Here is a 144179-nt window from a genome sequence, read left to right on the forward strand (position 1 = left end):
TTTTGTTACACTTTTCTTTAGTCCCACTAGGGGACTTGAAGGTCCAACTGTTTGATTGATGTTCTAATACATTGCAGTACCTATGTAGTTTCGGACCCCGACTGATCAGCTATTGATGGCCTATCCAGAGGATGGGTCATCAGTTTTTACTGGCTGGAAAACCCCTTTAAATTATACCACTATACCAAATAAAATATTACCTGCATACTTTTACTGAACACAACTCACTATTATAACCAAGATTACCAATAATAACATAATATAAGGTTGAAATAATACCGCCACACCATAACCACATAGTGACTGAATAAGGCTGGGTTCATACTGAGTTTTTTGCAGGTGGAAAATCTGCCTCAAAATTCAGTTTGTAATTTTGAGGCAGATTTTCCTCTGCCTGCACGCCGATTTTTGCTGCGTTTTTGGCCCGCGCCCATTGAGCCGCAAAAATACGCTTTCTCTGCCTCCCATTGATGTAGATGGCATTTCCGGCCGTTTTTTGGGTCATCTTGCGGCGCAGTTTCCGCATCAAAAAACTCGCCAAAAAACTCAGTGTGAACTCCCCCTAATACCCCCATGTTGTTACTGAATAAAAACCACTATTCAAAGGCCAATACCACTACCATATAGTGACCATACAGTGGTAGATGCCAGTTATACACAGGAACTCTGCAGACGATATAATTGATAACAGCACATTTATATGTGACTCACAGGTGATATTTTCTCTGATTAGAGTCTTCACTTTCCCTTTTTTTTTTCTCCATCCAACCCAGACCATTGTGATGACTTATTCCAGCCACCTCGTCTCTGCAGAATTTGATACATAAACATGTTGGTTTCTCGCTTTTGCAGCACCCTCCCCACCTATACCCCATCCTCTAAACAAACTCGTAATCCACAGTGCCCAAGATGGTAATAATGATCCCTTAGTGTTCGATACAATAAAAGTGCCCCATCAGTAACTGTGCCCCCTTTGGGCCCACACACAGTAATAATGCCCCCTTTGTGCCCCCTGTAGATAGTGCCACAGTGCCAATGTAGATAGTGCCCCAGCGTCCCCTGTATATAGCGCCACACACAGTCCCCTGTAGATAGCGCCACACACCACCCCCTGTAGATAGCGCCACACACAGCCGCCTGTAGATAGCGCCACACACAGCCGCCTGTAGATAGCGCCACACACAGCCACCTGTAGATAGGGCCACACACAGCCGCCTGTAGATAATGCCACACACAGCCCCTGTAGATAGCGCCACACACAGCCGCCTGTAGATAGCGCCACACACAGCCCCTAATCACAGGCTGGAGCGGCGGTCACATGGGAAAAAATGTCATCCCAGGAGGTCGGCCCTCTGACGTCATCCAGGCCAGCCACCTGGGATGACGTTTCATCCCATGTGACCGCTGCTACAGCCTGTGATTGGCTTCAGTAGTCACATGGGATGAAACGTCATCCCAGGGGGCTTGCAGAATTTAAGATGTAAGTATAAGGTTTTTTTCTAAGTTGCCATTTTTGCAGGGTCACAATCAGCTGTCAAAAACATAGACACGGAACAGATGCAAAAAGGCCAACACCCGTACCCTGTTGTGTGAAAGAAACACCAGCTATCCGGGCACGGTGTGCGGTGGGTAAGAGATGCAGGGTGGGATTGGGTAGCTGTAAAGGTGCCAAAAACGAACTCATCCCTGAAGTTAGGTCTATACCGCGTTCCAAATTATTATGCAAATGTTATTTTTCGCTGATTTTCCTAAATAGTCGATGCAAATGACAGTCAGTTTAATCTTCAAGCCATCAACCGTTGGAGTATAATGCAAATTTTATTGAACAAATCTCCTAATGATAACAGATTTTTTTTTAGAAGTAAAAAACTCAAAATGCACTGTTTCAAATTATTATGCACAACAGAGATCAAAACATTTTAAAGGTTGTAAAGAGAACTAAATTTGTACTAAACTTGAATATCTTTGCAGGATGTCAGAATAGCCTCCCAGAGCTTCTGTTTGGATGTGAACTGCCTCCCACCCTCATAGATATTTTGCTTGAGGATGCTCCAAAGGTTCTCAATAGGGTTGAGGTCAGGGGAACATGGGGGCACACCATGAGTTTCTTTCCTTTTATGCCCATAGCAGCCAATGACACAGAGGTATTCTTTGCAGCATTAGATGGTGCATTGTCATGCATGAAGATAATTTTGCTACGGAAGGCATGTGTAAAGGATCTGCCAGGCACAGCTTCTGTGTCAACGCCCATAGGTAATCAGTCTGCACCTGCTTCTATGTCTGTGAGACTGACTCCATCTTCCACCACTCAGGATGGCAGGCTTAGTAGTGGGAGAGCCTATCACAGCCTGGCCAGACGGAGCTAGCTCCCGCCCTCTGTCTATTTATACCTGCCTTTCCTGTTCCTCCTTGCTTGTGATTCTTCTCGTTTGGTTTCCTGGCCCTGCTGCAGCTTCTGAACTATTTGACCCTGCTTCATACTGACCCTGGCTTACTGACTACTCTCCTGCTCTGCGTTTGGTACCTCGTACACTCCTGGTTTGACTCGGCGTGTTCACTACTCTCCTGCTCTGCGTTTGGTACCTCGTACACTCCTGGTTTTACTCGGCTCGTTCACCACTCTTGTTGCTCACGGTGTTGCCGTGGGCAACTGTCCCATTTCCCTTAGCTTTGTGTACCCTTGTCTGGTTGTCTGTCGTGCACTTACTGAGCGTAGGGACCGTCGCCCAGTTGTACCCCGTCGCCTAGGGCGGGTCGTTGCAAGTAGGCAGGGACTGAGTGGCGGGTAGATTAGGGCTCACTTGTCTGTTTCCCTACCCCCATCATTACAGCATGGTTCTTATTTTTGTACCATGGAAGAAAGGGGCCTACCAGCTCTCTCCCCATGATTCCAGCCCAAAACATGACTCCGCCACCTCCTTGCTGACGACGCAGCCTTGTTGGGACATGGTGGCCATTCACCAACCATCCACTACTCCATCCATCTGGACCATCCAGGGTTGCACGGCACTCATCAGTAAACAACACGGTTTGAAAATTAGTCTTCATGTATTTCTGAGCCCACTGCAACCGTTTCTGCTTGTGAGCATTGTTTAGGGGTGGCCGAATAATAGCTTTATGCACACTTGAAAACCTCTGGATGATCCTACACCTTGAGGTTCGCGGGACTCCAGAGGCACCAGCGGCTTCAAATACCTGTTTGCTGCTTTGCAATGGCATTTTAGCAGCTGCTCTCCTAATCCTATTAATTTGTCTGGCAGAAACCTTCCTCATTATGCCTTTATCTGAACGAACCTGTCTGTGCTCTGAATCAGCCACAAATCTTTTCACAGTACGATGCTCACGCTTAAGTTTTGTTGAAATATCCAATGTTTTCATACCTTGTCCACGGTATTGCACTATTTCATGCTTTTAGGCAGCAGAGAGATCCTTTTTCTTTCCCATATTGCTTGAAACCTGTGGCCTGCTTAATAATGTGGAACGTCCTTCTTAAGTAGTTTTCCTTTGATTGGGCACACCTGGCAAACTAATTATCACCTGGTGTCTGAGATTGATTACAATGATCCAAAGAGCCCTAAGACACAATACCATCCATGAGTTTAATTGAAAAACTAATAATTAAATGTTTATGACACTTAAATCCAATGTGCATAATAATTTGGAACACGGTGTAGTGTTTGGCACCCTTGTAGGTTAACAAAACTGCTTCGGAGATCTGATCTGAGGTGAGGTTTGTGGACAACAGCTGCCTTCTGGGCTCTCCCTTTCGGAGCCGGTATGGCGCTGCACTGAATATGACACACGTGACATTACAATGTGTGTGTCAGACTTCAGTTTAGCACCAAGGCCGGAGCAGAGAAGGAGAGCCCTGACATGCCAGGACCACGCCAGAAGTTTTGTGAAATGACAAGTACACAACATGTATCTAATCTATCATGTATCCAATCTATCACGAACTATGCAGCACTCTGATAACATTTTCAGACCCTAGACTTTTGGTGGACCATTGTGGTAAAAACTGATAGTTTTGTAGTGAAAATGTTTGAAAAAGCCTGATGACAACTGATACATTTTTGCATCAGTTGTAATCACTTGAGAGACAAAAAAACTGATGGTGATGCAACTGATATATATGAGTGCAGCCTTACTCCTCCCTGATACAGAAGGATCAATATTTTTTTATACTAGGACCTTTTCTCTTTGGCCTCAATTCTCTTTGGCCTCATATACACCTGCGATCAGGAATTCGCTGCACAGTTGCAGAAGAGCTCCTGCCCACATCTGCTCTGCATCATCCACATCAGAATGTCTCTCTTTCTTTTGAGGGGAGGCTCCCGGCAACCCCACCTTCCATAACTGGACCCACCCCAACTCTCAGCGGTCTCTAACACTACGCGACTCACCAGGACTAGAGAAACTCATTAGGCAGGAGCAGTCAATATTTAACCCTTTACTGCTGGTTGCGTCCTCACACTTATTTTGGCGCAGAATAACTTAGCAATATGGTGTCCTGGCACCCAAACATAGCACATTCCAATATGACAAGGAAAACCCCAATTGTCTGCAATAAAGAGCACATTACCTTGAAACAGAGACAACATAATAACAATATTTGCAATAGTCCTTCTCCGGGATCCAAACCTGTGGGAAAAAATAGGTTAACAGAAACAACTCTATATGCTTAACCAATCAGTAACATCTTCACCAGCGAAGGGCTGCTCCACAACCTTACACACATGTAAGAATACAGCCTTTTGTATCTCCTAATTAGATGTACCATCGGTATAACAAGTGCTCGCTGATACTGACCTTATCTTTGCACAGTAGCTTGAAATCAGCTCTGTTACTGTGGCTCCCTGCCACGCGGCTACATTCTCTGCTCCACTTAGGTGTACTGCGCCACACTAGTCTTTGCTGTTTACATGCTGCTATCCACGCACACTGTGTCAATGAGTTCCACACACTAGACGCCACCCTTTTCCTGTGTTCTCCCTAAGTCTTCCCCCGGGCACCATTGTTTTGTCTGTAGTACCCTCTCATACAGGTTACACTCTCTTTATATACTGACACAGAGCCTGTGGGATCTCTCCTCCGGCAGAGGCGTAGCTAGGTTCTCCACCACCAGAGGCAAAGATTGTTTGCCCCCCCCGAACCACTTTCCCGACATTACCTTCCCCTCGCCAGATTTGCTTTCTCTACCAATCAATGATATGTAATTTTTTTTTAATCTTTTTTTTTATGTAACTCGAGCATAAAACCATTTGTACATTTTATAAGCGATATAGTTCTATAAAGTAGTTAACATAACAATAAATTAAAAGAAAATAAATAAAGATGTCAGTGTCGGACTAAACAGATTGTATAACTGAGGCTAATGAGAATATATATGGTGAAATAACGAACAGTCTCCTCTTGTAGATAGTGCCATACACCCCCCTTATAGATAGTGCCACACAGCCCCCTGTAGATATTGCCACACCTCCCATTGTAGATAGTGCCACAACCCCCTGTAGATAGTGCCATACATCCCCCTTGTAGATAGTGCCACACACCTCACATTGTAGATAGTGCCACACAGCCCCCCTGTAGATAGTTCACACTCCCCCTTGTAGATAGTGCCACACCCCTCCTTGTAGATCGTGTCCCACCCCCTGTAGATAGTGCCACATACAGCCCCTTATAGATAGCGCCATACACACCCCTGTAGATTGTGCCATGCAGCCCCCCTGTAGATAGTGCCACACTCCCCTCCTTGTAGATAGTGCCACACCCACCCCTTGTAGATAGTGCCACACACACCCTCCTCTAAATAGTGCTACATCCCCCTCCCTCTACATAGCGCCATTGGGGCTTCCTAGAGGAGCCACTGATGTCACTGTCCATATATGGATAGAGGCATCAGGGGCTTCTTCAGGAGCGGAATCCCCAGAAAGAGCGTCGGCAACAGATTGACTGAGGATTCCAACATAACTCCCAACTTTCAAGTATGCCCTTTAGCTACCCCCATACAGTATAATACCCCCATAGATGCACCCATACAGTATAAAGCCCACATAGATGCCCCCATACAGTATAATGCCCACACAAATTCTCCCATGCAGTATAATTCCCACACAGATGCCCCTATGCAGTACAATGTATGCAGAGACTCCTGTGCAGTTTCACTGGGGGGGGGGGGCTACATCTGTTTTTGGGTGTATACTAGTGGAGTATTTGTAACTTTTGTGTCCATTTAGGGTATATACACATGGATAAAATTTGCTGCAGAAAATTCTGCAGCAAATGCAACCCAGAATTCGCAGGGCAATCTGCCAGAAAATTTGCACCAAATCGTGCTGGGGAAACCAGCTAAGATAAAAAATAAAAGGCTATACTCACCTCCCTGGTCCTCTGGATAGTCTCTGTACAGCTGTCATTCTGTTATTGCCTGCTGTACAGAGACGATCAGGGGACCAGGGATGCGTTGCCACAAGAGCACCAGGGGAGATGAGTATAGTCTTTTTATTTTAAACTATGAAAAAATACTGGGTTATTTTTTGGGGACTTGACATCATGGCCCTATTTCATTGTCCATAAATTTTGTAAATATTCCACATAGGTCTTGGACTTGGACACTTAACAAGACTTTGCTTGATAATACGACCAACTCTGAGGCCTTGCAATCCTCTCTAAAGGAATTCTTTATCCACAATGCTACTCCGGATTTTTCCTCCCCCATCTTGTGGGAAACTCATAAGGCATTTATGAGAGGAGAGCTCATCGCTCTTGGTTCCAAAGTTAAAAAGCAAAGGTCTGCTGAGCTTAACTCTCTACTAGCACAGATTTCAGCATTGAAGAGGGTTGGGAAGCGCTCTAGAGCTTTAACCACACAAAATGATCTTCTAGAACTTAGAAACAAGTTAAAAGATGCCCTACATATCAAATCCAACAAGCTATATCAGAGAGCTAAATTTAAATACTACGCGCATGGAGACAGGTGTTCTAAAGTAATGTCAGCTTTAACTAAGAAAAGAAAAGAAAAATCCTTTATACATGAGATTAAAACGCGTCAAAATAACATTGTATCGGATATTAGTGGTATTACTGAAGAATTCCTAGTATTTTACTCTTCTCTATATAATATACAGGAAGCCCCACAAGCTGGCGAGGCTACTATGCTTTTTCTTGATTCTATTCACCTTCCTTCTCTTTCTTAAACAGACAAGAATAATATTATACAATCCTTCACATTATTAGAAATTACCAAGATACTCAAAACGATCCCCAACGGGAAGGCTCCCGGGCCGGACGGTTTCCCCATATGTTATTATAAAAAATTCAAAAGTATCCTCCTTCCTCATTTTCTGAATTTATGCAGTGGCCTCTTGAAAGGTGCCTAATTAGCACCGCAGACCTTAGAAGCTTATATTACATTATTGCCTAAAGAGGGGAAAGATCCCATGCCATGTGCCAACTATAGACCTATTTCGCTGTTGAATACAGATGTTAAATGGTGGGCAAAACTATTAGCCTCTAGGATTCAGCTCCTTTTACCTAAACTGATTTCTTTAGAACAAGTAGGTTTTGTTCCTATGAGGGTGGGTAGGCACAACACCACCAGACTTATAAATGTAATACATTTTTCCTCATTAAAAAAACTTCCTTTTGTCTTAATAGGGACAGATGCTGAAAAAGCTTTTGATAGGGTAAAGTGGTCCTTTATGAGGGTAGCCCTCCAAAAATGTGGCTTTCCTGAAGTATTTGTTGAGGCCATTTTGTCGCTATATGCCTCACCCTCTGCTAGAATATGACTAAGTGGCACATTCTCCCCTAAGTTCAACATAGCGAATGGCACGAGGGAGGGTTGCCCACTGTCACCTACCCTGTTTGTCATGTCGATGGAACTCCTTATACAAAAGTTTACTCAAACACCGGAAATTCAGGGCATACAGTTAGGTTCTCATCACCATAAACCTGCAGCGTTCGCAGATGACCTATTATTAATCGTTACTAACCCTCACCAAGCATTTCCTCACATGTTAAGCATTTTTGAAACGTTCGGTTGGATCTCAAATTTTAAAATTAACTATGCGAAGTCTGAGGTACTCAATGTCTCTATTCGTGGTAGTGACATGACAACCTGAAATAACTAGCCCCCTTTCAATGGCCTAAACACCAGATTAAATATCTGGGCATTCAACTCCCTAATAACCTTTCCACCCTTTTCTCTGCAAATTACCTACCATTAATTTGTAGAATACAGCTCCAGCTAAATGCTCTTAATGTTCCCTTTATGTCCTGGATAGGAAGAAAGAATTATTTTAAATCCTATATACTCCCCCAGCTGCTTTATGTCCTTCAAACAGTACTGATTTTCATCCAGCAAACATTTTTTAATACAATTCGTAGAATTTTTTCAAAATTTCTATGGAACACTAGAGCTCCTAGACTTCCTTATAGGCTGTTGACTCTAAAACCCTCCTTGGGAGGTATAGGTTTACCTGATCCTCTGCTTTACTACAGGGCAGTCCATTTAAGCAGATGGGTGAATCTGATGAGGCACACAGATAAATCACTTGACCTAGTTGTAGAGAGGGCCATGATGGGAAAACATGGACTAGTGCAATTGTGGTGCTCTGCTGTTCAGCTTCACAGTACTTTTAAACCGAGCCCTACTGCCAGAGGGACGATTTGGTCTTCCAAAATTATTTAAATTTCCTCACACCAACTAGATTGATCTCCTTTTTGGCTCCCTTGCAACTATTGCCTTATTTTACAGATACCATGCATCCTTTTCCGGGGTTATTGGAAAAATTGCAAGACCATAATATATCTGATGCATTCAGGGACACAGCTACACTGGAGTTACGCGATTTACTGACATCTCAGGGTTTGCCAGTTCCCACCTTTCTGCACGCCATTCATTTTCAAAAAGTCTGTACTCTATTTAAACAAAATTTCACGAATATCCAGGAACCTTCCTGGCTTGAAAGGTATATTTTATTACGGATTCACTGAAATTAGATAATGTGTGTCGTTCAATATTCAATATAGTTCACCGCCTGGAAGAACGATTAAAAATAAGTTTATTGGTTAAATTCATAAAATTGTGGCTCTACTAGCCGTTGATGCCAGACCAGGCTAAAGCAAAAGATTGCGACACGATAGGTGGTGTGGAGTGATAAATGTCTCTTTCCCCCCAAAGAAACCACCTATCTGTTTATTGTATAATAACGCTATATCTTTGCCATTAAATGTCTATCTAAATCCTCTATCTAAATCCTACGCGTTTCATCATCACATGTAAAGTGATGCTTCCTCAGGGATTGATAGATTTTGATTTATTTCAAATATCGAGGTGATAACAATATAGCAGCACTGGATAGCACTGTTTTTGTGCTGATTCATAGTCTCCAGACGCATGCACGGCACTGATGCATTGGCCGTGCATGCATCAGTGCCGTGCATGCGTCTGGAGACTATGAATCAGCACAAAAACAGTGCTATCCAGTGCTGTTATATTGTTATCACCTCGATATTTGAAATAAATCAAAATCTATCAATCCCTGAGGAAGCATCACTTTACATGTGATGATGAAACGCGTAGGATTTAGATAGAGGATTTAGATAGACATTTAATGGCAAAGATATAGCGTTATTATACAATAAACAGATAGGTGGTTTCTTTGGGGGGAAAGAGACATTTATCACTCCACACCACCTATCGTGTCGCAATCTTTTGCTTTAGCCTGGTCTGGCATCAACGGCAAGTAGAGACACAATTTTATGAATTTAACCAATAAACTTATTTTTAATCGTTCTTCCAGGCGGTGAACTGTATATTTTATTACCTAACACAGTAAGGGGACTACTCTCTAAATTATATTCTGGTCTACTCATGAACAGAGAACGCTCTAAACCAAACTTTGTTCAAGCTTGGGAAAAGAAACTTGATCTAACTTTTACTACTGAAGAAGTTTCTCGCATTCTAAGTTCCTCACATGGCTTTTCAAGATGTGTACGGGTACAAGAGAACTTTTATAAAACAATCACCAGATGGTATAGGACCCCTGAGTTTTTACAAAAAAATTACCTGACAGTATCAGATAGATGCTGGAGATGTAACACCTATAAAGGTTCTCTCTTTCATATCTGGTGGTTCTGTCCTCGCATACAACCCTTTTGGACAACAATTTAATTTTGTTGTAGAGCAATTACCAAGAAACCAATTGTTTTGACACATTCTTTGATCTTATTTTGGCTTCCTTCAGGCACTTATACGCCAAAAATAAATGACTTGCTCACTCACCTCCCAATGGCAGCAAAACTGCTCATACCTTTACATTGGAGATCTGTACTAAAATAAAATGAAAAAAAAAAAAACACTGCGCCACATAGTGCAGATGAGTAAAAAAGAGACAGGGGAACACATAAAATAACGTGCTCACCTTGAGAATGTGAATACTGGCAAGTATCACAGTTAGGAGTGTGGAATGCACTTAGAAAATTGACGAGACGAAGCTGCTGCCCGGTTCCATAGGCAATAATCACAAGGAGTTGCCGATGTTGGAATAATGTAAAAAGTAGAAAAAGGAACCACAGTGGCGCTGCTTAGGATGAAAATGAACCCAAGTTCATGTTTAATAATGATTAAAATAAAATAGAATAGAATGGATGCTATGCGTTTCAACACTGGACTGGTGTCTTCGTCAGGCAAGGGAAATACATACACCGTGTTCCAAATTATTATGTACATTGGATTTAAGTGTCATAAACATTTAATTATTCGTTTTTCAATTAAACTCATGGATGGTATTGTGTCTTAGGGCTCTTTGGATAATTGTAATCAATCTCAGACACCTGTGATAATTCGTTTGCCAGGTGTGCCCAATCAAAGGAAAACTACTTAAGAAGGACGTTCCACATTATTAAGCAGGCCACAGGTTTCAAGCAATATGGGAAAAAAAAGGATCTCTCTGCTGCCGAAAAGCGTGAAATAGTGCAATACCTTGGACAAGGTATGAAAACATTGGATATTTCAACAAAACTTAAGCGTGATCATCGTACTGTGAAAAGATTTGTGGCTGATTCAGAGCACAGACGGGTCCATTCAGATAAGGGCATAATGAGTAAGGTTTCTGCCAGACAAATTAATAGGACTAGGAGAGCAGCTGCTAAAATGCCATTGCAAAGCAGCAAACAGGTATTTGAAGCCGCTGGTGCCTCTGGAGTCCCGCGAATCTCAAGGTGTAGGATCCTCCAGAGGTTTGCAAGTGCGCATAAAGCTATTATTCGGCCACCCCTAAACAATGCTCACAAGCAGAAACGGTTGCAGTGGGCTCAGAAATACATGAAGACTAATTTTCAAACCGTGTTGTTTACTGATGAGTGCCGTGCAACCCTGGATGGTCCAGATGGATGGAGTAGTGGATGGTTGGTAAATGGCCACCATGTCCCAACAAGGCTGCGACGTCAGCAAGGAGGTGGCGGAGTCATGTTTTGGGCTGGAATCATGGGGAGAGAGCTTGTAGGCCTCTTTAGGGTCCCTGACGGTGTGAAAATGACCTCTGCAAAGTACGTAGAGTTTATGACTGACCACTTTCTTCCATGGTACAAAAAGAAGAACCGTGCTTTTCGTAGGAAAATTATCTTCATGCATGACAATGCACCATCTCATGCTGCAAAGAATACCTCTGTGTCGTTGGCTGCTATGGGCATAAAAGGAGAGAAACGCATGGTGTGGCCCCCATGTTCCCCTGACCTCAACCCTATTGAGAACCTTTGGAACATCCTCAAGCAAAATATCTATGAGGGTGGGAGGCAGTTCACATCAAAACAGAAGCTCTGGGAGGCTATTCTGACATCCTGCAAAGATATTCAAGCAGAAACTGTCCAAATACTCACAAATTCAATGGATGCAAGAATTATGAAAGTGATATCAAACAAGGGGTCCTATGTTAACATGTAACTTGGCCTGCTAAGTTTTTTCTTATTGAAAGAGCTTTTGATTTCTGTAAATATGACCTCCTGATGCTGCAAATTCAAGAAATTACCATTTTAGTTCTCTTTACAACCTATAAAATGTTTTGATCTCTGTTGTGCATAATAATTTGAAACAGTGCATTTCGAGTTTTTTACTTCTAAAAAAAAATCTGTTATCATTAGGAGATTTGTTCAATAAAATTTGCATTATACTCCAACGGTTGATGGCTTGAAGATTATACTGACTGTCATTTGCATCGACTATTTAGGAAAATCAGCGAAAAATAACATTTGCATAATAATTTGGAACGTGGTGTACAATCGACATAGGTATATATATATATATATATATATATAGAAGGGGGTAAACATTGTAATAATTAATTGATTGAATACGTTGCAACAGCGCGCAGAAAAATCCCCCAAAGAGAGGCGGATCAGAGTTCAAAGATCAAAGAAACACGAGGCTGGTAGTATACAGCCACGGAAAAATACAAGTGTGTAAACATTAAAACATTGAAATATTAACAATATGAAACATTGTTTGTGAAAAAATACAAATGCAATACAAAAACGGCAATATGAAAAGGACACAGTTATTATAAATATAAATATAAAAACTCACCAGGGTAGAGAGGAATAACAGCAAAAAACTGAGCAGTAATATGATAGGGCTTAATCTGAGTCAAGGCAACCGCAGGGAAAAACGGGAGCCAAAGGCATTGAAAACAGAGGACATGAACCGCAAGAAGACACGCAAAAAAGACAGTCAGTTTGGATGGTAAGGAAAAAGGGAAAATATAAAGGATCTGCCAGGCACAGCTTCGGGGGTTAACGCCCATAGGTAATCAGTCGGCACCTGAGTCTATGTCTCTGAGATTGACTCCAGCTTCCACCACTCAGGCTGGCAGGCTTAGGAGTGGGAGAGCCTATCGCAGCCTGGCCAGACTCAGCTAGCTCCCGCCCTCGGTCTATTTATACCTGCCTTTCCTGTTCCTCCTTTGCTTGTGATTCTTCTCGTGTGGTTTCCTGGCCCAGCTTCAGCTTCTGACTATTTGATCCTGCTCCATACTGACCCTGGCTTACTGACTACTCTCCTGCTCTGCGTTTGGTACCTCGTACACTCCTGGTTTGACTCGGCTCGTTCACCTCTCTTGTTGCTCACAGTGTTGCCGTGGGCAACTGCCCCATTTCCCTTAGCTTTGTGTACCCTTGTCTGTTTGTCTCGTGCACTTACTGAGCGTAGGGACCGCCGCCCAGTTGTACCCCGTCGCCTAGGGCGGGTCGTTGCAAGTAGGCAGGGACAGAGTGGCGGGTAGATTAGGGCTCACTTGTCCGCTTCCCTACCCCTATCATTACAGAAAATTAAAATAAAATAACAATTGAAATAAAAGGGAGAGCTATTGTAAAAGTTATTTTAGATGAGACTGGAAAAAGCATATGTTTAAATGGATCACTAGTCAAGATAGTAAAATAAGAGGACATGAATCGCAAGATGCTACGCGAAGAAAGACAGTCAATTTGGATGGGAAGGAAACAAGGGGAAATATAAGGGGAAATAAAAAGAAAAGGGTGAGCTGCTGTGAAAGTAATTTAGATATGACTGAAAGAAACTTTGTATAAAAGGGTCACTAGTCAAGATAGTAAAAAATATAGTAAAATAGGAGGACATGAGACGCAAGATGATACGCGAAAAAGACAGTCAATTTGGATGAGATGGAAAATAAGGGGAAAAAAGAATGGAAAAAATAAATAATATGCAATTTTGAAATATCTAACAAATAATAAACAAATGGAAATGTAAAAATGGATAATACATAGGATAAATATAATAAAAAATGTGTGAAAAAAATGTAGAAAGCATTATAACAATACTAATCCAAAGAGGACTCGGTTATGTCATTAAGTCCATTGGGATGCAAAGTCCCTAATTTATAGATCCAAACGTTTTCCCTCTGTTTTAATCTAATAAATCTATCAGAGGAATCTGCAGGTATACTTTCTATAGGAGTGACGATGATTTCATCAAAATTACATTTGTGTTTGAGGGCACAATGTCTAGAAACACTTTGTTTGAGAAACCCATTCTTTACGTTGGATCTATGCTTATTAATTCTATTCCTGAGGGTTTGTGTTGTTCGTCCTACATACTGTAACTCACATTTACATTGTAGTAGGTAAATAACATAACTGCTGCCACAGTTCAAAAAACTTTTAATTGGGAAAATCTGTTTGGTTACCATGGAAATGAAAATCGACCTTTTTGTTGGCAATACTAGAACAACAAAGGCATCTTACATGGCCACAACGAAAAGAGCCTTTAATGGACGTAAACATTTTGTCAGAATTTGGTTGGATATTGCGCAGTTTACTAGGTGCTATCAGATTCCTTAGAGTTTTAGCTCTTCTAAAAGTAATTTTAGGTTTTTCCAGTCTCATCTAAAATTAGTTTTACAATAGCTCACCCTTTTATTTCAATTGTTATTTAATTTTAATTTTCCCTTTTCCTTCCCATCCAAACTGACTGTCTTTTTTGCGTGTCTTCTTGCGGTTCATGTCCTCTGTTTTCAATGCCTTTGGCTCCCGTTTTTCCCTGCGGTTGCCTCGACTCAGATTAAGCCCTATCATATTACTGCTCCGTTTTTTGCTGTCATTCCTCTCTACCCTGGTGAGTTTTTATATTTATATTTATAATAACTTTGTCCTTTTTATATTGGAGATCTGAGCGACCCCTTTCCATTACTGAATGGATTGCAAAAATTGACATGGTGTGCAGAATGGAGGAACTATTGAATTGGGATTTGGGTAAGCATGAACAATTTGTAGTGGAATGGGGACCTTGGAAACTGGCTCGACCAGCACTAGTTTCTTGAGATTCTGGGCGTCTTCGAACCTAACACACCTAAACAGGCGGTTAACCGTTCCATTATTGTTATAGACATCAACTTAATGCCTCTATTCGTTTACATAACCCTTTATATAGGATTTTCACCACCTGATTCAGCTTAATGTCAATTCTATTTTTTGTTGTTATACGACTACTGTGTAGACATATTTCCTTTACTCAGATCTTTCTGTAAGCTTTACATTGAAAGGGACTCATGTATATAGTTTCCTAGTTCATTCTTACAGGTTATCAGAGGCAGAAATCTTCGAAAATTTTTCACCATTCTTTTGTGAATATTAACATCTTAAAATTATGAGAAATGTACTTTCTTTTTTCGTTGTTAATGCTATTGTGTTATGGAATGTACTGTCGCAGAATGGCGAAATTTTGTAATTTGTTCCTATATCTTTCATATGACTCTGTATTTTGTTATATCCAAAAATAAAAAAGAGATTTACAACAATAAATGGTGTCGTGAAAATCTACAACTCATCCTGCAAAAAACAAGCTTTCGTATGGCTATATTGATGGAAAAATAAAAAAAAGTTATGGCTTTTGGAAGGTGGGGAGGAAAAAACGAAAGTGAGAATCTGAAAAATGCTTGTGGCAGGAAGAGGTTAAAAAGAATTGCTGTAAAAATACTTGTCTACTTGGTAGCTATGAAAGTTTCACATAGCAATCAAATAACCTCAGAAACCTAACTCATGATCAGGGAACGCATGCAGCCTGCCATTACTTTTGCTGCAGCCCTTTGTTGTGTTAAATTAAATATATTCCAGACTGGACATTAGTGATATAAAAACAAATGGTAATTAACACAAATTAAGGGAAACGTTTATCTATTCTACGTAGTTAGGCTTGGTTCACACATTGCGCTCAGAATCTGTTTTTGTCTGCAGTCCATGGCAAACCCCACAGTTTTTCAATGTTTTTGTGCAAATCATTGTAAAATTGTGTCGTTTCGGTGCGGTTTGCGACAAAAAAAAACGCATTTTGACAGCGACATGTAAATCCAGCCTTAGAATGTGGGCAGTATAGATACAAACAATTATTAGATAATAAAATAGACTATGAAATGACACTTATTCACTTAAATTGTAAAATCTGCTTATTGTGTAAGGCCCCGGATCACCGCATTGCAGAAAATCTGCAGCATTCTCTGATATCAGAGAGGAAAATGGTCCACAGCATGTGGAATAAATTTGTTCAAATCGAATCCACATGGCTGGTATGCTAATCCGCAGTGGATTTACCACAAGGAAAGTCAGCTGCATTCCTGTCCTGTCTCTATGGTGCCTAAAGGAGACCAAAAGTACAAAGGTGTTTATGGCTGTTGGTCCAACTATTCAGCTTTCCTCCCTCTGTGTATCGGTTGAAGCTCCTGACTGATCATCTGCAGTCAGACTAACACACACACCCACAAACCCACACACCCACACCTATATACGTAAATTCAAATCAAAAGTTACCTCTGCATTACACAAATATAAGCACACAGACCCATTGATTTCAATGGGGCCATTCACACATGCAGGAGTTTTCACACAGTGTGTGTCCGTTGCATTAAACTCATTGGTGCATTTTTCATGCACCTATCGCCCATTGAAGTCAATGGCTCCGTGAAAACCACACACTGCACACAGATGCACACCTGTGTGCGGTGCGTGATTTGCGCATCAATTCAACTGAAAATAATTTAAAAAAAAGATGTGCTTTGCGAGTGCGTGAATAACGCATGCCACTCGCAAAGCACTCAGATGCATAACGAACCAGATTCACATGCATTTTTCACGCGCGTGAATGATACGCTAGTGTGAATGTAGCCTAATGCTGTCTTAATGTTTAGTAGTAAAAACTTACACAAGGAAGTCAGAAGACTAATCTAATCTAAGTGGCATATGCTGTATGATACATTTTTCGCATCTTACTAGACCTATTAGACACTCATCTCTTCCATATACCACCTTTTAATTAGCTTAGTTTATGCCAGTTTTTTTACGCCGCTTTATATGTCATATAAATAAAAAAAATAGTTTGTCCTTTAAACAAACATAGCAGCAGGGAAAACATACACTTCATACATTACATACATTCTACATATACATTACGCACAATACACCTCACTAACATAATATATGTATAGCATTCATCCCGCACAGGGGAGATCACCCATAGTACCTGAAAGGAAACATAAACATGTCAATTTGAATTATGAGAATCTCTGCAACATCTCATCTCGCTCCTGATGTCCCTTGTGTTCCTGTGTTACTGTTTGTAGAAAATAAAAATCAATGGCAAACTGAGGAAACAAAAGACAATAAACAATCCTTTGGTGTTATTCAGGGTCTCTTATCACTGAACCTGCACTCTCTCCTTCAACTTCACTATTACTGTCACCATCCCAATGGTCTACCCCCCCCCCCCCCCCGATTTCTTTACTTATTAGACTTTGTAGCTCCACTGAGGTGTGATGGGTTTCTTGTGTCTCTGCTGTTTATGACCTTCCTCTTGTATCCTACGTCTGATACCAAAGTGTTTTACAGTGGATGCAATGATAATGAAATTCACACACAACAGTGAATAGATACTGTTCACTTATAAAGATTCACCAAAAAGATACACTCAGGTTATTTTACACAGGCAGTTAAATTGCCCATAACAGGCACTAATCGACGATAAAGCAAGTCAGTCCTTGCTCGTTTACTTGCATTTACTTGTTACAACAATCGTTGGGGTTATTTCGGAAATACTATCGTACGAACCAATGTTCGTGTTTGGTTAGCTGGAGGTGTTTATACTGGGCAATGATTCTCAACGGTTGTTTGGCAATTATTGTGTTAAAGGTCGTTGAGTATAGTTGTAATGATGGGGGTAAGGAAAAGACAAGTGAGCCCTAATCTACCCGCCACTCAGTCCCTGCCTACATGCAATGACCCACCCTAGGCGACGGGATACAACTGGGCGACGGTCCCTACGCTCAATAAGTGCACAACAGACAAACAGACAAGGGTACACAGAAGTAAGGGAAAAGGGGCAGTTGCCCACGGCAACACCGTGAGCAACAAGAGTGGTGAACGAGCCGAGTCAAACCAGGAGTGTACGAGGTACCAAACGCAGAGCAGGAGAGTAGTGAACAAGCCGAGTCAAACCAGGAGTGTACGAGGTACCAAACGCAGAGCAGGAGAGTAGTCAGTAAGCCAGGGTCAATATGAAGCAGGGTCAAAGAGTTCAAGAAGCTGCAGCAGGGCCAGGAAACCAAACGAGAAGAATCACAAGCAAGGAGGAACAGGAAAGGCAGGTATAAATAGACAGAGGGCAGGAGCTAGCTCCGTCTGGCCAGGCTGTGATAGGCTCTCCCACTCCTAAGCCTGCCATCCTGAGTGGTGGAAGATGGAGTCAGTCTCACAGACATAGAAGCAGGTGCAGACTGATTACCTATGGGCGTAGACACAGAAGCTGTGCCTGGCAGATCCTTAAGAGTACCCCCCCCTTTTATGAGGGGCCACCGGATCCTTTCTAGATGGACCTGGTTTATTGGGGAAACGAAGGTGGAACCTCCTGACCAATACCCCAGCGTGAACATCCCGGGCGGGTACCCAAGTCCTCTCCTCAGGCCCGTATCCTCTCTAATGGACCAGGTACTGTAGGGAGCCTTGGACCATCTTGCTGTCCACAATCTTGGCCACCTCGAATTCTACCCCCTCAGGGGTGAGAACGGGGACAGGAGGTTTCCTCGAGGGAGCCAAGGACGGGGAGCAGCGTTTAAGGAGGGAGGCATGAAACACGTTGTGTACTCGAAAAGATGGGGGCAACTCCAGTTGGAAGGAGACAGGGTTGAGGACTTCAATGACCTTGTACGGCCCTATAAACCGGGGAGCAAACTTCTTGGATGGGACTTTAAGGCGCAAGTTCTTTGACGATAGCCACACCAGATCCCCTACCATAAACAAGGGGTTAGCAGAACGTCTTCTATCTGCCTGAGTTTTTTGTATGCTCTGGGACGCCTCTAGGTTCTTCTGAACCTGGGCCCAGACTGTGCACAGTTCCCGATGAACGACCTCTACCTCGGAATTGTTGGAACTACCAGGTGAAACGGAGGAGAGCCATGGATTAAACCCAAAATTACAGAAAAAGGGGGAGACCCCTGACGAGTTACTGACCCGGTTATTAAGGGAAAATTCGGCGAGGGGAATGAATGAGACCCAATCATATTGACAGTCAGAGATAAAACACCTTAAATATTGTTCTAGAGACTGATTAGTCCTCTCAGTTTGGCCATTAGCTTCAGGATGGAAGGCAGAGGAGAAGAACAGATCAATCTCCAACTTTTTACAGAAGGCTCTCCAAAACAAAGAAACAAATTGTACCCCTCTGTCAGAAACAATATTGACAGGGACCCCATGGAGACGCAGGATGTGTTTGACAAATAAGGTAGCTAACGTCTTAGCATTGGGTAGTTTCTTGAGGGGCACAAAGTGGCACATCTTACTGAAGCGGTCTACTACAACCCACACCACCGACTTGCCTTGAGATGGAGGCAAATCGGTGATAAAATCCATGGAGATATGGGTCCAAGGTCTCTGGGAAATGGACAAGAAACGTAGTAAGCCCGCTGGTCGGCACCTGGGAGCCTTGGACCTAGCACAAACCTCACAAGCGACGACGTATGCCTTAACGTCTTTAGGCAACCCAGGCCACCAATAGTTTCTGGCAATGAGGTGCTTGGTACCCAGGATGCCTGGATGACCAGATAGTGCAGAGTCATGATTTTCCCTGAGTACCCTTAGCCGGAATTGCAGGGGAACAAACAGCTTGTTCTCAGGAAGGTTCCCGGGAGCTGAACCTTGATCAGCAGCAATTTCAAAGACTAAATCAGAATCAATAGAGGAAATGATTATACCTGGAGGCAAAATACAAGCAGGATCTTCCTCCGAAGGAGGGCTGGCCATGAAGCTACGCGACAGTGCATCAGCCTTAATATTTTTAGACCGAGCCCTATATGTAACCAAAAAGTTGAATCTGGTAAAAAATAACGCCCATCGAGCTTGTCTCGGATTTAGCCTCCGGGCAGATTCTAGGAAAACCAGATTCTTGTGGTCGGTAAGGACCGTTACCTGGTGCCTAGCCCCCTCCAGGAAGTGGCGCCACTCTTCAAATGCCCATTTAATGGTTAAGAGTTCGCGGTTGCCAATATCATAGTTACTCTCAGTGGGTGAAAACTTCCTGGAGAAGTAGGCACAGGGACGGAGATGGGTGAGGGACCTGGTACCCTGGGACAAGACAGCCCCCGCGTCAACCTCGGACGCGTCAACCTCCACAATAAATGGCTCCATTTGGTTGGGCTGGACCAGCACCGGGGCCGAGATAAAGCACTTCTTAAGGACCTCAAAAGCCTGGACAGCCTCAGGAGGCCAGCGGAGGAGATCAGCACCCTTGCGAGTGAGATCCGTAAGAGGCTTAGCGATGACCGAGAAGTTAGCAATAAATCTCCTGTAATAATTAGCGAACCCCAAGAAGCACTTTAACGCCTTCAGGGAGGCAGGTTGGACCCATTCCGCCACAGCCTGGACCTAGGCGGGGTCCATGCGGAATTCATGAGGAGTGAGGATTTGACCCAAAAATGGTATCTCCTGCACCCCAAACACACATTTTTCGGTCTTCGCAAACAGTTTGTTTTCCCGAAGGACCTGGAGAACCTTCCTGACATGCTCAATTTGGGAGGACCAGTCCTTGGAAAACACAAGTATGTCATCAAGGTACACTACAAGAAATACCCCCAGGTAATCTCTTAAAATCTCATTTATGAAATTCTGGAAGACCGCGGGAGCATTACACAACCCAAAGGGCATGACGAGGTATTCGAAATGACCTTCGGGCGTGTTAAACGCAGTCTTCCACTCATCCCCCTCTTTGATGCGGATAAGGTTATACGCCCCCCGTAGATCAAACTTAGAGAACCATTGGGCCCCCTGAACCTGATTAAAGAGATCAGGAATCAAAGGAAAGGGAAACTGGTTCCTTACAGTGACCTTATTCAAGTTACGGTAGTCAATGCATGGCCTAAGACCACCATCCTTCTTCCCTACGAAGAAGAAGCCAGCACCTACCGGAGAAGTAGAGGGGCGAATGTAACCCTTGGCCAGGCATTCCTGGATATACTCTCTCATGGCTTCACGTTCGGGACAAGAGAGGTTAAATATCCTACCCTTAGGGAGCTTAGCTCCTGGTACCAAATCGATAGCGCAATCGTATTCTCTATGAGGAGGTAACACTTCGGAGGCCTCCTTAGAGAAAACATCAGCGAAGTCCTGAACAAACTCAGGTAGCGTGTTCACCTCCTCAGGGGGAGAAATAGAATTAACAGAAAAACATGACGTCAAGCATTCATTACCCCATTTGGTAAGATCCCCAGTATTCCAGTTAAACGTGGGATTATGCAACTGCAACCAGGGAAGGCCTAAAACCAAATCGGACGATAATCCCTGCATCAACAGTACAGAGCACTGCTCCAAATGCATGGAGCCAACAAGGAGTTCAAAAACAGGGGAATGCTGTGTAAAATAACCATTAGCAAGAGGAGTGGAGTCGATACCCACTACCGGGACAGGTTTAGGCAAATCAATCAAAGGCATAGCTAGAGACATAGCAAATTCCACAGACATAATATTAGCAGAAGACCCTGAATCCACGAAGGCACTGCCGGTAGCAGACCTACCACCAAAAGAGACCTGAAAGGGAAGCAAGATTTTATTACGTTTCATATTTACGGGAAATACCTGTGCGCCCAAGTGACCTCCCCGATGATCACTTAGGCGCGGAAGTTTTCCGGCTGCTTATTCTTATGCCTAGGACAGGTGTTCACTTGATGCTTGTCATCCCCACAATAGAAGCAGAGACCATTCTTCCTGCGGAACTCTCTACGTTGTTGGGGGGACACGGAGGCCCCCGAGTTGCATAGATACCTCCGAGTTTTCCGTGGAAGAACGAAGCAACGGAACCTCGGGAGGCATCATGGGGGAGTCAGAGGAGAAAACACAAAAACTTTCAAGTTGTCGTTCCCTGAGACGTCGGTCAAGTCGTACCGCTAAAGCCATAACCTGGTCTAGGGAGTCAGAAGAGGGATAGCTAACTAGTAGGTCTTTCAGGGCGTTCGACAGACCCAATCTAAACTGGCACCTTAAGGCAAGGTCATTCCACCGAGAAGCTACGCACCAATTCCTAAAGTCAGAGCAATACTCCTCAACAGGTCTCTTACCCTGACGTAAGGTCACCAGCTGACACTCGGCAAAGGCAGTCCTGTCAGTCTCGTCATAAATGAGTCCGAGAGCAGAAAAGGAAAAGATCAACGGAGGAAAGTTCAGGGGCGTCAGGAGCCAAGGAGAAGGCCCATTCTTGGGGCCCTTCCTGTAGCCGGGACATAATTATACCCACTCGCTGGCTCTCAGAACCTGAGGAGTGGGGCTTTAAGCGAAAATAGAGCCTACAACTCTCCCGAAAGGAGAGAAAAGTCTTCCGGTCCCCTGAGACCCGGCAGGCAACTTGAGGTGGGGTTCAAGAGGTGAGGTGAGGGGCACTACCATGGTAGCATCAGGCTGGTTGACCCTCTGATCCAGGGCCTGGACCTGTAGGGAGAGACCCTGCATTTGCTGAGCCAGGGTCTCAAGGGGGTCCATAGTAGTGTGAGGGACCAGGGTAGACTAGGTATATGGGCTTGTGATTATGTAATGATGGGGGTAAGGAAAAGACAAGTGAGCCCTAATCTACCCGCCACTCAGTCCCTGCCTAATTGCAACGACCCGCCCTAGGCGACGGGGTACAACTGGGCGATGGTCCCTACGCTCAATAAGTGCACGACAGACAAACAGACAAGGGTACACAGAAGCCAGGGAAAAGGGGCAGTTGCCCACAGCAACACCGTGAGCAACAAGAGTGGTGAACGAGCCGAGTCAAACCAGGAGTGTACGAGGTACCAAACGCAGAGCAGGAGAGTAGTGAACAAGCCGAGTCAAACCAGGAGTGTACGAGGTACGAAACGCAGAGCAGGAGAGTAGTCAGTAAGCCAGGGTCAATATGAAGCAGGGTCAAATAGTTCAAGAAGCTGCAGCAGGGCCAGGAAACCAAACGAAAATAGAAGAATCACAAGCAAGGAGGAACAGGAAAGGCAGGTATAAATAGACAGAGGGCGGGAGCTAGCTCCGTCTGGCCAGGCTGTGATAGGCTCTCCCACTCCTTAACCTGCCATCCTGAGTGGTGGAAGATGGAGTCAGTCTCACAGACATAGAAGCAGGTGCAGACTGATTACCTATGGGCGTAGACACAGAAGCTGTGCCTGGCAGATCCTTAACAATAGTAATAGATAAGCATAAGCATTCAAAAGTAAATGAACAATCACTAAGCATCAATAATCCCTGAGGAGCCCATTGTTGTATGCACCAACACCCAAAATACAATGAGAGTAGCATTATCTCTGGACATGCACTATTCCATATAAACTGGACCTCCTAATGTTAATCCCTCCATGTATACCCTGACGGTTTTTATGTTTCACTATGTATTACAACCAGGGGAAAATCCCCAGAATTCGAGAAGCTTCAACTACCTAGTCTTAATTAGTATATATTAGTATATATTAATACTATATGAGCTTGCTATCAGTTCCTCCTTAGGGCTCATTCAGACGAGCTTGTATTACATCCGTGTGATGGCCGTTAAAACAACGGCCGTCACATGGACTCAAGTATTTCAATGGGGCCGTTCACACGACTGTTGTTTCAAAAGAGCGTGTGAAGTGTCCGTGAAAAAAATATAGAGAGGCAGTGGGAAAAGGGAGGATCCTATGAGGCGCTGCTGTGTGGCTGTTGGTGGAATTCAGCGATGGTAGACGAAGTGATATAAAGAAATATATGTTTATTATAAAACAGTAATGGCTACGCGTTTCAACGCTGTACCAGCGTTTTCCTCAGGCCGTACGCGTAGCAATTACTGTTTTATAATAAACATATATTTCTTTATATCACTTCGTCTACCATCGCCGAATTCCACCAACAGCCATGCAGCAGAGCCTCACAGTATCCTCCCTTTTCCCACTGTCTCTCTACATTCTAACAAGCGGTGACCATTTGGTTTACCGGTTTGGATCCTGGCAGCAGCATCCGTGGATTTTTTCATTGCCTTGTCCAAGTACTACCTGGGTGAGAATAATAGACCACGATCAATATTTCACCCAAACCTCATTGACCTGCACTATGTGGCGCCGTGATTTTTGCTTTTCTGTTCATGAAAAAAATAGGACATGTCCTATATTACTAGATTCCACGGGTGCACCTCGGACGTTAAGAAACGTCAGTTTTTCACGTGCGAGGTTGCCGACGCTCGTCTGAATGTAGCCTTACACCCAAGAATTCCTGGTTAACTCCCCATTCCTAGAACATTCTTGAACAGTCAGATTATGGTAACCATAAAAAACTTGACCCTTAGGGTATGTTCACACGGCAGCGTCCGTAACGGCCGAAATTACGGGGCTGTTTTCAGGAGAAAACAGCCCCGTCATTTCAGCCGTAATGGCATGTGCAGGCGCTTGAACGCCGCGTCCATTACGGACGTAACTGGAGCTCGTTTTCCATGGAGTCCATGGAAAACGGCTCCATTTACGTCTGAAGAAGTGACATGACACTTCTTTGGCGCGGGCGTCTATTTACGCGCCGTCTTTTGACAGCGACGCGTAAATATACGCCTCGTGTGAACAGACAAACGTCAGCCCATTGCTTTCAATGGGCAGATGTTTGTCAACGCTTTCAAGCCGTATTTTCGGACGTAATTCCAGGCGTAAAACGCCCGAATTACGTCCGTAAATAGGCCATGTGAACATACCCTTACATACAGATAAATACGTAGAAGGCACACTTGTTTATTTCACAGGGTGTAATACACACATTAGCCATGCCTACATTATTTTGTATGGTCAACATTCATGTTGGTGCAATAAATTAGAAGACGATGTATATATCTAATGTTTGATCATAGCCAATCTACTTACAGGAAAAAAAGTCCTTGCTAGATTACATTTATTTTCACTTTGTGGTCCAAAGATTACAAGTAAAAGTTTTTTTGTTTTTTTTTAACAAATATGTTTTTTTTCGTGGGGGCTTTTTCATGGTAATTTCAATTGAACATTTTCAACACTTTTCAACATACTTATGATTTTATACTTGCTGATCATGGTCCACAATGATTTTTTCTAAACGTGCAGTTCTCCCTTTACATAATATATTTCAAGTTTGGTTTGCAGTAAATGTGAAGAACTGAGATGAATTGAATGCATAAATATTGCAAAATAACCAAAACCACAAATTAACATTGCTACAAAATACTTAATTTCCATTGCATTTCAGAAAGTTATTTCTTCAGTTTGAAAATGCAGGTGGGCTTTGTTTGCTATGCAAATGGTTATACTGTTACAGAGTCAACATTAAATCTAACTCTCAATGCAATACCTCAGTAATAACATTTTGTGACATTTACAGATCTGTGACTATAGAGGATTTAATATTATTTTCATTTTCCAGTCTTGACATGAATGTATGTAGAGGAAATAAACCGAATCATCCAAATGCGGAGGATTCTTTTAGAAATGTACATTTTATATCATCTTTATAAACTATGAAATATACAATTCAAAACAACGAAAAATGTATAGAAAAAAATTGTCTCTAAACATAACATTACTGTCACGAAGCGGGTTAGTGGACCCACTAGGCCGTAGCGGGGAGGCAGCTGGCCAAACAACAGGAAACCCCAGAAATACAATGTCCCACACAAGGGTACCTGGATAGTCCAGACGATGGCCGCAGCTCTGGCACAGATGGAGATGGGTGCAGCAGATAACGTCAAACGTGGCGGATGATACAGGTGCCGCAGGCTGCGCTAGACATGGCAGATTCCTCTGGACGTGGCAGATGACACAGGACGTGGCGGATTCCTCCGGACGTGGCAGATGACACAGGACGTGGCGGATTCCTTCGGACGTGGCAGATGACACAGGACGTGGCGGATTCCTCCGGACGTGGCGGATTCTTCCGAACGTGGCAGATGACACAAGACGTAGCGGATTCCTCCAGACGTGACACGACTTGATACTAAAGGCCCAGCACGGGAAACAGGAACAGGGAACAAGGCACGCGTAACAACTGGAACGGTAAACACTAAGGGACCATTTGCAAGACAGACTGGGAAAACTAACACCGCTCAGGCAAGGATTAGAAGGCCTGGGGCCTTCTTATAGACCAGGAAATCATGGCAGTTGATGATGATGATGACACAGCAGAACGGAGCGGAAGTGAGCGCTGGCGTCTCTTAGGAGATGGGGACCTGCGCTCACGGATCCATGGCTGCGGGCGTCGGGAGGTGAGTAAACCCGACGGTCCGCAGCCATGGATGCTACACTGATGAACAGACACTCTCACGCCTACTATTCATGAGGGCGGTGGGTGCTTAGTATTAACATTGCACACAGATATATAGCGTTTAAAAGTGTGTCAGTCACATGGTTACATGTAGTGCACCAAGCTGGCATACAGTCTATTAGTCACGCCCACACTATTAGATCAGGCGGGCTACCCAGCACCATGAAAATGCACCACACAATATACTGACACACTATTCTCCCCCAGCACTACAAGGCCTGGCTATATACTGAAAAAAATATATTCTACAAATGTCAATGATAAACATGAGGTATTAGTTAGTATTATGGCCAAAATACGCAAGCCCGCAACCCGCGTCAAGGGTCATCATTATATTGCGACTCCCTACATTTCTATTATAAATAATATACTGTAACTACTGTAAATAACAATGATTAAGGAAGCTACATACCAATAATTTGGAGTGTCTATACATTTCACACCACAATTAAAGGGGTTGTCCACTTTTTATTTCTATTTATTTATAGAATTGTAGAATGGAATGAGGAAAGAAAAAAAGCTCCTGTATGGGGCGCTTCCGTTGGTGATATGTGAACAATCACGATAATGGAGAATGGATTTATTTTTTCTTATTTATTCTGAACGAACTTGAGATATAACACAATAAAAGGAATTGCTACGCGTTTCAACCTAGGACCTAGGTCTTCATCAGGCTTATTAGTCAAACAAACAAACAAACAAACAAACAAACAAACAAATGCTTTCCTTTTATATCCATTACAAGGAATTGCTTCTGGGTCAAAGGTGCGGGTGATGGTTCAAAGTGGGAGAGGTGAACTCCCATTCCGCTGCTTGGGGCTGGTAAAACATTAAAATTGTTCGTATTAAAATTACATAAAAGTGTTATATATACAATTAATGTGACAATGTTAAAATCATGTAAAAAACAATATAGAAAAATCAGTTCCAATTAATATTAATAATGAACTATCACATATTCAAATATGGGCAATATTTAATATTCAAGTTTTAAATTAGTTCTTTGAAAATTAATATTAAAATGGCTTCAATTATTTATATGTTCAATAGATATATGGAGAGGCGAGCCAAAACATATATTAATGCTTAATATACTGTTAGCATCTCCATTGTCATGAAGACGCTAGTAGTGAAAAGGTCCTGAAGTGCTGGACAGCTCCCTCTGTTGCCAGACGGCATAGTCAGAAGCATGTGTTATAAGGTGCTGAAAAGTTGGACATCTCCCTCCGCTTCAGGTTGGAGCTTTCAAAAGGGGGCGCTATTGTATTCCAAATGAAAAGCTGAATCTGCCTAATAATTTGGGCTAATTAAATTATTTGAAAAATATAGGTAATTAAACTGTCTCTATATTTTCATTTAACCCATTGGGGTTGAGTATTAAATTTGAATATCCAGTATGATTCTCGTTTATAAGGACTGCAGATCTGTTCTCTATATTTGTGTTTATTTGTTCTATAGGTGAGATTTTTATATGTGAAAAGTCCGATTTATGATGTTGCAATAGATGCCTTTATAAACTGTGTTTTAAATACCCATTTTTAGCATTAAATCTGTGGCCATTCAGTCTGCATCTGAGAGTTCATGTTCCTCTCCCTATATATTGGATCCCACATTGACATTCTATAATGTAAATTACGAAATCTGAACTGCAATTCATGAAAGTTTTGATCATAAATGTTTCATTGGTGGTATTTGATGACACATTTTTCTTTCCATGATTGATACTCTGGAAGCAGAGTCATTTTCTTTTTGTTGCATTTGTATATACCAACTAGGAGAGGAAACAAACTGGGAATTATCCCAGACGTTTTGTTCTTCCTTTTAAGTCTGCTAGAAGCCAGTATATTTTTTATTGTTTTTCCTCTCCGAAATGTTATGCCGGGTTTCTCATGGATTCTTTTTTCTTCATACGGGGTCATTTAAAAGTATGTTATTGAGGGATTTCCTGATTACGTTGTTATCACAGTTGTAGGTAGTTATAAAGTTATTAGAATATTTATTCCCTTCAGGTTTACTGTCTTTTGACATATATCTCTTTTCCTCTACAAGACAGATTTCTTGAGTAGTACTCAGATTTTTTTGGTATGCATTTTTTTTTATCAGATGTGAGGGATAATTTCTTTCCTTAAATCTCTTATTTAAGTTCTTTGATTGTTTTATGTATGATTCCATAGTGGATCAGTTTTTTCTTTTCAATTTTAAAGTTTAAAATTCCTTTTATTAGTGTGTGTCATATCTCAAGTTCGTTCAGAATAAATAAGAAAAAAGAAATCCATTCTCCATTATCGTGATTGTGCACATATCACCAACGGGAGCGCCCCATACAGGAGCTTTTTTTCTTTCCTCATTCCATTTTACATTGGTTGGACGCTGGGAGAATCCCTATCTCCAGGGAACAGACACCCAGAGTCAGCTCCGGAGGCCAGCAAACCACAGTGTATAGAGGTCTCTCACGACCCGATATGTGAAAATGTTGAGTTGTGCCAAAACACCCAGCACAACCCCATCAGGTGAGTCTTCATGTTTCACTATTCAACAATTGGACCCATGTTTAAAGCGTTAATACCCTAGGGGAGTGCCGTATTTGTTTTATTTTTTGTCTCTATTAAGCATTATTTATAGAATTGAAAATCATACAGATTTCTAATATACATGTTTTAAAATTCTGCTCACATACCTTTCTTATATCAGTGCAGTTTCTTTTGTCTAAAAATAAAAATGTGGTATAGCCCACGGATTTGTCCATAAAAAGCACCCATAGGATAACTGAATGGACAGTCATGTGACCCACATCATGTGACCCCCTATAATTCAGGTAACACTGTCCAGGTATATAACAGGTACATAGTAGATTATTGATTATTATTCCACCATTAGTCCTATTCACTTAGCCCACGTTGCCCCAACACATTATGTGTGTGTGTGTGTGTGTTTAGCCATATTCAGTTAGGCCCCATGCACACGTAGTTACGGGCACGGCCGACTACTGGTGGCCGCGGACAGCCGTCCGCATTTGCGGCCCGTACTCCCATATAAAATATGGGAGCACGGTCTGTAAAAGGCAAAAAATAGTACATGTCCTATCTTTTGCGGAGCCTTTCTATGGCACGGACACCTTCCCCTGTAAATATACGGGAAGGTGTCCGTGGGCAAGGGAAGTAAATGGGTCCGTAATGGATGAATTCCATGGTCGTGTGCATGGGGCCTTAGCCTGTGGATGCATTATACATGACTAATCTGTGGGCTCTACCATTCTACTGTGACAGGGGCCTCATGCACTATAATAAAATGTTCATGAGCAAAATTTCTAATACATGTATATTAGAAAACTGTATGATTTCCTATTCTACAAATGAGTAAAAAAATAAATAAAAGCTGGACAACCCCCTTAACCCCTTGAGGACCCAGCTAATTTTGGCTTTGAGGAACAGACCCATTTTTTAAAATTTGACATGTGTTACTTTATGTGGTAATAACTTGGGAATGCTTATACCTGTCCAATTATTCTGAGATTGTTTTCTCGTGACATATTGTACTTTATGTTAGTGAAAAAATTTGGTCGATAAATTCATTACTTATTTGTGAAAAACACCAAAATTTTGAGAAAATTTGAAGAAATTATGATTTTTCCAATTTTAAATGTATCTGCTTGTAAAACAGATAGTAATACCATGCAAAATAGTTACTAATTAACATCCCACATATGTCTACTTTATGTTGGCATCGTTTTTTGAACATCCTTTTATTTTTCTAGTACGTTACAAGGCTAAGAACTTTAGCAGCAATTTCTCACATTTTTAAGAAAATTTCAAAAGGCTATTTTTTTCAGGGACGAGTTCAGTTCTGAAATGGTTTTGAGGGCCCTATATATTAGAAACCCCCATAAAACACCCCATTTTGAAAACTTCACCCCTCAAATTATTCAAAACATCATTCAGAAAGTGTTTCAACCCTTTAGGCGTTTTACAGGAATTGAAGGAAAGTAGAGCTGAAATGTTCACATTTCATTTTTTTTTTTTACAAAATTCATTTGTAATACATTTTTTTCTGTACCACAGAAGGTTTTACCTGAGAAACGCATCTCAATATTTATTGGCCAGATTCTGCAGTTTTTAGAAATATCCCACATGTGGCCCTAGTGTGCTAATGGACTGAAACACAGGCCTCAGAAGCAAAGGAGTACCTCGTGGATTTTGGGGCCTCCTTTTTTTAGAATATATTTTAGGCACCATGTCAGGTTTGAAGAGGTCTTGTGGTGCCAAAACAGTGGAAACCCCCAAAAGTTACCCCATTTTTTAAACTACACCCCTCAGGGAATTTATCTAAGGGTATAGTTAGCATTTTGACCCCACAGGTATTTTGCTATATTTATTGGAGTTAGTCTGTGAAAATGAAAATCTTAGAAATTTCGAATTTTTGCAAGGAATAAAGGAGAAAAAGCACCCCAAAATTTGTAAAGCAATTTCTCCTGATTACGGAAATACCCCATATGTGGTAATAAACTGCTGTTTGGACCCACAGCAGGGCTAAGAAGGGAAGGAGCGCATTTGGATTTTGGAGCGCTGATTTTACTGGAATGGTTTTCGGTGCCGTGTCACGTTTGCAACGCCCTGGAGGGACCTAAACAGTGGAAACCCCCCAAAAGTGACCCCATTTTGCAAACTATACCCCTCAAGGAATTTTTCTAGTGGTATAGTTAGAATTTTGACCCCACAGGTTTTTTGCTGAATTTATTGGAATTAGTCTGTGAAAATGAAAAGAGACTTTTTTTTCAGAAAAAAACCTGAATTTTCTAATTTTTCTAAGGAGTAATGGAGAAAAAGCACCTCAACATTTGTAAAGCAATTTCTCCTGATCAAGGCAATACCCCATATGTGGTAATAAACTGCTGTTTAGACCCACGGCAGAGCTCAGAAGGGACAGAGCACCATTTGGATTTTGCAGCTCAGATTTTGCTGAATTGGTTTCTGGGGGCCATGTCGCATTTGCAGAGTCCCTGAAGTACACGTACAGTAGAAATTCCCCAGGTGTGATCCCAATTTGGAGACTATACCCCTGAAAGAATTACATTAGAGCTGTAGTGAGCATTTTGAGCCCTCAGGTGTTTTATAGATTTTATTAGAATTGGGCCGTGAAAATTTTTCATTTCCACAAGGAATACAGGAGAAAAGACACCCCAAAATGTGTTACACAATTTCTCCTGAGTAGGGAAATACTCCATATGTGGTTGTAAACTGCTATTTGGACATACGGCAAGGGTCTAAACGAAAAAAGCGCAATTTCATTTTTGGAGTGGAGATTTTACAAAATTTGTTATTTGCCATGTTGCATTGCGCTGAGGTACCAGTACAAAATTACTGTGAAAACCCCCGAGAAGTGACCCCATTTAGGAAACTACACCCCTCAAAGAATTAATCTAGAAGTGTAGTGAGTATTTTGACCCCAAAGGTTTTGCAGAAATTAGTGCACAGTGGATGTTGCAGATTGAAAATTGCCATTTTCCACAGATATGCTATTTCAGTGCCCAATGTGTTGTGCCCAGCTTGTACCACTGGAGACACACACCCCATAAATTGTTAAGCGATTCTCCAGAGTACGGTAATACCCCATATGTGGTCATAAACTGATATTTGGTCACACTGTCAGGCCCAGAAGGAGCGCCATTTGGCTTTTGGAGCGCAGATTTTACTTGGTAGTAGTTTTGTTTAGTGTTTTACTGGTGTTTCAGTTTATAATGTGGGGGCATATGTAAGCTGGGCGGAGTGCATCAGGGTATATGTGAGCTGGGTGGAGTGTATCAGGGTATATGTAAGCTGGGTGGAGTGTATCAGGGTATATGTAAGCTGGGCTGAGTACATCAGGGTATATGAAAGCTGGGCAGAGTTCATCAGGGTATATGTTAGCTGGGCGGAGTGTATCAGGGTATATGTAAGCTGGGCGGAGTTCATCAGGGTATATGTTAACTGGGCGGAGTGTATCAGGGTATATGACTTCTGTGTTCAAGTCCAGTTATCCAGCACAAGTCTGCTTCCAATAGTCCAGCACAAGCCTGCTTCCGATAGTCTGGCACAAGCCTGCCTCTGATAGTCTGGTACAAGCCATCTACCAAGGTACACTCGTCCTAGTTTCTGTCATTGACTTTACGTTTGACCAGCTGCTACTCCGCTGCACAGAGCGGCCCAGTGGGTCCACATACCCTATAGCCGTGACAGATATTCTGTCTCCGATAGAGAGAGATATATATATATATATATATATATATATATATATATATATATATATACACACACAAATAAATACATTTTTTAGGGGGGACATTTGTATTGTGGCTACTGCCCCAGACATTTTAACACAATAGCAGCGCCCCTGGCTGCTAGTGCTGCATAATTGGGTTCATTACTGTCACGCCACGGGGTGTGGACCCACTGGGCCGTATCACGTAGTGGGATATCAGCTGGCCAAACAGGTGCAATGCAATATCTATACTCCAGTAAAGGGTACCTGAGGCAATGTAGACAGTAGCGATGGTTTCAGGCTAAAATGAGGCTCCGACAGTATAGATGCAGCGGAGGACACAACACGACTCCAACTCTTGAGAGCACAGAGACATGATAGCACGGGATACAGGGTACAGGCAGCAGGAACGGGTAACACTGGGAACTGGAAAACACTAGGAGACCATTTGCAATGACAAACTTAGGTAACACAACAACGCTCAGGCAAGGATCAAGAGGGCAGAGCCCTTTTATAGTCCAGCAGCATTCTGGGCTAATTGCAGATAGTCTGCAACTGAGCGCGCACTGGACCTTTAAGGCCGTGCATGCACGCCCTGTGGGAGACAGTGTCCGGACCAGGAAATGAGTGCCGGCATCTCTCTTGAGGGAGATGCCGCCGGGAACTCACTCGTCCATGGCCGCGGCCGTCAGAGGGTAAGTCAGGACGACAGTCCGCGGCCATAGACGTTACACTTAGATGACCCAGCGATGCAGCTGAAAGATGTGGGCCATCGGCCATGAAGAGAAGTTTGGGGGGGCCAAGTAGAACTTTTGCACTGGGGCCATTAAGCCTTTAGCTACGCCTCTGGTTAAATGTGTCAGATTATGAGCAGTATTGCTGAGTTTCTGGCCACCCTCTGAAGCACTGTAATACATTCACTGTGATGATGTAAAAATTCATCATGCAGTTCTGTCAGTGCCAGTCTCTTAACCTGTTATTACAGGGGTCAGACTATGCCTTATTTATAAAACAATTTCCATACACTAAGAAGCACTGGCTAAGGAGAAGAGTACTGCTGCTCTTTGCTCGTGTTTAAATTACTTATATCTTATCTCGACATCCAAACACTTTTCTGATAGATGGGAACAAATTCACCAAAACATAAAAAGCACATGTTACCAAATTAGGGATAGGCTACATACACATACCTGTGCAACTGCTATGATAGCAAAATTGACAACCATATCCGGCTGCATATTGGTTGTCACTTTTGCATTTTTGTGTATAACTTGCATAACATGTATTTCCTGGACATATGCAAGAGTATGGCTATATGGCTGCAAATGTCTGCCATTAACTCCCATGGTAGAAAAAAAGACATATGCTGCACAATATGTTTTTTTTATTTTTTTTGCATATAGCTGTATTGAAAAGGGCAGTGAAGCAAACGTACACTAGCTATACTTATGCAATAAGTTCTGGCTAATAGAATCCTCTGGGAACTTTAGACATATGCATTAGGAGCATTTCCTGACATATGCTCATCCACAGAATGTAGTGCCCACAGTGAGATTTTAGTTTAAAGGGGTATTCCCATCTAAGACATTTATTTCCTTAGGATATGCCATAACTGTTGATAGATGCTGGTCCTAGAGCCGCATCTATTTCTATATCATGGGTCCCCAACCACATCACTGCCTGGTGAGATGGCTACTGACCGCCACATCCAGCCTGGGAATCGGTGCAGTGGTGGCCAAGTTCTGGAAGCAGGATTACTGAGCTACACTATTTCTGTAACTCCCATAGTAGTGAATGGGGAGTTAGGGAAACCATGTAGCACAGCAAGCTACACTGTTTTCGGAACTTGGGAGTTACGGAAACAGCGTAAATCACTGTGCTATGCTGTTTCTATAACTTCCATTCACTTCTATGGGAGTTATGGAAACAGCGCAGCTCAGCGAGTTCGGCTGTTTCCCAATCCCTGCCGCCCTGTAACCGAGTCTCTACCTGAATGTGGTGGCCTGCGGTCAGCACACCAGGCGGAGACGGGGTTGGCGGACAACAAACAAGTCAGAGTTTATTATACTCACTTATATTACTTGTATTAAAAAGATTATCCAAAAGCTTACATTGTGGGTCTCTTTGGAGGCAAAATTACTGTTGTAGCCATATCTCTCAAAGCCTCTACAATCAACTGTAAGGCTGGATTCACACGACCATCTTACGTCCGTAATGGACGGAACGTATTTAGTCCGGATGTCCCGGACCGAACACAGTGCAGGGAGTCGGGCTCCTAGAATCATAGTTATGTACGATGCTAGGTCTCCCTGCCTCGCTGCAGGACAACTGTCCCGTACTGTAAACATGTACAATTTTAGATTTATGCTAATTAGTTTCTTAATGACCAACTGGGCGCGTTTTTACTTTTTACCAACTGGGCATTGTACAGAGGATTGTATCAGGCTGACCAATCAGTGACCAATTAGTGACAAATCAGTGACCAATCATCGTCATACACTTCTCATTGTTCCAGCGCATTGTTACAGTGTGATTGTGCAGTGAAAGAAGCTGGGCTGGAACAATGAGAAGTGTATGACGCTGATTGGTCACTGATTGGTCACTGATTGGCCAGCGTCATACACTCTCTCCACAACGCCCAGTTGGTAAAAAGTAAAAACACGCCCAGTTGGTCATTAAGAAACTAATTAGCATAAATCTAAAATTGCTCATAACTTGCTCAAAAATGATATTTTTTCAAAATAAAAACCACTGCTGTTATCTACATTACAGCGCCGATCAGACTATGTAGGAGATAGGGCACTTATAATCTGGTGACAGAGCCTCTTTAAATGCATGTTCTCTCTTTGGAGGCCTAATCCCTAAATAAGGGTATGTTTGCATGTGGCAGATTTGTTGCAGAAATTTCTATGAACAAAATTTCTTCTATATCTAGACTTGAGCCTATTGAGGGACCTGTGAAGACGGACAAAAATAAGACGTTCTATTTTTTTCAAGGGCCATTCACACGGTCCGTTAAAACATCAGCCATATGAATAGTCCCATAGAAGTACAAATATTTTTATGTAGCAGTGTGACGGCCGTTAAAAACACGGCCATGACACGGCTGATTTCCACATTCATGTGTAAGCATGACCTGACCCTTAGCATTTAAAAGGTATTGTCTAAAGCAGACAACCCCTTTAAGTGATTAATAATTAAGCAATAACAGGTCTTGTAGTGGACATTTTTTTAGTTTCTAAGATATTTTAATTTAGCTTGAAACAGTCACCATTATGTTAAATTCCAGTACTTTTCTACCATAATGTCTTTAGTAGCAGATCTTTTCTGTCAATTAAATCAAGATGAGAATGTCACCTCTTATTGTATTAGTTTGAATTGATAATCTACTTTAAATGCTTTTGACGGGTAAAGTCTTAAGTTGTTAATATGTATGACATGCCTGTACACAGTATGCTCTGAATTTACTTATCAATTGTGTAGGGGATAAAATTAAATGTGTTGCAAACAAACTACTGGTTGATGAGCATGATGATTATGCAATAGAGCAGACACGATTGTAGGGTAACTCTAATACTACTGTATCTACTGTACCACATGATAATACTTCAACTAGCCAGCTCAGAATTTTTTCCTAGGCCTATCTAATAGTTCAGATGGCTGAGCTTTAAAAGCTTATAAAAGCCTCAAACTTCTTTCCAATCATATATCTTTAAAGGCTATGTCCACCTTCACAGCTAATTTTCTTTTATTACTCAAAAGCACCTAAAATGAAAAATGAAACAACTTTGTAAATAGTCTTGATAAAAAAAATCCTTTTATTTTGTGTCTACATCTCCTATGCAGGCCTATGTATTTCCATGGTAACAGACTACAAGCAAAATTTGTGTAGTCTAAGGGTATGTTCACATGCTTAGCCAAAAACGTCGGAAAATACAAAGCTGTTTTCAAGGGAAAACAGCTCCTGATTTTCAGACGTTTTTTAAGCCACTCGTGATTTTCGCTGCGTTTCTCGCTGCATTTTTTACGGCAGTTTTTGGAGCTTTTTTCTATAGAGTCTATGAAAAACGGCTCCAAAAACGGCCCAAGATGTGACCTGCACTTCTTTTTCGCGGCCGCTTTTTTACGCGGCCATTTTTCAAAACGGCTGCGTAGAAAAAACAGCCCGTCGGAACAGAACGCTGTTTTTCCCATTGAAATCAATGGGCAGATGTTTGAAGGCGTTCTGCTTTCGATTTTTCGGCCGTTTTTCGTCCGTAAAAAACTCTGTGTGAACATACCCTAAGCCTGCAGTCATACATACTCCCTTCAATCTGTTCCCTACTTCCTACTAATCTACAAAATGTATATTAGCAAGTAATGTAATAGACATCAGGGCAAATCTGGGTATACAGACACTTGGGAGCCCTTTATGGTACAAAACGGAGAGCCATTCGTCTGAATGGCTGCTGTGTAATACTACATGGCTACCATGGCTGCCCCCAGAAAAATTAACTGTTTGCCAGGGGTGTCAGGAGCCAAATCTGTGACTACTATTTGGAAGGTTGCCTGTTGTGTGACTTTCAAGTCTATATGTGAAGAAGTCTATATGTGAAGATTGTATTGCAGACTATGTATAAGATCAGCCTCATACTTGGAATATATATATATATATATATATATATATATATATATATATTTAATATTCAAACAAACAAGGAATGCCCCAGAGGGAAGAGGAAGAGGTGTCAGTTTTGTGTATGTCAGACAGCATGGGCTCTTACCTGTATAGCTTATTGCCAATTTGTATAATCACTGTTTAACTGGTGTATAAAATAGTTGAGTTCTTTAACCACTCTCTCCGTATTTCAGCCAGACATCTTCAAATTATTCCACCGACTGGCAGTTATATCTCTTTGCCATATAAATTCAATTTCCTTGCATTACCCAACAGGCTGAGAACGTTTGTTAATGATATTTAAATGGTATTTTTATTTGCATTTGGAACCATTTATAAGAATTCCCTGAGGAATCTCTCCTGCTTTTTCAATTAGTTTTATAGCAGCTGGGAGAACTGATATCTTCAAAGATGGATATTTTAACCCCGTTTTGGTAGCTGGACTTAAAGTGAGTTTTTAATCCCTGATATGTCGGTTCATAAAATCAGAAGCCGCCAGGAACAAACTTGGATTAAAATTACCATTTAAAATACACCCACCCTATTTAAATGTGAAAATTTGATGCCAATTCATATTTCTTTTGGATGTTCTCTGCTATTTTTTAGGCCCTTGCATCAAACTGCCAATGACAGCAGTCACATAGCACATGTTGCATGGCATAATCCCTAAAACAATATGAATACGCAGATGTCTGAAACGACAGATTGCTTATTGTTATTGCTTAATTTAAATCGTACTTCCACCTTTGCAGGGTTTTTATAGAAAATATACTGGAATAGCAATTGCGAAAAATAGTGCTATCAACCAAGTCACTCTTGCTTCCAGAAGTGAGCGATGTATAAAAGAGAGCAAGGCCTCTGGGGAAGTTTCAAATCTCCTAAACTTCCGTGCTGGCTGGACTATTTTACAGTAGTCTGTGTCCCATTTGCAGACTGCAGATTGCTATAAACAAAAATTATTACATTATTAGACAATGTGTTCTAGAGAGTATTATTTTTTATCTTGGGATGTTTTAAATTAGTAGTGCCAAGGATTTTTAATGAAATGCAGGTTTGTGTAATCACCCTTAGGCCTTATTCAGACGAACGGGAAATACGTCTGTGCTGATGCCCCGCGGAGCTGTTAAGTGCCTTTTGCGCAGGCAAAACGCCACGTTTTTTGCCTACACAAAAACGGCACGCTCGTGTGAATCCAGCCTTATATTCATGGTAATCATCATGGGATAACACTTGCCAATATACACTGAATGGCCACTTAATTAGAGACAACTGCCATTTCACGATTGGAGATTCCCTGTATGGAAATTAGACGCGTGAGCCCGGAGTGCAGCATAAAATTAAGTGAGCAAGTTTTCCGTGGATCAGTTTCAAAGTGAATCAACATTACAATTGTAAATCGAGCGATCTGAGCGACTTCAAACGAGGCATGGTCAGACCAGGCTAGGGGCTTGCTCAGATTTTCACTATCATTTATGCCAGTTTTCTGGAGTAAATTATAATAAATTTATTGGGCCTTGGTAGCCATACCCCTTTTCTTAAGGCCATGTACTTTTCCACAAACATGACAAGGTTGGCGGAAAAGACGAAAAGCTTAAATTTGCACCGCAAATTACAACTTTTTGGCCATTTTTAAGCTTTTGTACGCCAGAAACCATGCGCAGAAGTGTTGATAATGTACCTTACTAGTTTTAGCTGAAATTTTTCATTTTCACAAGAACTATACCCTACATGTGGTTATAATATTTTGCCTGGACTTATGACAGGACTAAAAAGTGAAAGAGCACCATGCACATTTGAGGCCTAATTTAATGTTTTACACAACATTAGCCACAATTGCAAAGGCTCTGAGGTGAAATAATAAAATAAACCCCAAAGAAGTGGCCCAATTTTTAAGACTACACCCCTCACGGCATCAATCTAGGAGTGTAGTGAGCGTTTTCCAGAAATAAGTGATCAATGGATGTTGCCGTTTGAAAATTTCCCTTTTCCACAGGTATGGCATTTTAGTACCCTATATCTTGTGCCATACACAGAAGAAAAAAGCAGATATATAGCCAAATTGTGTAAAAAACAGAATTTATTTAACACATATGACAAACTAAATTTTAAAAATTTAACATAAGGACAAGACCCTAGTATGAACGTAGGAGCAATTGTTGACACTTGCTGAATATTGTATACAGGTATATAGGCTATAAATCATGTATAAACCCACAAGGGGAGTCTACCCCATTAATCAGTAATGATGATACTACTGACTACTACCCGTCTTTCTTGCTGTTATGGGTAAGATTATGTTATGGGTAAGGCTGTTTGATCCAATTGGCACATTGATGCACCAGCACTTTGTCCCAGTTGTCCCCCTCCCCTTTTTTTTCTATTTACTAATTGAACATATATATAGGGTTCACTAATGATTAATAGGGTAGCCTCCCCTTGTGGGTTTATACATGATTTATAGCCTATATACCTGTATACAATATTCATCAAGTGTCAACAATTGCTCCTACGTTCATACTAGGGTCTTGTCCTTGTGTTACATTTTTTACATTTTGTTTGCCATATGTGTTAAATAAATTCTATTTTTTACACAATTTGGCTATAAGCTCTGCTTTTTTCTTCTGTGTATGGTTAATAATATGGAGCTGCCTATATCGTAAATTATGGGGGGACGTTTTCGTTGTAAACAGTACCCAGCTCTCAGCACGAATGCTTTTGGAGTTTGCATATTGACTATATCTTGTGCCCAGTTTTTGCCACTGGAGATACACACCCCACAAATAGTTAAGCGGGTTCTCCAGAGTATGGTAATACCCCATATGTGGTCATAAACTGCTGTTTGGGCAGTTTATGACCACATATGTAATTTAGTATATGTAAGCTTTGCAGAGTATATCACGGCATAATAAGAGGCTATAATAATCGGGAAAATAAATAATAAAAATAAATCACATATGTGTTGTACGCATTGAAGCAATCCTTTCTGCACAGTCCAGTTTTTTTCGAGACAGGTGTCATACTAATAAATGGTATCCCTCTTTTGGAACACACTGCACCTTTTATGGGTCCTTCCCCTGTTTACAATTTAGGGTACTTCGCTGGGAAAGTGTTGTCTTGGTACAATACGGGCAGCCTCGCTTCCAGTAGAGATGATTACATTTTGTTGCTGATGTACTTGTGTTATCCCCTTCCTGGTTCCCAAATATTACGGCCTTGATATCCACTTTTTGAAACTGAAGGAATGTTCACATCTGGCCTACACATCGGAATAGAATGTAAGCGTTATACAATGTCATCTGTACGATGTGCATGGCCAGCTTTTTGGGACATGGCTTTATGGTAAATCAGGGTATTAGCCAAAATATCCACGCTCCAGTATTGCATAATCTTTGGCTTCTTCACTTACTCCATATTAATTGCAGGGTCTCAAAATGTCATAATCTCCACTGAATCTATGGGGTCCCCCCTTGGGGTCTAGTGAATAATGATGTGGGGCTTTCGGCGAAAAAATGGTGGACAAATAAATTAGCCTGGGCCATCATTTTGCATCATTGAGTTTCCGAGAGTCAGAACTTTTCTATTTTTCTGTTGATGGAGCTGTGTGAAGGCAATTTTTTTTTACAGCATTCACTATGCAGTATAAACGACATGTTAACTTTATTCTGCAGGTGGATTTCATTATGGCAATACCAAATTTATATAGCTTTTTTTACTTTTACACAATAAAAACACTGTTTTCTAAAAAAAAACACGTTTTTGTGTCACCATATTCAGAGATTCATAACTGTTTTTTTTTCCCATCCATGGAGCTGTGTAAGAGGCTCGTATTTGCAGTACAAGCTGTAGTTTATATAGGGAACCATTTTGTGGTACATGGGACTTTTTGATCTCTTTTCACTTAATTTTTTTTGAGACAAGGTGACCAAAAATAAGCAATTCTGCCATTGTTTTTATATAAAAAATGTTTAAGCCATTTACTGTGTAGGATAAATAACATATTTTTATATTTTAGGTTGTCAAGAATGCGGCGATACAAATTATGTATCGTTTTTTTTTTTCTTTTTTTCCAGGTGTTGATCAGGGAAAAAAGCCATTTTTTGTTTTTATTATTTTAAACTTTCATTCATTTATTTTTCTAAAACATTTTTGAAACTTTTTTTTTTTTTTAAGTCCCACTAGGGGACATAAAGGCCTCATCTTCTGATCGCAGGTGTAATACATGCAGTGCTTTTGTAGTGCAGTGTATTATAACTGTCATTTTCCCCCTGACAAACAACCTACTAGGCTCTGCCTCTGGCATGGCCTAATAGGCTTCCGTATATGCATGACAAAAAGGCCATTGTTAGGCTTCTGGTTGCTATAGCAACCCATCAGCATCTCGCGATAGCTCACGGGGAGCGCGATGAGGTACAGGAGTCCCCTCGGTATTGACTGCGGCATCTAAGGACGGTCAGCATCGGAGCTAGCTACGATCCCAGCTGTTGCAGTGGGAGCCCGGCTGTATATTACCAAGTCCAGAGCCCAAGACAACCTGCGTGCCATAAATGTATGGCAATTTGCATGAACCGCTTCCTTTCCATAATTTACCCATACGACATGGTGCATGAAGAAACACAATTAAATGCATCAGAACAAGATTCTTAACAGTTAATTCTAATAAACCATAATAAAAAGTATAGAAAATCATAATAAAAAGTCATGAACACATCTGTAACAGAACATGAGGGTTTAGGAACCCAGCCCATATTTGGTAGGATGGGCTCTACTATAAGAATGGAGAAGAAGATCTACCATATGAGGTTTTTACTTAAAGGGGTTATCTCAATATCCCTTTAACTGGGGTCCACATGGTTAGCTATTGACTACACTGGTGGAGTTTATAAAGTAGAGTGCGGTAGCCAAGAGACAAAGTTTCCTAGCACTGCTGCCGCTTCGTTCTAGGTCAATGTCGTCGGACTCCACACGTCCATTGATGCCCTATCCTAACAGTATCCCATCAATGTCTGTACAGAGACAATTCCTGGGACACAAGCCTGCATTTATTTTGTATACTGTATACTATCATTCTAAGCTATCTTAGTTAACATAGAATACAATGAAGGGATTTAATTAGTATAATAATTTTAGAATGTGCAAATGATTAATTATTAAGGTGTCTCCCTTGTGTTAAATACTCAGCACCGAAGAGACTTGTCTATAGAAGTTTATGAAAGGCTTTGTAATAGTTGCAGATTTCAGAACCATAAAGGCTAAACAGTAAGACAAATCACCAACACCCAGAGGAAAGAGCAGCTACAAATAGCATCTCTCCCTCTAGAGGAACCAACACGTCCATGCATTACATGCACAGCCCCTTGATTTAAAATCTGAACCGTGTAATGCTTCTTTTTCCCTGTGGTGGTGCTGTAGGGGATTTTAACACTTGCTGCCAGGTTCACCCACAAGTTACAGCTTATCTAGTCATCTTTGCTTATTCACTGTTTTGGAATCTGGTGCCTTTTATGTGTTCTGAGGTAATAGGCCTCCTCAACAATGTTTGACAGGAGATTATCTGATGCAGTATAGTGTATTTTGATGCCAATGATCATGTAGAGCAGTGTTTCTATATCCTAAGACCAACAGGTCATGTGTTGAGAATGTCCCATAGAGCACCTGTTCCCCATCTCCTCCTCAGGAGACGCCAGCGCTCACTTCCGCTTCTCCTGGCCGGGTCTGCTGCCTAGTCCCAGCCGAGCCTATCTTTCTACTCTCTGAGCTACCACAGGTTTACTATACGAACTATAGACTGTGACCTGTGTCCTGTTGGCCAGCTGCCATACCGTCAAGGCGGTACGGTCCAGTGGGTCCACGTACCCAATATGACAGTAGGCTCAGGCCATGGACCCCGAGGGTAAATTCAAGACCAAGATAATGTCACAAGAGATACGGGCGGATATGCTAGACCTCTGGTATCAACAGGACCAACTCCTCCAGGCCTTGAACATTATTGCACATCGGCTGGAGGTGCAAGCTGCCGATCCTCCTACTACACCTGCTGGCAGTACTGATCCTCCGACTACACCTCCTGGCAGTGCTGATCCCCGATTTTCTTTGCCACTTCCTGACCGCTATGATGGAGATGCAAGGACCTGCCATGGATTTTTGAACCAGTGCTAGATCCACTTTAGCCTGTATGCAAGGGCATTTTCGTCTGATAGCGCAAGGGGCGCTGTCATCGTCTCCTAGGAGATGCCAGCGCTCACTTCCGCTCCGGCCGGGTCCCGTAGGGTGCGCGCGCACGCTCGCGCCCCCTCTTAAAGGGCCAGCGCGCGCACATGAAAACAATGATCATTAACCCACGTGATTCCCTGCTCTATAAGAATGCCCCAGCCCTTCTGATCCTTGCCTGAGCGTTGTTAGTCTTTCCCTGTCTGTCTCGCAAATGGTCCCTTAGTGTCTCCCGTTCCAGCTGTTACCCGTGTCCTGTTACCGTTCCTGTATTCCGCATTGTTCCTGTGCCTACCCGTGTTCAAGTGCCATCTGCCACGTCAAGTGCCATCTGCCACGTCAAGTGCCATCTTCCACGTCAAGTGTCATCTGCCACGTCAAGTGCCATCTGCCACGACAAGTGCCATCTGCCACGTCAAGTGCCATCTGCTTATCGGATACTGCCCGCCACATCTGGCGTCACTTTCCGCACCTGCCTCCATCCGTGCTGAAGCCACAGTCACCGTCCGGACTATTTCAGGTACCTAAGCATTACTGTCTGCTATCTTACTTTCACATAGACTGTGACCTGGTCAGCTGCCTCCCCGCTACGGCGGAGCGGCCTAGTGGGTCCACAAACCCAGTGTCCGTGACAGTACGCTCAGGCCATGGAACCCGCTGGCCAGCCCAAGACCCCAGTACAGAAGATTCAGACAGAGATGCATGACCTACGCACTCGTCAGGATCAACTCCTTGAGGCAGTGAATTCTATTCTTGTCCGCCTGGATCTACTCGCTGTTCCACCCCCGGTTCTTCCTCCAGAAGCTGTTGCCGTGCCACTTCCTGTTGCTCCCCCTGTTTGTTCCGGATCCTCAGTTCCTCTGCCTCTTCCTCCTCGCTACGACGGTGATCCCAGAGCATGCAGAGGATTTCTTAATCAATGCACGGTGCATTTTAGGCTATGGCCTCATCTCTTCCCCTCCGAGGAGGCTAAAGTAGCGTTCATTATCTCCCTCCTCGCTGGCAAGGCCCTCGCATTGGCAAACCCAATCTTGGAGCAACAAGGACCTGTATCCGCGGACCTAGCCTTGTTCCTGCAGTCCTTTCGTGCCGTGTTCGAGGAGCCGGGTCGAACATCCTCTGCCGCAGCCACTCTGTTGACCCTCAAGCAAGAAGGCTCCACAGTAGGGGAGTATGCAATCTCCTTCCGTACCCTAGCAGCCGAGCTGGCATGGAACAATGAGGCACTGGTGGCGACCTTCTGGCAGGGACTGTCCTCTCACATCAAGGACGAACTGGCAGCCCGCGACCTTCCTTCTACCTTGGATGCCCTCATCCTGTTAGCTACCCGGGTTGATATGAGAATCCGGGAGCGCTCTCAAGAGGTTCGTCAGGAGAGCCGGGCCCACAGACCAGCACCCCCTGCCCAGAGACCACAATTGTCCACTCCTAGTGCGCTACCTGAGGAACCCATGCAGGTAGACAGAGTCCGGTTATCTGAGCAGGAGAAGCAGCGCAGACGCTCCTCTGGACTTTGCATGTATTGCGGCCTCAAGGGTCATTTAGTTCGTCAATGCCAGAACAGATCAGAACAGATCTCCTTCCTGGTACTACCCAAGGCTGTCAATCCTATCCTGCTGGGTCTGCCATGGCTCCGTCTACACGCCCCGACACTCGACTGGAGTTCTGGAGAAGTTCTTCAATGGGGTTCCAGATGCCATAGCCAGAGACGTTATCAATGTCAGCCTATATCAAGGAGAACTTGGAGAGGGGTTTTATTCGAAAATCTTCCTCCCCGGCCGGGGCAGGATTCTTCTTCGTTAAAAAGAAAGATGGATCTCTCCGACCCTGCATTGACTACCGTGGTCTCAATCAGATCACGGTCAAGAACAAATACCCGTTGCCACTCATTTCTGAGCTGTTTGATCGCATACGAGGAGCCAAAATTTTTTCCAAGCTAGATCTGCGGAGGGCCTATAATCTAATCAGGATTCGCCAGGGTGACGAATGGAAGACGGCATTTAACACCCGCGATGGGCACTACGAATACCGAGTGATGCCCTTCGGACTGTTTAACGCTCCCGCAGTATTTCAGGAGTTCGTTAATGACATCTTCCGAGATCTCCTCTATACGTGTGTTGTAGTTTATCTCGATGATATTCTAATCTTCTCCCCAGATCTGATGACCCATCGGAGGCACGTTCGTCAAGTTCTTCTGCGACTAAGAGAGAATCGCTTGTATGCCAAGTTAGAGAAATGCACATTTGAAAAGAGGTCTCTGCCCTTCCTGGGCTATGTCATCTCGGATCAAGGCCTTAAGATGGACCCTGAGAAGTTAAAGTCTGTCCTGGAATGGCCACGTCCTCAAGGCCTAAGGGCCATACAGCGGTTCCTGGTTTTCGCCAATTTCTACCGGCAGTTTATTCCGAACTTTTCCTCTCTGACGGCCCCCATCTCTACCCTTACCAAGAAGGGTGTGAACGCCAAGGTGTGGACTCCGGAGGTAGAGTCCGCATTCATTAGCCTCAAGAAAGCCTTCACTTCAGCTTCGATCCTCCATCACCCTGACATATCTCGGCAGTTCTCACTGGAAGTGGACGCTTCCTCTGTTGGTGCAGGCGCACTTCTGTTCCAGAGGAGCTCCAAAGGAAAGGCAGTAGTGTGTGGCTACTACTCAAGACTGTTTTCCTCTGCTGAGCGCAATTATTCCATTGGAGATCGGGAGCTACTGGCTATCAAATTGGCCCTGGAGGAGTGGAGACATCTTCTGGAGGGCGCTGCTCACCCCATCCTGATCTTCACCAACCACAAGAATCTCACTCACCTTCAGTCCGCTCAAAGACTGAATCCTCGTCAAGCCAGGTGGTCACTGTTCTTCACCCGTTTCTAATTTCTGCTCCACTACCGTCCCGCGGACAAGAACGTGAGGGCCGATACCCTGTCCAGATCATTCTAAACGGAAGACACGGTGGAGTCCCTTCAGACGATCATAGACCCATCCTGCGTTGTCACCGCCAATCCTCTGCAGCTTAGAAATATCCCTCCAGGTAGAACTTTTGTTCGGTTGGCTGACAGAAAAAGAATTCTCCGCTGGGGACACAGTTCTAAACTGGCTGGGCACGCTGGTGTCCGTAAAACCCAAGACCTGGTCGCTCGTCACTTCTGGTGGCCCACGCTACCTAAAGATGTTCTGGACTTTGTCTCTGCTTGCACGGTGTGTGCCTCTAACAAGGTGGCTCACAGCAAGCCTGCCGGCCTGCTTCAACCCCTGTCTGTACCCAGTGCCCCCTGGCAGCACATCGCTATGGACTTCGTCATGGACCTTCCTCTCTCAGCAGGATGCAACACCATCTGGGTGGTGGTGGACCGGTTCTCTAAGATGGCACATTTTATCCCGCTAACCGGCCTACCCTCTGCTCCTCGACTGGCAAGCTTCTTCATTCAGCACATCTTCCGCTTGCATGGCTTGCCTCTTCACATTGTGTCCGACCGGGGGGTTCAGTTTACCTCCAAGTTCTGGAGAGCCCTCTGTAAACTCCTGGATGTGAGTTTGGACTTTTCCTCTGCCTATCACCCCCAGTCCAATGGGCAAGTTGAGAGGATCAACCAGATCATGTAAAATTACTTCCGCCACTTCATCTCTTCACAGCACGATAACTGGGTACAGCTTCTACCATGGGCGGAGTTTTCATATAATAACCACACAAGTGAGTCCACCACCTCCACTCCGTTTCACATCGTGTACAGTCAACATCCCAGAGTTCCTCTTCCAGTGTCGACTTCATCTCAGGTACCCGCTGCTGACTCTGCATATGGGGACTTCCTGCAAATCTGGCAACAGACCCGGTCCTTTATTTTGCAGGCGGTAGATCGCATGAAGCGTAAGGCAGATACCAAAAGAAGAGAGCCGCCTCAGTATCTTCCTGGGACTAAAGTCTGGCTGTCCTCTCGAAACATTCGCTTGAGGGTGCCTTCATACAAGTTTGCTCCCAGGTTCCTTGGTCCCTTCGAGATCCTGCAACAAATTAATCCTGTTTCCTATAAGCTGCGGCTGCCCCCTACCCTCAGAATCCCTAACTCCTTCCATGTGTCCCTCCTGAAACCAGTGGTCCTGAACCGCTACAGCAAGACCTCTAGTTCCACAGTTGCTTCCAGCGGTCCTTCTGATGTATTCGAGGTAATGGAGATCCTGAACCGCAAGAGGGTAGGAGGGAGGACTTTCTATCTGGTGGACTGGAGAGGGTTTGGTCCTGAGGAGAGGTCCTGGGAGCCAGAAGAGAACCTCAGTGCTCCTGCTCTTATTAAAAAGTTCCTCTCTCACTCTGGCCCCAAGAAGAGGGGGTGTAAGAGGGGGGATACTGTAGCGCCCATGGCCGCGGGCCGTCGGGTTCACTCACCTCCCGACGCCCGCAGCCATGGATCTGTGAGCGCTGGCCTCCGTCTCCCTCCTAGGAGATGCCAGCGCTCACTTCCGCTCCGGCCGGCCGGGTCCCGTAGGGTGCGCGCGCACGCTCGCGCCCGCTCTTAAAGGGCGAGCGCGCGCACATGAAAACAATGATCATTAACCCACGTGATTCCCTGCTCTATAAGAATGCCCCAGCCCTTCTGATCCTTGCCTGAGCATTGTTAGTCTTTCCCTGTCTGTCTCGCAAATGGTCCCTTAGTGTCTCCCGTTCCAGCTGTTACCCGTGTCCTGTTACCGTTCCTGTATTCCGCATTGTTCCTGTGCCTACCCGTGTTCAAGTGCCATCTGCTACGTCAAGTGCCATCTGCCACGTCAAGTGCCATCTGCCACGTCAAGTGTCATCTGCCACGTCAAGTGCCACTTTCCGCACCTGCCTTCTTCCGTGCTGAAGCCACAGTCACCGTCCGGACTATTTCAGGTACCTAAGCATTACTGTCTGCTATCTTACTTTCACATAGACTGTGACCTGGTCAGCTGCCTCCCCGCTACGGCGGAGCGGACTAGTGGGTCCACAAACCCAGTGTCCGTGACACTACGGACATTTCGCATGGTGTTTGAGGAGCCTGGACAAGTCTCGTCTGCAGCCACCTCCTTGCTTAACCTACGCCAGGGAGACACCTCCGTAGGCGAGTCCACTTCCGCACCCTGGCGGGAGAACTGTTGTGGTACAAAGAGGCCCTGGTGGCTACATTCTGGCAGAGACTACTGTCTCCTAAGATTAAGGACGAGCTTGCCGCCCGGGATCTACCGTCTACGCTGGATGACCTCATCCTTCTGACCGCCCGGATTGATATAAGGATCCGAGAACGGTTCCAAGAGGCTCGTCGGGAGGGAGGGCTCCCTAGTATGGTTCCTACTTTGCAGCAACCCCTGCTGTCCTCTGATGCTGATCCTCCTAAGGAGTCTGTGAGGATGGACCAGTTTAAGCTGTCTACCCAGGAGAGACAACACATACACACCTCGGGACTCTGTCTATATTGCGGCCTCAGAGGCCATCTTGTGCGTCTGTGTCCCAAAAGGCCCCAGAGCCTAAGGTTGGTGGGAGAGACAACCCTGGGTAAAGAGGGACTTTCGTCTAAATGATCCATTCCCGTAACCATAGTGTCCAGCAGGAGAACGCATTGGGTCTCTGCGTATCTGGACTCTGGATCCGCTGCTAATTTCATTCGCAGAGACCTGGTGGACCTTCTCCAAATGCCCACTGCCCCTCTGGAGAGGCCGTTGATGGTTTAATTTTTGAATGGACTACCGCTGCCAGACCCAATTATAGCTGTGACCAAACCGCTGAGGCTCCAATTGGGAGCCCTCCACTCCGAGCTCCTCTCGTTCTTTGTCCTGGCTAAAGCCGTCATTCCAGTGCTGCTGGGCCTGCCCTGGCTCCAACTACATGCTCCTGTCCTGGACTGGAATTCTGGAGAGGTTCTCTAGTGGGGCCCCGAGTGTCTCAACCATTGCCTGATACAGATTCGTTCAGCTCAGCCTCCTCTGCCTCGGTCCTTGGCAGGATTGCCCGGTCATTGTTCTGCAATTTCGGATGTCTTCAGCAAGAAAGAGGCGGAGATGCTGCCCCCTACACCGGGTGTATGCCTGTCCTATCGACCTAGTTCCTCGTGCATCCCTTCCCCGTGGTAGGGTATATCCTCTCTCCTTGCCAGAGACTCAGTCCATGTCCGCCTATATTAAGAAAAACTTGGGGAGGAGATTCATATGGAAGTCTTCCTCCCCAGCAGGAACCGGGTTCTTCTTAGTTAAGAAAAAGGATGCTTCTCTGCGTCCTTGCATCGACTCCCAGGGTCTAAACCAGATCACGGTAAAAAAATAGATATCCGTTTCCATTAATCTCTGAACTGTTTGATAGCATACGTGGTGCCAAGATTTTTTCAAAGCTAGACCTGCGTGGGGCTTAAAACCTAATCCGAATTTGCCAGGGTGACAAATTGAAGACTGAATTTAAAACCTGTGATGGACACTATGAATATCTAGTAATGCCCTTCGGCCTGTGTAATGCTCCCGCGGTCTTCCAGGAGTTCGTAAATGACATCTTCTGTGACCTCCTCTATGTTTGTGTTGTGGTCTATCTTAATGACATCTTGATTTTTTCTCGAGATCCAATGACTCATCGGAGACATGTCTGTCAAGTTTTGCTGCGGTTGAGGGAGAATCGCCTGTACGCCAAGTTGGAGAAGTGCGTGTTTGAGAAAGATGCTCTACCCTTCCTGGGCTACATCATCTCGAATCAAGGCCTCAAGATGGATCCTGAAAAGGTAAAGTCCGTCCTGGAATGGCCACACCCTCAAGGCTTGAGGGCCATACAGCGCTTCCTGGAATTCGCCAATTTCTATAGACAGTTCATTCTGAACTTCTCTTCACTGACATCTCCTATCTCTACCCTCACCAAGGAGGGCATGAATGCCAAGGTGTGGATTCCAGAAGCAGAGGCCGCATTTAATAGCCTGAAGATTGCCTTCACGTCAACTTCTATCCTCGATCATCTAGATGTTTCTCGGCAGTTCTCGTTGGAGGTGGACGCCTCGTCTGTCGGTGCTGGTGCACTCCTGTTCCAGAGAGGTTCCAAGGGCAAGTCAGTGCTATGTGGCTATTATTGTAAGCTCTTCTCTTCCGCAGAACGCAACTACTCGATTGGGGATCGGGAGCTACTTGCCATCAAATTGGCTCTGGAGGAGTGGAGACATCTATTAGAGGATGCAGTTCATCCCATCTTGATATTTAAGGACCACAAGTACCTCACTTATCTCCAGATGGCCCAGTGACTGAATCCCCGTCAGGCCAGGCGGACGATGTTCTTTGCCCGATTCCAGTTTGAGCTCCACTATCGTCCGGCCGACAAGAATGTGAGGGCCGATGCCTTTTCCAGGTCATTTGAGACAAAGGACACTATGGAGTCTCCACAGAGTATCATTAATCCATCCTGCATCATCCCTGTCAACCCTCTGCAAGTTAGAGACATTCCCCCGAGGAGGACTTTGTGTGTCTGGCTGACAGAAGAAGAATCCTCCGCTGGGGACACAGTTCCAAATTGGCAGGTCACGCGTGTGTCCGTAAGACCCGAGACCTGATTGCTTGTCAGTTCTGGTGGCCCACACTGCCCAAAAACATCACGGACTGTCTCCTCCTGCACGGTGGGAGCAGCAAATAAAGTTGCCCACCGGCAGGCCTGCTCCAGCCGCTACCTGTGCCCGATGCCCCCTGGAAATATATTGCTATGGACTTTGTCATGGACCTGCCTCTCTCTGCTGGTTGCAGTATGGTCAGGGTGGTGGTGGACCGATTCTCCAAGATGGCTCATTTAGTTCCACTGGCCAATCTCTTCGTCCAACACATCTTCCGTCTGCGCAGCTTGCCTCTACATTTTGTGTCGGATCGGGGGGTTCAGTTCACCTCAAAGTTCTGGAGAGCCCTCTGCGTACTCCTCGGTCTGAAGTTGGACTTTTCCTCTGCCTACCGTCTCCAGTCCAATGGTCAAATAGAGAGAATAAACCAGATTATGGAGAACTATCTACGACACTTTATCTCCAGCCTGCATGATGACTGGGTGCAGCTGCTTCCTTGGGCTGAGTTCTCCTACAACAACCACACTAGTGAGTCCACCGCTAAAAGTCCATTCTTCATTGTCTATTCCAACACCCTCGAATACCTCTTCCTGTTTCCACTACGTCCCAGGTGCCTGCAGCTGTCTCTGCATTCAGGGACTTTCTACAGATCTGGCAGCAGACTCGATCTTCTATTCTGCTGGCGGTGGACCGCATGAAGAGAAAGGCAGACACAAGAAGACGAGAGCCTCTCCAGTTCCTTCCAGGCCCTAAGGTCTGGCTGTCCACTAGGAATATCCGTCTGAGGGTGCCATCGTACAAGTTTGCTCCCAGGTTCCTTGGACCCTTCGAGATTTTGCAACAAATCAACCCTGTTTCCTACAAGCTTCGGCTGCCTCCTACCCTCAAGATCCCCAACTCCTTCCATGTCTCCCTACTGAAGTAGGTGATCTTGAACCACTACTCCAAGACTTCCACTCCTGCAGTGGCTCCCAGCAGTTCATCAGAGACTTTCGAGGTTAAGGAGATCCTGGACACCAAGAGAGTGGGTGGAAGAACCTTTTATTTGGTGGATTGGAAGGGGTTGGGTCCTGAAGAGAGGTCCTGGGAGCCAGAAGAGAACCTCAATGCCCCTACCCTCCTGAAGAAGTTTCTCTCTTGTTCTGGCCCCAAGAGGAGGGGGCGTATGAGTCATACTGTCATGCCCACGGCCGCGGGCCATCAGGCTCACTCACCTCCTGACGCTCGCAGCCATGGAACTGTGAGCGCTGGTCCCCATCTCCTCCTCAGAAGATGCCAGTGCTCACTTCCGCTTCTCCCGGCCGGGTCCCGTAAGGAGCGCGTGCACGCCTGTGCCCACTCTTAAAGGGCCAGCGCGCACCTGAAATTAAATAAAGAATTATCACATGAGCCCTGGACTATAAGAGGGGTCCAGCCTCTTCCTGCCTTGCCTGAGCCTTGTTGTCATTACCCTAGTCTGTCTAAGCAAATGGTCTCCAGCAAGTGTTTTCCAGTTCCCAGTGTTTCCCGTTCCTGCTACCTGTAACCTGCATCCTGTACTATCCTGGTCAAGTACCGCGTTGAGCTGAAGTCGTGCTGTATACCACGCCTGTCCTGCTACACCACGCCTGGCGCCTGCCTGCTGCCTAGTTCCATCCGAGCCTGTCTTGCTACTGTCTGAGCTACCACAGGTTTACTATACGAACTATAGACTGCGACCTGTGTCTTGTTGGCCTGCTGCCATACTGTCAAGGCGGTACGGTCCAGTGGGTCCACGCACCAAATGTGACAATATCCTGATAAGACTAATGCAACACCCCTCCTTGTTTTCTACCAACAGACATACCAACATATCTCCAATCTATCCTTAACTCTCCTGCACAACTAATCCACCCCTTCCGTTTCCTCTAATGTCACCCTCCTTTGTCAGCCGCTCTACTTGCTGCCCATCCCACAAAGAATCCAATTCAAAATCCTAATTTTAACCTAGAAAACTTTATCCAATTCTGCTCCATCCTACATTTCTTTTCTAATTCACAGATACAACCCGGCATACAAACCTAAGCTCTGCCAATGGCAACCTCCACTCTATCATTCTAATCACCTCCTCACAGATACAATACTTATCTTATAAATGCCCTCTCTTCTAGTACTCCCTCTTGCATTCAATCTGACAATCTCCAACCCTCCAAATGCATTCTGAAGACATACCTCTTCTGACAAGCCAATATTTCTGGTTTAAGGAGTCCCACAACTGGTATTCCAACACTACCTCCACCTGACATGCCTAGAGCTGCTTACTCCCTTACCTAATTTATTGTATATATTCCTAATGGATTGTAAGCTCGCATGGCCAGGCCTACCTAATGTATCTTACATTTAATTTTTCTGTACATCACAGTTTTTTGTAATTGTTAAAAAATAGCTTATAGATAAAACCCTTTCACATTCCCAACACTACTATGGGGATGCCGCCATACACATTAGATGGCCGGCCGGCCCGGAAATTGGCGGGTTCAGCCATCATACATGTGGCCACCTTAAGAGAAGATAAAAGTTCCACTCTGTTTTCATTATCTGCCAGCTGTGTGGGCTCCATTGAGAAAGGTGTGATCCACTCACTCAGTGCTCCCAGTCTGAGGAAAACAGGCATTTCTAGTCTGTGGGAGTCAAGAGTTCTGGTAAAAACAAGTGTTTGTTGTAAAGGTGCTGGGCAGTAGGCCTTTCACCCTGAAAGCTGGGGAAGCTGTATGTTTAGTTAGAGACTGGACGGCCTAGGCTTTATTTTGCACTGTGTTTTAAATCTGCTTTGCCATGTGTTAAGATAATGAAGCTGGTTGCGGCCAGTTATCAACCTAATTCACTATGCTGGAGTGAGATATCACATTATATATATATACAGTGCACAGAATATGTTTTTCTCCTGGATAAAACATGGATACCGACAATGGACACTGTTTTATCCCAACGACCTTTTAAATGGTCCGTTTGATTTCCATGGAGGTTACAGTATTTTTACAAAAAGAAAAGCGGTGGAGACTGCTCTGTTCTTGTAGTAAAAAAAAATACTAGAAACCATGACAGAAATTGCATAACGCAAATGTGAAGAGAGACTAAAAATTTTAAAAAAATATATAGTGGGAATAAGGTCTGTCTGTCATCCAGTTTAATATATTTAAAGTAGTTAAGTTTTTTTTGTACTGTTCCTAATGTATAAATCTACCACACAGCATCATGTGTCTCTATAAATCTAAATGAAAAACGAATATCGTATGCGTTCTCTCCAGGGAAAGTATTGCCCCACATACAAATATAAAATGCTTATGTGATTTTTTTAATTAAAATATCTTGACTGGCTATTCAGTAATGTTTTAGAACAGCTCTGAAGATTATCAATAGGTAAATTAATTAACATTAAATACTGATTGTCACAGGCTTTAATCCTGGTAAAAAGTCCACTTTAAAGAAAATCTCAGTGCACATTGTATCTTTTCTTCAGGAAAAATATTCCATTTATTCCATTGTCTTGAGTCATGCAGTTTATTCCAGTGAGTTAGAAGCTGAGACTGTTATTGTACCCCGAACATTAGATTAGAGATATCTGCTACTTGATTTAAAGCAGTGATTATATGCAAACAGAATCACATTTCTGTACTCCTGTGGCCAGACATATTAGCTCATTTCTCTCCAAAATTGTTGTGTTTTTCCAACTCCTGGAGCTGTGAGAATGGATTTCTGCATCTCAATGTATAGCAATATAGCCTTGAACATCAGAAACTGCTTTTTACCAGACACCCGGCCAACATTAGCATAGGTGTATGGAAGTGGAAACATATTGCTCTGAATCAGAATAGTATTTGGACAATATCCATTAAAGTAATGGACCACTTTCTTCTTTCAATGAATATTCTGTTTGAGCCTAATGCAGAAATGCCAGGAGGACAAGTGTATTGAATGGTACACTGCCCCTTTGCTCATCTATAAAACACTTATACTATTCTTTAAAAATACTAGTTGTGTGGAATATCAATTGAGATTGCTTATTAATGACCTTGAAGTGTTTTTTGAGACCACCTACTGGTCTTTTTGTCTCTTACATTGATACAACCCCTTTTTGCTGATGTACTTTACCTCACTTCTTAGGGTATGTTCACACGGCCTATTTACGGACGTAAATCGGGCGTTTTTGCCCCGAATTACGCCCGAAAATAGCGCCTCAATAGCGCTGACAAACATCTGCCCATTGAAAGCAATGGGCAGACGTTTGTCTGTTCACACGAGGCGTATATTTACGCGCCGCTGTCAAATGACGGCGCGTAAATTGACGCCCGCGTAGAAGAAGTGACCTGTCACTTCTTTGGCCGTAATTGGAGCCGCTATTCATTGACTCCAATGAATAGCAGCGCTAATTACGGCCGTAATTGACGCGGCGTTCAAGCGCCTGCACATGCCGGTACGGCTGAAATTACGGGGATGTTTTCAGGCTGAAACATCCCCGTAATTTCAGCCGTTACGGACCCCCGCCGTGTGAACATACCCTTAATATGGAAATATGTTGACTTTGTGGATCTTCCTGTTTTCTTTTTGAATGTTATGGCAATATGTGTTTCACATATTACATCAATAAAAACGATTGAAACATAATGACCTTGAAGTATAAGAAAAGGTTGTTTTGAGGTCCTGCTAGGCAGATGCCTATGACCCTGTCTGTAAGAAAGCCCAGTCATGGCAAAACATTTGTTTTGACATTGACTAATTCTCAACCAGCTATGATATATAACACTCATCATCTTGCTGCATATCATACAGTGACTTTACCGATTAGAGGCAGAATAAACATTTACATTAAGTGACTCACCGGTGATGTCTCAGATTCTAGTTGTTCTTTTTCTCTTTTCTTCTCCATCCAGTCCAGGCCTCTATGATGACTTCTCCCGGAACATATTCCCCACATACAGCCCTATCCCCCCAGTAGATAGTGCTGCACATATAGCCCCCAAATACAGCCCTTTGTAAAAGTAGTAAAATATGAATTTTTTACTATTTTCTGTTGTCTAAAACCTGGGTGCGTCTTATAGTTAGGTGCGTTTTATAGTCCGAAAAATACGGTCGCTTAGAGACAATATGAATTCAGAAATAAAATGTAAAAATCAAGTTGTTTCTCACGTTATAGCATAGTAAATATTTTGTTTGCTTATTTGAAGACACAGTAGTTATACTGGAAAATCCCTGGTGGCATAGCTGATGTATAAATCACTAGTGGCACAGATTCCGAGATATAGAATAATTCTTTATTTAACAAAGGTACAGAAAGCTTGGTTTAACGTGTGAATAAATCAGTCTTTTAAAGGCACAACAACATTGATATCCTAAATAGAGATGAGCGAACTTATCAAAAGTTCGGTTCGGCTAGTTCGCCGAATTTCCAGAAAAAGTTTGATTCGGACCGAACTAGTTCAGACCGAACCTGTAATTTCCGTGCGCCGAGCATGCTACTGTCCAGGGTGCTGATAGAGTTAATGGGCTGCACTAACTCTTTCAGCAACCTTGACAGTACATGCTCGGCACGCGGAAAATACAATTTTAATGTAATAATAAAAAAAAAATAATACGTTCATACTTACTTTTCTCCTGTCCGGCCTCCAGCGATGACGTTTCATCCATGTCGCCGCTGCAGCCAATCACAGGCTGTAGTGTCGGTCACGCACGTCAGGATGACGTCAGAAGGCCGGCCTCCAGGGATGACGCTTCATCCCACGTGACCGCCTCTGCAGCCAATCACAGGCTGCAGCGGCGACATGGATGAAACGTCATCACTGGAGGCCGGACAGGAGGAAAGTAAGTATGAACGTATTTTTTTTTTTTTGGGCATGTATGTATGTTGGCATGTATGTATGTTGTCATGTATGTATATATGTGCATGTATGTTTGCATGTATGTTTGCATGTATGTATATATATGCATGTTTGTATGTATATTTGCATGTATATATTTGCATGTATGTATGTATGTATAGAAGATCCAAACATAGGAGCAGCACTGTGTCAATAGCCAGAAACGGTTGGTGCTAGCTTCAAAATATCAAGGAGTGACGGGCTCCTCATGCATATATCCAAGAAAAAGAGACTGGAAGCAGCACTCAGCAAAAAAATGTGAATTTATTCACCCAACACAGCAACGTTTCACTTCCTCCATGGAATGCTTCCATGGAGGAAGTGAAACGTTGCTGTGTTGGGTGAATAAATTCACATTTTTTTGCTGAGTGCTGCTTCCAGTCTCTTTTTCTTGGATATATGTATGTATGTATGTATGTTTGCATGTATGTATGTTTGCATGTATGTATGTTTGCATGTATGTATGTTTGTATGTATGTATGTTTGCATGTATGTATGTTTGCATGTATGTATGTTGGCATGTATGTATGTTGGCATGTATGTATGTATGTATATATGTGCATGTATGTATGTTTGCATGTTTTTATTTTTGCATGTATGTTTGCATGTATGTTTATATATATGTGCATGTATGTAATTATGTTTGCATGTATTTATGTTTGCATGTATATTTGTGCATGCTTGTATATATGTATGTATGTATCTTTGCATCTTTGTTTGTATGTATGTATGTTTTCATGTGTGTGTATGCATGTATGTATGTATGATAGTTTGCATGTATGTATGTATATATGTGTGTATGTTTGCATGTATGTATATTTGCATGTATATATGTGCATGCTTGTATATATGTATGTATGTATGTATGTATGTATGTATGTATGTTTGTATGTATGTATGTATGTATGTATGTTTGCATGTATGTTTGTTTGTATATATGTCTGTATGGCCATGTATGATACTGTCTGCTGGCGCCCTGTATCTAAGTCAACTTCGCGGCAGGCTTCTGTACATGGTATAACAGTCAGTATCACACATTAAACTGAATCTAAGCTTACGACATGTTTTATTTCATTATTTTTTTTTACAGGTTTGGTGTTTGGACTACGTCGGTTTCGAGGACTACTTAGATGACGGGTTTTTTTCTACAATAAAATGGTTAATGAGGGTTGTGTTGGGGGTGCTTTATTTCAATAAAATATTTTATCTATATCTTTGTCTTTTCTTTTCAAATTTTATTACTACCACTTTCGTAATGGCCGCTGACAACATCCATTACTAAGGCGAGGCTTAGTGTTAGCCGGTGCAGAGGCTAACACTAACCACCATTATTACCCCGGTACCCACCACCACCAGGGGTGCCGGGAAGAGCCAGGTACGATCCAGTACCCGACCATCTGTTGTGATGGTCGGGCTCTGGGGCAGCCGCAGGCTGGTATTATGAGGCTGGGAAGGGCCAAAAACAGTGGACCTTCCCACCCTTGTAATGCTAGGCTGCTGCTGCGTTGTATCTGGCTGGTTATAAAAGTGGGTGGGACCCCACGTCATTTTTTTTAAATTATTTATTTATTAATTTTTAATTTTTTTAAAAAAAGACATGGGGTTCCACCCAATTTATCATAACCAGCCACATACAACACAGTGTTATTAGCCTGGGAATGGACAAAACCAGTGGCCCTTCCCACCCATGTAATGCCAGACTGCTGCGGCCTTGTATATGGCTGGTTATTAAAAATGTGGGGGACCCGTCTATTGTTAAATTTGTTAAATTAAAAAAAAAAACGACGTTTTTATAACCAGCCCGATACAACACAGCAGCAGCAGCCTAGCATTACAAGGGTGGGAAGGTCCACTGTTTTTGGCCCTTCCCAGCCTCATAATACCAGCCTACGGCCACCCCAGTACCCGACCATCACAACAGATGGTCGGGTACTGGATCGTACCAAGCTCTTCCCGGCACCCCTGGTGGTGGTGGGTACCGGGGTAATAATGGGTGGTTAGTGCTAGCCTCTGCACCGGCTAACCATTATTAAGTACCGCCTTAATAATGGACGCTGTCAATCAGCCAACTGCCATTATCTAGGCACTAATAAAGTAAAAAAAAAAACAGAAAGACAATTCTTTTTTATTGAAATAAGAAATCCCCAACAAAACCCTCGTTAACCATTTTATTAAAATTTGAAAAAACTTAGATCTACGCAGTAGTCCAACGAATCCAACGGGTACTGGATCGTACCAAGCTCTTCCCGGCACCCCCGGTGGTGGTGGGTACCGGGGTAATAATGGGTGGTTAGTGCTAGCCTCTGCACCGGCTTCATTCTTTTTTATTGAAATAAGAAATCCCCAACAAAACCCTCGTTAACCATTTTATTAAAATTTGAAAAAACGTAGATCTACGCAGTAGTCCAACGAATCCAACGGGTACTGGATCGTACTAAGCTCTTCCCGGCACCCCCGGTGGTGGTGGGTACCGGGGTAATAATGGGTGGTTAGTGCTAGCCTCTGCACCGGCTTAACATTATTAAGTACCGCCTTAATAATGGACGCTGTCAATCAGCCAACTGCCATTATCTAGGCACTAATAAAGTTTAAAAAAAAACAGAAAGACAATTCTTTTTTATTGAAATAAGAAATCCCCAACAAAACCCTCGTTAACCATTTTATTAAAATTTGAAAAAACGTAGATCTACGCAGTAGTCCAACGAATCGAAGATGTAGTCCAATCGGTACATCAAAATCTGCAACAACATAAAAAAACAGTCATCAATGTGAACAATAACAATACTTCTACTCACCTACACACATATATACACGCACACACAAACAAACAACCATACACAAACACACATATATATACACAATCACAACAAGATATACACACACACACACACACACACACCCACACCCACACACACACACACACACACATAAACAGACAAACACACACACACATATACACAAACTCACACATATACAAACAAAAACACACATATCCAAACACACACATATACACGAACACACACATATACACAAACACACACACACACACACACACACACATATACACAAACACATATATACAGTTATACACAAACACAACAAGATATACACAAACACACACACACAAAGAGACAAACACACACACATATACACACACATATACACGAACTAACACATATACACAAACACATATACAAACAAAAACACACATACCCAAACACACACATATACACACACATATACACAAACACACACATATACACAAACACACACATATACACTAACACATGTACACAAACAGACCCATATATACACAAACACACACATATACACACAAACACACACACACACAAACATATACACAAACACATATACACAAACACATCCATATATACACAAACACACACACATAAACACACAAACACACACCCATATACATACATATACACAAACACACATATACAAAAACACACACACACAAACATCTACACACACACACACACACACAGTCCACAGCAGCACAGAGTATTTCAGAAGATGAGCGTGCGGATCTTGTGCGGGGTGGTGACTTGACAATCATGTGAAGGTGTTATTGAGGACAGGAGTGGAGGATAGGTAACAGACTGAGCTACGTAATGGTAAGAGCAGAGTTCACAGCAGCACAGAGTATTTCAGGAGAGGAGCGTGCAGATTTTGTGCTGCTGTGAACTCTGCTCTTACCATTACGTAGCTCAGTCTGTTACCTCTCCTCCACTCCTGTCCTCAATAACACCTTCACATGATTGGCAAGTCACCACCCCACACAAGATCCGCACGCTCATCTCCTGAAATACTCTGTGCTGCTGTGAACTCTGCTCTTACCATTACGTGGTGACTTGCCAATCATGTGAAGGTGTTATTGAGGACAGGAGTGGAGAAGAGGTACAACTGAGCCACGTAATGGTAAGAGCAGAGTTCACAGCAGCACTGAATCTGCATGCTCATCTCCTGAAATACTCTGTGCTGCTGTGAACTCTGCTCTTACCATTACGTAGCTCAGTCTGTTACCTCTCCTCCACTCCTGTCCTCAATAACATCTTCACATGATTGGCAAGTCACTACCCCGCACAAGATCCGCACGCTCATCTCCTGAAATACTCTGTGCTGCTGTGAACTCTGCTCTTACCATTACGTGGTGACTTGCCAATCATGTGAAGGTGTTATTGAGGACAGGAGTGGAGGAGAGGTACAACTGAGCTACGTAATGGTAAGAGCAGAGTTCACAGCAGCACTGAATCTGCACGCTCATCTTTTGAAATACTCTGTGCTGTCTTAAACTCTATGGACAGGTCAGGATCCTGTTTCTTTTAAATGCTGCACTGTAGCGCAGCCTTATATAGTGTATCGAGCGGGTTCCCCAGCAGCATTTAAAAGAAACAGGATCCTGACCTGTCCACAGAGTTTAAGGCAGGACAGAGTATTTAAGGAGATGAGCACGGCCGGGCACGGCCGGGCACGGCCGGCCATGGGCAGCCGGTCGTTTTTCCGAGCTGTGCTCCCATTATAAAATATATTACCCGTAATGACGGGTGGCTACATGTGTGCACCCGTCATTATGGCAGCGTTGCTAGGCGACATCAGTAAATAGTCACTGTCCAGGGTGCTGAAAGAGTTAACTGATCGGCAGTAACTGTTTCAGCACCCTGGACAGTGACTACTGATCACAATATAGAGTAACCTGTAAAAAAAAAAGACGTTCATACTTACCGAGAACTTTCTGCTTCCTCCAGTCCGGTCTCCTGGCCGTTGCCTTGGTGACGCGTCCCTCTCGACATCCGGCCCGACCTTCCTGGATGACGATACAGCCCATGTGACCGCTGCAGCCAATCACAGGCTGCAGAGGCCTCTGCAGCCAATCACAGGCTGCAGAGGCCTCTGCAGCCAATCACAGGCTGCCGCATCAGAAAAGAAGGTCGGACTGGAGGAAGAAGAGGGACTCGTCACCAAGACAACGACCGGGTACGTATGAAATGCTTTTTATTTTATTTTTAATCAGCAGCCTCTTTTCTCTATCAGTGATTGATAGAGATAAGTGGCTTCCGATTTGTATAATACTTTTGACCGGGTTCAGTCAAAACGGGTTCGGCTGAACCCGGTGAAGTTCGGATTCGCTGCGAACCGAACTTTTCCGGATGTTCGGACCGAAACCGGGTTCGGTTGTCCCGGTTCGCTCATCTCTAATCCTAAATATCTTGCTATATCTACATCAGCCCGGCCTTGTGCACGTGCAGTAGAATTAAAGTAATACATTTCAGAAGGTCTTCAGTGGTACAGTTTCTAAACAAACCATTTTAATAGCACCTAAAACAGGACATTACAAGATAATTATTTTATTTTTCAATTGGATTAAAGGGGGTTTCCAGTCTCAAAAAATTGACAGCCTATCATCAGGATAGGCCATCAATATGTGATCAGTCGGAGTCTGACTCCCGTCACCCTCGCCGATAATTTGCTTTGAAGGGGCCGCATCGCTCGTACGAGCGCTGCTTCCCCTTCATTTCTACTTGCTCACTGTGAATCGTTGACACACTTGCAGTGGCGGTTCACAATATTACAGCCTTCTCCCATTCAAGTGCACATTTTGATCAAACTGCTTAGTCCTAGTTCTGGGTGTATGTACAAAGTAGGTCCCCACTTATGGAGGACGCCTTGTCGTGGCAGGTGGGCAAACACTTTTTGATCAAAATGTGCACTTAGAACCTCCCTATTTTAAGTAGATTTAGCAGTAATGCATATTTATTTATATTTAGCGGGTTAGGTAACATTGGTGTTTGCAGTGCGCGGTCGCCATTTTTTTGTCTGCTGTATATTTGCAGTCACAGGTGTTCTTGCACCTGCATACACGTTGTGTATCATTTTGTTAGAATGTGCTGTTCAAACTTTTGTGGTGTTTACATGGGATGAAACATCATCCCAGGAGGCCGGCATGGACGAAGAAACACAGAATTTTGAGTTGCGTTTTTTTGCCGCGGAATTGCTGCTTTTCCACTGCAAAAATGCAACATCTGCAATTTACTGCGGGTTTTACCTCACTATTTAATTCAAAGGGGAAAACCTGCAACAAATAAGCAGTGTTTACGCAAATACAATTGACGTACTGCGGATTAAAAAAACTCTGCAGATCAGTTTCTGAGTGTTTTTTTCCGCTCAGCTTTTATTCAGCATGTGGATGAGATGTGTTCAAATCTCATCCACTATGCTGCTACTGTATTACGCTGTGGATTTTCCACAATGAAATCTGTTGCGGAAAATCCGCAGCATTTACTCTATGTGCGAACTTACCCTAATCATGTGAACTGCCTCTACAAGTGTGTTGATGATTCACAGTGATATGAATCGAAGAGGAATGAAGGGTAAGCAGCGCTCGTACGAGTGCTACTGCCCCTTTAAAACAGCGGATCGGCGGGGGTGCTGGCAGTCGGACCCCGACCGATCACATATTGATGGTCTGGAACTACAACTACGGATTGTATTTAACAACAGATGATCCCTGCCAGTACATCTACACCGGGTGGCAATGCAAGTAGAGAATTAATGGAGCTGTGAGGGGCACTTAAGACCCTGTGCACACAGAGTTGTTTGACGCGGAAACCGCATTGGAAAACGTGCCAAAAATGTCAGAAAATACCTCCCATTGATTTCAATGGGAGGCTGAGGCGTTTTTTCCCCACGAGCAATGGGAGGCAGAGAAAGCGTATTTCGTGGCGTTTTTGCCCGTGGCGCTCAATGGCTGCAGGAGAAAAACGCAGTGAAAAACGTGGCAAACGGCATGCAGGCAGATCAAAATCTGCCTCAAAATTCCAGACGGAATTTTCAGGCAGAATTTTCTGCTTGCAAAAAACTCTGTGTGAACAAGGGCCTAACAGTAATTCTTACATGAGAACCTTTTGTCTGCAAACTGGCTTCCCATCACCAGTATGCCACCAGGGCCTTTAACATTTATAATCTCAGTACCTTTTCTAATCTAGAGATTCTACTATCTCTTCTTCAACCACAGTGTACAATAACTTTGGGTGGTTATTTTCTGTAATAGCCATACAGTGCACTATGATTGATGAAGCATATCTGCTATGACCATAGGACCGACTGTTTGATGTATTTAAGTTATCACTTTCTTTCCACATCCTTAGGGCGGATTTACACGAGCGTGTGCGTTTTGCGCGAGAAAAAAATGCACTTAGCAGCTCCGTGTGTCATCACCATATGATGCGTGGCTGCGTGATCATTATGACACTCTGTTTGTATGTTTGTAAACAGAAAAGCACGTGGTGCTTTTCTGTTTTCAATCATACTTTTGACTGCTGTTGCGCGAATCACGCGCGTCCCACGGAAGTGCTTCCGTCTGGTGCACGTGATTTTCACGCACCCATTGACTTCAATGGGTGCGTGATGCGCGAACAGTGCTGAAATATAGAAAACGTCGTGCGTTTCACGCAGTGGACACACGCTGCGTGATAATCACGGACTGTCTGCACGGCCCCATAGACTAACATAGGTCCGTGCGACGCGCGTGAAAATCACGCGCGTTGCACGGACGTATTACACGTTCGTGTAAATCTTCCCTTAATGTTTCACTCCCCCTTCTGTCATCTAATAAAACCACTAAAAAAGGCCCTTTCTCACAAGCCGATGGTCGTGCAAACGAGCGTTCATTCGATCAGCCGATTTCCAAGCAAACACTCATTTATTGGTTGATTGCATCTTTTATGCAGCCATAAAAATGGTTTCAGCACATTTCCCTGTGTAAGCATGGAGATGTTCTACCGACATTATACAAATGTATGTGGACCAACAATCATATTAACGATAGTTTGCCACATATAGTACGACCTTTGTTTTTGTGAATGGATCTAACGAGCACCGGTCACCGTGCTGCTCATTTTACCGGCCAGGAATTGGGCCATGTAAAAGGACCTTAAGTGCCCTTCAAAGCAGCTCTTATGCCTGCTATCCTGGTAGTTATGCCTATATTAACCCCTTCCCGATATTTGACATATGGGTACGCCATGGAAAGCTAGTGCTTCCCGCATTTCGCCGTATCCATACGCCAAATGCTTGGCACCGGCTCAGAAGCTGAGCTGGTGCCATCATCGCCGGATGTCAGCGGTATCTTACAGCTGACATCCAGCTGTAATGACGGGGACCGAAATTAGCTTAGATCCCTGCCATTAACCCCTTAGATGCAGCGCTGAAACGCGATCGCTGTATTTAAGTTGTTTGAGGCTCATCGGAACCCCAGCAATGAAATTGGGGTTCTGGTGGCTGCAATGGAAACCGGAGGCCTAATACTGGCATCCCAGTCTGCCTTGCACGGAAGCCGGTCAGGACCCGCCCGGCGGCGGAGCCTGATCGGCCTTCGTAGCCGCCGGCAAGATGGCACTGGCTCAGGAGCTGATCCAGCGTCATCAGCGGTGGAAGTCAGCTGTATGTTACAGCTGACATCCACCTGTAATGGCAGGAACCGGAGCTAGCTCCGATCCCTGCTATTAACCCCTTCGATGCAGCGAAAGCGATCGCTGCATCTTAGCGGTTGCTAGTAGATCGCCAGCCCTAACAGGCAATCAGGACTGGCGACTGCTGCTATGGCAACAGGAGACACAATGGCCTCCTGCTCTGCCATTACGGAAGCCGATTAGGCCCCGCTGGGAGGCGAAGCCTAATCGGCTTGCTGTAAGTGAATAACTGACAGATCTAATACATTGCACTGTTTTGGTGCCACAGGCGCCCAGAAACGAATCCAGCAAAATCTGCACTCCAAATGGCGCTCCTTCCCTTCTGAGCCCTGTGGTGTGCCCAAACAGCAGTTTATGACAACATATGGGTTATTGCGGTACTCGGGAGAAATTGCTTTGCAAATGTTGGGGTTCTTTTTTTCCTTTATTTGTTGAGAAAATTAAAAATTTCTTTGAAGAAAAAGGATTGTTTTTATTTTCAATGCCCAAATTCTAATAAATTCTATGAATCACCTGTGGGGTCAAAATACTCACTACACCCTAAATTTAGTAACTTTTTGGGCGTTTTCATTGTTTTGTCCCCTAAGGGGCTTTGCAAATGCGACATGGCCTCCGCAAACCATTCCTGCTAAATGTGATATCCAAAAGCCAAATAGCGCTTTTTCCCTTCTAAGCCCTGCCGTGTGTCCAAGCAGCTGTTTATTACCAGTCCTTGTGGAAATGAGAAAAAAATAGCTAAACCTACATGTCCTTTGAAAAAAATGTCGATTTTTATTTTCACGGCCTACTTCCAATAATTTCTACAAAAAACCTGTGGGGTCAAAACGCTCATTGTACCACTAGATAATTTCCTTAATGGGTGTATTTTCCAAAATGGGGTCACTTGTGGGGGGTTTCCACTGTTTTATCCCACCAGGAGCTTTGTAAATGTGACATGGCCTCCGCAAACCATTCCTGCTAAATTTGAATTCCAAAAGCCAAATAGCGCTCTTTCCCTTCTAAGCCCTGCCGTGTGTACAAACAGCTGTTTATGACCACATGTGGGGTATTGTTTTACTCGGGAGAAATTGCTTTACAAATTTTGCAGTGCTTTTTTACTCCTTCAGTCCTTGTGGAAATGAGAAAAAAATAGCTAAACCTAAATTTTCTTTGAAAAAAATTTCGATTTTCATTTTCACGGCCTACTTCCAATAATTTCTGTAAAAAACCTGTGCAGTCAAAATGCTCACTATACCCCTAGATAATTTCCTTGAGGTGTGTAGTTTCCCAAATGGGGTCACTTTTGGGGATTTCCACTGTTTTGGCACCGCAAGAGCCCTTCAAACCTGACATGGTGCCTAAAATATATTCTAATAAAAATAAGGCCCCAAAATCCTCTAGGTGCTCCTTTGCTTCTGAGGCCGGTGCTTCAGTCCATTATCACACTAGGGCCACATGCAGAATCTGGGCAATAAATATTGAGTTGCATTTCTCTGGTAAAACCTTCTGTGTTACAGAAAAAAATGTATTACAAATGAAATTCAGCAAAACAAATAAAATTTGTCCATTTCCTCTCTACATTGCTTTAATTCCTGTGAATACTTTGAGGGGTGAAGTTTTTAAAATGGGGTGACTTTTTGGGTGTTTCTAATATATAAGGCCCTCAAAGCCACTTCACAACTGAACTGGCCCCTGTAAAAATAGCCTTTTGAAATTTTCTTGAAAATTTGAGAAATTGCTGCTAAAGTTCAAAGCCTTGTAACGTCCTAGAAAAATTAAAGGATGTTCAAAAAACGATGCAAATATAAAGTAGACATGTGAAATAGTAACTATTTTGTGTGGTATTACTATCTGTTTTACAAGCAGATACATTTAAAATGAGAAAAATCATAATTTTTGCAAATTTTCTCAAAATTTTGAGGTTTATCTCACAAATAAGCAATGAATTTATTGACCACATTTTTCCACTAACACAAAGTACAATATGTCTCGAGAAAACAATCTCAGAATTGCTTGGTTAGGCAAAAGCATTCCTGAATTATTACCACATAAATTGACACGTCAGATTTGAAAAAATGGGGCTGGTCCTGAAGGTCAAAATGAGCTCGGTCCTGAAAATGTTAAGGTCAGTAACTGTAGAAGCATGTGTATAATTACTGAATATAATAATTTCATCTGAAACTTAAAATGGAGGATCACTGAAGCTGAATTTTGTACATTTTTCAGAGCTCCATGTTACATATAGGTAAGCTCAGCAATTTTTTTTTTGTTTGTTTTATCCACCATTTGTATTCTTTTAGCATTCCTCTTTTTCATCTAGTAATGCTAACATCTGATTTAGAAATGGGTAAGGCTTTGTTCACATCTGCGTTAGGGTCCCGTTCTGACGTTCCGTCTGAGGTTTTCGTCAGAACGGGACCCTGAGCAGACACAAACTGACACCGACATTTCAATGGTACCAATGAAAACTACAGATTGTTCCGCAACAAATAAGCCCTCAAACAGCTCCAGTGAAGAAAAAATAAAAAAAGTTCTGGCTCAGAATATAGCGACAGAAATTGTGCAGTGTCCAAAAGCTGATAAGATCGGGCGCCATTTCTCAGTGCGACATCGGCCACATATCTGCGGATTATTATTTATTTACCCCATTATTATAACCTCTTATTATGTCCTGATGTACTCCGCACAGATTACATATACCCTGATGTACTCCGCACAGCTCACATATGCCCCCACATTATAAACCGAAATACCAGCAAAACCCGAAACAGAACAGTTATCTGTGCTCCAAAAGCCAAATGGTGCTCCCTCCCTTCTGAGCCCCACAGCGTGCCCAAACACCAGCTTACGTCCACATATATGATATTTTATATCCGGGAGAACCCGCTCAACATTGTATGAGGTATTTGTCTTCAGTGGCACAAACTAGGCACAACATATTGTGCATTAAAATGGCATATCAGTTAAAAATTAAAATTTTCACTTTGCACCATGCGCTGTGCATTAATGCCTTCGCGCACCATGACTTAATAGCATGTCGTGGTGCGGGGGGTTATATATGGAGCAGGCTCATGCGCTGTGTCCGCTCCATATTCTGCAGGTGTCAGCTGCGATCGCGCTGTTACAGGAGCCTGTAAAAATGATATTATACTGCAATACATTAGTATTGCAGTGTATTGTACCAGTGACCTAATGATCGCTCGTTCCAGTCCCCTAAAGGGACTTTTAGGAGGTTTCCAGTTTTGGTACCTCAGGGGCTTTGCAAATGCGGCATGACACCCTAAAACCATTCAAGCTAAATTTGAGCTCCAAAAGACAAATATTGTTCCTTCCCTTCTGAGTCCTGCCGTGGGTCCAAACAGCAGTTTATTACCACATATGGGGTATTGCTGTAATCAGGACAAATTGCTATACCTACAAAAATTCCTTGAGGGGTGTAGTCTTCAAAATGGGGTCACTTTTGTGGGGTTTCCACTGTTTTGCCCCCTCCAGGGCGTTGCAAACGCGACATGGCACTGAAAACCAATCCAGAAAAATCTGAGCTTCAAAATCCAAATGGCACTCCTTCCCTTCTGAGCTCTGCCGTGGGTCCAAACAGCAGTTTAGTACCACATATGGGTTATTGCCGTAATTGGGAGAAGTAGCTTTACAAGTTTTACAAGTTTTGTGGTGCTTTTTATTCTTTATTCCTTGCAAATATAATTTTTTTTAATATTTTTTCAGAAAAAAAGTAGATTTTCACTTTCACAGACTAACTCCAATAAATATAGCAAAAGACCTGTGGGCTCAAGATGCTAACTATGCCCCTAGATAAATTCCTTGAGGTATGTTTCCAAAACCGTGTCACTTTTGGGGGATTTCCACTGTTTTGGCACTACAAGACCTCTTTTAACTTGACATGGTGCCTAAAATATATTCTAAAATAAGGAGGCTCTGAAATCCACTAGGTGCTCCTTTGCTTCTGAGGCCTGTGCTTCAGTCCATTATCACATTAGAGCCACATGTGGGATATTTCTAAAAACTGCAGAATCTGGGCATACGCTCGTTCATCAGCTGAGCGTATCGTTTTAAATACTGAAAATATTATTGTTGTCGGCAGCACTGCCGACATGATAATAATGTATGGAGCCGAGCGATCGTAGTAACGATCACTCGTCCCCACACATATCGCCTTGTGAAAGGAGCAGACGAGCGCCAATCAGCGAGCTGTCTCGTTGATCTGCGCTCGTTTACACGGCCCAGGTCGGGCAGTGTAAAAGTACCTTCACTCTTGGGTTCTGTCTCACCTTTTTTAGAATTGCCTGTTGTTATCTTAGAGTGATCTTAACAGAATTCCCACTCCTAGGGAGAGTATCAACATCTTTTCTAAACATGTCTTTAGCAATGCTTTTGTAGCCTTTTTCAGCTTCATGAATCTCTTTTTCCCTTTAGACATGGTTCACACTAACCAATTTTTCTTTAAAGCATGGATTTGTCAGTAATCAGGCTTTGTGTGGCTTTATTTAATTGCTAAAGAACCTGTGAACCCCACACTTCCAATCTCATCTCCTTATTTGAACCATCTTTTGCCAATTATGTCTTGAAGAGGTCATTAACACAGTGGGTCACTTACTTTTTCTTCCTGCACTGTGGATGTTTACTTAATGTGCTAAAAAAAAAACATGACCAGCACAACAGTTTGCGTGTTATTAGTTAAAGAGGCTCTGTCACCAGATTTTGCAACCCCTATCTGCTATTGCAGCAGATAGGCGCTGCAATGTAGATTACAGTAACGTTTTTATTTAAAAAAAACGAGCATTTTTGGCCAAGTTATAACCATTTTTGTAGTTATGCAAATGAGGCTTGCAAAAGTCCAAGTGGGTGTGTTTAAAAGTAAAAGTCCAAGTGGGCGTGTATTATGTGCGTACATCGGGGCGTTTTTAATACTTTTACTAGCTGGGCGTTCTGATGAGAAGTATCATCCACTTCTCTTTAGAACGCCCAGCTTCTGGCAGTGCAGATCTGTGACGTCACTCACAGGTCCTGCATCGTGTCGGACACATTGGCACCAGAGGCTACAGTTGATTCTGCAGCAGCATCAGCGTTTGCAGGTAAGTAGCTACATCGACTTACCTGCTAACGCCGATGCTGCTGCAGAATCATCTGTAGCCTCTGGTGCCGATGTGTCCTCGCTCGTCTGACACGATGCAGGACCTGTGAGTGACGTCACAGCATGATCTGGCAGAAGCTGGGCGTTCTGAAGAGAAGTGGATGATACTTCTCGTCAGAGCGCCCAGCTAGTAAAAGTATTAAAAACGCCCCGATGTACGCACATAATACACGCCCACTTGGACTTTTACTTTTAAACACACCCACTTGGACTTTTGCAAGCCTCATTTGCATAACTACAAAAATGGTCATAACTTGGCCAAAAATGCTCGTTTTTTAAAAATAAAAACGTTACTGTAATCTACATTGCAGCGCCTATCTGCTGCAATAGCACATAGGGGTTGCAAAATCAGGTGACAGAGCCTCTTTAAGTTAGATTGTGTTTGTCTATAATTGTTACTTAGATAAAAATCAGACCACATTTTATTAGTAATCATTGCAGAAATCTTGGTAATTCCAAAGGGTTTACTTACTTTTCTTACATGTAAGGGGGGATTCACACGAGCGTGTATTCAGTCCGTGCGGGCCGCGTGGTTTTCACGCGCCACGCACAGACCAATACAAGTTTATGGGGCAGTACAGACAGTCCGTGCTTTTTGCGCAGCGTTTGTCAGCTGCGCAAAAAGCGCGACAGGTTCAATATCTCCGCGTATTTCGTGCATCACGCACCCATTGAAGTCAATGGGTGCGTGAAAACCACGCAGGTCGCACGGAAGCACTTCCGTGCGAACCGACTGAAACAGCGCACCAGCTGTCAAAAGGATGAATGTAACCAGAAAAGCACCACGTGCTTTTCTGTTTCCAAACATCCAAATGGAGTGTCTTTGAGATGAGCGAACCCGGACAATCGAACCGAACTTCACCGGGTTCGGCCAAACTAGTTTTGGCCGAACCCGGCAAAAAAATTTCCGGTACGCGACGTCCGGAGATAGTCACTGTCCAGGGTGCTGAAAGAGTTAAACTGTTTCAGCACCATGGACAGTGACTACCGATCCCAATAAACATGAACCTGTGAAAAAAAACAAAGTTCTGACTTACCGAGAACTCCCGGGATGACAATTCAGTCCAAGTGACAGCTCCAGCCAATCACAGGCCAAGCACAGGCTGCAGCGGTCACATGGACTGCCGCGTCATCCAGGGAGGTGGGGCCCGATGTCAAGAGAGGCGCGTCACCAAGGACGCGTCACCAAGGACGCGTCACCAAGGCAACGGCCGGGAAGTTCTCGGTAAGTACGAACTTTTTCTTTTTTTTTAACAGGTTGCTGTATATTGTGTTCGGCATTCACTGTCGAGGGTGCTGAAAGAGTTACTGCCGATCAGTTAGCTCTTTCAGCACCTTGGACAGTGACGGGCGTCGACTAGCCTCATCTCTATGATGGCGGCTGCGCGAAAATCACGCAGCCGCGCATCATACACGGATGACACACGCAGCTGTCAAATGGTTTTTGCGCGCACAAAACGCTGCGTTGTTTGCGCGCGCAAAAACGCAACGTCCGTCTGTATCTGCCCTAAGGCTGCGTTTACATCTGCGTCAGGGCTCCAATGGAAACCATTGACACCGGATCTGTCACCATTGATATCTCTGGTTTCCGTTTGTGTCACTCAGGGCTCCGTTCCGACGGAACGCTCTGGCGGAATGTCAGAATGAAGCCCTGATGTAGATGTGAACGCAGCCTTACATGTAAGAAAATTAAGTAAACCCTTTGGAATTACCTGGATAACAGCATGCAATGTCATTCAGCTTCTTCTCTGGCCAGCAGGATAATATTACCGCTTTACAAAACATTAGTGCAGCCTCATGTAGAATATGCAGTTTAGTTCTGGGCACTGGAACATAAAAAGCATTCCCTGAATTTGGAAAAAATACAAAAAAACAACAAAACGAATAAGTGGCATGTAGAATCTTAGAAATGAGAAAGGATTAACCCGTTAGTGACCGCCCCATACTGTTTTTACTGCGGCCACTAACGGGCGATGCAATCGGAATAAATAAACAGAGCAGGTAGCCGTTAAATCTCCCTGCTCTCAGCTACCAGAGGTAGCTGAGGGCTGGGGGCATCCCTGCTCTAACAGGTGAGATCGATATCAGTATCGATCTCACCCGTTTAACCCCTCAGATGCGGCGCTCAATAGCGAGCGTCGCATCTGAGTGGTTTTGGAGAGAGGGAGGGAGCTCTCATCCCACCGGCACCCAGCGATAAGATTGCCAAGTGTCTGTGTCTCTGATGGCAGCCGGGGGCCTAATAAAGGCCCCCAGGTCTGCCTGTAGTGTATGCCTGCTAGGTCATGCCAGAGGCATGGCCTAGCAGATGCCTGTCTGTTTTGCACGGACAGACAGTAATACACTTCAGTACAGAAGTATTGCAGTGTATTATAAATGCGATTGAAGGATCGCATAGTGAAGTCCCCTAGTGGGACTAGAAACGACCCAAACTATAAAGTTATTACATCATTCAACCCGCACGGTGAACGTCGTAAAAATAAAATAAAAAAACATGCAAAAATTGCCGTTTTCTTTGAATCCTGCCTTAATAAAAATTTGATAAAAAGTGATCAAAAAGTCGCATCTACTCATAAAGGGTACCAATAAAAACGACAAATGCAACTGCATCGGCGAAAAAATAAAAAAGTTATGACTCTTCAAATATGGAGACTATCTATATAAATTTGGTATCGTTGCAATCGCAAAAACCTGCTGAATAAAGTTATTTTGTTATTTATATCCGACGGTAAATGGCGTAAATTTAGGACGCAAAAAAGTGTGGCGAAATTGCAGTTTTTTTTCTATTCCCCCTCAAAAAAAGTTAATAAAAGTTAATCAATAAATTCTATGTACCCCAAATGGTGCTATTAAAAATTACAACTTGTCCTGCAAAAAACAAGACCTTATACAGCTATATTGACGCAAAAATAAAAAAGTTATAGCTCTTTGAATGAGACGATGGAAAAACTTAAAAAATAGCTTGGTCTTTAAGGTCTAAAATAGGCTGGTCATTAAGGGGTTAAAAGAATTAGCTTATTTATTCTTGAGAAGAGACATATTTGGAATGACATGATACATTTGTATAAATATATAAATGGCCTTTAAAACAGTAAAATGCTGTTCGATGTAAAATCCCCTCTAAAGACAAGAGACTATCCCTGAAAAAAGATTTGAGTTCCAAAGGCAACAAGGCTTCTTTACTGCAAGGGTATGTTCACACGCAAACTCAAAAACGTCTGAAAATACACAGCTGTTTTCAAGGGAAAACAGCTCCTGATTTTCAGATGTTTTTTAAGCCACTTGCGTTTTTCACTGCGTTTTTTGCTGCATTTTTTACGGGCCATTTTTGGAGCTGTTTTCAATAAAATCAATGAAAAACGGCTCCAAAAACAGCCCGTAAACGGATGAAAAATATCTGGAAAATCGGAAGCAGAACGCCTCCAAACATCTGCCCATTGATTTCAATGGGAAAAACAGTGTTCTGCTTCCGATTTTCCAGACGTTTTTCGTCCGTTTACGGCCCAAAAAACGGTCGCAAATAGGCTGTGTGAACATACCGTAAGAGTTGCGAAGTTGTGGAATAGTCACACTAGGAGTTGGTCTTAGCAGAAACAGCTGATCAACAAAGTTCTACGATTTTCTTCTCCTTTCTTTCATCTATGTGATCTCCACTCTCCTGGTTGAACTTGATGGACATATGTCTTTTATTACACAACATACTACTATGAGACTACGTAACTAACCTTCAGTTTTCAATGGTGAAACTACAGTAGGCAGAGAAATGTATAAGATGTAGCATCTTAGAAAGATGACGAAGCAGGCAACCGATGTAGCTTCTCTATGGCTGGACAACCATGACCTTATTTAAGTGTGTATCTAATATACCTCAACTTTGGCAGTGCTGTGATTCCATATCTTCAATTATTACAAATTGTCGTTTTAAGACCTCTTTCCATTTGTATTCTGTTAATGGAAATCTTATCTGTTACTGAAGATAAGACTTGAAATAATTAGTTCTTAATGATAAAAAAAAAAGCGACCACAAAAGACATATTTCTCTATATATGGTGCTTAACCATTCCGACTAGAGGGTAATGAAAATCTTTGTAGTTTAACACATTGGAGACACAGTCAATTTGTGTCTTTACATTTTTTAATTTTCCATTGTCACATTTCAAGAGCCATAGCATTTTTATTTTTCGTTGACATAGTCGTATGAGGGCTTACCTTTTTGCTTAACGAGTTGTAGTTTTAATAATGCCATTTAATGTACCATATAATGTAGTGAAAAACTGAAAGATTCTTTGTGGGGTGGAATGGTAAAAAAACAGGGATTCCTTCATTGTTCTTTGAGTTTCATTTTTCTCTGCGTGGTAAAAATTGCATGTTAACTTTATTTTGCGGTTCAATATGATTACGGTGATACCAAATTGATATATTTTTTTCATGATGTACAACTTTTACAAAGAAAAAAAAATTGTTACATTTTTTTTTGTGTGCAATATTCTGAGAGCCATAACTTTTATCCGCTTAATGACCAGCATATTTTAAACCTTAATGACAAAGCTATTTTTTACGTTTTTCCATCGTCGCATTCCAAGAGCTATAATATATTTTTTATTTTTGCGTCGACATAGCTGTATAAAGTCTTGTTTTATGCGGGATAAGTTGTATTTTTTAATAGCACCATTTTGAGGTACATATTATTTATTGATTAACTTTTATGAACTTTTTTTGGGGGGGGGAATAGAAATAAAACAGAAATTTTGCCACTCTTTTTTGCGTCCTTTATCTATGCCATTTACCGTGTGGTATAAATAACACAATAACGTTATCCACCGGGTTGTTACGATTGCAACGATACCAAATTTGTATAGTTTTTGTATGTTTTACTACTTTTACACAGTAAAAACGCTTTTTTTTTCAAAATTATTTGTTTTTGTGTCTCAATATTTGAAGAGCCATAACTTTTTTATTGTTTCGCCGATGCGGTTGTATGAGGGCTTTTTTTTTGCAGGAATACTTGTAGTTTTTATTGGTACCATTTTGGAGTAGATGCAGCTTTTTGATCACTTTTTATCACATTTTTTTAAAGTCAGGATTCACAGAAAACAGCAATTGTTCCATAGTTTTTCATTTATTTTTTTACGGCGTTCACCGTGCGGGTTAAATAATGTAATAGATTTATAGTCGTGGTTGTTACGGACGTGGCGATACCAAATATGTGTAACTTTTTTACTTTATTTTGTTTTTTTAATAGTAAAGCAGTTTGTAAGGGGATAAAGTGGGTTTTTCATTTTTTTTCAAATTTTTTCTATGAACTTTATTAAACTTTTTTTAACTTTTTTTCTAGTCCCACTAGGGGACTTTAATATGCGATTCTCCGATCGCATTTATAATACACTGCAATACTTTTGTATTGCAGTGTATTACTGCCTGTCTGTTAAGAACGGACAGGCATCTGCTAGGCCTTTGACAGACATCTGACAGACCTAGCAGGCATTCACTACAGGCAGACCTGGGGGCCTTTATCAGGCCCCTGGCTGCCATCGGAGACACAGACACTCTGCGATTTTATCACCAGGTGCCGGTGGGATGAGAGGGAGCATCTGAGGGGTTAAACGGGTGAGATCGATACCTCTGGTAGCTGAGAGCAGGGAGATTTAAAGGCTCCCTGCTCTGTTTATTTATTTTGATGTAGCGCCGTGAAAAGGCGTATGCATCAGAATAAAGCCCATTAGTGGTCGCTGTGATAAGTCGTATTGGCGGTCACTAACGGGTTACATTTTTAGGCCAGTTGAGTGGTGTAGGGGGTTTCTACACATATTTTTTTTAATGTTATTTTAACACATCTTTCCTTTTTTTTTTGTTCCCTTAGGGCTCGTTAGATCTCTCATTCAACACACTGCACTGATGGCAGACCTAGAGGTCTTAAATGCCTCCGCTTGGCATGACAATCATTTGGCACAGCACATTTTCGTCGCAAGAAGTCGCGATCAGGGGACAAAGGTAGCTATTGGCTGCGGCATCTGAGGGGTTAAACGGCAGAGAATGGAGTTATCTCCAATCCTGTCCGTTGGAGGTGAATGTCAGCTGTTTAAAACAGCCAGTACCTGATGCGTATGGCGTGGGTTCAGCTCCTGAGCCCGTGCCATCCTGGGGTTGTGCACATCTGATGTAACTGTATGTTGGATTTCATTAAGGGATTAAACAATAATCCATCTTTCGCATAGATAGAAGCATATACCTGTAGATTAATTTTTTTATGTATAAAGAAATTACACCTTCCATGTATTCACACGTAAAGCTAGGCCACATATGGAATATGCATGATTCATACATGTTTTTCTGAAAATGACAAAGGAACATTGCCCTCCCACACATTATATTCCATTTGAAAAATCTGACGTTCTCTACATAAAGCTTTATTTATATGTATGCGTGCAAGTTTTACATTCAGTACAGAATACAAGGAGTTTGCATATTAGAAATCATTTTCCTTTATAATGGCTGGTTACAGGCTGATTTGGCTTATGCAGTACACAACTAACAGGTATTTCTTGTACAATCGTCAGCAGGGAACCATTGATTTGAAATTCTGTAAATGACTTGAGTATTAATGTAAACAGCATGAAACTGTATATAATCTCCTAAAAAGAGGTTAGTCAAAAGTGTTTAAAATGGACGAGCCTGTTCACATAAACATGCCATCCACCGCCTTTAACTTTCAGTTTTTCGTTTTGAAAGACACCCTGCCGACTGATAACAAAAGGAAAACCTCTCTCCCCAAATATCACATATTTCCACTCCGTGAAATATAATTACTCGTGCATAGCTTTAGCCTAAAAGCATAAGCCAAGGCAGGATTCCACAGAGATTTTAACCCTTACATTATGAATTCTTGAAAGTCTGTTAAAAGATTTGCAAAACTGAAACCAATAAAAGCTAATTTTTGTACAACTATTTTAAAAGTAACATTAGAATAATAAACATACAGAGTAAGTTAAATAGTAAACATATATTGCTTCAATTTATCGGTAACATGATTTTATGAAAAGGGAGTGGCTCTTATCTGTAATCTCTGCAGTTATCTGTTTGGAATAAAAAGTCAGACTCTTAGGGTATGTGCACACACACTAATTACGTCCGTAATTGACGGACGTATTTCGGCCGCAAGTCCCGGACCGAACACAGTGCAGGGAGCCGGGCTCCTAGCATCATAGTTATGTACGATGCTAGGAGTCCCTGCCTCTCTGCAGGACAACTCTCCCGTACTGTAATCATGTTTTCAGTACGGGACAGCAGTTCCACGGAGTAGCAGGGACTCCTAGCATCGTACATAAGTATGATGCTAGGAGCCCGGCTCCCTGCACTGTGGTCGGTCCGGTACTTGCGGCCGAAATACGTCCGTCAATTACGGACGTAATTAGTGTGTGTGCACATACCCTTAGGCCGGAATCACATGAGCGTGTGCGTTTTGCGAGCGCAAAAAATGCTGCGTTTTTCGCGCGCAAAAGGTCCGTGTGTCATCAGCATATGGTGCGCGGCTGCGTGATTTTCACGCAGCCGGCATCATGATGACACTCTGTTTTTATGTTTACAAACAGAAAAGCTTGTGGTGCTTTTCTGTTTTCATTCATAGTTTTGACTACTGTAGCGCGCATCACGCGCGGCACCCGGAAGTGCTTCCGTGTGGCATGCGTGATTTTCACGCACCCATTTGGTGCGTGATGCGTTAAAAACACACATATATAGGACATGTCGTGAGTTTTACGCAGCGGACATACGCTGCGTGAAAATCACTGACTGTCTGAATGGCACCATTGACTAACATAGGTCCGTGAGACGCGCGTGAAAGTCACGCGCGTAGCACGGACATATTATACGTTCGTCTGAATAAGCCCTTAAGGCCCAATTAGATGGGCCAATAATCTGGAACGAGCATTCCTAAGAACGCTTGTTCAGCTGATTATTGGCTGTGTACAGTGGCGTAACTACCGCTACCGCTATAGCGGATGCTACAGGGCCCGCGGCATGAGGGGACCGGTGTCGCCCGCCGGCACGGGCCCCCACCTTGGCCGGAGGCTCTGCTAGCTGCTGCTATGGCTGCTACAGCGCGACGCCACTGAACACTACGGCAGAGCAGGGAGGTATCTCCCCGATCTGCCATTAAACGGGTTGTTCCTACATCAGACATGTATCCCCTATCCACAGGATAGGGGATACATGTGTGATCGCTGGCAGCGATAGGGAGAACGGGGGACCGAAAGACCCCAGAAGTTCTCCATGATAAACCTCGGACTTCCGGGGTCTGTGTCGGCAGCTCCGTAGAAATGAATGGAGCGCTGGTGGCGCTTGTGCGCATGCGTGACCAGCACTCCTTTCATTTTTATTGAGCTGCGCAGACTCCGGAAGTCAGAGGTTAGTCATGAAGAACTTCGGGGTACTTTCGGTCCCCCGTTCTCCTTATCAGTGCCAGGGATCACACGTATAACCTATCCTGTGGATAGGGGATACATGTCTTTTGTAGGACACACTATAGGTTGGATTTTTTTGGGGGGTTGGGGCTGCATGGCGTTACCTACAGGGGGGGCTGTATAGCGTTACCTACAGGGGGGGCTGTATAGCGTTACCTACAGGGGGGCTGTATGGCGTTACCTACAGGGGGGGCTGTATGGCGTTACCTATGGGGGGGCTGTATGGCGTTACCTACAGGGGGGCTGTATAGAGTTACCTACAGGGGGGGCTGTATAGCGTTGCCTACAGGGGGGCTGCATGGCGCTATCTACAGGGGGGGCTGTATGGCGCTATCTACAGGGGGGCTGTATGGCGCTATCTACAGGGGGGCTGTATGGCATTATCTACAGGGTGGGCTGTATAGTGCTATCTACAGGGGGTCTGTATGGCGTTATTTACAGGGGGGCTGTATGGCGTTATCTACAGTGTGGGCTGTATGGCGTTATCTACAGGGTGGGTTGTATGGCGTTATCTACAGGGGGGCTGTATGGCGTTATCTACAGAGGGGGCTGTATGGCGTTATCTACAGGGGGTCTGTATGGCGTTATCTACAGGGTGGGCTGTATGGCGTTATCTACAGGGGGGGCTGTATGGCGCTATTTACAGCGGGGTCTGTATGGCGTTATCTACAGGGGGGCTGTATGGCGCTATTTACAAAGGGGTCTGTATGGCGTTATCTACAGGGGGCTGCATGGCGCTATTTACAATGGGGTCTGTATGGCGTTATCTACAGGGGGGCTGTATGGCGCTATTTACAAAGGGGTCTGTATGGCGTTATCTACAGGGGGGCTGTATGGCGTTATCTACAGAGGGGGCTGTATGGCGCTATCTACAGGGTGGGCTGTATGGCGTTATATACAGGGTGGGCTGTATGGCGTTATCTACAGGGTGGGCTGTATGGCGTTATCTACAGGGGGGCTGTATGGCGTTATCTACAGAGGGGGCTGTATGGCGCTATCTACAGGGTGGGCTGTATGGCGTTATATACAGGGTGGGCTGTATGGCGTTATCTACAGGGTGGGCTGTATGGCGTTATCTACAGGGGGGCTGTATAGCGTTATCTACAGAGGGGGCTGTATGGCGTTATCTACAGGGGGGGCTGTATGGCGCTATCTACAGTGTGGGCTGTATAGCGTTACCTACAGGGGGGCTGTATAGCGTTACCTACAGGGGGGCTGTATGGCGTTACCTACAGGGTGGGGCTGTATGGCGTTACCTATGGGGGGCTGTATGGCGTTACCTACAGGGGGGCTGTATAGAGTTACCTACAGGGGGGGCTGTATAGCGTTACCTACAGGGGGGCTGCATGGCGCTATCAACAGGGGGGGCTGTATGGCGCTATCTACAGGGGGGCTGTATGGCGCTATCTACAGGGGGGCTGTATGGCATTATCTACAGGGTGGGCTGTATAGTGCTATCTACAGGGGGTCTGTATGGCGTTATTTACAGGGGGGCTGTATGGCGTTATCTACAGTGTGGGCTGTATGGCGTTATCTACAGGGTGGGTTGTATGGCGTTATCTACAGGGGGGGCTGTATGGCGTTATCTACAGGGGGTCTGTATGGCGTTATCTACAGGGTGGGCTGTATGGCGTTATCTACAGGGGGGGCTGTATGGCGCTATTTACAGCGGGGTCTGTATGGCGTTATCTACAGGGGGGCTGTATGGCGCTATTTACAAAGGGGTCTGTATGGCGTTATCTACAGGGGGCTGTATGGCATTATCTACAGAGGGGGCTGTATGGCGCTATCTACAGGGGGTCTGTATGGCGTTATTTACAGGGGGGCTGTATGGCGTTATCTACAGTGTGGGCTGTATGGCGTTATCTACAGGGGGGGCTGTATGGCGTTATCTACAGAGGGGGCTGTATGGCGTTATCTACAGGGGGTCTGTATGGCGTTATCTACAGGGTGGGCTGTATGGCGTTATCTACAGGGGGGGCTGTATGGCGCTATTTACAGCGGGGTCTGTATGGCGTTATCTACAGGGGGGCTGTATGGCGCTATTTACAAAGGGGTCTGTATGGCGTTATCTACAGGGGGCTGTATGGCATTATCTACAGAGGGGGCTGTATGGCGCTATCTACAGGGTGGGCTGTATGGCGTTATATACAGGGTGGGCTGTATGGCGTTATCTACAGGGTGGGCTGTATGGCGTTATCTACAGGGGGGCTGTATGGCGTTATCTACAGAGGGGGCTGTATGGCGCTATCTACAGGGTGGGCTGTATGGCGTTATCTACAGGGTGGGCTGTATGGCGTTATCTACAGGGTGGGCTGTATGGCGTTATCTACAGGGGGGCTGTATAGCGTTATCTACAGAGGGGGCTGTATGGCGTTATCTACAGGGGGGCTGTATGGCGTTATCTACAGGGGGGCTGTATGGCGTTATCTACAGGGGGGCTGTAAAAAGGCACTATCTACAAGGGGGGGTTGTGTGACACCCAGGGGAGGGGGGGCCTAGTCAAAAGTTTGCTATGGGGCCCATTCTTTCCTAGTTACGCCCCTGGCTGTGTAAACAGGGGGGGCTGTATAGCGTTACCTACAGGGGGGCTGTATGGCGTTACCTACAGGGGGGGGCTGTATGGCGTTACCTACGGGGGGGCTGTATGGCGTTACCTACAGGGGGGGCTGTATGGCGTTACCTAAAGGGGGGCTGTATAGAGTTACCAAAAGGGGGGGGCTGTATAGCGTTACCTACAGGGGGGCTGTATGGCGCTATCTACAGGGGGGGCTGTATGGCGCTATCTACAGTGTGGGCTGTATGGAGTTATCTACAGGGTGGGTTGTATGGCGTTATATACAGGGGGCTGTATGGCGTTATCTACAGGGGGGCTGTAGGGCGTTATCTATAGGGTGGGCTGTATGGCATTATCTACAGGGGGGCTGTATGGCGCTATTTACAAAGGGGTCTGTATGGCGTTATCTACAGGGTGGGCTGTATGGCGTTATCTACAGGGGGGCTGTATGGCGCTATTTACAGCGGGGTCTGTATGGCGTTATCTACAGGGGGGCTGTATGGCGCTATTTACAAAGGGGTCTGTATGGCGTTATCTACAGGGGGCTGCATGGCGCTATTTACAATGGGGTCTGTATGGCGTTATCAACAGGGGGGCTGTATGGCGCTATTTACAAAGGGGTCTGTATGGCGTTATCTACAGGGGGCTGTATGGCGTTATCTACAGAGGGGGCTGTATGGCACTATCTACAGGGTGGGCTGTATGGCGTTATCTACAGGGTGGGCTGTTTGGTGTTATCTACAGGGGGGCTGTATGGCGCTATTTACAAAGGGGGCTGTATGGTGTTATCTACAGGGGGGCTGTATGGCGTTATCTACAGAGGGGGCTGTATGGCGTTATCTACAGGGGGGCTGTATGGCATTATCTACAGGGGGGCTTTATGGCGTTATCTACAGGGGGGCTGTAAAAAGGCACTATCTACATGGGGGGGTTGTGTGACACCCAGGGGAGGGGGGGGGTGCCCAGTCAAAAGTTTGCTATGGGGCCCATTCTTTCCTAGTTACGCCCCTGGCTGTGTAAACAGGGCAGTGATCAGCAGACAAATGAACAAATGCTCATTTGTCAGCTGATCACATCGTTTCTTCAGGCCTTAAAATCATCGTTGTCAGCAGCACATCTCCCTGGGTATGTGCTGCCAACTTTGATGCAAACTGATGCGGACCGAACAATTGTCCTGTGTAAAATGGTCTGTTAATGAGCTGAAATTGACTTAATATATTGTCGATCGGTGCTCATTATGAGAAGAAATATGCCTCATGTATTCCTTAAAGGTGTTGTCCCAGAATCGATAATTATTACCTTTTCACAGGAAAGGTGATAATTATTTTATCACTGGGGGCCCCACAGCTAGGTCCCTCACCGGTCACAAGAATGGGGGTCCCAAAACCCCTGTTCTTTCTCACTGCAGTTGATCATGTGCCCTCCTCTCTATTCAATGTTTATGAGACTGATGGAAACAGCTGAGCACTGTACTCAGCTGTTTCCGTCAGTCCCATAGACTTTGAATGGAGCAGCAGCATGCATACTCGACAGCTAGTCACCAAAAATGATCAACATATTAAAAAGATATTGGCTTATCTTAAAGTCAGATCCTGATTTCCTCTGGGGACACTAGGTTGAAATCAGACACAAAGGGTTTACATCCCGGTGAAAGGTGTACCTTTTGTCATTATATGCCTACCATTAAAACCTTCAACATTCCCGTAGATCAGCAACAGTATGAAGTAAAACAGTTTATTAACTGTCAGAGCACAGGGGTTGTCGTCCATGATGCACATTGTCTATGTCCAAAACCTAGATATGGGCAGGATCATACAGGAATTAATAAAAAGAATCTCTAAAGATCTTAACTCTATCACTACTAAATCTGATACCCCTCTTTCACGACATCTCCTTCAATACCCTTGAATTTTGGGGAATGTGTCAATTAAAGTTAAGCCTCTGTAGGGTAGATATAGACAAGAAATTACTACAAGATTAAGCGAAGTGGACCTTTTGCCTACAAAGTCTCAGTCATAAGGGAATAAAATAAGGCTGTTCCATCTCGCCCTTTTTATTAAATCAGCGTCAATAAGCATCATGATTAATATCATGATGACCAAAAACACGACAGCCTTTATGAATTCAGAAATATATCTTCATGGCTACCATGACCAAAAAAATAAGTCGTTAATTGAATTTAATTAAAAAAGCTGGTCGGCAGAATACTGCTGCTGGTTAGAGAGGATATCGAAAAGATAACAAGATTGTACAAAAAAAATAAAGTACAGTGGTTGTAATTCTAAACTAAATTAACTGACAGTGAAAGCGTGTATGAAACAGTGTTAAGACCCATATACAGTTGAATAAATCAGACGCCTCTTCAGATATCTTAATCATCTTTCAAGTATATTACTAAGCCTGAGAGCAGATGCAATGTGCCTATGGACATAATACCTCCAGCATATTACCACATTACGGACGCGGCGATACCAATTATGTATAGTTTATTTGTTTGTTTATATATTTTTATTAATAATAAATGACTGATAAGGTTAAAAGGGGGATTTTTACTATTAATACTTTTAAAAGTTGTATTTTCTTATTTTGACACATCTTTTTTTTACTTTTTTTTTACTTTATTACTTTGTCCCACTAAGGGACTTGAGGGCAGGAGGCCCTGATCGCTATTCTAATACACTGCTCTACATGCGTAGTGCAGTGTATTAGAACTGTCAGCTACTCACTGAAAGCAAGCATAGTGGGTCCTGACGTTGTCAGGACCCACTAGTCTTCCGTCTATGGCATAGCCGGACGCCATTGTTTGGTGTCCGGTTGCCATAGTCACCATCGCCGGCCGCTATCGTGTAGCAGGCCGGCGATGGCAGCTTAACCCCTAAAAAGCTGCGATCTCTATAGAACGCGGCTTTTAAGGGGTTAATCAGCGGGGACACAGCGATCGGTCCCCGCTGTAGCAGCTGTGACAGCTGCTGAACAAGACAGCAGCTGTCACAGCTCCTGTATGTGTCGGGAGGACGGCCGAAATGGCCGTTACTCCCGAGACGTACTATTAGGTCATGAAGCGCGAACGCTATAGTTACCATGACCTAATAGTACGTCCAGGAGCGGGAAGGGGTTAATGACCAAGCTATTTTTTACGTTTTTCCATCGTCGCATTCCAAGAGCTATAACTTTTTTATTTTTGCGTCGACATAGCTGTATAAGGTCTTGTTTTATGCGGGATAAGTTGTATTTTTTAATAGCACCATTTTGAGGTACATATTATTTATTGATTAACTTTTATGAACTTTTTGGGGGGGGGGGGAATAGAAATAAAACGGAAATTTCGCCACTCTTTTTTGCGTCCTTTATCTATGCCATTTACCGTGTGGTATAAATAACACAATAACGTTATTCACCGGGTTGTTACGATTGCAACGATACCAAATTTGTATAGATTTTGTATGTCTTACTACTTTTACACAGCAAAACCGCTTTTTTATTTCAAAATTATTTGTTCTTGTGTCTCAATATTTGAAGAGCCATAACTTTTTTATTGTTCCGCCGATGCGGTTGTATGAGGGCTTTTTTTTTTGCAGGAAGACTTGTAGTTTTTATTGGTACCATTTTGGAGTAGATGCAGCTTTTTGATCACTTTTTATCACATTTTTTTTAAGTCAGGATTCACAGAAAACAGCAATTGTTCCATAGTTTTTCATTTATTTTTTTACGGCGTTCACCGTGCGGGTTAAATAATGTAATAGCTTTATAGTCGCGGCGATACCAAATATGTGTAACTTTTTTACTTTATTTTGTTTTTTTAATAGTAAAGCAGTTTGTAAGGGGAAAAAGTGGGTTTTTCATTTTTTTTCACATTTTTTAAATGAACTTTATTAAACTTTTTTTTTTACTTTTTTACTAGTCCCACTAGGGGACTTTAATATGCGATTCTCCGATCGCATTTATAATACACTGCAATACTTTTGTATTGCAGTGTATTACTGCCTGTCTGTTTAGAACGGACAGGCATCTGCTAGGCCTTTGACAGACATCTGACATCTGACAGACCTAGCAGGCATTCACTACAGGCAGACCTGGGGGCCTTTATCAGGCCCCTGGCTGCCATCGGAGACACAGACACTCGGCGATTTTATCGCCAGGTGCCGGTGGGATAAAACCTCTAAAACCTCTAAAACCTCTCTCTAAAATCACTCAGATGCGGCGCTCGCTATTGAGAGCCGCATCTGAGGGGTTAAACGGGTGAGATCGATACTGATATCGATCTCACCCGTTCGAGCAGGTATGTCCACAGCCCTCAGCTACCTCTGGTAGCTGAGAACAGGGAGATTTAATGGCTCCCTGCTCTGTTTATTTATTCTGATGTAGCGCCGTGAAAAGGCGTATGCATCAGAATAAAGCCCATTAGTGGTCGCCGTGAAAAGTCGTATTGGTGGTCACTAACGGGTTACATTTTTAGGCCGGTTGAGTGGTGTAGGGGTTTTTTTTCTTGCGGGGCAAACTTTTGGTTTTATTAATAGCATTTTTGGATACATATAAATTTTTTATCACTTTTATGTCATTTTTGTGGAAGCAAGATAACCAAAAATCATCAATGCTTGATATTTTGACATCTGACATCTGACAGACCTAGCAGGCATTCACTACAGGCAGACCTGGGGGCCTTTATCATGCCCCTGGCTGCCATCAGAGACACAGACACTCGGCGATTTTATCGCCAGGTGCCGGTGGGATAAAACCTCTAAAACCTCTCTCTAAAATAACTCAGATGCGGCGCTCGCTATTGAGCGCCGCATCTGAGGGGTTAAACGGGTGAGATCGATACTGATAGGATAGGGGATACATGTGTGATCGCTGGCAGCGATAGGGAAGAACGGGGGACCGAAAGTCCCCTGAAGTTCTCCATGATAAACCTCGGACTTCCGGGGTCTGTGTCGGCAGCTCCGTAGAAATGAATGGAGCGCCGGTGGCGCTTGTGCGCATGCGTGACCAGCGCTCCTTTCATTTTTATTGAGCTGCGCAGACTCCGGAAGTCAGAGGTTAGTCATGAAGAACTTCGGGGGACTTTCGGTCCCCCGTTCTCCTTATCAGTGCCAGCGATCACACGTATAACCTATCCTGTGGATAGGGGATACATGTCTTTTGTAGGACACACTATAGGTCAGATTTTTTTGGGGGGTTGGGGCTGCATGGCGTTACCTACAGGGGGGGCTGTATAGCGTTACCTACAGGGGGGACTGTATAGCGTTACCTACAGGGGGGCTGTATGGCGTTACCTACGGGGGGCTGTATGGCGTTACCTACAGGGGGGGCTGTATGGCGTTACCTACAGGGGGGGCTGTATAGAGTTACCTACAGGGGGGCTGTATAGCGTTACCTACAGGGGGCTGCATGGCGCTATCTACAGGGGGGGCTGTATGGCGCTATCTACAGGGGGCTGTATGGCGCTATCTACAGGGGGCTGTATGGCGTTATCTACAGGGGGGCTGTATGGCGTTATCTACAGGGTGGGCTGTATGGCATTATCTACAGGGGGCTGTATGGCGCTATTTACAAAGGGGTCTGTATAGCGTTATCTACAGGGTGGGTTGTATGGCGTTATATACAGGGGGGGCTGTATGGCGCTATTTACAGCGGGGTCTGTATGGCGTTATCTACAGGGGGGCTGTATGGCGCTATTTACAAAGGGGTCTGTAGGGCGTTATCTACAGGGGGCTGCATGGCGCTATTTACAATGGGGTCTGTATGGCGTTATCTACAGGGGGCTGTATGGCGCTATTTACAAAGGGGTCTGTATGGCATTATCTACAGGGGTGCTGTATGGCGTTATCTACAGAGGGGGCTGTATGGCGCTATCTACAGGGTGGGCTCTATGGCGTTATATACAGGGTGGGCTGTATGGCGTTATCTACAGGGTGGGCTGTATGGCGTTATCTACAGGGTGGGCTGTATGGCGCTATTTACAAAGGGGGCTGTATGGTGTTATCTACAGGGGGGCTGTATGGCGTTATCTACAGAGGGGGCTGTATGGCGTTATCTACAGGGGGCTGTATGGCGTTATCTACAGGGGGGCTGTATGGCGTTATCTACAGGGGGGCTGTAAAAAGGCACTATCTACAAGGGGGGGTTGTGTGACACCCAGGGGAGGGGGGGGCAGTCAAAAGTTTGCTATGGGGCCCATTCTTTCCTAGTTACGCCCCTGGCTGTGTAAACAGGGCAGCGATCAGCAGACAAATGAACAAATGCTCATTTGTCAGCTGATCACATCGTTTCTTCAGGCCATAAAATCATCGTTGTCGGCAGCACATCTCCCTGGGTATGTGCTGCCAACTTTGATGCAAACTGATGCGGACCGAACAATTGTCCTGTGTAAAATGGTCTGTTAATGAGCTGAAATTGACTTAATATATTGTTGATCGGTGCTCATTATGAGAAGAAATATGCCTCATGTATTCCTTAAAGGTGTTGTCCCAGAATCGATAATTATTACCTTTTCACAGGAAAGGTGATAATTATTTTATCACTGGGGGCCCCACAGCTAGGTCCCTCACCGGTCACAAGAATGGGGGTCCCAAAACCCCTGTTCTTTCTCACTGCAGTTGATCATGTGCCCTCCTCTCTATTCAATGTTTATGAGACTGACGGAAACAGCTGAGCACTGTACTCAGCTGTTTCCGTCAGTCCCATAGACTTTGAATGGAGCAGCAGCATGCATACTCGACAGCTAGTCACCAAAAATGATCAATATATTAAAAAGATATTGGCTTATCTTAAAGTCAGATCCTGATTTCCTCTGGGGACACTAGGTTGAAATCAGACACAAAGGGTTTACATCCCGCTGAAAGGTGTACCTTTTGTCATTATATGCCTACCATTAAAACCTTCAACATTCCCGTAGATCAGCAACAGTATGAAGTAAAACAGTTTATTAACTGTCAGAGCACAGGGGTTGTCCATGATGCACATTGTCTATGTCCAAAACCTAGATATGGGCAGGATCATACAGGAATTAATAAAAAGAATCTCTAAAGATCTTAGCTCTATCACTACTAAATCTGATACCCCTCTTTCACGACATCTCCTTCAATACCCTTGAATTTTGGGGAATGTGTCAATTAAAGTTAAGCCCCTGTAGGGTAGATATAGACAAGAAATTACTACAAGATTAAGCGAAGTGGACCTTTTGCCTACAAAGTCTCAGTCATAAGGGAATAAAATAAGGCTGTTCCATCTCGCCCTTTTTATTAAATCAGAGTCAATAAGCATCATGATTAATATCATGATGACCAAAAACACGACAGCCTTTATGAATTCAGAAATATATCTTCATGGCTACCATGACCAAAAAAATAAGTCGTTAATTGAATTTAATTAAAAAAGCTGGTCGGCAGAATACTGCTGCTGGTTAGAGAGGATATCGAAAAGATAACAAGATTGTACAAAAAAAATAAAGTACAGTGGTTGTAATTCTAAACTAAATTAACTGACAGTGAAAGCGTGTATGAAACAGTGTTAAGACCCATATACAGTTGAATAAATCAGACGCCTCTTCAGATATCTTAATCATCTTTCAAGTATATTACTAAGCCTGAGAGCAGATGCAATGTGCCTATGGACATAATACCTCCAGCATATTACCACATATGAGCGTAAGCGCGGTACACATAGTTATTACAAAAAAAGTAATGGTTTGCATTTACCCAGTTTTTTGTCTGTGCGCAAGCACTCCAATACTGCTATTTCCAGTGTTAACCTAAGTCTGTATGCATGCACACTTTTTTCCTGCTTTGAGCAGGTGACTTTTTCTATCAGTGGATGCAGACGCACCAGCGATCTAATAGAAAGGCTTGACGCTATGTGCATGTACAGACACTAGTAGCCGGTAGGCTATTTGTTTTAACGCATCCCATCAGTTACCACTTAGATGCAATGTATGGCTGATACGACTGCCACTCAAAATTTGTAGGAGGCGCACCTGAATACTCCCTGCTGGTTGGTAGTAGTAAGGCATCCCGATCCAAAGTGACATTAGCGGAGGTCTTAAATAAGCACCTACAATGGGAATGCGGACACGTGGGCATCAGACATGGACCATGGAGCAATGGAAGAAGGCAGTCTGGTTTTATAAATCATGTTTTCTTTATCATCATGTGGACTGTTATGCTGTGAAACCTTGGGTCTTGGCATTTTTATGAATGTTACTTTGACGCGTACCACCTACCTAAACACTGTTGCAAACCAACTACACCCCTTCATGGCAACGGTATTTCCTAATGTCAGTGGGCCCTTGCAGCAGAATAATGCACGCTGCCACACTGAAAAACAGGAATGGTTTGAGGAACATGACGAAGTGTTGACTTGGCTTCCAAATTTACCAGATCTCAATCTGATTGAGTATCTGTGAGATGTTCTGGAAAAACAAGTTTGATCCATAGATGCCCCAACTTGCAACTTACAGGACTTGGGGTCTTACTACCAGATACCACAGGACACCTTTAGAGGTCTTGTGGAGTCCATGCCTCCATGAGTCAGAGCTGTTTTGGCAACACGAGGGGGACCTACATAGTTTTAGATAAGGTTTTTTTTTATGATACGGCTTAACGGTGTATCCATATTTTGCAAACTCACACATGTACCTGTCCTGAGATAGTTGTCCCACCCCAACACAGCAGTGAAGAGGGAGCCATAATTTTTATGTGGTGAGCGGAGGAAAGAGTCCTGACCTGTTTTCTGCAGACTCGCTCCATCTCCCTTCTACTGTCAGTTCTGACTGCTGAGCTGCCTGTATCAAGTTACAATACCTGGCAAAAAAATTTAAAGCATACCTAACTTTTCAGGTGACTATTTGGAATAAACTGTCATATGTGTGTACATGAGGAATAACACTATTCCTGGTCATTATAGGACTTGTATTCTGCATTTTTAAGCAGTTTTCCTCTCTGCAGGCTCTGTCTCTAATTTGCACTTTTCCCTGAGCTAGTAGGTGGAGTCTAACTGCTATCATGTCTCTTATACACCACACACATCCACTATCTCTCTATAGCACACATTAGAAGCTGAAGCAACAGGGAGGACATCATACAGCAGTAATTAGTAGTGTAGCTGAGAATTCAGCACTGGGATGACATATAACTTTTACTAGTAGCCTGTCTCTCCTCAACAATCGTGCTCCTTCCTCCTGCTCCCCTCTCCTCTCCATAGACTTCTATGGGCAGCGTGTCTGTGTCACTCTCTGCTCCTGCTCCCCTTTCTCTCTCCATAAACTTCTATGGGCAGCATGTCTGTGTCTCTCTCTGCTCATGCTCCCTCCTGCTGCCCCCACCTCCCCTTTCCATAGACTTTTATTAGCAGCACGTCTGTGTCTCCCTCTGCTCTGGCTTCTTCCGCCTGCTCACCTCCCTTCTCCAAAGACTTTTATGGGTAGCGTGTCTGTGTCTCTTTGAACCTGCTCCTTCCCACTTCCTGCAGTCCGTCTCCTCTGCTCTGTATCAAGAGACTATTTTTGCTTGACAACAGTCGGTGACAGCAGATTTAAGGAAGGGAGACACCTAGTGGCAGTAACTTAACACATAATTTGCATAAATAAAATACCAATATTTTAAGTAGATTACAAAGTTGCTAGATATTAGGTCTACTATTAGATTAGCATAAGTTTGAAAAGTTAATGTCTATGTAATTCAATTCTGTGTGATTAAACTGATTTCTCCCTTCTTTTTTTTTTTAAGAAAATGTAAAATCTGGTAGATTTGATAGATCTTGCTTGTGGTGCATATGGGGTCTTGACGGACTTCTCATTCATGTCAGTAAGAAATGTTACCTGTTTCGCAGAAAATAGATAAGTGACAACAAAGTATCCTATTATAAGCTTACGCTAACGCAAACTCAAAATAAAAATAAGTTACGAATCAATCAGTGACTACAATGTGTTAACGTTTTTGTCTGTAGAAGGAAATAATTGTTGCTCTTCTATCAGATGCAATGTACATAATATCCCTCTTTGCAGACTGCAAGAGCTAATTAACTGTAGTTGTTTTTGTGCAAAAGCCAGTGCTTTATCTGGAGGGAGTAGAGAAACACTTTACTGTAGGTGACAGAATGACATCTTTGCATCTTGAAGAGGCTCAGCAGGGAAAGACACCAGGTGCCTTTATCATGCTACAGAAACTTACACCACTTTTGGAGAGGAATGGATTAATCGTTTGGTCCACAAGATAGGAAAAAACATGATGCAATTTGCATATAATCAATACCATGAATCAACTCAGAGCTATTGTAGCAATTTCTTATTCCTGTGCTTTTATTATGGCAGTGGGACAAGTCTAGAACATGGATTAGAGGGAAACAATGTTCTAACATATGACGTTAAAACAAGACAATTTTGCAATTAGAGGGGACATGGGACCCAACAAAACAGAATGCCAATGGTCTGTGTGTCTCTGTTTATATGACAACAGCATTAACCACTTCCCTCCGCAGCCATTTTTGTTTTTGCATTTTCGCTTTTCCCTCCCCACTTTCCAGAAGCCATAACTTATTTTTTTTCCCTCAATAAAGCCGTATGAGGGCTTGTTTTTTGCAGGACGAGTTGTAATCATTGCACTATTTATTGTACCCTGGAATGTATTGGGAAACTGGGAAAAATTCTTCAGGGGCTGGAATGGGAATAAAACAGGAATTCCCCTGTTGTTTTTTGGGTTTTGTTTTTACGGCATTCACCATGCAGTAAAATGACATACTTACTTTATTCTATGGGTCATAACGATTACGGCAAAATCAAATTTATAAAGCTTTTTTAATGTTTTACTACTTTTACAAGGAAAAATCGAATCGTTAAAAATATTCTGAAAGCCATTACTTTTTTTTTTTATTGTTCTGACGATTGATTGGTGTGAGGGCATGTTTCTTGTACCAATTTTGGGTACGTAAGACTTTTTGTTACATTTTTATTTAATTTTTTTATGGGAGATGAGGTGACCAAAAAACAGCGATTCTGGCGGTTTCATATTTTTTTTTTCTGCGTTTACCGTGCAAGTTAACCCGTTAGTGACCACCAATACGCCTTTTCATGGTGACCAATAATGGGCTTTATTCTGATGCCTACACCTTTTCACGCCGCTGCATCGGAATAAATAAATAGATCAGGGAGCCGTTAAATCTCCCTGCTCTGGGAGCAGCCCTGCTCGAATGGGCGAGATCGATATTAGTATCAACCTTGCCAGTTTAACCCCTCAGATGCGGCGCTCAATATCGAGCGCCGCATCTGAGTGGTTTTGGAGAAAGGGAGGGAGCTCCCTCTCTCAACCCATCGGCATCTTTCGATAAGATTGCAGGATGTCGGTGGTTTCTATGGCAGCCGGAGGGCCTAATAAAGCCCCCCAGGTCTGCCACTAGTTATGCCGGCTAGGCCATGCCAGATGCATAGCCTAGGAGAAGCCTGTCCGTTTTACATGGACAGGCACTAATACACTGCAATATAAAAGTATTTCAGTGTATTATAAATGTAATCGGAGGATCTTATAGTAAAGTCTCCCTAAAAAAGTAAAAAAAAGTTTAATAAAGTTAATTTTAAAGAAAATAAGTGAAAGAAAAATGAAAAACAAATTTTTTCCCCAATACAAAATGCTTATCATGCTACAGAAACTTATAACACTTTTGGAGAGGAATGGATTAATCGTTTGGTCCACAAGAGAGGAAAAAACATGATGCAATTTGCATATAATCAATACCATGAATCAACTAAGAGCTATTGTAGCAATTCCTTATTCCTGTGCTTTTATTATGGCAGTGGGACAAGTCTAGAACATGGATTAGAGGAAAACAGTGTTCTAACATACGACATTAAAACAAGACAATTTTGCAATTAGAGGGGACATGGGACCCAACAAAACAGAATGCCAATGAGCTGTGTGTCTCTGTTTATATGACAACAGCATTAACCACTTCCCTCCGCAGCCATTTTCATTTTTGCATTTTCGCTTTTTCCTCCCCACTTTCCTGAAGCCATAACTTATTTTTTTCCCCTCAATAAAGCCGTATGAGGGCTTGTTTTTTGCGGTACGAGTTGTAATCATTGCACTATTTATTGTATCCTTTAATGTATTGGGAAACTGAAAAAAAAATCTTCAGGGGCTGGAATGGGAATAAAACAGGGATTCCTCCAAAAAAAACATTTTTTTTCCCCAGTACAAAATGCTTTATTATTAAAAAAAAAAAAAAAAAAAAGGAAAAAAGTTACACATATTTGGCATCGCTGGGTCCGTAACGACCCCAAATATAAAGTTATTCATTATTTAACCTGCACGGTGAACAGCGTAAAAATGAAATAAAAAAACAATGCAAAAATTGCTGTTTTCTGTAATTCCTGCCTTAAACAAAATGTGATAAAAGGTGTTAAAAAAGTCGCATCTACTCTAAAATGGAACCAATAAAAACTACAAGTTGCCCTACAAAAATGAAGCCCTCATACAACTACATTGGCGAAAAAATATAAAAAGTTATGGCTCTTAAATATGGAGACCCAAAACCAACTAATTTTGAAAAAAAAGTGTTTTTACTGTGTAAAAGTATTAAAACATACAAAATCTATATAAATTTAGTATCGTTGCAATCGTAACAACCCGCTGAATAAATTGATTGTGTTATTTATACCACATGGTAAACGGCGTGAATTTAGGTCACAAAAAAGTGTGGCGAAAATGCTAGTTTTTTTTCTATTCCCCCCCCAAAAAAAGTTAATAAAAGTTAATCAATAAATTCCATGTACCCCAAAATGTGCTATTAAAAAAAACAACTTGTCCCACAAAAAACAAGACCTTATACTGCTATGTCGACGCAAAAATAAAAATGTTATAGCTTTTTGAATGAGTCGATGGAAAAATGTAAAAAATAGTTTGGTCATTAAGGCCTAAAATAGGCTGGTCACTAAGAGGTTAAATAATGTTACATTGTAGTAGTTCAGACTTTTACGGATGCGTCGATACCAGTTATGATAATTTTTTATTTTAGAATTCCTTTTGGGGGAAAATGGGAAAAGGGTATTTTTTTTGAACTTTTCATATTTTTATCTTTCTATACATAAAAAAAAACTTTATTTAAAGAAGCTTTGTCACCACATTATAAGTGGCCTATATTGTACATGATGTGATTGGCGCTGTAATATAGCAGTATTTTTTATTTAGAAAAACTATAATTTTTGACGGAGTTATGACCTATGTGCAGCCACATAAACACACTATAACGCTAGTCATGTGTCATGACAATGAATATACATTACCTCCAGCCAGGACGTCATGTGTATTCATTCTCCTGACCACTTCTGTAGCGTGATTTACAGCACAGCAGGCGTAGTCTCGCGAGATTACGCTGTAAACTGTCATTCACAGCGAGATCTCGCTGTGCTGTGCTGTAAATCACACAGACGATACAGAAGTGGTCAGGAGAATGAATACACATGACGTCCTGGCTGGAGGTAATGTACATTCATTGTCATGACACATGAGTAGCGTTATAGTGTGTTTATGTGACTGCAAATAGCGATATAGCTGTATCGCTATCTGCAGTGTAAATGAATGGAGAGAAGTGTATGACCCTGATTGGTCAGCGTCATACACTCCTCTGTACCACGCCCACTTGGTCATATAGTAAAACACGCCCAGTTGTCCATTGAGAAACTCATTAGCATAAAGCTAATATAGGTCATAACTCAGACGATACAGAAGTGGTCAGGAGAATGAATACACATGACGTCCTGGCTGGAGGTAATGTATATTCATTGTCATGACACATGAGTAGCGTTATAGTGTGTTTATGTGACTGAAAATAGCGATATAGCTATATCGCTATCTGCAGTGTAAACGAATGGAGAGAAGTGTATGACCCTGATTGGTCAGCGTCATACACTCCTCTGTACCACGCCCACTTGGTCATATAGTAAAACACGCCCAGATGTCCATTGAGAAAACCATTAGCATAAAGCTAATATAGGTCATAACTCAGTCCAAAATTATCGTTTTTCTAAATAAAAAACACTGCTGTAATCTACATTACAGCACCGATCACATCATGTACAAGATAGGCCACTTATAATGTGGTGACAGAGCCTCTTTAACTGTATTTAACTTTTTTTAATTAGTTGCACTAGGGGACATGAACCAACGATCGCTTGGTTGGATCGCTTGCTCAATATACTGTAATACTAATGTATTACGGTATATCGTGATTTTTTTACAGGCTCCAATTAACTCCTGCCTTTGGCAGGGCTCAATGGGAGCACAAAGATGGCAGACCTGGGGGCTTTTATTAGGCTCTAAGGCTGCCATGACAACCATCCGCACGCCACAATCGCGTCACAGAGGAGGGTGATCAGATGTCAGAGGGGGCCGCCCTCCTCATTCTTGAACGTGACATCTTGAGGCATAAACAAGCGGGATCCCACTCATTGCAGGAAAGTGTCAGTTGTAATGTAATGGGCGCGGTCGCGAACCGCAGACCCCTCCCAACGTCTCCCTCCCCGGAGACGCTAGCACATGCGGCCGTCCTGCCCTTCAGTGACCACTAGGGTGCGTGCGCGAGCTTGTTCCCAGCCTTAAAGGGCCAGCGCACACGTGTAAAAAATTAACTAATTATCACCAGATCACATTGGACTATAAAAAGGGCCCGGCACTTTCACTCCTTGCCTGATCGTTGTTTGTATTCCTATGTTAGTCTTGCAAATGGTCCCTTAGTTGTATCCTGTTCCCAGTGTTCTCGTGCCCTGCTACCTGTATCCTGTATTGTGTGCTGTATTTGTTCCTGTGCTCTCTCTAGTGTTAGAGTCGTGTTGTGGCATTTACTACGCCTGCTGTCTTACACCACGCCTGGTGTCACCTGCCATGCCGGGTTCCTCCCGCCACGTTTTGCATAACCTGTCGTGAAAGTACCATCTGTGCCTAAGCCGCTGCTACCGTCTGAACTATTGCAGGTACCCTTGTGCTTGGACATTGTATAGACTTTGTACACTGTTGTTTGGCCAGCTGCTACTCCTCTACGGCGGTGCGGCCTAGTGGGTCCTCATACCCACAGATCGTGACATCTAACATACTGTCAAATTGGGCACAGGTGTCCAATTTACTGGTTCTTACCCTTGTGGGGGTTGTATTTCTTGTCAATTTCTTCAACCAACTTCTACCTTTGTGAACCCTGTGAACGGTGAAGAGTTTAAACTCAAGGGTTATATTAATTGTAAAACCTGCATGGTAATTTATGGCATAATCTGTCTGTGCTGGAAAGTGTATGTGGGACAAACATCCGAGGAACTATGCAAAAGGATTCAAAAGCACATTTCTACCATCACGTTGGCACAACGGGACGAATCACAAGAGAGGGTTCTCACTTTGGTGGCTCTACACTTTCTGAGGTTCCATGGAGGAGTAGTGGGTTTAGAAAGAGTAAGGCCTCATGCACACGACCGTAGTGTTTTTCTGGTCCGCAAATTCCAGGACCGTGTTCCGTGAAATGTCCTCCGCAGTTCATCTGTATGTAATCCGCAGTTCATCCGTATGTAATCCGCAAAATGCGGATAGAAAAAAAAAGCCTAGGTAAAACAGGATGACGACAGAACTCATTCCCGGTCGTCGCCTAGCAACACTTCCGCAAATCCACAAACTGCGGTTGACACACGGAGGTGTACCCGCATTTTCCACGGGCCCATTGACTTCTATGGGCATGTCGGCATCGAATTTGCGGGCCGTAATAAGACATGTCCTGAGTTTGTGCGGCACAGATTTGCGGACATGCGGGGACCCGTGAAAACACGGATAGTGTGTATGGGCCCATAGAAATGAATGGGTCCGCAATTCTCCCGTGAATTTTTGGGGGAATTTCGGATGCAAAAACACGTTCGTGTGCATGGGGCCTTACTGAATTGTTGAATATGGGATCCAAATGGAATTATCACCTGAATTCGGTGGCCCCATATAGGCTGAATGAAGACCTTCACAGGTTTTTTTAATTAAACTCTTGATAATCGCATGTTGGTTATTGTATATATATTATTTATTTACTTCACATATTTATTTATGATTTTATGTATATAAGAATATATATATACTGTGTGTATGTATGTATATATATATATATATATATATATAATATATATATAATATATATATATATATATATATACATATATATATTTTTTATTTTTTTCTTAGGGTTTATTGTGCCATTTAGCCACTCCTAATATAATTTTGGGTATAAGTACACATACAGTGAAGGAAATAAGTATTTGATCCCTTGCTGATTTTGTAAGTTTGCCCACTGTCAAAGACATGAGCAGTCTAGAATTTTTAGGCTAGGTTAATTTTACCAGTGAGAGATAGATTATATAAAAAAAAAACTGAAAATCACATTGTCAAAATTATATATATTTATTTGCATTGTGCACAGAGAAATAAGTATTTGATCCCTTTGGCAAACAAGACTTAATACTTGGTGGCAAAACCCTTGTTGGCAAGCACAGCAGTCAGACTTTTTTGTAGTTGATGATGAGGTTTGCACACATGTTAGATGGAATTTTGGCCCACTCCTCTTTGCAGATCATCTGTAAATCATTAAGATTTCGAGGCTGTCGCTTGGCAACTCGGATCTTCAGCTCCCTCCATAAGTTTTCGATGGGATTAAGGTCTGGAGACTGGCTAGGCCACTCCATGACCTTAATGTGCTTCTTTTTGAGCCACTCCTTTGTTTCCTTGGCTGTATGTTTCGGGTCATTGTCGTGCTGGAAGACCCAGCCACGAGCCATTTTTAATGTCCTGGTGGAGGGAAGGAGGTTGTCACTCAGGATTTGACGGTACATGGCTCCATCCATTCTCCTATTGATGCGGTGAAGTAGTCCTGTGCCCTTAGCAGAGAAACACCCCCAAAACATAATGTTTCCACCTCTATGCTTGACAGTGGGGACGGTGTTCTTTGGGTCATAGGCAGCATTTCTCTTCCTCCAAACACGGCGAGTTGAGTTAATGCCAAAGAGCTCAATTTTAGTCTTATCTGACAACAGCACCTTCTCCCAATCACTCTCAGAATCATCCAGATGTTCATTTGCAAACTTCAAACGGGTCTGTACATGTGCCTTCTTGAGCAGGGGGACCTTGCGGGCACAGCAGGATTTTAATCCATTACGGCGTAATGTGTTACCAATGGTTTTCTTGGTGACTGTGGTCCCAGCTGCCTTGAGATCATTAACAAGTTCCCCCCGTGTAGTTTTCGGCTGAGCTCTCACCTTCCTCAGGATCAAGGATACCCCACGAGGTGAGATTTTGCATGGAGCCCCAGATCGATGTCGATTAACAGTCATTTTCGATGTCTTCCATTTTCTTACTATTGCACCAACAGTTGTCTCCTTCTCACCCAGCCTCTTACTTATGGTTTTGTAGCCCATTCCAGCCTTGTGCAGGTCTATGATCTTGTCCCTGACATCCTTAGAAAGCTCTTTGGTCTTGCCCATGTTGTAGAGGTTAGAGTCATACTGATTAATTGAGTCTGTGGACAGGAGTCTTTTATACAGGTGACCATTTAAGACAGCTGTCTTTAATGCAAGCACCAAGTTGATTTGGAGCGTGTAACTGGTCTGGAGGAGGCTGAACTCTTAATGGTTGGTAGGGGATCAAATACTTATTTCTATGTGCACAATGCAAATAAATAGAGTATATTTATATATATATATATCTCTCACTGGTAAAATTAACCTAGCCTAAAAAAACTAGACTGTTCATGTCTTTGACAGTGGGCAAACTTACAAAATCAGCAAGGGATCAAATACTTATTTCCTTCACTGTATATGTTTATCCACTTGTATGTTATTAGCACTTATTAAACTATCTATTCATTTGAAACAATCGATTTTTATTGACATTTTTTTACAAGATTTTCCAACAGAATAAACCATATCTTGGTCCTCTAAGCACGGACCCATCGGGAAAGCAGTACACACATGTGATGGAAAAAACTGTACATCAACATACACTACCGTTCAAAAGTTTAGGGTCACTTAGAACTTTCCTTATTTTTGCAAGAAAAGCACAGTTTTTTTCAATGAAGATAACATTAAATTAATCATAAATATACTCTATACATTGTTAATGTGCTAAATGACTATTCTAGCTGCAAACGTCTGGTTTTTAATGCAATATCTACGTAGGTGTATAGAGACCCATTTCCAGCAACCATCACTCCAGTGTTCTAATTGTACATTGTGTTTTCTAACTGTGTTAGAAGGCTAATGGATGATTAGAAAACACTTGAAAACCTTTGTGCAATTATGTTAGCACCGCTGTAAACAGTTTTGCTGTTTAGAGGAGCTATAGAACTGACCTTCCTTTGAGCTTGTTGAGAATCTGGAGCATTACATTTGTGGGTTCGATTAAACTCTCAAAATGGTTAGAAAAAGAGAGCTTTCATGTGAAACTCGACAGTCTATTCTTGTTCTTAGAAATGAAGGCTATTCCATGCGAGAAATTGCCAAGAAACTGAAGATCTCCTACAACGGTATGTACTACTCCCTTCAGAGGACAGCACAAACAGGCTCTAACCAGAGTAGAAAGAGAAGTGGGAGGCCCCGCTGCACAACTGAGCAACAAGACAAGTACATTAGAGTCTCTAGTTTGAGAAATAGACGCCTCACCGGTCCTCAACTGGCAGCTTCATTAAATAGTACCCGCAAAACGCCAGTGTCAACGTCTTCAGTGAAGAGGCGACTCCGGGATGCTGGCCTTCAGGGCAGAGTGGCAAAGAAAAAGCCATATCTGAGACTGGCTAATATAAGGAAAAGATTAATATGGACAAAAGCACACAGACATTGGAAGATTTGAAAAAGTGTTATGGACAGACGAATCGAAGTTTGAGGTGTTTGGATCATACAGAAGAACATTTGTGAGACGCAGAACAACTGAAAAGATGCTGGAAGAGTGCCTGACACCATCTGTCAAGCATGGTGGAGGTAATGTGATGGTCTGGTGTTGCTTTGGTGCTGGTAAAGTGGGAGATTTGTACAAGGTAAAAGGGATTTTGAACAAGGAAGGCTATCACTCCATTTTGCAACGCCATGCCATACCCTGTGGACAGCGCTTGATTGGAGCCAATTTCATCCTACAACAGGACAATGACCCAAAGCACACCTCCAAATTATTCAAGAACTATTTAGGGAAGAAGCAGGCAGCTGGTATTCTATCTGTAATGGAGTGGCCAGCACAGTCACCAGATCTCAAGCCCATAGAGCTGTTGTGGGAGCAGCTTGACCGTATGGTACGCAAGAAGTGCCCATCAAGCAAATCCAACTTGTGGGAGGGGCTTCTGGAAGCATGGGGTGAAATTTCTCCCGATTACCTCAGCAAATTAACAGCTAGAATGCCAAAGGTCTGCAATGCTGTAATTGCTGCAAATGGAGCATTCTTTGACAAAAGCAAAGTTTGAAGGAGAAAATTATTATTTGAAATAAAAATCATTATTTCTAACCTTGTCAACGTCTTGACTATATTTTCTCGTCATTTTGCAACTCTTTTGATAAATATAAGTGTGAGTTTTCATGTAAAACCGAAAATTGTCTGGGTGACCCCAAACTTTTGAGCGGTAGTGTATAACAACAGAAACAACCCTGCTGTTCCAAGTACAAACTGAATACAATGAAATATGCCATTACACTTATAGAGAAAGATTGGGATTAGACATAATATTTAGAATTTACCCACAGTTCCTAAGATCGTAAATTCCTTATATGGACAGATGGATTTTGTAAAAGAAGGGTTTCATGGTGACAGGTGACATTCACCCGGCCTATCACTTCTGACAAGGAAGGAGATATGGGAGACTTCCATGCTTTGGCAATAGCCATTCTAGCGGCAATGAAGATGTGCTGCACGAGTACTCTAAAATTGACAGGAATTTCCTCCAATCCAATGTCGAGGATGGCCAATTCCAGGCTATATGAAAAGGATAAGCCTGCAAGGTCTAAAATTAGGCGAAAAACCTCCCTCCATAAAACTCCATTAAACTATCTATTCATATGTCTGATTGACATATTAGTAATATACACACTAAGGCCAAATGCAAACAATGCATATTACGTGCAGATTTGCTGCACAAATTTTCGTGTGGCAAATCCGCAGCGTAATACAGTACCAGCAATATAAATGAGATCTCAAAAAATGTCATCTATATGTTTTTTTCTGCATTTAAAATTAATTGCGGTGTGTATTTAAAAATCTGCAGCATATCAATTTATCTTGCAGTTCCGCTTGCGAAATGTATCTAACTAGTTTTTAAAAAAAGCGCGCCAAAATCTGTGTCGTAAAAACCCACCTATTTCCGCATGAAAATGTAAAAACATGCACCTAAAATGCATCAAAAGACACGCTATTAGGTGCGGAATTTACCTGCGAAACTACCTGCGTTTACCTGCGGTTTGGATGCATTTAGCCCTAGATTACCTTGTTGACAAATATTTTATTACTGCACACATTTACTTATTTATTTATTGATATGTTTGTTCCATTTATATATTATTAGTACACATATTCCCGTCACGTTGTTTTATTAATATTTCCTCATTCTTAGTTTAGATTTTTCATTGTTTTTGTGATTTTGTTTTGGATTACTTTGCGGTGTGTTGTTGTTTTTGCTGTTCTTTTTTGTTTTTGTGTGGCTAACCTCATGTGTGTGCATTTCCCTTAGATAATTGACACGGTCTCTTCCTCTGATATCATGCTGTTGCCTACACGCCACTTGGCTGGTTATCTGATGTTTGGTCAGAAGATCTTGGATAAAACAATAATTGTGGTGGATGGATCTCTTCAGGGCTGCCTAAAGGAGGGGCTAGGATGCCTTAGACCAGGTGTCTCAAACTCGGCCGGGTAAGTGGGCCACATACAGAAAAAATTTGAAGTTGACGGGCCGCATTACTTTCAAATTTTATACAATACAAAATTAATGTTAATCAATTAGTTATTTGAACTACTATAATAATACTACATTACTATAATGCTACACTACTATAATAATAGCGCTAAGTTTAAACTTAACGGAAATTTGCGAGATTTCTCCATGTGCTTATTTCAACAATCCAGTATTCTAGCTTAAGTGTTGCTAAATGCAGTTCGGCGGCTCAGTTGGCAGCGTTTGGCAGACACACAAATGTCAAGATTGGGCAGCCCCTTTTTAGATAGTGCCACAGAGCCCTCTGTAGATACTGCCACACTGCCCTCTGTAGAAACTTATATAAACAGGAGGAGAAAAAGGAGCTAAACAGCCAAATATAGTAAAATTACATACTTTTATTTTACACATAAATAAACATAACATGTTAAAAGGACAAAGAGACTCTGTGGTTCCAATAAAGCACAACAAGAAAGGCTCCCAATAGTGGTCCAGGGCAGAGTTACAAACACTCCAGGTACAGAGTGTGGGGTATGGGCAAGATGCCAAGTGATATGAGTGAATAGTTATACCCTAACATAATACAACCTATATATACAATAAACAGGATTAGGGATAAAGATGAATCACTGGTAATAATAAGTCCACAAACTGATCAATCAGCCCCCACCCCTCTATCCAGAGATAGTCTTACCCATGATACGTGAAACGGGAGAGTCAGTCAGGCGTGCAGATGAACCCCAATGCGCGTTTCGCGGTGTGCTTCCTCAAGGGGTATTAACGTGTCTGAGAAAAGACAGCCTTATATGTGGTGAGCCACAGGTGCACTCACCCTTTTTTTTTTCCTTCCGTGCCCCACTTCCAGCCCCCAGCGCCGTAGCGTACGCCCGGAATCCTGACGCGTACAGGGATCCCGAGCATGCGCAGTGCGCCAAAGGGGGCGGGAGCGAGGCCGAGCCACACAGCGGAGACGTACAGGGAAAGTGCGCACCTCATTGGACGGAGAAAAAAATAAAAATAATATACTGCAGGAGAAGAAATAAGTGAGTAGTTTATATCACAAGTGTGAATCGAAAACTATCTATATGTAAATAAAAGTGAGGATGTGTTGCCAAAAATAACGGGATGAATAGCAAAGTGGGGAAGATGTATGTGATACACTGAATAATGGCACTGAATATAAGTGCCATGAAAATTATTTCATATAAAGACGTAAAAATCATTATAGCAGTGATGAGGATATGGATTAAGACTCAAGGCACAAAAGCTAAGTCTGTGTCCTTAGATACGAGGAAGACAAAGTCTCCCATAAAAAAAGTGATAGGTAAAATAGATAAAGAGAGGTGCACTAGTAAGACCATATGAGCTAACGCTATATATATATATATATATATATATATATATATATATATATATATATGTATAATAAAAAAGTTCTAGTATTGTGATCAAGTCATGTGTATACAGTATGAAATACCAGAGTGATATAAAACAAGTTATTGACCAGATATAACAATAAACACAATAACACTAATCATTAAAAGCTAGTGTTGTAGATACGGATGGACAGCAAAGAAGAAGGCCGTCACACCCTTAGAAACATATATTGTGGTGGGTACATGAATAGAAGGTACACAGAAAAAAAAAAATAAATATATATATATATATATATATATCTTCTTCTCCATTCTTGTCGGTAGAAGTCCAATGATGAGTTTCGAATTCTTGTCGGAAAGAAGCTGTCACAAAATTAGTACGTCAGATGCCTATGTAGTAAAGTTAAGACACAAATGTTAAAAGAAAATGACATTAAAAACAAATGGTGGTAGGGAAATTTATAGAAAAGGGGCAAAATTTAGTTGTTCGTTAAGCCCACCAGGGATCATGGTTCCCAATTTGACAATCCACATACACTCTTTTTGAGCCAGCACCTTCCTCAGATCACCCCCTCTGATGCCACAATGTATGCGGTCAATTCCGCGAATCATAAGAGAATTAGGATTACAGCGGTGATGTTGTTTGAAATGTCTAGGCAGTGTTTTAAGTTGTCTGTAATCACTTATTGCATTAGCTCCAATGATATCACGTACATGTTCTCTGGTACGTATCCGCAGCTGTCTAGACGTTAAACCTATATAAATTTTGGGACACCCACAAAGTGCATAGTAAACTACATGTGTAGTGCTGCAGGAGATGTAATCTCTGATTTTGAATGTTCTCATTCCGTCTGCTGTCATAAAATCAAAGGCTCTGCTAATATTAGGGCATGCACTACAGTCACCACATGGGTAACATCCAATTTTGGGTTCGCTAGAGCTAAATGGGTTGACGTGTTTTGGTACATAATGACTTTTAGTCAGAAGATCCTTGAGGTTTTTGCTCCTCTTAGCTGTCATCATCGGTTTTGAGGGTAAACATTGTGCTATGGCTGGTTCCGATCTCAGGATGGGCCAATGTTGCCCAAGAATCTACCTCATTTTCTCCCATTGGCTGTTATAGGTTGTGATAAATCGAACATTGTTATCTACAGTTGGAGATGTTTTCGTTCGCAATAAATCACGTCGTGGTGTTTTTCTGGCCCTATTATACCCTGATTTTATAAGGCGTGTGCTATACCCTTTATCCTTGAATCTGGTTTTGAGATCGTCTGATTGTCATTCAAAAATTCTATTGGTAGAGCAGATCTGCTTCATCCTGATGAACTGCCCAACCGGGATGGCTTTGACGGTTGACCGTGTATGGAAAGACGTGGCATGCAGCAGTGAATTTACTGATGTGGATTTCCGAAAGACATCAGTCTGGAGGAAACCATCACAGTCAGCAAAAATCCCTATATCCAAGAAATCTATCTGTTGTCTATGTGACTTATAGGTTAATTTGATGTTGTAAGAGTTTAGATTTAACTGCTGCATGAATTCCGCCAAACTACACTCTGACCCCTGCCAGATGAAAAGGACATCATCAATGTACCGAAACCAGCACTGTACATGTTCGGCGGCCCGAGCGCCATCCCCATGAAAAACCTACCTCTCCCAAAAGCCAAGAAACAGGTTTGCATAGGATGGCGCACAGGCCGCGCCCATCGCAGTGCCTCTGTTCTGTAGGTAGTAGTGGTCCTTAAATACAAAAAAGTTATGAGTCAGAATGTACTGGAGAAGTTCCAAAATGAAATTACACATCTCGCCATCCCGGTTGCTCATCCTCAGGAAGAAGCGGACCGCCTCCAAACCATCACAATGACGTATGCATGTGTACAGAGACTCTACGTCAGCCGTAACCAATAGCATGTCCGACTCTATTTGAATTCCATCTAACCTACCCAGGACCTCCGTCATGTCTTTAACATATGAAGGTAGCTCGGGGACCAGAGGTTTAAGATAATAATCAACAAATTTGCAAATTGGGTCACAGAGACCACCCATACCTGACACGATCGGACGTCCCGGGGGGTCCAAAAGATTCTTATGCACCTTGGGTAAGAGGTAGAGTGTAGGAATCTTTGGCTGCTCAATGACAAGTCCCTCATATAATTTCTTTAGGATAATTCCCTTATCCAGGGCTTTGTCAAGAATCTTGACTAATTCTGAGGAAAAAACAGAAAGAGGGCTATGTGTTAGTTTAACATAAGTCTGTTTGTCGCGTAGGTGTTTGAAAGCTTCTTTTTCGTATTTCAGCACTGGCCAGACCACGATGTTCCCCCCTTTGTCTGCTGGTTTAATTACAACATCATCCAATAATTGCAATTCACTCAATGCTTTCCTCTGAGTAATAGTAAGATTATCCGCTCCTCTCATGGTGGATAGTTGTTTGAATTCATTCATAACTACTTTAGTAAAAATTTCCACTTGAGGGCACAGAGACAAAGGGGGAAACCTCGCGGACCTGGGCAGCACAGATGTTGGAAATGAGCCCATTACCTCTGCCGTCTGTTCACGCAACAGATCCTCTAAGGCTTGTAAAGCCTCTCTTTCCATCTCACTGGTAATCATTAAAGTGTCAGAGCTCCTGTTGTGAAGTTTTTTTTAGAACCAATTTGAAGAACGAAAATAAATGTAGATCTTTTAACGCTGTAATAAAATCGATGGTTGGTGGGTGAAAAGGTCAGCCCCTTGCTCAGGACCTCAATTTGGGCATCAGAGAGGGTGTGAGAGGATAGGTTAATTACCTCTAATTTATTAGCTGGGTTCTTATCCTGCTTATGTTGTCGCATATTTTTCTGTTTGGCATTTCTGTCATAGTGCCGCCTTGAGCCAGGGGGTCCCTGCTTAGTCCCAGTATTGCTGTTGGCATTAGTGTCCCTAACTTTGTTACTATCATCACCTGATGTTCGAGATGATATAGATGAGGATCTAGAATGGGAAAAGGATCTGGATCTCGAACGACCCTGTCTCATGTGCCACCTATAGACTTTATTGGATGTATAGTCCAATAGGTCTCTTTTAAATTTCCCTGATTTGGTCGAACATATATCTTTCTCCCATTTGGAGTATTCCTTTTCTAGATCCTCTTGAATCTTAATCTGGATCTCATTGGAAAAATCTTTTTTCAGAGTCGCCTGAACGTCTTCTATATCTTTTTCCAGTTCAATAAGTGTGTTGGTATTAGATTGAACCAGAAGATCCATGAAACCCCTAGAACATGTGTCAGCTAAAGACTCCCACTTTTTTTTTGAAATCATCATTTTCTATGTTAAAGGAAGGGAACACTTGAACTCTCAATCCTCTGGGAATCAAACCCCTAGCAATATATTTGGCAAGAAAAGCTTTATTCCACCAAATTTTTATTCTTTTATTTAAAAGGAGCTTCAATTTGTTAAAAAGCTCTCTACTGTCCTTACCACCAATTACTGGGACTAAAACAGGCTCCTCATTAAATATTTGGTCCAGTTGTACGAGTCATGATTCATCACGTGCTCTAAAGTTCATCTTTTGCTGAGAGCCGGTTACTGTGAGAAACACAGAATACAATATTATACACACAAAAAAGCTCATATAGCAATTGAGTTGAAGGGCTAGGTGCTATGCAAGTAAAGCATCCTCCCTAAATACAAGAAAAAAGGCAACTCCTATAGATTCATATATAAACAGGAGGAGAAAAAGGAGCTAAACAGCCAAATATAGTAAAATTCCCTACTTTTATTTTACACATAAATACACAAAATATGTTAAAAGTTACAAAAGGACAAAGAGACTCTGTGGTTCCAGTAAAGCGCAACAAGAAAGGCTCCCAATAGTCGTCCAGGGCAGAGTTACAAACACTCCAGGTACAGAGTGCCACAGTACCCTCTGTAGATAATGCCACAGTGCCCTCCGTAGATAATTCCACATACCCCTAGATAATGCCAGTGTCCTCTGTAGATACTGCCACACACCCACAGTGCCCTCTGTAGATACTGCCACATTCCCACAGTGCCCTCTGTAGATACTGCCACACACCCTTTGATGCCAGTGTCCTCTGTAGATACTGCCACACACCTACGGTGCCCTCTGTAGATACTGCCACAGTGCCCTCTGTAGTTGCTGCCACAGTGCCCTCTGTAGATGCTGCCACAGTGCCCTCTGTAGATGGTGCCACAGTGCCCTCTGTAGATTCTGCCATAGTGCCCTCTGTAGATAATGCCACACACACCCCTTGTAGATAGTGCCACACACAACCCCATTAGACAGCTCCATTGGGGCTCCCTCTAGGAGTGGAATCCCCAGCCAGTGCGTTGCCAACGCTTTGGCCAGGGATTCCTCTACTGGAGGAGACCCTGATGTCACTGTCCATACACAGTGACATCAGGGGATCCTCCTGGACCGGAGTGTGATGTTAGGGGCAACCCCAGAGCCGGTGTCCCAGAGCGGAGCACTAGTATAGGTTCTGCCCCGGAACTCTGGGGAAGCAACTGACATCAGTGTCCATATATGGACAGAGATGTCAGGGGCTTGCCCAGAGCTGGAGTCCCGGAGCAGAGCCGCTTCTAGCACTCTGCCTAGGATTCCAGCTCTGCTCCTGACATCACTGTTCATATATGGACAGAGATGTCAGGGGCAACCCCAGAGCTGGAGTACCGGGCAGAGCGCTAGTAGCGCTCCTACTGGGACTCCAGCTGTGCTTCTGACATCACTGTCCAGCTCTGGGGAAGCCCTAGACAACGCTGTCCATATGGGCACAGCGATGTTAGGGGATTCCACAGAGTCCCGGAGCAGAGCCTATACTAGCGCTCTGCCCGGGACTCCGCCCTGGGGAAGACCCTGACAAAACTGTCCATATATGGACAGCGATGTCAGGGAATTCCACAGAGTACCGGAGCAGAGCTGATACTAGCACTCTGCCCGGGACTCCGCTCTGGTGAAGACCCTGACAACACTGTCCATATATGGACAGCGATGTTAGGGAATTCCACAGAGTCCCGGAGCAGAGCCGATACTAGCGCTCTGCTCGGGAACGCCGCTCTGGGGAAGACCCTGACAAAACTGTCCATATATGGACAGCAATGTCAGGGAGTCCCGGAGCAGAGCCGATACTAGCTGCTCTGTGTCCGACAGGCCGCAGATGACAGCCTCAGGGGCCACATGCAGCCCGCAGGCCGCGTGCTTGAGACCCCTGCCTTATACAGATGGAGACTGTTGTTTGGGTGGAATCCGCACCTACGATTGAACACGGTTGATGACCAAATATACGATGAAAGACTACGGCTGGTGACCAAGGAACTTGGACTCTTTAACGATCTATGAGGTGGCCCGATGGGACTAGATGTGGCCTCCCATGGTAACCCATTTTGTGATCCTTTGGAGCTATGGACTTACTGATTCCCCTGCCCTATGTGGGAATCAGTTGACCAATATACATTTTTCTATTATTATTTTTTGTTTGCATATACTGATTCCTGGCTTTACTTGGCAAAATACTGTCTTTCTTCAAGGGGCTAGTTAGATTGGATGCTCACACCTAGGGTTTACCTGTTTATTATCCAGTCCCCAATATATAAAGCTTTACATATTACCTTGAGTGGTGGACATCTGTGCTATGTTGCACGAGTGTCTATTTATATGATTTTCACAGTGTGGGACATGGACATGGTTCTAGCAGCTACTAACTTTTGCTATCATCCACCTCAGTTCTGGTTCTGCCTATAAGATATGGGACTGTTTTTATGTTACTGGTTGCATAATTGTGCGCAATTAGACTCTGGGTGTGTTATACATGGCATATTTATCTACCCTGTGATGTGATTCCCTCGTGAGGGACTCATAACAGGGAATGTCACCTATATGACCCTAATTGTCCAGATTAATAAAACGGGCTAGAATCCCCGGCTATTGATCAACCGGGTTGGCGTTTTAAGATTTTCAATCCATGTGTGACAACTTGGTGCATATTATTTTGGAATTCTAACTTGGTATTTACCAGTTTTTGACGTACTATAATCAGCACAACCAGTAACATGGCCACTCAGGTTTAGGTATTTGCTAGGACATGACATACATATAACTCCTTAACTTTGACATGACCTTTTGTCGAATATTGTAATGAGAGTCTTTTCTATGCTTGCTCTTGTTCCTAATTTATTCTGTATAAACAAAGATATCTTTTGCAGGCATTAAGGAATTTGGTGGGAACTGCTCCTGCTTCTCTATTTATGTTGTAGAACATCTTTGTGCTCTATAAACATCAACCCCAAAAACATTATTTATACCTAGCTTGAAGCTCGTTGATTAAGTGTGCTGACACTTGCTACTTGCTTCTTCTATTTAGACTGGTAGCGCTACCATTTGGATATGTACCCAAGTATACTAGGGCTTCTGGTGTTTTAACACCATATGTATATAAATGACCAGATATGTATAAATAACTGGATCTGTTGCATCCGATTATTCTCTGCATATAAGCCTGCGCCCTGCTGTATGTATATTTGAATGACTTTGGTTTCATCTATTCATCTGTATGTGAATGTTTGTTGGGATATACTTTTGTCTATATCATAACCTATTTTCAGCTCTACTGGTCAAAGCACACCTAATGGGAGTCAATTTATTTGCGTCTGGTTCTTTATGATAAGTTATGATGTAGTGACATAGGGATACAATAATTATTGGCTTAACTTTGGACTGTCAGTATAGGTATATAGGGACCGATTTGCGCATGCATTACTCTTTTGTCTTTTGGTCCTCTGCATTCCATCGTTTAAAGGACTCTACTATGCGCATGCCCCGAACTTTGCTAAATATTCTGTTTTTTTTCACCTGGGTACTCATGATGTCACATTGTTGAGGCGAAATTCGGTCCTTTTCATATTGGGATAAAGTATATATGAGCTTTAGTGACAATGAATGCCAATCGGCTTGTATTTTGCAGGTGCAATTTGTATCGTTATATATACCATTTGCAATTGTGTAATTCTTTGGGTATGTCATCGTACTTATTGACTAGATTTACAGTCTAGTCGCTAACATTTCAATTGCTATTTTGTGTATAGTGTGTTTACTTTTTTATCCAGAAATACGATTACATCTTATTAGGGATGGTTTGTGCTGTAGCATATCCTGTATTATTTAACATGAATCAGTTATTTTGCATTTTAGATGTTTTTAACTTTTAGTACCGATTACATTTTTTTTTCTCTTTTCGGGTGAGCACTCCTTGATAATGTGCTTTCTTTTATGTGTTTGCTAGCTTTTTGTTTTTCTGCACATTTTTTGTAGCACCCTAATACATATTTATTTTGCTCTAGTAATGCCCGTACATTACAAGCTTTCAGCTGTAACGTACAGCCAACATGCTCATCTTATGGAGCTCCCCCCACCTTGGCGGATGGCGGGAAGGGTTTAATGGGGTTATCTCGTTTCATCAAGTGATGTCATAGAGCTAGGATTTGCCCTAAATTTTTTAAAAGAGTCCGATTACCAAGACCCCCACAAATCAGAATGAAGGGGCCGTTTTAGGACCCCCACCAATTAGAAAGTGATGGCATATCCTAGTGATATGTCATTACTTTATGAGATGAGAACACCTCTTTAAATAAAATTTCCTCACAACTTCAAAGGTTACAATTATTGTAAAGGATCTGCCAGACACAGCTTCTGTGTCGACGCCCGTGAGTAATCAGTCTGCACCTGCTCCTAAGTCTGAGAGAGTGTGACACGATCTTCTACCAGTCAGGCTGGGAGGCTGAGGAGTGGGAGAGCCTATCACAGCCTGGCCAGACGGAGCTAGCTCCCGAGCGCTGTCTATTTATACCGGCATTTCCTGCTCCTCCTTTGCCTGTGATTCTTTTCTGTTTCCTGGCTCTGCTACTCCTGCTATGATTATTGACCTTGCTTCATTTTTGACCCTGGCTTTACAGACTACGCTCCTGCTCTGCGATTTGTACCTCGTGCACTCCTGGTTTGACTCGGCTCGTTCACTACTCTTGTTGCTCACTGTGTTGCCGTGGGCAACTGCCCCATTTCCCTCAGCTTCTGTGTACCCTTGTCTGTTTGTCTGTCATGCACTTATTGAGCGTAGGGACCGTCACCCAGTTGTACGCCGTCGCCTAGGATGGGCCGTTGCAAGTAGGCAGGGACTGAGTGGCGGGTAGATTAGGGCTCACCTGTCTGTCTCCCTACCCCGTCATTACATAATCACAGGCCCATATACCTTTTCTACCCTGGTCCCTGACACAACTCTGGACCCCCTTGAGACCCTGGCTCAGCAAATGCAGGGCCTCTCCTTACAGGTCCAAGCCCTGACTCAGAAGGGCAACCAGCATGATACTACCCTGGTAGTGCCCCCCACCTCACCTCTTGAACCCCACCTCAAGTTGCCTGACCGGTTCTCAGGGGACCGGAAGACTTTTTTCTCCATTCGGGAGAGTTGTAGGCTCTATTTCCGTTTAAAGCCCCACTCCTCAGGTTCTGAGAGCCAGCGAGTGGGTATAATTATGTCCCGGCTCCAGGACGGGCCCCAAGAATGGGCCTTCTTCTTGGCCCCTGACGCCCCTGAACTTTCCTCTGTTGATCTTTTTTTTTCCGCTCTCGGGCTCATATATGACGAAACTGACAAGACTGCCTTTGCCGAGAGTCAGCTGGTGACCTTACGTCAGGGTAAGAGACCCGTTGAGGAGTACTGTTCTGACTTTAGGAAGTGGTGTGTAGCTTCTCAGTGGAATGACCCTGCCTTGAGGTGCCAGTTTAAATTGGGTCTGTCGAACGCCCTGAAAGACCTGTTAGTTAGCTATCCCTCTTCTGACTCCCTAGATCAGGTTATGGCTTTAGCAGTACGTCTGAACCGACGTCTGAGGGAACGACGACTGGAACGTTTTTGTGCCTTCCCCTCTGAACCCCCCATGATGGCTCCCGAAGTTCCGTTGCTTCATTCTTCCACGGAAAACTCGGATGAACCTATGCAACTCGGGGCCTCCGTCTCTCCCCAACAACGTAGAGAGTTCCGCAGGAAGAATGGTCTCTGCTTCTACTGTGGGGATGACAAGCATCAAGTGAACAACTGTCCTAGGCGTAAGAATAAGCAGCCGGAAGAACTTCCGCGCCTAAGTGACCATCGGGGAGGTCATTTGGGCGCACAGGTATTTCCCGTATATATGAAACCTAATAAGATCTTGATTCCCTTTCAGGTCTCTTTTGAAGGTAGGTCTGCCACCGGCTGTGCCTTCGTGGATTCAGGGTCTTCTGCTAATATTATGTCTGTGGAATTTGCTATGTCTCTAGCTATGCCATTGATTGACTTGCCTAAACCTGTCCCGGTAGTGGGTATCGACTCCACTCCTCTTGCTAATGGTTATTTTACACAGCATACCCCTGTTTTTGAACTCCTTGTTGGCTCCATGCATTTGGAGCAGTGCTCTGTACTGGTGATGCAGGGATTATCGTCCGATTTGGTTTTAGGCCTTCCCTGGTTGCAGATGCATAATCCCACGTTTAACTGGAATACTGGGGATCTTACCAAATGGGGTAATGAATGCATGACGTCATGTTTTTCTGTTAATTTTATCTCTCTCCCTGAGGAGGTGAACACTCTACCTGAGTTTATTCAGGACTTCGCTGATGTTTTTTCTAAAAAGGCCTCCGAAGTGTTACCTCCTCATAGAGAATTCGATTGCACAATCGATTTGGTACCATGAGCTAAGCTCCCTAAGGGTAGGATATTTAATCTCTCTTGTCCCGAACGTGAAGCCATGAGAGAGTATATCCAGGAATGCCTGGCCAAGGGTTACATTCGCCCCTCTACTTCTCCGGTAGATGCTGGCTTCTTCTTCGTAGGGAAGAAGGATGGTGGTCTTAGGCCGTGCATTGACTACCGAAACTTGAATAAGGTCACTGTAAGGAACCAGTATCCCCTTCCTTTGATTCCTGATCTCTTCAATCAGGTTCAGGGGGCCCAATGGTTCTCTAAGTTTGATCTACGGGGGGCTTATAACCTTATCCGCATCAAAGAGGGGGATGAGTGAAAGACTGCGTTTAACACGCCCGAAGGTCATTTCGAATACCTCGTCATGCCCTTTGGGTTGTGTAATGCTCCCGCGGTCTTCCAGAATTTCATAAATGAGATTTTAAGAGACTACCTGGGGGTATTTCTTGTAGTGCACCTTGATGACATAATTGTGTTTTCCAAGGACTGGTCCTCCCACATTGAACATGTCAGGAAGGTGCTCCAGGCCCTTCGGGAAAACAAACTGTTTGCTAAAACCGAAAAATGTGTGTTTGGGGTGCAGGAGATACCATTTTTGGGTCAAATCCTCACTCCTCATGAATTCCGCATGGACCCTGCCAAGGTCCAGGCTGTGGCTGAATGGGTCCAACCTGCCTCCCTAAAGGCGTTACAGTGCTTCCTGGGGTTTGCTAATTATTACAGGAGATTTATTGCTAACTTCTCGGTCATCGCTAAGCCTCTTACGGATCTTACTCGCAAAGGTGCTGACCTCCTCCACTGGCCTCCAGAGGCGGTCCAGGCTTTTGAGGTCCTTAAGAAGTGCTTTATCTCTGCCCCTGTGCTGATTCAGCCTAACCAAATGGAGCCATTCATCGTGGAGGTTGACGCCTCCGAGGTGGGAGTGGGTGCTGTCTTTTCCAGGGTACCAGGTCCCTCACCCATCTCCGTCCCTGTGCCTACTTCTCCAGGAAGTTCTCGCCCACTGAGAGTAACTATGATATTGGCAACCATAAATTCTTAGCCATTAAATGGGCATTTGAAGAGTGGTGCCACTTCCTGGAGGGGGCTAGGCACCAGGTAACTGTCTTTACCGACCACAAGAATCTGGTTTTCTTAGAATCTGCCCGGAGGCTAAACCCGAGACAAGCTCGATGGGCATTATTTTTTACTAGATTCAACTTTTTGGTCACCTATAGGGCTGGGTCTAAAGGCTGATGCACTGTCGCGTAGCTTCATGGCCAGGAAGATCCTGCATATGTTTTGCCTCCAGGTATAATCATTTCCTCTGTTGATTCTGACTTAGTCTCCGAAATTGCGGCTGATCAAGGTTCAGCTCCCGGGAACCTTCCTGAGAGCAAGCTGTTTGTTCCCCTGCAATTCCGGCTAAGGGTACTCAGGGAAAATCATGACTCTGCACTATCTGGCCATCCAGGCATCCTGGGTACCAAGCATCTCATTGCCAGAAACTATTGGTGGCCTGGGTTGCTTAAAGACGTTAAGGCCTACGTCGCCGCTTGTGAAATTTGTGCTAGGTTCAAGACTCCCAGGTCCCGACCAGCGGGCTTACTATGTTCTTTGCCCATTCCCCAGAGACCTTGGACCCATATCTCCATGGATTTTATCACCGATTTGCCTCCACCTCAAGGCAAGTCGTTGGTGTGGGTTGTAGTAGACCGTTTCAGTAAGATGTGCCACTTTGTGCCCCTCAAGAAACTACCCAATGCTAAGATGTTAGCTACCTTGTTTCTCAAACACATCCTGCGTCTCCATGGGGTTCCTGTCAATATTGTTTCTGACAGAGGGGTACAATTTGTTTCATTGTTTTGGAGAGCCTTCTGTAAAAAGTTGGAGATTGATCTGTCCTTCTCCTCGGCCTTCCATCCTGAAACTAATGGCTAAACTGAGAGGACTAATCAGTCTCTAGAACAATATTTAAGGTGTTTTATCTCTGACTGTCAATATGATTGGGTCTCCTTCATTACCCTCGCCGAATTTTCCCTTAATAACCGGGTCAGTAACTCGTCAGGGGTCTCCCCCTTTTTCTGTAATTTTGGGTTTAATCCACGGTTCTTCTCCGTTTCACCTGGTAGTTCCAACAATCCCGAGGTAGATGTCGTTCATCAGGAACTGTGCACAGTCTGGGCCCAGGTTCAGAAGAACCTAGAGGCGTCCCAGACCATACAAAAGACTCAGGCAGATAGAAGACGTTCTGCTAACCCCTTGTTTATGGTCGGGGATCTGGTGTGGCTATCTTCTAAAAATTTGCGCCTTATAGTCCCGTTCAAAAAATTTGCTCCCCGATATATAGGGCCGTACAAGGTCATTGAAGTCCTTAACCCTGTCTCCTTCCGACTGGAGATACCCCCGTCTTTTTGAGTACACGACGTGTTTCATGCCTCCCTCCTTAAATGCTGCTCCCCGTCCTTGGCTCCCTCGAGGAAACCTCCGGTCCCTGTTCTCACCCCTGAAGGGGTAGAATTTGAGGTGGCCAAGATTGTGGACAGCAGGATGGTCCAAGGCTCTCTACAGTACCTGGTCCATTGGAGAGGATACGGGCCTGAGGAGAGGACTTGGATACCCTCCCGGGATGTTCACGCTGGGGTATTGCTCAGGAGGTTCCATCTTCGCTTCCCCAATAAGACAGGTCCACCTAGAAAGGGTCCAGTGGCCCCTCTTAAAAGGGGGGGGTACTGCAAAGGATCTGCCAGACACAGCTTCTGTGTCGACACCCGTGGGTAATCATTCTGCACCTGCTCCTAAGTCTGAGAGAGTGACAAGATCTTCTACCATTCAGGCTGGGAGGCTGAGGAGTGGGAGAGCCTATCACAGCCTGGCCAGACGGAGCTATCTCCCGCCCTCTGTCTATTTATACCTGCATTTCCTGCTCCTCCTTTGCCTGTGATTCTTTTCTGTTTCCTAGTTCTGCTGCTCCTGCTATGATTATTGACCTTGCTTCATTTTTGATCCTGGCTTTACTGACTACGCTCCTGCTCTGCGATTTGTACCTCGTGCACTCCTGGTTTGACTCGGCTCGTTCACTACTCTTGTTGCTCACTGTGTTGCCGTGGGCAACTGCCCCATTTCCCTTAGCTTCTGTGTACCCTTGTCTGTTTGTCTGTCGTGCACTTATTGAGCGTATGGACCGTCACCCAGTTGTACGCCGTTGCCTAGGACGGGCCGTTGCAAGTAGGCAGGGACTGAGTGGCGGGTAGATTAGGGCTCACCTGTCTGTCTCCCTACCCCGTCATTACAATGATCATGCTAGATATGCACTTTTTTGTTTTGTTTGTTCCATGTTTTAAAAATTTAGAGCAATGTATTGTGATATCTTAAATGAAAATATATGACATTTCAGAACATTGTTTTTTTGTCCAACCAGTGTCCTTAAAGTCAGGTAGGACTGAATCATGGTTGGTGGGAGCTCCCCTTTGCTTTCTATACACCTTAGAAAATTGTCCGCAGATCCAGGTTCACTAATGTTAAAGGGGTTGTCCGAGATCCCAACATTTTTTCAAAAACTGTGTCATACATTACCCCTTATACAGACAACCTAAATAAAGCATTATTTTTAAAAAAAATTCTACTTAACACATTTCTTCTTTGAATTCAGCACAGTTTGTTTACATGCAGTTCAGCTCTGGTTTGTTGATCTTTCCTTGTGATGAAACTTTTTTCACGTGCACGCTCATTGCAGGCTGCAATGAGCGTGCACGTACCTTCCAAGAGTTCATGTGAGCTGTCCTTGCTCCTCCCGCTGACCTCCTTCACTGGACTTGTCTCCTTGCTGACATTCTTGAAGGATGGTGAGCAAATGTTCTCCTCCCCATTATGTTTTTCACATTTATGTTTTATTTCTCATTTCAGTTCTATAAACCTCTTCGTGTCTACCCTAAGGGTATGTTCACACGCACTAATTACGGACATAATTCGGGCGTTTTTGCCCCGAATTACGTCTGAAAATAGCGCCTCAATAGCGTTGACAAACATCTGCCCATTGAAAGCAATGGGCAGACGTTTGTCTGTTCACACGAGGCGTATATTTATGCGCCGCTGTCAAATGACGGCGCGTAAATAGACGCCCGCGTCAAAGAAGTGACCTGTCACTTCTTTGGCCATAATTGGAGCCGTTATCATTGACTCCAATGAATAGCAGCGCCAATTACGCCCCTAATGGACGCGGCGTTCAAGCGCCTGCACATGCCGTTACGGCTGAAATTACGGTGATGTTTTCAGGCTGAAACATCCCCGTAATTTCAGCCGTTACGGACGCCCTCGTGTGAACATACCCTAACCCTTGTCCGCCCTCCTCTATCTCATGTCTCTCTCCACTAAGGCTATGTTCACACAGAGTTTTTTGGCAGGAACAATATCTGCCTCAAAATTCCGTCTTGAAGTTTGCGGCAGATTTACCTCTCCCTGCACGTTGTTTTTTGCGTCGTTTTTCCCGGCGTTTTTTGTGCGCTGTTTGCGTTTTTCTTTGCCGATTTTTTTCGGGGCGTTTTTCGCTTACTTTATCTTGGCGTTTTTTGCTTGTTTGTTTGCGTCTTTTTTTGCGATGTTTTTGAATGTGTTTTCCGTTTCGTTTATCGTATCCTTTTTATCGCGTCGTTTATCGTTTCTTTTTTTGCGTCGTTGTTCTCGGAAATTTTTTATGCGTTTTTCGTTGCGTCTTTCGTGTGGTTTTCCCCGTTTTTTTTCGCAGCCTTCTTTGCCTCTTTGTTTGCGGCTTTTTTCGCGTCATTTTCCACGATATTTTTTTCGTCGTTTTGCGTGTCGTTTATCATAGCCTTTTTTTCTACGCTTTTCGCGTATTTTTTTGGGGTTTTTTTTTTCTGCGTTTTTCGTTGCGTCTTTCGTGGCGTTTTCCCTGTCGTTTTTCGTGGCGTTCTTTGCCTCTTTGTTTGCTGTTTTTTTCACGTTTTTTTTTAAATGTTTTTCCCTGCGTTTATCGTAGCCTTTTTGGCGTTGTTTTTTTATTGTTTTTTGCGGCGTTGTTTGCGGCTTTTTTTGCATTCGTCCAGCCCCGTCTTATGCCTCATGCACACTTGCGTGTAAGATTGACGCCCGTGAGAAACGCATATGAAAACAGGCCAATTTAAAATAATGGGTCGCGTGTGCTGTGCGTGGTTTTCACGATCAGCACACGGGCGAGATTCACCCTGTTGAGAATGGGGCCTTAGGCACGATTTACACAAGCGTGAATCACGTCCGTGTGCTGTGCTTTGAAAAAACGCACAACACACGCGACCCATTTATTTCAATGGGGCCGTTGACACATGCGTGACTTTTCACGCAGCGAGAGTCCGCTGCGTGAAACATACTGCATGTCCTCTATTGGTGCGTTATCCTGCACCTACACTCACATTGAAGTCAATGCATGCGTGAAAACCACGCACCGCACACACGTGTTTGGTGCGTGATTTACACAATTTGTTAGATGAAAAAAATGTGCTGGCTTTGTGAGTGTGTGAATAACACATGACAATCGAAAAGCACACTGATGCATAAGGGCGGATTTACACGAGCGTGTGCGTTTTGCGCACGCAAATACAGTGGCGTTTTGCGTGCACAAAATGCACTTGACAGCTCCGTGTCATGTTCATATGGTGCGCAGCTGCGTGCTTTTTGCGCAGCCACCATCATTATGACACTACGTTTGGATGTTTGTAAACAGAAAAGAACGTGGTGCTTTCCTGTTTACATTCATACTTTTGACTGCTGTTGCGCGAATCACGCACGTCCCACGGAAGTGCTTCTGTGTGGTGCGCGTGATTTTTACGCACCCATTGACTTCAATGGGTGCGTGATGCTCGAAAAACGCAGAAATATAGAACATGTCGCGAGTTTTACGCAGCGTACTTACGCTGGGCAAAACTCACGGACTGTCTGCATGCCCCCATAGACTTGCATAGGTCCGTGCGACCCGCGTGAAAACCACGCGGGTTGCACGGACGTATAGCACGTTCGTGTAAATCCGCCGTAACGCACACACACAGACATGATTGACGCAAGTTTTTCACGCGTGTAAAATACACACGCTCGTGTGCATGAAGCCTTACTAATGGACGCTGTTAGACAGTAATGAACTAGTAATACATTTTAAAATAAATGAGGACATAGAAAAAATATTGTAATGAAATAACACACACAACACTGGTTAACGATTTTATTAAAAATAAAAAAGGGTGTCATTGAAGTAGTCCTTGAACTGTAAAAAACACATAACTAAGAAAAAAAAGTGATGCTTAGATACACTGCTCATGTGTGATACTGTCTGTTTGACCATGTATCTAAGCCTACCACAAGGTAGCCTTAGATACATTACCCAAGCAGACAGTGTCACACATGGGCCATGTATCTAAGAATACATGTTAGGCTTAGATACAGGGCCCCAAAACACAAATCTTATACAGGAATAAAAAGAATGTCATCTGGGGTCCTGTATCTAAGCATACATTGTGTTAGGCTTAGATACAGGCGCCATGTGTGACAATTTTTTTTAGCCACTGTATCTAAGCCTAACAATGTAGGCTTAGATACAGGACCCCAGAAGATCTTTTACAGTTTAATATTATACGCTCTGCTCCGGGACTCCTGACATCGTAGCAGAGCCTATAATAGCGTAGTGCGGCTCCTCCTTGGGCCTGCTCGGTGCTACGGCGCAACGGTGTCCCGCGGGCCGCAGATAACAGCCTCAAGGGCTGCATGCGACCCGTGTGCTGCATCGAGTTGTCTGATCCCCTATCAAAGCCTTCTATGTGTAGGCTTTGATAGGGGAAGAACTAAAAGTACAGAGGTCACTGTACCTCTCTAGTCCGCGGGTGCCGTCCCTCTTCACTTTTTTCACTGTGAACACGCATAGGCGCGCTCACAGTGAAAAAAAGCTGCATAGGCTGGGCGGGCACCCGCAGAAACGACACATCTCCAGTGACGTGTCGTGTCCCATCCGAGGTCTCGCTGGGGCGAGACCATGTGATCGGGACACGACACGACAGTGGAGGAGGAAGAAAACGTGACGTCAGAAGACAGGTGATCTGAAGAAAAGAGCTGCCAGAACGGAGAACAGAAGCAAGATTGCACAGGTAAGTATATTAGGGAATAGTTAATGTGTGTATTGTGTGTTTAACTTTTAAATAAAAATATATCTCGGACAACCCCTTTAATAGAATCTAAGCACAGTTTGCAGGAATCTATGACCTGCAAACGGTATTTGTTCTATGGGTAAGGACAGCCACCTAGCAATAGCTAATGGGTGCAGATGGCAGCCTCCCCGTACTGTCTAAGACGCGGTTACACAATCTCGGGAGGAGTTCCCGTGAGAGCCTGAGAACTCCCGTCCGAATTTTTCCAAGGAGGCAAAATGGCTAGTTGACCCCCCCCCCCCACCCGTTTACCAAATGGGAATTGAACAAAGCTTGGTAATATGACCGGTAATGCTATTCAAATGCTTTAATAACAGTGAAAATGTCAAAACAGCGGTTTAGATGAAGTCTAACAGACATCTATCTCATCTGGGGATAGTTGATAGAGAAGAAACTGAACTTGGAATTGATGACAAGTAATACATAGGTGAAAAGTCCTGGGAGTGTGAAGTAAGTCTAGGAGCTACAAGACCAGTGTCTTTTTAGTGGATGCGATTTGCGGGTGGCTCCCTTTCCTCTAGTTTCTTTGCTGACCTAAAAGATAGAGACATTAATAAGGCAGCTACCACAGGACAACCTTGTTGGTGAGAGAGAATGGGAGGATCGCTGTTGCTAGGTGGATGTGCTTACCCCTAGAAAAAATTCAGTTTGCAAGTCCTAAATTCCTGCAAACTGAGCTTTGTCCATCGGGGAGGCAGCTCCCTAGCACGAGTTAAAGGCTAGACTAAAGGGGGTTTTACACGTGACGATCATCGGGCAGACGAGCGTTCATAGAATAATGAATAATAATTTCCCTGTGTAAACGATCAGCAGCATCGGCCGCTTATTGGCCGCTGTAAAAGGGCCTTAACACGCACCTGGTGGTAGCTCTGAGAAACTTAAAGAATTGTGTTTCGGAAGGACGCCAATAGAACTTGACGAAGAGTGGACTTTGAGTAAATTGGTATCTATGGATGCACTTTTCGCAAATAAAATCCAGCCTCTAATTGTATTAGCAGATGCTTTTTGAAACAGACGTCTGGAAGTGATGAAGAGATGCCTTTGTTCCTAAGGTGACTGTAATGATTGGGGTAAGGAAACAGACAAGTGAGCCCTAATCTACCCGCCACTCAGTCCCTGCCTAATTGCAACGACCCGCCCTAGGCGACGGGGTACAACTGGGCGATGGTCCCTACGCTCAATAAGTGCACGACAGACAAACAGACAAGAGTACACAGAAGCAAGGGAAAAGGGGCAGTTGCCCATGGCAACACCGTGAGCAACAAGAGTGGTGAACGAGCCGAGTCAAACCAGGAGTGTACGAGGTACCAAACGCAGAGCAGGAGAGTAGTGAACAAGCCGAGTCAAACCAGGAGTGTACGAGGTACCAAACGCAGAGAGGGAGAGTAGTCAGTAAGCCAGGGTCAATATGAAGCAGGGTCAAATGGTTCAAGAAGCTGCAGCAGGGCCAGGAAACAAAACGAGAAGAATCACAAGCAAGGAGGAACAGGAAAGGCAGGTATAAATAGACAGAGGGCGGGAGCTAGCTCCATCTGGCCAGGCTGTGATAGGCTCTCCCACTCCTAAGCCTGCCATCCTGAGTGGTGGAAGATGGAGTCAGTCTCACAGAAATAGAAGCAGGTGCAGACTGATTACCTATGGGCGTGGATACAGAAGCTGTGCCTGGCAGATCCTTAACAGTGACAGTTTCCTTTAGTCATGGTGCTAAGCAAGTGTAATAAGTGATCAATTTCCAAGGTGCATGAGTATTTAGGAACAATTGGTTTTACAGCGAAGTTAATTAACCTAAGGTATAACTTATCCTATGTAAGATTTGGTATTAACAACTTTAATGCCGAACCCAAGGATATAATGGTGTTGCAAGCCAAGCCCACCAGGAATTTCTGTATTAGGAACTCCAGGGTTGCATCGAGCTGGGAGAGAGGATTAACACTAGATATCATATTAGAGTACCAGGTCTGAAATTCAGCAATAATAAGTTTGTATCTATTCCTAGTTCTAGGGTTCAAAGAGTGGTTGATTAGTTGGTTAACGTTGTCTAGTTCGACAAGCAAAAGAGTCTAACAAAGCCGCTATCCACATTAATCGTGGAAGTTGGATTAGGAGATCTGATCCCTGGAAACATTCTGTTGTCCAGCCGAGGGGAAACCTTGCTACCTTGGATTAATTTGTGGACCACTTGGTACCATGGTCTGGAAGGCCGAACTGGGTAGACTAGTACCATCTCCTCTACTTGATCCTCCTGAATCTTCTGCAATACTTGGACAGTAGTATTGGAGGAGGAAAAGCATAAAGGTTCTTCAGTTGGGTCCATGAAACGGACAAGGCGTCCACTTTCCATGCCCCTTGAGAACAAGTTCTGGATACACATTTTTTGGTCTGAGGCAAGGTGGCTGAGGTAAAAAGAGCTATTTTCCTCACACCTAATGTCTGCTCTATTTTCTGGAAGATTTCTCGTTTCAGAGTCACAGAAGACAGTATCATTTTCTGTCGTGCCAACGCATTCGCAACTAGATTGGAATGACCCGGATTATACTGAGCTGTGAAGACTAGACCCCTGTCTATTGCCCAGTTCCACAACTCTAGAGCTTCTGTGTAATGACAGGGTAGGGAGACAGACAGGTGAGCCCTAATCTACCCGCCACTCAGTCCCTGCCTACTTGCAACGACCCGTCCTAAGCGACTGGGTACAACTGGGCGACGGTCCCTATGCTCAGTAAGTGCAAGACAGACAAACAGACAAGGCTACACAGAAGCTAGGGAAACACCGTGAGCAACAAGAGTAGTGAACGAGCCGAGTCAAACCAGGAGGGAACGAGGTACCAAAACGCTGAGCAGGGGATTGGTCAGAAAGCCAAGGTCAATAACAAGCAGAGGATGAGTAGTACAAGCAGCAGCAGCAAGCCAGGAAACAAGCATAGAAGAATCACAGGCAAAGGAGAAACAGGAAAGGCAGATATAAATAGACAGTGGGCGGGAGCTAGCTCCGTCTGGCCCGGCTGTGATAGGCTCTCCCACTCCTAAGCCTGCCATCCTGAGTGGTGGAATATGGAGTCAGTCTCACAGACATAGGAGCAGGTGCAGACTGATTGCCCACGGGCGTCGACACAGAAGCTGTGTCTGGCAAATCCTTTACAATAGCCCCCCTTTTATGAGGGGCCACCGGACCCTTTCTAGGTGGACCATTTTATTGGTGAAACGAAGGTGGAACCTCCTGAGCAATACCCCAGCGTGAACATCCCGGGCGGGTACCCAAGTCCTCTCCTCAGGCCCGTATCCTCTCCAATGGACCAGGTACTGGAAGGAGCCTTGGACCATCCTGCTGTCCACAATCTTGGCCACCTCGAATTCTACCCCCTCAGGGGTGAGAATCAGGACCGGAGGTTTCCTCGAGGGAGCCAAGGACGGGAAGCAGCGTTTAAGGAGGGAGGCATGAAAGACGTTGTGCACTCGAAAAGACGGGGGCAACTTCAGTCGGAAGGAGACAGGGTTAAGGACTTCAATGACCTTGTACGGCCCTATAAACCGGGGAGCAAACTTCTTGGACAGGACTTTAAGGCACAAATTTTTAGAAGATAGCCACACCAGATCCCCGACCACAAACAAGGGGTTAGCAGAACGTCTTCTATCTGCCTGAGTCTTTTGTATGCTCTGGGACGCCTCTAGGTTCTTCTGAACCTGGGCCCAGACTGTGCACAGTTCCTGATGAACGACATCTACCTCGGGATTGTTGGAACTACCAGGTGAAACGGAGGAGAACCGTGGATTAAACCCAAAATTACAGAAAAAGGTGGAGACCCCTGACGAGTTACTGACCAGGTTATTAAGGGAAAATTCGGTGAGGGGAATGAATGAGACCCAATTATGTTGACAGTCAGAGATAAAACACCTTAAATATTGTTCTAGAGACTGATTAGTCCTCTCCGTTTGGCCATTAGTTTCAGGATGGAAAGCCGAGGAGGACAGATCAATCTCCAACTTTTTACAGAAGGCTCTCCAAAACAATGAAACAAATTGTACCCCTCTGTCAGAAACAATATTGACAGGAACCCCATGGAGACGCAGGATGTGTTTGACAAACAAGGTAGCTAACATCTTAGCATTGGGTAGTTTCTTGAGGGGTACCAAGTGGCACACTTTACTGAAGCGGTCTACTACAACCCACACCACCGACTTGCCTTGAGATGGAGGCAAATCGGTGATAAAATCCATGGAGATATGGGTCCAAGGTCTCTGGGGAATGGGCAAAGAACATAGTAAGCCCGCTGGTCGGGACCTGGGAGTCTTGGACCTAGCACAAACCTCACAAGCGGCGACGTAGGCTTTAACGTCTTTAAGCAACCCAGGCCACCAGTAGTTTCTGGCAATGAAGTGCTTGGTACCCAGGATGCCTGGATGGCCAGATAGTGCAGAGTCATGATTTTCCCTGAGTACCCTTAGCCGGAATTGCAGGGGAACAAACAGCTTGTTCTCAGGAAGGTTCCCGGCAGCTGAACCTTGATCAGCCGCAAATTCGGAGACTAAATCAGAATCAATAGAGGAAATGATTATACCTGGAGGCAAAATACAAGCAGGATCTTCCTCCGAAGGAGGGCTGGCCATGAAGCTATGCGACAGTGCGTCAGCCTTAATATTTTTAGACCCAGCCCTATAGGTGACCAAAAAGTTGAATCTGGTAAAAAATAACGCCCATCGAGCTTGTCTCGGGTTTAGCCTCTGGGCAGATTCTAAAAAAAAACAGATTCTTGTGGTCGGTAAGGGCCGTTACCTGGTGCCTAGCCCCCTCCAGGAAGTGGCGTCACTCTTCAAATGCCCATTTAATGGCTAAGAGTTCGCGGCTCCAAATATCATAGTTACTCTCAGTGGGCGAAAACATCCTGGAGAAGTATGCACAGGGACGGAGATGGATGAGGGACCTGGTACCCTGGGACAAGACAGCACCCACTCCCACCTCGGAGGCGTCAACCTCCACGATGAATGGCTCCATTTGGTTGGGCTGAACCAGTAGTGGGGCCGAGATAAAGCACTTCTTAAGGACCTCAAAAGCCTGGACAGCCTCAGGAGGCCAGTGGAGGAGATCAGCACCTTTGCGAGTGAGATCCGTAAGAGGCTTAGAGATGACCGAGAAGTTAGCAATAAATCTCCTGTAATAATTAGCAAATCCCAGGAAGCACTGTAACGCCTTCAGGGAGGCAGGTTGGACCCATTCCGCCACAGCCTGGACCTTGGCGGGGTCCATGCGGAATTCATGAGGAGTGAGGATTTGACCCAAAAATGGGATCTCTTGCACCCCAAACACACATTTTTCGGTCTTAGCAAACAGTTTGTTTTCCCGAAGGACCTGGAGCACCTTCCTGACATGTTCAATGTGGGAGGACCAGTCCTTGTCAAACACAAGTATGTCATCAAGGTACACTACAAGAAATACCCCCAGGTAGTCTCTTAAAATCTAATTTATGACATTCTGGAAGACCGTGGGAGCATTACACAACCCAAAGGGCATGACGAGGTATTCGAAATGACCTTCGGGCGTGTTAAATGCAGTCTTCCACTCATCCCCCTCTTTTTAATGCGGATAAGGTTATAAGCCCCCCGTAGATCAAACTTAGAGAACCATTGGGCCCCCTGAACCTGATTGAAGAGATCAGGAATCAAAGGAAGGGGGTACTGGTTCCTTACAGTGACCTTATTCAAGTTCCGGTAGTCGATGCACGGCCTAAGACCACCATCCTTCTTCCCTACGAAGAAGAAGCCAGCACCTACCGGAGAAGTAGAGGGGCGAATGTAAGCCTTGGCCAGGCATTCCTGGATATACTCTCTCATGGCTTCACGTTCGGGACAAGAGAGATTGAATATCCTACCCTCAGAGAGCTTAGCTCCTGGTACCAAATTGATTGCGCAATCGAATTCTCTATGAGGAGGTAACACTTCGGAGGCCTCTTTAGAGAAAACATCAGCGAAGTCCTGAACAAACTCAGGTAGAGTGTTCACCTCCTCAGGGAGAGAAATAAAATTAACAGAAAAACATGACGTCATGCATTCATTACCCCATTTGGTAAGATCCCCAGTATTCCAGTTAAACGTGGGATTATGCAACTGCAACCAGGGAAGGCCTAAAACCAAATTGGACGATAATCCCTGCATCACCAGTACAGAGCACTGCTCCAAATGCATGGAGCCAACAAGGAGTTCAAAAACAGGGGTATGCTGTGTAAAATAACCATTAGCAAGAGGAGTGGAGTCGATACCCACTACCGGGACTGGTTTAGGCAAATCAATCAATGGCATAGCTAGAGACATAGCAAATTCCACAGACATAATATTAGCAGAAGACCCTGAATCCACGAAGGCACTGCCGGTAGCAGACCTACCACCAAAAGAGACCTGAAAAGGAAGCAAGATTTTATTAGATTTCATCTTTACGGGAAATACCTAAGCGCCCAAGTGACCTCCCCGATGATCACTTAGGCGCGGAAGTTTTCCGGCTGCTTATTCTTACGACTAGGACAGTTGTTCACTTGATGCTTGTCATCCCCACAGTAGAAGCAGAGACCATTCTTCCTGCGGAACTCTCTACGTTGTTGGGGGGACACGGAGGCCCCGAGTTGCATAGGTACATCCGAGTCTTCCGTGGAAGACCGAAGCAACGGAACCTCGGGAGGCATCATGGGGGAGTCAGAGGAGAAGGCACAAAAACGTTCAAGTTGTCGTTCCCTGAGACGTCGGTCAAGTCATACCGCTAAAGCCATAACCTGATCTAGGGAGTCAGCAGAGGGATAGCTAACTAGCAGGTCTTTCAGGGCGTTCGACAGACCCAATCTAAACTGGCACCTCAAGGCAGGGTCATTCCACCGAGAAGCTACACACCACTTCCTAAAGTCAGAACAATACTCCTCTACAGGTCTCTTACCCTGACGTAAGGTCACCAGCTGACTCTCGGCAAAGGCAGTCTTGTCAGTCTCGTCATAAATGAGCCCGAGAGCAGAAAAGAAAAGATCAACGGAGGAAAGTACAGGGGCATCAGGGGCCAAGGAGAAGGCCCATTCTTGGGGCCCGTCCTGGAGCCGGGACTTAATTATACCCACCCGCTGGCTCTCAGAACCTGAGGAGTGGGGCTTTAAGCGAAAATAGAGCCTACAACTCTTCCGAAAGGAGAAAAAAGTCTTCCGGTCCCCTGAGAACCGGTCAGGCAACTTGAGGTGGGGTTCAAGAGGTGAGGTGGGGGGCACTACCAGGGAAGCATCACGCAGGTTGTCCCTCTGAGCCAGGACCTGGACCTGTAAGGAGAGGCCCTGCATTTGCTGAGCCAGGGTCTCAAGGGGGTCCATAGATGTGTCAGCGACCAGGGTAGACTAGGTATATGGGCCTGTGATTATGTAATGACAGGGTAGGGAGACAGACAGGTGAGCCCTAATCTACCCGCCACTTAGTCCCTGCCTACTTGCAACGACCCGTCCTAAGCGTCGGGGTACAACTGGGCGACGGTCCCTACGCTCAGTAAGTGCAAGACAGACAAACAGACAAGGGTACACAGAAGCTAGGGAAACGGGGCAGCTGCCCACGGAGACACCGTGAGCAACAAGAGTAGTGAACGAGCCGAGTCAAACCAGGAGGGAACGAGGCACCAAAACGCTGATCAGGAGAGTGGTCAGAAAGCAAAGGTCAATAACAAGCAGAGGATGAGTAGTACAAGCAGCAGCAGCAAGCCAGGAAACAAGCATAGAAGAAGCACAGGCAAAGGAGGAACAGGAAAGGCAGGTATAAATAGACAGAGGGCGGGAGCTAGCTCCGTCTGGCCAGGCTGTGATAGGCTCTCCCACTCCTAAGCCTGCCATCCTGAGTGGTGGAAGATGGAGTCAGTCTCACAGACATAGGAGCAGGTGCAGACTGATTGCCCAGGGGCGTCGACACAGAAGCTGTGTCTGGCAAATCCTTTACATTCTGAGCACAAGGTCTTGGCTCTCATGCCCCTATCTTGTTCACGTATGCTACTGCAGTTCGGCTGTCCATTTAGATCAGTACTATCTGACAGGTTTGGACGACAGGGTATATAACCTCTGGACAGGGCCGGTTTTAGGCAAGTGTGGCCCTGGCTAAAGTTAAAAGTGGTTGCCCCAAATTCTGAATTATTGTATCAATAATACAGTCAATTCAGAAGGCGGTGTGCAGAGAACTGCATCGCTAATTTCTAGCGCAAGTCCCAAAGCACATGTCCACCCTCTCACACCAAAAATTATCTACCGTATATACATATACAGTTATTAAATCCTACCACTATACCAGATTAATTATAACCTGCATACTGTTACTGAACACAACTCACTATTATAAGAAAAATATTACCAATAATAACACAATATAAGGTTGACTGAATAATACCCACATACTGTTACTGAATAAAAAACACTATATCTATACACAGACCAATATTACCAGCATATAGTGACCATATAGTGGTAGATGCCAATTCTACACAGCAACTCTGCAGACGATATAACTGATTACAGCACATTTATATCAAGTGACTCACAGGTGATGTTTTCTCTGATTAGAGTCGTTCACTTTTCCCTTTTTTCTCCATCTGGCCCAGACTACTCTGACGACTTATTCCAGCCACGACTCATCTCTGTTAAAATTTGACACACAGACATGTTGGTTTTTCGCTTTTGCAGCACCCTCCCCACCTTTACCCCATCCTCTAAACCAGGGGTCTCAAACTCGGCCGGGTAAGTGGGCCACATATAGAAAAAATGGGAAGTTGACGGGCCGCATTACTTTCAAATTTGATACAATACTAAATTATTGTTAATCAATTAGTTATTTCAACTACTATAATAATACTACATTACTATAATAATACTACATTACTATAATAATACCGCTAGGTTTAAAATTTCTCCACGTGCTTATTTCATCAATCCAGTTTAAGTGTTACTAAATGCAGTCCAGCGGCTCAGTTAGCAGCGTTTGGCAGACACACATGTCAATGTTGGGCAGCCCCTTTTTGAGATAGTGCCACAGTGCCCTCTGTGGATGCTGCCACAGTGCCCTCCGTGGATGCTGCCACAGTGCCCTCCGTGGATGCTGCCACAGTGCCCTCTGTAGATAATTCCACAGTGCCCTCGGTAGATAATGCCACAGTGCCCTCTGTAGATAATGCCACAATGCCCTCTGTAGATAATGCAACACACCCCTAGATAATGCCACAGTGCCCTCCGCAGATGCTGCCAGTGCCCTCCGCAGATACTGCCAGTGCCATACACAGATGCTGCCAGTGTGCCCTCTGCAGATAATGCAACACACACCCCAAGTAGATAGCTCCATTGGGGCTCCCTCTAGGAGTGGAATTCCCAGCCAGAGCGTAGCCGACGCTTTTGCTGGGGATTCCTCTACTGTTGCAGCCGCTGACGTCACTGTCCATACACAGTTACGTCAGTGGATCCTTCTCGACCGGAATGTGATATCAGGGGCAACCCCAAAGCCGGAGTCCCGGAGCAGAGCACTAGTATAGGCTCTGGGCTGGAACTCTGGGGAAGCCATTAACATCAGTGTCAATATATGGACAGTGATGTCAGGGGCTTGCCCAGAGCCGGAGTCCCGGAGCAGAGCCACTTCTAGCATCCTGCCTGGGATTCCAGCTCGGATCCTGACATCACTGTCCATATATGGACATGGGTATCAGGGGCAACCCCAGGGCTGGAGTACCGGGCAGAGCGCAAGTAGGCTCTTCCTGGGACTCCAGCTGTGCTCCTGACATCACTGGGACACCTGCTCTGGGGAAGACCCTGACAACACTGTCGATTTATGGACAGCGATGTCAGAGGCTTCCCCAGAGTCCCAGAGCAGAGACTATATTAGCTCTCTACCCGGGACTCCAGCTCTGGGGAAGCCCCAGACATTGTGTGTCCATACATGGACACCGATGTCAGGGAATTCGATAGAGTCCCGGAGCAGAGCCGATACTAGCGCTCTGCCCGGGACTCCACTCTGGGGAAGACCGACACACTGTCCATATATGGACAGCGATGTCAGAGAATTCCACAGAGTTCCGGAGCAGAGACTATACTAGCGCTCTGCACGGGACTCCGGCTCTGGGGAAGCCCCAGACATATGTAGACAGCAGAATCTGTAGTAGCGGCTCTGTGTCCCGCGGGCCGCAAATGACAGCCCCAGGGGCCGCATGCGGCCCGCAGGCCGCGTGCTTGAGACCCCTGCTCTAAACAAACTTGTAATCCACACTGCCCCAGATGGTGATAATGATCCCTTAGTGCGTGACACAATAATAGTGCCCCATCAGTAACCCTTTGTGCCCCCACACAGTAATAATGCCCCTTTTTGCCCCCTGTAGATAGTGCCACACAGACCCCCTAGTAGATAGTGCCACACAGCCCCCCTTGTAGATAGTGCCACAAAGCCCCACAAACAAATAAAAAAAATTGTATTCTCCTAGCCCCGTTCACGCGACAGACGAAGCCGCTCCACAGCCTCGAGATGCCGAGACGGGATCCTTGTGTAGGCTTGCATGATCCAGTGACATCATCACACGGGCTTGCGCAGGGATTCTGTTCCAGCGTCTTAGGGGCTGCAGGCCTAAAGTAGCATGTAGCCTAGTAAATGGCAGAGCAGGGAGCTGCTCTGCCATAGTATTCAATTGTATCCTGAGGACGCAGATACAATTAAATGTGGCTAGCGACACCACTGGTCAAGAGGGGACTCATAAATGTTATGTGCCATGCGGCACGGACTCCCTCATTCCGCAGGCCCCATTGCAGCCACTTTGGCTGCTATAGTGGTAGTTCTGCCACTGGTCAGCGGTCCCTGGGTGGAAGGGGCCCCTGGAAAACTGCCCAGTTTGCCCCCCTAATGACGCTCCTGCCTCTGGAGACCTTGCTTTGCAGCTCCGAGTTCCAGAATGTGTATTTTGGACTTCAATAAATTTAATCTCCCTCGAACAGCTATCTTGTGAGAGAAGGCACCCCATCCCATCTGAGAACCATCGGACATTACTGTTAAGTCCGCTGCCTTGTGTCTGATAGGACAAGGTTGAGGGAGAGCTAACTTCAATAATTTTGTCTTCTCTAGCCTGACTTCTGGAGTGAGATGGACTATCGAGTTCCATTTTGTGCCCTGTCTCAGTAGGGAGATCAGCCAAAACTGCATCTGACGACATCTGTGGAATCCCAGTTGTGTCGCCACTAGACTCCCTATTAGGCTGGCAAGGACTCTTACTGTTACCTCTACCTTGGACAACGTCTCTGAAAAATGGGCCACTACCTTTGACCATTTTAGAGGAAGGGATAGTATATAAAATATAACTTTTAATAGTTTGTCCATATAAAATGGGATAACAATGTAAATTAAGATTATGCTATAAGCAGGTAGCATATGCAGCACTATAGTCTTCAATTTGCCCAGTGCTTTTTAGATGTCCAGATTCATGTACAGCAGGGTTGCTCAGGATCAGTTAAGTAACACAGTGGTTTTCTATCTGTCCCTTGCGTCTAAAGTTACCCTCACTGTAACAAGACGGGCACTCGTTCTAAAAAGAACGACCCTTATTGTTTCTGGAACCTGTCCCTATGATAAAGACCGTTTTCTAACTCAAATCATACTCAAACGCGTTTCACCAGTATGCACTGGCTCGTCAGGGAGATAGGGAGCCTCACGGCTTGACAGATAGAATGGCAGCGTACGCCTGTATCGACGTTCTTTTTGTGTGCATAAGCTCCGCCAACTGTGTAGGTAGGCTTGGTCATCGGACATCCAATCAGGTGAGAGAGCTCTTGTGTCTTCACCCTCCCCTCGATACCGTGTCCTACGTTACCTGCACAGTGAGTTGGTAAGATGATTACGTATAGGGGATTCATTCAGCCATTCCCCTTTATGGCTAGCTAACTTTCCTACAGTGAGGTTACACAGATAAAGCTGGTTGTTGTCTCAAAGTATATAGTAAAGTGGCATAGCGAAAAAACGGGAGAGGATATTTGCGATCACGTTATTAGTGATTGTCTAGGGGATTATTTGTCATTCCTATTTACTAGAGGTTCGTACTGTTAATAGCAATATGCTCATTTAGAACATTTTTAAATGTGTATATTTTAAATATCGTATTTCTTGTCATATCTCCCATCCTTAATTAACATCATGGAATTATAATTGTAGCATGCTGTCTAGTCACTTATGAGAGTCAAATAGAATTGTTTAGAACCAGATATTTAACTATATCACAGTAGCGGCATGCCAAATAATTCCCAAGAAAAACAGGTAAAGAAGGATAAAGAGTATCAGATATTTAAACACGTGTAGTGTAAGGTGCACTCATGTGTAGTATGACATATGGATAAACATGTTTTGGTTTCTGATTTCAAAGAAAACAAGCATAGTTTAGGCTTTCATATAGATCTTACAACTAAAATTCCTATTTATTAGAGGTTCATACTGATCTTATGGGGTAATTTCATGTAAGTCGGCATGTTTTATCTGTTTTTAGAGAAAGCAGGCGTAATTTAGGCTCTCATTTAGACCTTCTGGGGTCACTGACCTAAGTCTATGAATCCAACGGCATTCCATTTGAAGTAGATCCCCATCCCTACCTGCTATAGTGGTAGTTCTGCCACTGGGCAGCGGTCCCTGGGTGGAAGGGGCCCCTGGAAAACTGCCCAGTTTGCCCCCCTAATGACGCCCCTGCCTCTGGAGACCTTGCTTTGCAGCTCCGAGTTCCAGAATGTGTATTTTGGACTCCAATAAATTTAATCTCCCTCGAACAGCTATCTTGTGAGAGAAGGCACCCCATCCCATCCGAGAACCATCGGACATTACTGTTAAGTCCGCTGCCTTGTGTCTTATAGGACAAGGTTGAGGGAGAGCTAACTTCAATAATTTTGTCTTCTCTAGCCTGACTTCTGGAGTGAGATGGACTATCAAGTTCCATTTTGGGCCCTGTCTCAGTAGGGAGATCAGCCAAAACTGCATCTGACGACATATCGTTGGAACAGTGTGGAATCCCGGTTGTGTCGCCACTAGACTCCCTATTAGGCTGGCAAGGACTCTTACTGTTACCTCTACCTTGGACAACGTCTCTGAAAAATGGGCTACTACCTTTGACCATTTTTCTTCTGGAACTCAAGCAAATATATAGAGGAAGGGATAGTATATAAAATATAACTTTTAATAGTTTGTCCATATAAAATGGGATAACAATGTCAATGAAGATTATGCTATAAGCAGGTAGCATATGCAGCACTATAGTCTTCAATTTGCCCAGTGCTTTTTAGATGTCTAGATTCATGTACAGCAGGGTTGCTCAGGATCAGTTAAGTAACACAGTGGTTACCCTCACTGTAACAAGACGGGCACTCGTTCTAAAAAGAACGACCCTTATTGTTTCTGGAACCTGTGCCTATGATAAAGACCATTTTCTAACTCAAATCATACTCCTACGCGTTTCACCAGTATGCACTGGCTCGTTAGGGAGATAGGGAGCCTCACAGCTTGACAGATAGAATGGCAGTGGCAGTTGGTAAGATCATTACGTATAGGGGATTCATTCAGCCATTCCCCTTTATGGCTAGCTAACTTTCCTACAGTGAGGTTACACAGATAAAGCTTGTTGTTGTCTCAAAGTATATAGTAAAGTGGCATAGCGAAGGAGAGAGATCAGCCAAAACTGCATCTGACGACATATCGTTGGAATAGTGTGGAATCCCGGTTGTGTCGCCACTAGACTCCCTATTAGGCTGGCAAGGACTCTTACAGTTACCTCTACCTTGGACAACGTCTCTGAAAAATGGGCTACTACCTTTGACCATTTTTCTTCTGGAACTCCTATTGCAAAGGAGGTCATGTTTAACTGAAAACCCAGAAACGTGAGATTTTGCGTGGGTAGTCAAACTGATTTTCCCGTATTGATGGAAAATCCTACTTGCCTTAGTAATGACATTGTGGTAATTCTCTGAGAGACAAAGTGTGTCCATATTGAGATGGAGGAGGAGAAGGTCATAGCACCCGCGATCGTATCTTAGGCAGCCTGGGGCAAGGTGGCTGCCTCACCGTTGAACAAATAACGATGCATGTCTGCTGTTGATATTTAGCATGTTGGATTTACACACGCCCAATCCTTTCTTAAACCATTTGTATCTGACTGCAGCTTATCACCCTCTTCTTATGGCAGTTAACATGCATCTCAACCACCGTATTTCTTCTAGTCAGCAGCACAGGCAGTTGAATGATGATCCGACCAATAGTAATAAATATTAGTAAAACCTACATAATCATCTCTTCTGCCACATATTAAAACTTTTATATTGTTCTAGGTATGCTTTAAATCTTTTCAAACTTCCATGTCTTATTCTGGAAGGGCTGGAGGGAACACAGTGGTGGAGGAATCCTGGGCATTTTGGCCTCTCTGTAATCTGGCTATGCCATCATTGATCTTGTAACCTATTCAGGATTGGAGCATAATTATTCCACATGGTCTCTGCTTTATACTGGCAGGAAAAACTTTAATAACCTAACTTTGAATGGCTTCTTGTTACATTTTGACATCAAATAGATCATTCAACTATAGTAATATCCCATAGTAACAGAAAATAATTATAATATCGACTGTCAGAACACTACACTAAACAGATTGACTAGACTATTAACAAAATGATGCACCATGTATGTAGTTTGGCCTGCAAATAATTGTCTACTTTGTATTGAACCTGATACTGCTGAAGCTAAAATTAGACTTTATCCAAGAAATATATTGCGCAGGCAACAAAATATGAGATAATCTTCCGGAATTCAAGTAACTTCAGCAAGCCTGCAAGCTATCGGCAATGAAGGATAAGTAATAATCCTGGTCATGTATCATGGCAATGCTGCAAAATCAGACTAGCCAGGACTAAACGGCTATATTTAAGTTCCTGAGCAGTCTTTGTGGCTTACACTTTTATATACTTACCTGTCATCGCCATTAATGTGGGTTCTCTTGACCGGTGGATGGGATAACTTGCTCCTTTATTACCAAACCTTAAAGGAATACTCAGAGACATATGTTGGATAAACTTTGGCCAAGGCGATTTATTAAATACAACCATCCGTACAGATCCCCTCAAAAAACGTTAGCCAGCCATATTACATAACTGTTATCCAAATCAATCAAAATGGAACATAAATTAACATAAAATTAACATTTTAGCAGAAAGGGGATGGTCTTCATGCTCCACCCAGTTTACAAATGAGTGAGCATGTGCTCAGACTCCCCTTTTTTCAGTCTACCACACCCCCCATGCTGACTAACCCCTGCCAAGAGCCAGCCGAATGACACCTAATGCCGGCTGCACTCCCCCACCCAACGCCAAGGCCTCTTCCAAGCCACCCTGTAGCCCGACAGGTCCGTCAGATGCACCCCATCCGGACGAAACATTCCAGACGTCCCGCCTTCCAACAGGCGGTGACGCATCACAACAATCCTGAGGAGATGCACAAAAGACGCCATCTCCTTGTTCACCTTCCCACTGGACCGGCATAATACCCCAAAGTCCCTGGCATTTCTCCACACCTTTCTTGGCACCATTTCCGACCAGACCAACCGAACTCCAGGCAACAATCCCAGCAGGCGGGCCACATCCCTTTTCATGGCAAGAATCTGTCCCAGATCGTTGCCCCCAATGTGTAACACCAATATCTTCGGATGGCCCACCATTCTTGTTAGATGAATCACCTCTTTCACTACATCATCCCACCGTAGACCCCGGTAGCCGAACCAGCGTAAGTCCAACTGCGCCATTGGAAATCCAAGCCTCTCTCCATTTCGCCGGATTCCAGCCCTCCGATGAGCCCAGTAGATGAACGAGTGTCCAACAATCCACGCCACAGCCGGAGAGGAGCCTGCAACAACAGCAAAGTCACCCACCATCCAGCCACATGCCCCCCCCAATCACCCCCTATCCCTTAAACCAAAGGCATCCACACTGTTCTAGGCCGAACATACATCCTGTATGCACCGGACTTCCCTCTGCCCACTCTCTTTACACCCCGCACTCCCAAGCCCAGACGAGCAGCCTCCGTAGACACCCCCACCCGAAAAGAATGTGTTACAAATTCAGCTGCTCTGCCTCCAAATTACCAATCCCCGTCCTGAGCACCGCTAAAAACTGGTAACTCGACAGCGGGGCACCATCCTCATGAATGAACAGTGGACCCAGGCGAGCCACACCCCGGGCTCGCAGAAAAAGCTCAAATTTGGCCACCGAGCAGATATGGGAATCAGAGATTGCCAACAGGACCACCGCCACCCCTTTTTGAAGTTGATCCATTTTAGACCTCCGTAGCCATATTCGAACTGCCCTCTCACCCCTTGACATGTCCTCCAGCCTCAGCCCCCCAGGTCGGGTCCTATTGCTGGTAACCAACTCCCCTACCCTAAACGCCCAACCTCATAACCTGACCGACAAATCCCATTCAACCCCACATTCATACTTCACAATAGACCAGCCGTAATCGGCCACCTGGTGTCCACCGACTTCTTTTGGCGCTTCAACCCCTTCAGGGCCTGCCGTATTCTTAATCCTTTGGTCACGTCCACCCATCCCACCAATTTAAAAGTGGAAGGCCAGGGCAGACAGATTCCGTTCCACACCAGTCGCCGACACCCCCAATTCCACTAAGTGTACCACAAAAGCCTCAAGCGCCTCCTCAAGGGCCTCCGGCTGTATTTCCACATCCCCAAACTCCTTCCTCCACTCCAGAAAGGCACCCCAGACCTTTCCATAATAATTCCACGTAGACGGCGCCAATGAATTCCGCACCAGTTCGTCCATCACGGCCCGACCACGGACCACAGGCAGGGAGGGAATGAGCACCCGACCTCCTCGGCTTCTGGCATCACCTCCCTGAAGCTCGCCCACTGCAAACGGGAAATGGCATCAGCTGCATTGTTCAACACCCCGGGTGCATGCTTAGCCCGGAAAAGCAAATTCAAGCGTAAACATTGCAACACCAACACCCTCAACAAGCAAACCACCGGATCAGAACCAGAAGATAGATTATTAATTGCATGCACAACGCCCATGTTGTCAGACAGAAACACCACCCGCCTATTCCTGAATTCCTCTTCCCAAACATGGAGATAAGAATAAAAAGCACAGCGCCACATAGTGCAGGTCAATCGGGTTAAGCAGGCTATAGATAATGACATACCATGCTCACCCAGATGATGCTTGGGAATAATAATGAAAAGATAGTCATAAAGATAATCCCCCAAGTGCTGCTGCCAAGATCCAAATCGGTTGAGCGTACAGTCACCTCTTGACAAAATGATTGGAGAAAAGAGTAAAAGGGAGGATCTTGTTAGGCGCTGCTACTTGGCTGCTAGAAAGCACAGGAAATGATGAACAAAGTAATTACAAATATATCTATTTATTATAAACAATAGTGGCTACGCGTTTCAACGCTGTACCAGCGTCTTCCTCAGGCCATAACATCACGTACAATACAGCTGCTTATATACCATAGGGTATTCTAATTCAAAGGGAGGAAAAAGCCGCCAAGAAGGAAAAAGGTCGAAGTGTGACCGTGACGTCATAAACGGCATTTACGATAAAATTTAAAACATGTCAATTCACTTAAAAACTAATAGTATTGTTGATAGCAATCGTAACAATACACTACATTGTGAAATTATATATAATATAATATATAATATTTAAAAAGTCTTAGTAGTAGTAATATACAGTAATTATAGAAATTAATAAAAAAAAAAAAACGTCAGAGGAATGGCCGGCCAACAAATCCATAAAAACATACATTGAATAAATACCTATAAAACATGTTTAGTAAATAATAATGATGAATAGCTTGCTATAAAATAGAAACATACAAATGGATGCTTCAGAGCGAGAGGAAGGTGCCGCTGGTTACCAGGTTACATAGAGGACACTAAGACGCGTCTCAGCAGTCTAGGCAACCATAGCAACTACGGAAGCCGAGAAGGGTCAAAACGACATACAAAGAGACACGAAAAGGACGTGAGAAAGCTGCGGATCGGTAACTCAGAAAATTATAAGAAATATGTATATGTATGTGTATACATTTCAAGCAGCATATATTTTATGATCGTATTCTTTGAAAGTGTATAATGTTGTTAGGACAAATGAACTGCGTGTAATCAGATGATCAAACAAAATATAGTAAGACTGTGTGTACAATTCAAATTTCAATGTTTTGGTGTAATCCAATAGACAAAAACTCATCTTTTCTCCTTAATCATGAGGGTAAAAGATTAAGTGGTATACTTTTGGTTAAAATGGTGTTTATGAAAGTTACAGGTGTTTGTGTTATGACCAAATAAAGAGATATCATTTAAGCCCCCTGGATTTAGTGTTTGGAGCCTGAAAATCCAGTAATTCTCCCTTTGTTTCAATTTGCAAAATCTATTGGGAACATCAGATGGAATGTGTTCAATGGGAGTGATGATAATTGTTTCAAATTGTCGGTTATGTGCATAAATACAATGTCGAGAGAGACTATGTTTGAGAAAGCCTGTGTTAACGTTAAACCTGTGTTTATTGATTCTAGTACGTAGACATTGTGTCGTCCTGCCTATATACTGTAAATGGCAAGGGCATTCTAATAAGTATATCACATAGGAGCTACCGCAGTTGAGGAATGATTTGATGGGAAAGGATTCGTTAGTAACTGTAGATGTATTTGTGTCTTTCCTATGAGTAATATTATTGCAACATAGGCAACGTGAATGGCCACATTTAAATGAACCAAAAAAATTTGGAAACATTTTCGGACTCGCTGGTTTGGACTTTCGCACTCTGCTGGGAGCAAGAATGTTCTTTAGTGTTTGGGAACGTCTAAACGTAATGTTTGGTTTATCTGGTAATTCATTCTTTAGGTATGGGTCATTTCTCAGGATGTGCCAATGCTTGAATAAAATAGCTCTAACTGATTTGTTCCCGCTATTATATGTGGTGATAAAATTAGTGTTGCATCTTGTTGGTTCTGATTTTTTTGTGTTTGATTGATACAGAGATCTTGGGAAAACTTGGCAGCTTTGGAGCGTGCACCTTTTATGAGATCAGTAGGACATTTTTTTTCTTTAAATCTCTTCTCTAGAATATTGCAATTAAAATTGCTACAGTTTTTTCTCACCCTTCTAAATTGCCCGAAGGGCACATTTTTTATCCAAGGGGGATAATGAGCAATTTTAAAATCAATATAACTGTTAACATCCACTGACTTAAAATGTGTTTTAGTAATAAAATTATTGCTGTTTTTATCAAAATTAATAGTCAGATATAAAAAGCCTATAGATGTTATAGAAAAAGTATGTGTAAAGGATAAATCAAAAACATTTGAGTTTAAAATTTCAATAAATCGGGAGGCCCCTTCCTTTTCACCTTTCCATATAAAGAAGAGGTCATCGATAAAACGTCTATATAGTAAAATGTTATCTTTGAACGGATGTTCCCCATAAATATATTTCTTCTCAAAGGCTCCCATATAGAGATTAGCATATGCTTGTGCAAAGCGGGTGCCCATTGCACAACTCTTGACCTGACCATTGTGTAAAAGAATGAATTTGATACAATTGATTAGAAACCGAACCTGCGCAGTTGGAATGGTGGTGCTAGATGATAAAAAGGAATTAACTACTTTCAGACCTTTTTCATGCGGAATATTGCTATACAGCGCAGTTATATCGGCTGTTAAAAAATGTATTGGGAATGAGGATGAATTTATTTTAAGACTGAATAAATCTTTGATTAATTGAGTAGAATCTTTAAGATATGATGGCAGAATGAGCACAAAGGGTTGAAGATGCAGATCCACAAAGTGGGAAAGGTTACTTGTGAGTGAGCCGATTCCTGAAATGATGGGACGTCCCGGGGGATTAGTGGGTGACTTGTGGATTTTTGGGAGGTGGTAAATAAAAAGCATACTGGGAAAGGGGACATGTAGAAAACTTTTTACTTTTTTTGTAAGTAGTCCGTCTTTAAAAGCGGCATCTATTAGGATTTTAAACTCGCATATGTAAGATGGAAGTGGATTGGCAGGCAATTTACAATAAAACGTACTATCAGTTAGAATGAACGACGTTTCACCTAAATATTTGTTTTTATCTTGGAAAACAATGCTGCCCCCTTTATCTGCGGGGCGGATAACAATATATTCGTTATTACATAGTGTTTTAATCGCCCTTCTCTCATGTGATGTGAGGTTATCTGGATAAATACAGGTATTTTCGAGTGTTCTAAATGCATTGCCTACCAAAGTTGAAAAGGTATCTAAAAGAGAGCCTTGGTGATGTAACGGATAGAATTCTGATTTTGGATGAACATCTACTGAAACAACAGAGGGGCTTGAATTAGTCACATGTAGATCAGATGTGAGAGAGGGCACCGAGTTAGGTTTGGAGATGGCAAAGTGCCTAACTAATGTTAATTTCCTAATGAACCTATTAAGGTCCATAAACAGTTCAAAAGTATCTGATAGGGCTGTAGGACAAAATGAAAGACCTTTGTTTAATAAGCTAATTTCATGAATATTTAGGGTATAAGATGAATAATTAAATAGTTGTACGGTTTGATCCGATTTCTCTTTGTGTTGAGTGGCACAGATTGGTTTATTGCGTTTCAATCCTCCTCTCCGTCCTCTATATCTATGTCTAATTTTCTTTTGGTTTAAATTTTCTGGATTTTCGGAAAAAAATTAGCAATGGTTTGTGCTTTTGGGCTCATAATGTAAGGAATCAGTAAATCTTCCCAAACATGCACTGCCACCAGAATTGGAAACAGCTCCAAGGAAGTCAAATCAGCAATGAAGAACCAGACCAAGACAAGGGCTATTTTGCCGCACACCACTGAGCACCTAGCAGCGCACCAAAACCCACACTACCGGATGCATCAGTCTGAATCCCCAACTCCATCGAATCCACCAAACTCGCTTGAAAAACCAAAACGCAGTTGAAAGACACCAAAAATGCGTCCCACACTTGGAGATCCTCCCGGTGAGCCTTGATGATCCGCACATAATGATGGGGAGCCACCACTCCCGAAGTGGCCGTACACAACCGCCGGATAAAAATCCTACCCATGGGAATGACTCGGCAGGCAAAATTCAATTTACCCAGGACTGACTGAAGGGACTGCAGTTTCACCTGAAGCTTCGCTATCTTGTATCTGAGATCCGACAGCTTATCCTCCAGCAACCGACAAACACCGGCCACGGAATCCAATTCCAATCCCAGAAAGGTCAGACTGGAAACTGGCCCTAGCGTTTTGTCCTCCGCCATCGGAATGCCAAACTTCCGAGCCACCGCCATCAGCGTGTCCAGAATGTGACTACACATTGCAGACCCCACCGGACCCACGCACAAGAAATCATCCAGGTAATGAATGATGCTATCACAACCTGACGACTCCTTCCCCACCCACTCCATGAATGTGCTAAACGCTTCGAAGTAGGAGCATGACAACGAACATCCCATTGGCAGGCATAAGTCTACAATATAAGCCCCTTCAAAACAACATCCTAAAAGATGGTGACTCTCAGGATCGGGTGAAGACGGAATGCGGACGCCAAGTCGGCTTTTGCCAACAATGCTCCTGGGCCAGCCTCCCAAACCAAAGGATTCATACGACACAGAACATAACTGCTTATCAATGTCATCCCCTTAGGAAAAGACAGATGATGATTTATCCGAAACTTCCCTGATTCCTTCTTTGGAACCACCCCAACGGGGAAACCCTCAAATCCACCAAAGGAGGGCACGCAAAGGGGCCCACTATCCTACCCAGAGCCACCTCCACACCAATTTGGCTCTGACCACCTCCGGAAATTGCACCGCTGATTTGAGATTATCTACAACCCCCGCAACTACCCGTCCCCCACTACCAGGAATCCGAAAACCCCTCCTGCAATAGCTTCGCCTGACGCCTATTACCGTACCGTCCTAACCATGGTAGCATCGCGCCGGGGTTCACCGGAGTCTTCCCCTTTGCCAAACTCCCCCGGCCACTTGCCGGCGCGTTTAAAGCATCTGGAGAAGGGGTGTGAACCCCCGCACCCAGAACATTCGTGTCGAAATTTACACGACACCCCGGCTTCCGTCATTAAACAGCCAACAAACTCCTTTCTTGGTACCCGCCGCGTGGCCGGATGATTGTCCTCCGGCCCCAGGCATCCACAAAGGCAGGTCCAACTGGTCCCATCTCATAGATGGGCAAGATGCCAAGCGTTGACGAAACTGCTCGACATACCGCCACCATGCTAACCCCCCATAAGTCTTACATGCCTCCCAGATACCCTCCACGTAGCAAAACAAAGACGCGCACTTATAATGAAACTTCACCCCCCATACACTTGCAAAAACGCAAAACGCCCGCAGCCAATTACCAAACGTTTTCGGAATTTTTCGGTACCGACGTTTTTTCTCCTCTTCCTCCCGCTTCTTCTGCTTTTCCACCCCGTCCGTTTCCTTCATCTCTGGGAACTCGTCCAACGGCAATAGCGAGAAAAGCTCCACGTACTCCCCTTTTTCAATCTTTTCCTGGACCTCGGTCTTCAGATGAGCCCCCAAAGGGCCTAAAAATTCCAAATAAGAGCCACTCTGGGCCACATCCACCACGGGACCCATCCCCACTCCCGCCGCAGACCCGTCTCCCCCATAGACGCTTCCCTGACCTGCGACAAACATTCTTCATGCTCCGCCCCACTACCCACTTGAGAAAAAAGCACCTCCCCACCCCAGGGTCAACCCCCGCCCCTGAATTAACACCTCGAGTAGTTAGTAGGTCCCTAATCTCACCCAACACCTTAAACAATTCACCAGACGCCCCACAGCACTCACCTCCACTTCCTGAAGCCCGACCTCCTGGTCCAACGCTGTACTCCAATGCCTGCCGCTCCGACTGCCGCTCCATCGTCCTTCCACCCGGTTCAACGGGACTCCCACCAGCAGCATCCATCCATGATGATCGTCCACTCTGCGGCGCCGGTAACAAGGCCTCCCGACCATACACTGAGGACCTTCTCTTCGAATCCATTCCAATGCCATGCTCCAGACGGCGCCGAACCATCACCACTTCACTGTGCCCCTCCGCACCACCCGTGAAACGACTGTCACGATCCACCCGACTCCTCTCCCTGCTGACCGTCCTTGTTCTGGATCTTCGGTACTTGTCCCCAGTCGTCGAACGCCTTGCAGCACCGGTCCTCCCCTCCACCCTGCGGGCAAACGAATGTGTGCTTAGCCGCAAGCCCCGGCCGTAGCCTCAGGAGCCCACTCATCTTCCTCCATGTGTCGCACCACCGCCTGTGCCACCCACCCCTGCCACACCATCACACTCGTTCAGGCTACCCCTCACCGCAAAAAGGCCGGATCGGGCCCTCCCCGGCTGTCATTGGCTCCACTTGCCTGTCTCTGATGGGCGACGTGCCACTCCGCACCGGACCCCGTCTGGGCTCAGACCTTGACGCCTGCAGCACCTCGCTTCCAGCCTTCTTCCTCCTCCTCCTATCCACGCTCCTGCATTGCCTATCAGGCGTCATGGGGCTGGGGCTCAGCCGTGCCGG

This window comes from Rhinoderma darwinii, chromosome 1 (assembly GCF_050947455.1).
Source record: "Rhinoderma darwinii isolate aRhiDar2 chromosome 1, aRhiDar2.hap1, whole genome shotgun sequence".
Classification (NCBI taxonomy): Eukaryota; Metazoa; Chordata; class Amphibia; order Anura; family Rhinodermatidae; genus Rhinoderma; species Rhinoderma darwinii.